General features: G+C 43.9%; 1 non-coding gene across 1 annotated transcript; it reads right to left on the reverse strand.

Moving 5' to 3' along the window:
• Positions 1 to 70: 70 nt before the first annotated feature.
• LOC147717841 (U6 spliceosomal RNA) lies at positions 71 to 173 on the reverse strand. Its single transcript, XR_015296245.1, has one exon. It is a non-coding gene; the product is annotated as a U6 spliceosomal RNA (small nuclear RNA).
• Between the last annotated feature and the right edge of the window lie 144,006 nt (positions 174 to 144,179).

Consider the following 144,179-nt stretch of genomic DNA (forward strand, 5'->3'; position numbering starts at 1 on the left):
ATCTGCAACAGATCTATATTATTTCTCAAACTCCTTATATATTTTTTACTTTTTGGTAGGTCTCAAATAAAAAAATATGGAACGCTCCACAAATTTGCATGTCATCCTTGTGCAGAGGCCATGCTAATCTTCTCCTTATTGTTCAAATTTTAGAATCTGTGCTGCTGAAGCGTTGGTCGGTGACATCACATCAGATGCGAAACCGACCAACCACCCATCGGCGGTCCTGACACCGCAATTACAATGCGACCACACATGGTGCGATTGCAAACTCAAATTTTACAATGGTAGCCTGTGCGGCTGTCCGAAACCGGCCGCAGCACAAGCTCCCATTGTAAAATGGGAGTTTTTGTATAACCCTGCACCGAGTGGAAGGAACCTCACAGGACAGGGATGGTGCTCCCCCAGGACCACAACCGTAGTCGGTGAAAATCCCTTTACAACAGCCTTGCCATGTCTGAAAGGCCGACATGGAAATACTGTCAGAAACCAACATCATAATCCTGACGGTGGAAACGCCATCCTTAAGGCATTATGGGCAGTTTCTGACTCCCCGACGGGCTCCTTGGGCCCGTCGGAAACGAGTAGGCTTGACCGGCTGGTTTACTCTCCATTCGCCATTGTAATTTGGCAGTCAGAATATAAACCTACCATGTTAGTCGGTAAGCCTCCTACAAATGGTCGGAGGATTACCGACCGACATCGTAATGAGCCCATATGTGTCTAGAAGGGCATTGTTTATTCGCTGTAGGTGATAGAGACTAATCAATTCATATACGCTTTTTCTTTCCAATTTATTTTATTTTGCCTAAATATTTGATGGAGTCTAGTGCCTCACACATTATCACCTTCCCTGCGGGGCACATTCCCCAGCAGTGCTGGGGGCGAGGGGAGGGCGTGCACAGCGCCCCCGTCCTCGTGACGAGCTCATCTCGTCATGCAGTGCGGTGGTCATGTGCTCATAATGAGTTGAGCTTGTCATGACCACACCCGTTCCTTTAGAACTATCGCACAGCAGGGGAATTAGCCCAGCTTGCGAGTGTTCTAACGGTCATGAGGAGCTCAGTTCATCACGAGCACCGTGGCTCATGGCGAGCTGAGCTCGTCATGAGCGTCGAAGGAGTTATTTTGCATTGTTGCCCTGTTTTTTTTTTACCAATAAATGTTTGTGTTCCAGGTGCAGAAAATAATATTTTCCATGTTCTCCCTGTTTTGCCGTTAATAGATAGTTTTTTCTGATTTTACCTTGCACATGCTGTCTCTCCTGTGACTGTGCCTTCTTGCTTCTTTTGCTTCAGCCATATGACACTGAATTTCGGCTGTCTATTTCTAAAACAGACTTTCCAACAGTGAAAACAGTACACCTCTAAAGTTTTATGCTGCTAAAAGCAGTTCATGTTGCACAGAGTTATTTTCCTATATCCCTTTATAGGGCTCTTTAAACACATTCACTGTTAGTTATGTGGCCCTTAACTTCATCTTTAAAAAATGTGATCTTACTTGCTCTTCATCATACCGTAGATGTATATTTTGACATTATGCCGAGGTGACCTCCACGAAGTGCATTTCAGGTATTTTGATACACAATAATGCCACTTTGTAATTTTTATCATTTGGAAAACCATCTCCCACTGTACTCCTAAAACTCTGAATGTAAAATTGCCCTTGGCTTTCTTTCTTCAGAGTGACCCTCTTATTGCCTTCTATTTCCGAGTATAGTCTCCTCCCAGTGTCATCCCTGTCTGCCTCAATCCTTCTCATTGTAATTCTGCAATTTGCTGATACCTCATTTAATTGATCACAACCCTATCCCTGTAATCCACGATTACCTAATCTATGCCAGTCTATGCATCCAAGCAACCATTCACCTGAACCCACGTTGCCCCCGTTAATGAGCACACCGACCTGGTATTAGTATACCACAAGATAAATCGAGTAAATGCATACAATTTGTTCTTGAGAGCGCATTACTAATCGCGGTAACCAAAAATAACTACAGATGAACCACTAACCTTGGGTTCCGGAGTAGCATGCTAATTGTCGTACAGCACCACAAAGCCTCATCAGGCGTAATAAGCGCCATATAAATCCATTCACTATTACAATTTGTCCTTACTGAACCTTGTATCCAGTGCTTGTATGGGTCTCACAAGGAAAGTGCCAAGATTTGTATTCATTGCCAGTGCTGCATCTGTGTTACAGTATATGGCACTTCTTATGGGACCACTTTTGTGCCTGAAGTGTTCTATATTAATATATCCGCTTTCATTTTTTAGCCTCACATCAAATGGCAGTGTCCTACAGCTTGCTTTGAATCCCATTTCTTTGGTCAATTCATGGTAATTAATTTCTTAATGTAAAGAAAGTGGATTGTGCTGATGCTTTCCTGTTGCTGTCAGTTTGTACTCTTGGGACATCTTTATTTAACGCTAGTATCACACTGTAACACATTTGTTTTTATTTATTTAATCCTATTTTGCCAAAGTTTCCCATGCAGTTTATTTTATGTTTCCAAGTCTGGCAACAGCTTTGCATTTCTGTCCTTATCTATGTCCTTATCTAAATGTGCTTCAAAGCTATAGTCACTGTCACTGTTGTAAGTAATACTAATTTGAAGAAGGGTCTGGAAAGTAAACAGAGCCACAATTTCAAAAATTTGGTCTGCAAACAAGCAATAACAATACAAGTAGATATGGCATTGGCTGCCAACCTTTGACAATTCTTTGTCATGGTTTTTGCAAAACAATATTGTTTGTGAAGCTGCCAGCCCCACATCAATCTAAATAAAAAATGGCTAAGGCAAAAATCTTGTTTTGGTCACAAAAAGCACACATTGCCTTAGTACTCCCAGGCACTGAAGGGAACTTCTTTGTGTGTGGATGCACTCCTTGTGAAAGGGCAGCAAGCTGTAACTCATAGTGAAGTCATTCAACGGGTGAAGAGGTCTGACACACTGCCCCTTGATGCTTGCATGTGTGGCTGGAAGAAAAATGTGAATGACACAACTACAGATCAATAGATAATGTATGGGTGAAAAAGTACCTATATTGTACCATCATTTTAGGTTATTCAAAAGGTCTTGGCTAGCACAGACTTAAAAAGCCAATCACTCTGGCATTGGCTACGAGCCTTTGCCTTTGGAAAGAAGGTAAGAAAAAAGAAAGAAAGAGAGGAAGAGGAAAGCTAGAAAACAATAGAAAGAAAAAAGAAATAGTGGAAAAAGAAGCAAAGAAAGAACAAGGAAAAAAGAAGAGAAAAGAAAGAAGAGAAGAAAGAAAGAATGACAGACAGGGTTCAAAAGATAGACCACCCTCATGATCTATATTCAGAGTTCATCTGAGCAACTGGTATGGCGTGAAAAAATAGCAGACTGATAAACAAAGGCCACTTCAAAAATAATTTTACAAAAGCACTGGCAAGAACTGATAAAGCTGGAATGTGCCCTGTACTAACATCTGCTAGAAAGCGTTGTATCATATTAGGTTGTACAAACAAAGGCAACACTATCGTAATAATAAAACAAAAACACTGGCCCTGAAGGGAACTAGTTTGTGAGCTGATGTGCTCCTTGTGAAAGGCTTACATTTAGTCACACAAGTTTTAGTCAGTGGGTAAACCCAGACCTAATCACTTTTAGTAACCCCTTTACCGTGGCCGAAATCGCGCCGCAGTGCTGCGGTTTTGAAAGGTGGGCGGGCCGCGTCAGCCAACGGACGTGACAAAAGCTGCGAACAGGTTAAACTCAGAAGATCTTGGCTAACGCTAGACCTAAAAACAAATATTTCTACCAGTGGTGGGCAGCAGTAACTTGTATTTTTTGAAAGGCTTAGAAAAAGTGTTGAATAAAGCACTATGTTAAAAATATAGTATAGTACTATAAATTGTAAAAGCAATTAGGTGAAAAAAGTAGAAACCTCTCCTAGTCAGAAGATATAGAGGAATAGCATAAATGAGAAAGTCTATGCAATAATTATATTCGCCTGTTTGAGGCATGAAAACAGTGATCAAAAGATGTAGGATAAGTAAGTCTCTCTTTTCATTTAGTGAACACAAAAGAGGGCTGGGCAGAAAGCTAAAAAGTGCCAGGTGACCCCACCTTTGAAATACTGGTGACGACACACAAGGATTACGCATGACGACAGCCATGGTGCTGAGGAGACACAAATTTCTGAGGGGGACAGGGAAAACCTTGTGGATTTTCCATTGATCGAATACAAATCTTCAATTATCTAAGAACTGCACGATTCAATAAACTGATACAATTGCATACTCTTGAAGTGAATAGTAAGAAAGGCAGAAATGTAGTCACAGTTTACATGCAGGCTTTAATGTTATTTACATTCACAAACAAATTAGATCAATAGGGAAAAAGAATGTTTATGAATCCTGCATCTTCATGCACCAAACAAACAAAGGTGGGGTGAAACAAAGGAAGAATAGACTAAGGTGCAGATTTACAAGCCCCTTGAGCCTCTTTTACGCCAGCGTTGTGTCACTTTGGTGACGTAGCGGCAGGGCAAATCTTGTGCCATGGTGTGTGGTACTTACAACCTGATGCATCTGAGAGTTACGTCACTTTGTAAAGCCCTGCGCCACATGTAGGCGTTCCTGCACAGGGGGTTGGGGGGGGTCGTTTTTTGTGCAGGTATGCCTCCTAAAAGTGGCTGAGTGAAATCTACAAGATTTCACTCAGTCACTTTTAGGCCCATCCTGCACCTGCTTGAAGCAGGCATAAGGATTGATGCAGAATGAACAAGATAGGGCACCCCCAAGCCTTGCTGGAGCTGCATCGAGCAAGCGACGCAACTCACGCAATGCTCCGCCTTTATGGCAGCAGATGCGTCACACATCTGTCCGTTTTTGCCCCCTGGTGCGCCGCATTGTAAATGTGGCGCATCGATGGTGGGGGAGCCGTGATGCACAATACCTGGCACATCCCTGCTGATATCATGTGTATAAAACAAAAGAAACAAAGGGAGGGTAGTTGCACAAAAAGGAGGAAATTCAACCAGATATATTAAAATTATATCTCACTTTTAATTGATATAACAAGTTAAAATCAACAGAATTATACAGGAAAATACATTCGTATGACACTTAAACACATTACAATCTAATTCATAAAATTGTTACATAAAACGGAATATATCTTAAACCAAAATGTAAAGTACAATAAAAAATGCAAAGAAAAAGTGGCAATTAATATTCGACGCGCGTTTCGGCGTTTAAAGCAACGCCTTCTTCAGGAGCCACAAGATTAGCCTAAAAAGACACCTAATGACAAAAAACATAAAAAAATATACATTAACAATGATGTCTATTTATACATATATACTAAAACAATGCATTCTGTACATTAATTTCCTCCATCTATAGACATACTAATGCAATGGAACCTCCCTACATGATCAAGGCAATATATCATTTGCGAAACAGGTTACAGAATTGGATACGTGTATCTGAGCAATTGTGGTAACTCCCTATTTTATTTAAGGGGGAAACTAAGGAACCAGTTATTAACACGTAATAACTCGCAGATAGGAAATAAAAACCTATTGTTATTCTCAATCAGTGATCACATGGTCTAACACTGGTATCCTTTCCTATCTATCAGGGTTAAGGCTTACACCTAAGTTGACCAGTCTGACAATGATGAGCTGATGGCGAATACTTATTTAAAAATACATAGTGCAAATTGAAAAACTCCAGGAAGCCAATGTGGCCTAATATCCATGGAGAAAGGACTTCCAATGATAAAATACTCCCTTACATTATGACTATAAGGCAATTAAATAAAACAAGCTATTCTTGGTATAGCACACATTATTATCCATAGGTAGTACGTTCAGGCTTACCTATATGTCATGGAAGCAGAAGCCGAATTCAGATTATTCTGGTCTATATGTTAAGACGGCTTATCAGCGAATGAAACTACAAGGTTTGGTTCACTCCTGGCTTCTCGGTTTCTCAGTTTCCCTTGAAATTCTAGATAGTATCAGAAAACTACAGATAAACCTTCATGCTATTAAACCCTTTTACGAATTACTACTTTTTTATTAATATGTACAGGCTATTATCCTCGTATCTTACCATGATTACGTTTTCAAGGATATTTCTTTGACAGTTAACGTGTAATTAAAATTGTCGTTGCACGATTCCACTTTATGTTTGTTCTTGTGGATTGTTTTAAACAAGTTACTGCAAAGAGATTGAGAAGGTACAGGCTTTTAGTTAATTTAAAAGAACACACTTGAACGGAGATATTTAATCTATATTAACTTTCATCTTATTTAATCAATTACTGCATCAAGAAACTATTCGTGTCTTTGATAATTTCGGACGGCATGCTACTGATATCCCACTAATGCCAAACAGCCGATAATGTCCGTTATTGTCTGTATTTATTTTATCGCTAGAATTCCAGATGAATTTATAGCAAAAACCGATAACGTACAGGGCGATACCGTTTAACAAACAATCATACTGGAATACTCAGGATGTGCTCACCGCGTATAAAAGAACGCTGCGTCCAGAAACTGCTAGCGTCTCTGAGCCATCGACAAAACCACCGAGCTTATCGTCTCTCCTTCGCGGTTTACTGTTTGCTGGCTTGTCCCTCAAGGCTTTTCTCTACATAAGGCTAGCCACAGAAGGAAAAATAAGCAGAAATACAAGCCGCTCTTAGTGATTGTATAATGCGCTATTCTGGGAGATCTAGTACGGTTGTCAAGAAGTTTGTAGTTAGTTCTTACCGTGAAATCACGGACGTTGAGCGAGATAGCCGCTGACGTCAATACGGGACCGTTGGGAAAGTATTACACCTGCGATGATCACATGTCGAGTTTAAATACGCTACGACACGTGACAATGGGTGTCCAATACGGATTCAGACCATTTTACAAAGTGGAGAGTTACCCACTTCGCCAATTTAAAGGTATAGGGCTACTTTATTAGATGCAGCTATTATATTTAAGGGTATATTAGAAATACAATACCGCATACAAACTTAATGAAACCTTAAAATATTGCCAACCGGCATATATATTAGGTTGATTATAGCAATTCAGATTATCGCATTCTCCCACGGAATTTCGCTATTCAACCCCTTTTTAAAGGTGTTAAAAACGAAAATCCAAAAAACTTCTTTTTTCTTTCTGATGGCGCAGCCGCCCTTACTATCAGCAATGCGTATTTTTTCTAAAATGCGCCAGCTGAAGTCTTCAGGTTTATGCTGACTGTCTAGAAAATGCTTGACTAGTGGTGCTGTTATTTTGCCTGTCCTGATTGCAGATCTGTGTTCTGTCAAACGCACCTGTATAGACCTGCTCGTTTCGCCTACGTAGCCAAGGCCACAAGCGCATTTGATGAAATAAACTACATTTGTAGTTTTACAATTCCACAAGTCTCTTGCTCTGGAGACAAAGCCATTATGTGTAAACTCTTCTCCCTCAATGATGTTATTGCAAGATTTACAAGAGGAACACTTAACCGTACCTCGTACAGGTAAGTTACTTGTCAAGGATTTCTGAATTGGGCCGGATGCAGCATCTGTTTTCCTAAATCTAGAGTGGACAATCCTGTCCTTTAAATTCCTGTTCCTTCTATGCGCAAAAAGTGGTTTTAAAAGCACATCCTTTGAGGTGGGATTGCAGTTTAAAATATGCCAATTGGCATTAATAATTTGCCTTACGCGCTCATTCAATGTAGAGTGCGTAGTTACGCAGACTAGTTGATCTTTAGTAGGGGTTTGTTTTGGTTTCAGGAGGTGGTCACGGTCATAGAAGCGAGCTCTCTTATAGGAGCTCCTGACCAATCGGTGAGGATAACCACGTTCGAGAAATTTTTGTCGCATAACGGCAGCTTGTCTATCATAGTCTGAGAGATTAGTACAATTTCTGCGAACACGCAGGAATTGTGAAAATGGTAGGCTTTCACGCTGACTTTTAGGGTGAAAGCTAGTAAAATGCAACAGTGTATTGCGAGCTGTTTCCTTAACAAAGAGGTCTACCTCTAGTTTGTTATTGTTCTCTCTTATTAGTAAATCCAAAAATTCCACCTGTTTAGTACTGAATTGGGCTGTAAATTTAAGATTAGTATTGGCCAGGTTGATCCATTCGAGAAATTCCAAAAGGGAATCTTCCCCATTGGTCCAGATAAAAAAGATGTCGTCTATATACCTGGACCAATGGGAAATGGATTCAAAGAATGGGGCTACCTCGTTGTCGATGTACTTATCCTCAAAGAAAGACATATAAATGTTTGCTATTGAGGGAGCAACTGATGCGCCCATACTGACGCCCTTCTGTTGACGATATATCGTGTCTCCAAATTCAAATATGTTTTCTGTTAAAACAATAAACAGACAGTCAATTAAAAAAGTCTTCGGGCAAATTATGTTGTGCCTGTCAATAAACCAATATGTTGCCACAATGGCCTCATCTAGAGGTATGTTACTATACAAGGATTCAATATCCATCGTCACCAAGATATCTCTACTGGGTACAAAATCCAAATCTTCAACTATGTTGATCATATGTCCTGTATCCCTAACATAAGATTTGATTTTGGGTATGTGGGGGTATGTGGGGTCTTAGGTGATGATCAACAAATTTCGACAGGGGTTCAGTGGGGGTTCCAATTGTAGACACAATTGGTCGGTAGGGCGGGTCTTGTGCATTCTTGTGTATCTTTGGGAGTCCATAGATACATGCTGTCTTATTCTTGTTGGTGTTCAGATAGTCATAATCTTTCTTGTTTATATCTCCTTTTGTTAAGGCCTCATCGGTAAGATGTTGAATCTTTCTTTTGATGCTGTTTATAGGGTTAGAGTTAATTTTAGTGTAGGTAGAAATATCATCTAACATTTGCATCATTTTGTTTTCATATTTATCCGAGTCCAATACCACAATACCTCCTCCCTTATCACAACTTTTGATTATTAGTTGTCTATCAACTGATAGTTGTTTTAGTGAAAGGGATTCTTCTTTATTTAGATTATAGATAGGTTTAGGAACAAACCGAAGGGACCTATCAAGTTTTTGAAGGACCACTAGTTCAAAAGCTGTAACTTCTGGGCCTACTTGGTCTAGACCTGGACAGAAGGTGGAGGGTAATGTTAATTCACTTCTATCAGTTTGTTCAATATTCGATTCTTCCATATTACTGAAGAATTTCTTAAGCCTAATCTACCTAAAGAAAGAAATAATATCTTTATATAATTCAAAGATATTTGCATTTGTATGTGGCACGAATGATAGGCCCTTTGCTAACAAGGCTTCGCTCTGACTGTCAAGAAGTTTGGAGGATAGGTTAAAAATGGGGATTATGTCCCTTGACCCCAGTACTGTCTGTTGCGGGTTTCCCTTATGAACTGGGGCTCTTGTTGATGATGTTGTTGCTGGTGATATTGTTTCTGCTGCTGATGTTGTTGCTGCTGGTGTTGTTGATTTGCTTGGAAGTTCACCCTGGGTTGTCCCTGTCCCTGAAACCTTACTCTGGGACGGCCTCGGCGAGGCCCTCTGTTGGATAAAAAAGGACGACGTTGGGGTCTAGAACCAGGGTATGCATTGAAGCCTCCATCGGGTTCATAATAGTTACCATTGGGGCCTTCACCTTCTGAATCTGAGCTATCTGTGAAATTATTCACTCTTTGTTGTGTATTTCGTGATTCGTCTATGTATTGATTTTGTTGGTAGAAATCTTTACATAGATAGGGATATGCTACCTCTTCACTATAAAATCTCTTATCTTTATTTAATTTGTCAGTTTTTCGTTTATTTAAATAATTGGCAAAGGACTCTAGATCTTTATTATATTCCTCTATCTTTCTCATAGCTTCATCTACCCCATTAAGTTGTTTCAGTTTCTCTTCTAACTCCTCTATTTCAGCTTTAATGCCTGCTGCTAATTCTTTTGATGTCCCTACAATCAGAATCATTAAATCTCGTGAGCACCTATTCGCTATGCGGCTCCACTTTTCTAAAAAGGGTCTGTGATGTACAAAAAGTCCTGGTACATTCCGGACCCTTAACCCATTGGGGATAATACCGGTTTTTAAATAAGACAACATAAATTCACCATGGGCCTCCATGCGAATAAGTTTCTTTTTCAGTTCCACGAGTTTTTTACCTTCATCGTTACCTATAATAGAGGGGGTGGTGCTATTCGAGGGGACTGAAGTACCAACCAATGTAGCGAACTCATCGTCACTAAATCCAAATGTTTGGAAATTGGCCATGACTAGAAAGAGATATGCAATTAGATAGTGACAGAGTAATTATTCCTAATAAACAACTGCTCAGATACTTGACAATATATATGTGAAAAATTCTTTTCAACAAGAACAGCCCTACACAGACAAGCTGTGGGAAATATAATGTAAACAACAAGGACCCCCTGATAAAATATGATACTTTTGTACTTCAGGGAAAATTCAATCATGTGTATAAAACAAAAGAAACAAAGGGAGGGTAGTTGCACAAAAAGGAGGAAATTCAACCAGATATATTAAAATTATATCTCACTTTTAATTGATATAACAAGTTAAAATCAACAGAATTATACAGGAAAATACATTCGTATGACACTTAAACACATTACAATCTAATTCATAAAATTGTTACATAAAACGGAATATATCTTAAACCAAAATGTAAAGTACAATAAAAAATGCAAAGAAAAAGTGGCAATTAATATTCGACGCGCGTTTCGGCGTTTAAAGCAACGCCTTCTTCAGGAGCCACAAGATTAGCCTAAAAAGACACCTAATGACAAAAAACATAAAAAAATATACATTAACAATGATGTCTATTTATACATATATACTAAAACAATGCATTCTGTACATTAATTTCCTCCATCTATAGACATACTAATGCAATGGAACCTCCCTACATGATCAAGGCAATATATCATTTGCGAAACAGGTTACAGAATTGGATACGTGTATCTGAGCAATTGTGGTAACTCCCTATTTTATTTAAGGGGGAAACTAAGGAACCAGTTATTAACACGTAATAACTCGCAGATAGGAAATAAAAACCTATTGTTATTCTCAATCAGTGATCACATGGTCTAACACTGGTATCCTTTCCTATCTATCAGGGTTAAGGCTTACACCTAAGTTGACCAGTCTGACAATGATGAGCTGATGGCGAATACTTATTTAAAAATACATAGTGCAAATTGAAAAACTCCAGGAAGCCAATGTGGCCTAATATCCATGGAGAAAGGACTTCCAATGATAAAATACTCCCTTACATTATGACTATAAGGCAATTAAATAAAACAAGCTATTCTTGGTATAGCACACATTATTATCCATAGGTAGTACGTTCAGGCTTACCTATATGTCATGGAAGCAGAAGCCGAATTCAGATTATTCTGGTCTATATGTTAAGACGGCTTATCAGCGAATGAAACTACAAGGTTTGGTTCACTCCTGGCTTCTCGGTTTCTCAGTTTCCCTTGAAATTCTAGATAGTATCAGAAAACTACAGATAAACCTTCATGCTATTAAACCCTTTTACGAATTACTACTTTTTTATTAATATGTACAGGCTATTATCCTCGTATCTTACCATGATTACGTTTCAAGGATATTTCTTTGACAGTTAACGTGTAATTAAAATTGTCGTTGCACGATTCCACTTTATGTTTGTTCTTGTGGATTGTTTTAAACAAGTTACTGCAAAGAGATTGAGAAGGTACAGGCTTTTAGTTAATTTAAAAGAACACACTTGAACGGAGATATTTAATCTATATTAACTTTCATCTTATTTAATCAATTACTGCATCAAGAAACTATTCGTGTCTTTGATAATTTCGGACGGCATGCTACTGATATCCCACTAATGCCAAACAGCCGATAATGTCCGTTATTGTCTGTATTTATTTTATCGCTAGAATTCCAGACGAATTTATAGCAAAAACCGATAACGTACAGGGCGATACCGTTTAACAAACAATCATACTGGAATACTCAGGATGTGCTCACCGCGTATAAAAGAACGCTGCGTCCAGAAACTGCTAGCGTCTCTGAGCCATCGACAAAACCACCGAGCTTATCGTCTCTCCTTCGCGGTTTACTGTTTGCTGGCTTGTCCCTCAAGGCTTTTCTCTACATAAGGCTAGCCACAGAAGGAAAAATAAGCAGAAATACAAGCCGCTCTTAGTGATTGTATAATGCGCTATTCTGGGAGATCTAGTACGGTTGTCAAGAAGTTTGTAGTTAGTTCTTACCGTGAAATCACGGACGTTGAGCGAGATAGCCGCTGACGTCAATACGGGACCGTTGGGAAAGTATTACACCTGCGATGATCACATGTCGAGTTTAAATACGCTACGACACGTGACAATGGGTGTCCAACACGGATTCAGACCATTTTACAAAGTGGAGAGTTACCCACTTCGCCAATTTAAAGGTATAGGGCTACTTTATTAGATGCAGCTATTATATTTAAGGGTATATTAGAAATACAATACCGCATACAAACTTAATGAAACCTTAAAATATTGCCAACCGGCATATATATTAGGTTGATTATAGCAATTCAGATTATCGCATTCTCCCACGGAATTTCGCTAATCAACCCCTTTTTAAAGGTGTTAAAAACGAAAATTGTTTACATTATACATCCCTGCTGATATGCAGGGATTTGCCAGTTATTGTAAACCTGCCCCTTAATGTTCTTAGCGACATTCCTTAATTCAAAATGCAGCTGAACTAATTATCTGTAGGCATCTAACGAAAGATTATGGTCCAGATGTAGGTAGGCAATTACCAGTCTGTAACGGTCGAAATTACCGAATTTCGGCCTTTACCGACCGGAATTGTGTTATTGAGATGTAGGAGTAAAAAATTTACCGATTCAGTAAATACGAGTCGGTAATTTACCGAATCGGAATTTACCAAATTCTTATTTACCTAATACTTATTTACTGAACCGGTAAATAAGAAATGGTAAAAAATCTATATTGAGATGTAGGAATCCTCAAAAATACCGAATTTGGTGTTTAAGAGTCGATATTTACCATGGAGTGACAGCAGGTCCCAAAATGCAATACTGTGACCAGAATGGCAGCATTCTACGTCATTGCAAGGCGGCTACGGCTAGAGGCAGCAGGAGAGAGGGTATGGATGAGGGAGGAGCAAGTCTACAGGCATAGGATTACGCTCTTCAAACTAACTGAGCCAGAGATATTACAAAGGTACAGATTACACCCCTTAACCATCCTGGAGTTGATCCGGGACCTGCATCCACTACTGGAGAAGCCAACACCAAGGGTGCACGCCATACCATCCCATGTGCAGGTGCTCTGTAGCGTACACCTGCTTGCATCTGGGAGATACCAAAGTATGATCAATGCGGTAGGTGGGGTGTCCCAGAGCTGCCTGTCCCGTTTCTTCCGTAAGTTCCTGGAGGCCATGATGCAGAGAATGCATCATTACATCAGCTTCCCTGACACACATGCCGAACTGCTCAAGACCAAAACTGAGTTCTATCAACTGGCACAGTTGCCTCACGTCATAGGTTGTATAGATGGCACCCACATCCCAATCTGCCCACCTGCAGCCACAGAATACATCTACAGGAACCGAAAGTCAACCCACTCAATCAATGTGCAGGTGATATGCAACGCTGGCAACATGATAACAGACATTGTGGCGAAATTCCCGGGGAGCACCCACGACTCGTACATATTCCAGAACAGTGGGATCTACACACGCCTTGCTGCTGGTGATTTTGGGGAAGGATACCTGCTAGATAAATAACGGTGACACACCCTGATTGATAATGCACATGAATGTATTTTGAGTGTGTAACCTATGGCACTTTCTCTTCCACCTAGGTGATAGCGCTTATGCTGTGCGGTCCTTTGTCCTTACCCCCTACCTGAATCCATCTACAATGATTGAGAGACGTTACTATGTGGCACACAGAGCAACACGCAACTTTGTTGAACGCACATTTGGACTTTTAAAAAGCAGGTTCCGCTGCCTACACGAGAGTGGAGGTGCACAGCAGTACACTCCTATCATCTGCTGTAAAATCATTGCGACCTGTGCCATGCTGCACAACTTGCCCACTAAGAAAGGCACAGAAGTGGAAATAACACATCATGAGGACATTGATGATGGAACTGAACAGCCAGAGCCCTATGCAGCAGGAGTACCGCCAGCTACTGATGGGAGACGGGCAGAGATCACACACAGCTATTTTTAAGTAAGGAGACGCAGCCAGGGGTTCAATGTGAAAGACGTAGTTTAATGTGCACTACGGTTAATGTTAAAAGACACATCTTTGTAGTCCAAATTGTGCCTAGCCTAACTAGGTGGACACGGGTTACCTCACCCTAACCTGTCTAAAACAATACACTGCAACGGGTCAAAGCTATACTAAACCAGCACAAATTTTCACTTTTAGTGTAGCCTGTCTTTTTTTTCTTTTTATTCTCCTCTATTGTTCTATTCCTTGTGCGGAAAGGTCTGGGATGTAACCCATATACACCCCCTGATAGTGATAAAAAAACCACTTGAAAACATAAAGAAAAATGTCCCGCACCAAGGCACATACGTATTTGATATAGATCAGTATAGCAAGTTACACAATACCCAAAAATGCAATCTAATGTCACTGTGAGCAGCTTCCCAAAGATAAACAATTCTCAAAGTCTTGATTGAAGGTTTACTTTCTTTATTGAAATTCATTAGAAGAATACAGAATTGCCTGTCGCCAACGCGTTTCATCAAACCTGTGACTTCTTCAGGGCTTGATTAGTAATATTCTGGTCAATGGTCACATCGATTTTCATAAAGTGTCTGCACTGACGATATCTTGTATTGTTCACAAGTCGTGAGAGTTCTTGAAAAAACTTCCATCCTGCACTTCACCTGCATGGGTGTGGCCACTTCCTGGTTGTGAGGTGGGGTGGATGCACAGGATTGGTTGGTTCCTCTGTTGCTTGGTTGAGGGGTGGGGTGGTGGCACGTGATTGGTTGTTAGCTCAATTGCTTGTTTTTTGTATCTCCGATTCAGTATTTACCGAATCAGTATGTATCGAATCGGTAAATACCGATTCGGTAATTCCCATTCATTTCTATGGGCATCCAGGCACATAGGAATGAATGTGAATTACCGATTCGGTATTTACTGATTCAATATTTACCGATTCGGTAAATACCGAATCGAAGATTCCGAATTTTACCTAATCGGTAATTTTGACCGATTTTTTTGCTACATCCCATTTTCCATTTCTAAAATACAGAATCAGTAAAATTCGGTATTTTAGAATCGGTAAAACAGAATTACCTACATCTGGCCCTATGACCTTTCATTTGAAAAGCAAAATATTTTCTTGCACCTTTAAACTTGGAGGACAAATTCTTTTGCTATTGTCTGTAACTTAACCAACTCCACCATCAAGTTTTCAATCAGTGGAGACCAATGAAGCTTCTCTCAGACTCACAAGAAGGTAATGGAATAACCAAAAAAGTCTGTAGTAGCTTCTCGCATGTGTAAAGAAAGATCTCACTGCTAGAAGCACTTTTTTGAGTATGCCTGCTAGCTGCAGAACTGATGAGTAGTTGAACAAACTTGATAATATACTTAATTGATCTGAGAGTAACAAAGAGTACATTTTTTTACATTGAGCATTATACGATTGCCTGTTAAAAGCATTTGTTCAGGTTTTTCATAGGTTTAGATGCCTTCTTGGACAAAACTTTGAGTAAAGTGAAGAGAAACTATCTAAAAGGTCAAAATACTGAGGGTGATATTCCCTGACAGTTGCAGTATGAAAATGTTACTGATGCTCCATCATCTATTGGTTTAGGGATTCGGCGCAGTCATGGCACTTCAGAGTAGTTAGCAGTCATGTGGTTCTTCGAGTCGAGCAGACTGTTGAATGACTTATCACTGCGAACCTTTAGTATTCCACTTTTTCCTACACTTGCAGCAGCTAGCCATGATGTAGTTTGCTGGCAACCTTGCATGGAAGTATTCCAACGTTCCAGAAGCTGCAGTACTTGATAAGCAATCTCAAGACCTCGGATAGTTGTTCCTCTCTGAGAGTGTGCTAGCAAACTACGATCAGGCACATCACCACTGGACCTAGAAGTTGCTACTTATAATAGGGATTCCAAAATAGGTTAATAATTATCCATAACTTTTCGTACAGCTTTTAAACGGACCGTCCAGCCTGCTGAAAATTATGGCTTTATTTTCAAGACAGAGAATATTGTACGGCATGTCATACATTGCCCAAGGCGTAAAGTAGTTCATCTTCCGTTTTTGAATATTTATGTGCTGCAGCATGTGTCACCAGACTGGTACAGTGTGCTCCATGTGAAAACTCCGGAGTTAGCTACTGCACCCACAACCCAAGCAGACGCCGTAAACACAAAGAGAATACCATGCCGAACCATTCTGTGGTGGTCCCATCCTCCTAGGACCAGCCCAAGCAAAGTTATGGGCAAAAATACAATGCCAACCAAAGGCCCAGCAAAGCTTTATGGGGCGAGATTCCAGAGTGCAGTGAATATTATAGTATTAGCTCTCAGCTAAGCCGGTGAGGACTGTTTGGATATTGGATACTATAATATTCCCTGCATTCTAGAATCTCATCCCATAATGCTTTGCGGGGTCTTTGATTGGTATTGCATTTCTGCCCGTACCTGTGCTTCGGGTGGTCTTAGGAGGATGGGACCACCACCAAATCGTTCAGCATGAGGAGCTCTTTGTGTTCAATGCATCTGCTTGGTTCTCTCTCTAGGTTAGGGAAGACCCTAAAATCATCACCTCTCTCACTACTTGCTATATTTTGAATATCACTCTTGTGAGATAACTATATGCATTTTGGCATGTAAAGATAGAGGTACTTGCTGTTTGTGAGGTTTCTGTTTTATTAATTGGGGTGAGATGAAACATAGATGGAACTTCGCCCATCCTTATTTAAAACATCTTTTACAATTGTAGTAAAAGCATTCCCAGTGGCATTATCAGCCTGAAGTGGGTATAGCTCTTGATCAGTGTAACAAATACAAAAGCTTTCTTGTTCCTGGCCAGATATACCCCATGTGTCATCAAAAATTACTACATATGGATGGTCAATAATATTTTTATGATTTTAATGTAAAATTGCTCTTCATTTTGCATGTCTTGCCTGAGATATTCTGTTCAATTTGCTGTCATCCAGTGTTTCAAAGAAGGTATATCCTCTGCTTGTGCACTAAGAAATTGATGGAAATTCTAATTGCCATCAGCAGGACCTCGATGTTCAAGGCCCTGTTTTGCTAGAAGCTCTATGGTATGAATAATTTTATTAAGACAAAGTAAGGCTTTTGCGGTTGGACTTGGTGTGATAACTGTAGATTGATTGGGTGGCCTTCTCTATACTGTACCAATTGATTCAGTACATATGGCTAAGCAAAATCAAATCAAATCAAAAGATAGCTTTATTCGGGTTCAAGTTTGTAGAATGCATAAAAGCGAAGTTAAAAAGTTTTTCAAAATACATACAGAATAACATTTAACATGTCCATATGAGATCAAAGTCATTATCATGATCATAAACAAAGTTGAAATTAATACAGTGTCGAGATCAATTCAATGATAATCTAAATCTCATTGTATCTTTTAAAAACATGGATACAGCATAGGGAAACTAACCTACTGGTCCTCCGTTGGCTACTGAAAACCTGGCTCTTCCCATAAACAACCCCGTCTTTGGATCAAGCAGGTCGAGTATCAGCGCTGGGACGCACTTGGGTAGCTATGCGCTTTACAAATCTGAATCAAATCAAATCAATGTCAATTCATCCTCCAACATTTGCAATCTCAATAGGGCAGTTCTACATTGTCTTAGCCCCCATTTCTTAAGTAATAAAAATAAGTATATTTTCCTTATTGAGGTGTAATATTTGCAAAACAATATAGAGTGTAATGTGGTTTGATGAGAGGTGCCGTTGATGGAGCAGATTTCATCTGCAGTCAGGCATTGTTTTATTTTTTGTCCTTCAGACAAACTGCATTTAAATTGGCACGCACCTTTTGGTGCAAGTTAAAAAGATGGCACATGAAAAATATGAAAGTGAGGCCTATTTAGTCTCAAATGCTTTTTCTGAATTAACATGTGTTTTTGCAATGTAGAGAAAAGTGGCCTTTTTAGCTTTGAAGATTAATAGAATATGTTTCTCTCTTCCCAGCTCATCCCATGCAATCTACATTCACTATTTCTGTCTTAAGAGACTTTGACTTGTTGCATATTTTGATAAATATTTTCAGTTAATAACACCTCTTTTTCTTTGTTGTACATTGCACATTTATTTTGCATATTGTACATAAATAATAGAAAAGCTGCTTTACACTAGTAGCTTGACTAGGTAAACATTTATAAGGAGTATTAGTATGGATTTGGGAAACATAATGGGCTGATTTACATGAAATTAATAATATCTTTGTGTTTCTTTTATTTTGGGGCCTACCATTAAATGGCTGCCTGTGAAACCAGCACTATGGCTTGCTTTGAAAGAGAAGAGAGCATGCACAGACTGTGGCAGCTTGACTCAAACTGCGGAAGGGGTCAAGGACAGCTTGAACTATACATCCTTGTGATTCTGCCAAATGTACCAGTGTTAGTTAAAAGTGTCCATCTGACTGCGCTTTGGCAGGAAGGGAGGAAGACTATTGAAACATTTTCCCTAGCAATTGTTGCAAACTTATAAAATGTATTTATTATGTATGCTTCTTTTGTTAAAAACTGGCATGGTCAGGTTTTTAGAATGAGTCAGGAAAGAGACGTCATGCCATCATGACTGACCAATCAGTACAGGTTTTCCTGAAAGTTGAAACATTTTGTGTAGTCTGCCAAAATTTTGTGTATAAAACTGACCTCTCCGGAGGAGGGGCTGGCTTTCTCAGCTCAGCTGGCTTCTAGGCTCATTAGGGGGTGTGTGAGAGCTCTTGAAGAGAAGGAACAGATTAGGCCAGACAGCCTATGGGTTAGGTACGAGAACGTCCCGGGAGATTGCTGAAGGGAGGAGTGGCGTCCGAGGAGATTCAGGGGGAGGTTTCTTGCTTCCACGTCATATCTTGGCACTTGAGGCCGCATTCCTTTGAGGTCTGGTGAAGGAGGGGCTATCTCACTCCCTGCTTGCTCTTTAGACACAGACAGACAGAGAGTGCAGCTGATTAAATAGAATTAGATGCTAAACTTTCAGTTATGCTTTGACTAATTAATTAGGTCTGAAATGATTTATTTGTCTTATGCATTTATTTCTCTTTATGGGAGATTTTTGCAAACTATTTGATTTTTGATTAGCCTTGCAAGACTATTCTTTCTTAGAAACTCTTTAAGAATTTTGAATGACATTTTGCGCCACATTCCTATATGTAATGCTTATATGCAGACTGTAATATGTTCTGTATTAATGCTATTTTTTCTGTTTTCCAAATTCTGTAACCTGATTGATATTTTACTAATGAATAAAGGGTCAGAGAAAAATTAACTTTTGACTAGAAAATAAAACCCTTTAAATACTCAACAACTCTCTTTATTGGCTTAAAATAATAATTGCATTTTCAACTGTTCATGATTATTAAAGTCTCCTGAAGGTAATACATGGTGTGAAGGGCCCAACACCTTTTGAGCGGTAAATTAGAGGTAGCATGAGGGTTTTGCATTGAGGAATTACCAGAAGAAATTACCGCTCCATCAGTTTTTGGTAATCAGAGGATGGTCATTATTGATTAGTTTGGTGATTAATGATTATTGATTTCACCATCAACTACTCAACTAATGGATCATTGACCTTCAGAAGGGAAATAAAATAATTGCCCAAGTTAGATACATGTCCAACTCCTGATTCCTGACTCCAATGCTCAGAACCTGAAGACTGGCAAAGCAGTACTGGAAGGTGATGCAAGAAGTGGTGTGAGTATGAATAGGGTTGTGAAATGTTGTTAATATGCTAGCATATGTTTTTTTTAAAGCGTTGAAAATAGTAAGGGGTTTTACTGTTGGTGACATTTTGCTCATTTTGAATTGATGGTGTTATTGATTATATTGGTAATTTCATAGGACATAATTTTTGGTTATTGATTACATGTTTTAACTCTTTATGTTAAGTAAGTGTCTTGCTCTATGTTGTCTGAACCCGCAGGTATGTACACCTGTGGAATCCCGGGAAGGAATAGCGGGTGGTAAATGGAAGCCACACTGCACTGAGGTTACTTGTCTGTTGGAATAACACTGAGAAGCTAGGTAGGGCTGGCAGTGTTAAATTACGGACTATTTTCTGTGTGAGTGATTGTAGCAAAGAGTTCGCTGGTGAAACTTTGGTCTGATATCACCTAGAAAGGGTCACACCGAAGGAGTAGCAGGTTCTTCTGAGCTTGATTGACAGCAAAAGGGTTCGCTGGTGAAACTTTGGCCTAAGATATATCCTGAAGGATAAGTCCAAAGGAGTAGCAGGTTCTTCTGAGCTTGTGTGAAAGGTAAGCGGAAGGGATTTACCTGTAGTGTTCGAAGAGTAAACGGAAGGTCTTACTTTGTGAAGGGTAAGCGGAATGTGTTACTCGCAGTGAATATAAATCTATCCTTTATTTAGCACAACAGACAGAGTAGCGAATGTATTTATGTTGTTACTAACAGAGTTATTGATTAAGAGACATATTGCAGTAAGATTTTGTGGAGGGTCAGTAGTAGGAGTAAAACTGACTAAAATTGAGACTGACAGCTTTGGAAAAAAAGAAATTGCATTGAACTATTGCAAAAATGAAAATGTTTGAAGGTTTAAAGAAGCTGTTAGGAGGTAAAGTGAAAAATTCGTTTTTTATTGGTGATGCTCCTGAAGGAACACCTGTGCATTTTATGTCTACCAATTTGGGACAAAATACATGTATGTGGGTTCACCAATGGTGCAAGATTACTGAAAAAGAGGGTGTTTTGAGGTTTCCAAAAGATGGTACTTTTGAATTGCAAATTATTGACAAATTAAGGGAAGTGTTATGTGAAATAAAGACACCATCTAAAGCTGCACAATTTGAGGCCTTAAGCATATGGGAAAAGACAGCAAGAGAGAAAGCAAGTGAGGCTAAAAAGGTAAAGCACCAAATGCAGGAGAAGAGAATTAATGGTGATAAAGAGCTTCAAATAAATAATGATTCAGGGGATAAAATAATGGATGCATTGTTAACTGAGTGTCCACCACTTTATTTGGTTCCCATTAAAAATACTGAAAATAGTGTACTAGTAAGCACTATATTGGCTACTGCTTCTGTTGAGCAGAGAAAAACACAGATTGAGAAAACTGCAAACATTTCAGATTGACCCATTACCTGTTGATTCAGCACTGACAGTGATACCTCCAGGTGTTACTGCTTCAAATGTGCCTGATTCAGTCCAAGAATGCATAGAAAGATTATGACTGTCCCAATTAATATGGTCCCTACTGAAAAGGTTCAAAGAGCTGCAGAAGGAGTGATTATGGCAGAGTTTAATTCAGAAACTCAGAATTCACAGATTATTGAACAGAAATTACCCCAAGCACTGAAAGGTGAGGGAAAAATGGCCTTTACAACCTCTACAGCTAAGAATAAAATAAATGTAATTGAAAATGTGATTTTTCAAACCTGCTTAGAGGAAGCAGCAGTGATTAAAAAGATAGAAAACATGGGAGAACATATTAACACAGGCCCTGAAAAAGAGAGACAGCGTAGTGTTTTAAATTCAGCACTTGAACATGGAGAAAATAACAGTCCATGCTGTTTAAATAATGAACATGTGAACCAGTGTCAGGAAAAAGAATTAATTTCCCTGAGTAAGGAAACAGTTGCATGTGCATTAACTACCCATAATGGCCTGACAGATTTGGCTCAAAATTATGAATTTGATGTTTCAGGAAGTTTCCCATTTCAGAAAAGTTTTAGGGTACATATGGATGATGAAGCAAATGAGAAAATGTTTTCTTCAGAAATGCAACTGCACATTGCAGAAATAAAATATATTTTTAAATGCAATGGGTTTGAGAAATTAGGAGACAAATGGGCAAGAAAACATGAGAAGAAAAAGAAACCACCAGACCTAGCTAGGAAACTGGATAAGGAAAAGAAGCCACCAGATTTAGTTGAGAAAAATAATAAGCAGAATGAGGGAGAAGCTTTTGCTTACTCATTGAGAGAAAAGGTGGGAGAAGTGCATGTTCCTATGCTACAGAATAAAAGTGAACTTGCAGCATTTCTGAACACAATCCCACAATTGAGAGACAGAATTATGCTGTGGTACCCACAAGTTGATGGATTTGTTGAGATTTTAAAAGAGTTGTGCATTAATTTGGAAATGTTCTTTTACATTGCCATGCAGACTACATTGTGGTTTGAATCTAAAGTTATTCAAAGGCCAAGTGAAGAGGCAATGAAAAGGGTTTGCATGAATGCACCATTATTTTCTGTTATGCAGGAAAATATAGCAGTGATTACTTTCCTGAAGGGTGGAGTGCCAGCAAAGGATGTTGATTGGGTACAGATTAAAAGAACACAGGATGGAAGTAAGGTGGTTTGGTATGTGCAAATTCAGGTATGGATGTTGTACTGCTGGAAAATGTGTCCTTTTGCCATCTTTACAGCAGTTTTGAGCATTGGAAGAAGAAAAATAACTTTAAACATGATGCACAAAAACATGGAGAAATGCAGATGCAAAATAAGCCAGCTAAGCAAATGCAAATGTCAAATCAGAAACAGGTACCTATGGCAGGAATTTTCCAAGCAAAGATGGTCCCACAAAATATGGAAAAAGCTCAAATTAATTTAAATAAGTTGTCCAGAGCAAGAGTGAATTATTTCCAGAGACAAAATCAGAACCCAGTCCAACAGGTTGCTGTGTTTGAAAATAAGAGTTTTAACACTCACAATTCTGAATTTACCAAGTCCATTGTGAAGGTAGTGGAAAGTCCAGATTTAAATGCAGGAGGTTTAAACAAAGAAATTATAAACCCAGTTTTAGAAAAATTTGCACCAAAATTAGGCCCATTTGAGGAAAATGACAAAACTGTTGTCTGTGACTCAGGCCAAGCAGGAAAACAATTATTTTGCAAATTAAACAGCACAGATTACTGTGCATCAGATAATGTTCATTTTCAGATTCCTGATGAGGAGGTACATTTTAAAATGGCCCAACAAGAAACAGCTGTAGCATTATTTTCAGAAAAGACAGTTGAAAAATTACCTTCTGCTTTGGAAAAAAAAGAAATTAGAGAGTTCACAGAGAAGGATGCCAGAATAATAAAATGTGCAGAACATGTCTTATTAAAATTAGAACCAAATGACATGCACCATCAGTTGCAGGAAATTTACCAATAAAAAGATTTTTGACGGAACTGATTAGAAGTTTGTGTAACTTTCTGATCACAGGCTCACAGAAAATAAATGAAAAGAACAGAATAGTGCAGGAGATTAAAAGCATATTTTTTTCATGTTGTCCTGTGGTACCGAATCCAGCCAATATATTTTTTCACATTCCAGGTGCTGAAGAATGGCTTACTTTTATTGATTTTTGCAAAGTCCATGTAACAGTGCCATTGCATGAGAATAGTCAGGAGTACTGTCAAAAAGAAGATGAATATCTGGGACACAAAATTGGAAAGGGAGGTAGAAAGGTGTCACCAGAAAGGGTGGAAATAATTTCCAAGATAAATCAACCTCAAATAAAGAAAGAAGTCAGGACATTTTTGGGAATGGTAAGCTGCTGTAGAGAGTGGTTACTAAACCTTTCCCTAGTGGCTAAGCCTTTACTGAGGTTGACACACAAAGGTGTGTCTGATCCGCTTCCATTGGACAACAATTGCACAAAAGCATTCCTAGAGTTGAAAGAGAAAGAATGTTGCGCCCCAGCACTAGGAATGAAAGTTTATTTAAAAGAAAATGCACCAATTTGCAGTGAGAGGGAGGGCTGCACTCTCTCATTGCCTATTCAAAAAGATGACTGTGTTCAAAGGTCTGTGATGTATTGCCCAATGCCCTTTGACCCAAACTTCACAGAAATGTCAGCAAATGATTTGGTTTGTGATAAGAATGAATATGAGTGTCTAAATATCATGAAAATATGCATAAAGCCAAAATCAGACTTTAATGATGAATGTCTGAGTCAGCCCAACAATGTCCATTTTTTAGATGGCCCATGTTTGAAAGATGACCCATTAAAAACATCACATGCTCTGCTCCTTATGCATTATGTTGTCAAAGCTTCATGGCTTTCAGTAGTTGCCCCAGCCCAAAATTCGAAATTGATTGCCCTTACCATAACATGCAGTATATCTGCTCAAATGAGAGTCTCTGTTGTCATGGGAGAAAGAAATGCTAATTCAGTTGCACACATTTGTGTTCTGTTAGCATGCACATTCTATGGAATCTTCACAGGTGAATTAAAAGAGGCTCAAGAAAATGTTTTTGAAGCAGCACAACAGGGTTGTATCAGAACTGTTTTTGAGAAAAGTGACAACTGCATAGTGGCAAAAGTGTTATTGCAAAGACTGATGCCCAGGTGTAGATTGCCAGTTTCTCTGAAATCAGATCATAATGTGGTCTCAAAGATAATGAGTGCAGAACAACAGATTGGACAAGAAATGGATTGCAGCTATCTGACTGAAGTGTCAAGCATAATAAAGCAACACAATGGCAGCACTGAGTTACCTTTTGCATATGGCCGGGATACCCATCACCCCCTCCCAACACAATCCCCAAGGATGGGAAGACGGACACAGTTCTTGAACTTTTGGAAGGCGGGAGGGAGTTACCCTCCCGGCCGTATTTATTAAAATATGAAACAAAATTAAAACATTAAAATAACAGTTTCATATCATGTACAATTTTTCATTTATACATTACGATGTTTATTGGCTAACCTTAACAAATCTCTAATACAAAGGTTCTCCTAGCCGAGTCTAAACATCCTGCAAATGCATACTCTCTAAATAAAAATTGTACATCCTAACATTACGGGCCAACGGCAAGGTCGTAACCGGTGTCAGATCCCTAATACCAGAACTCCCCCCTCACTTGTGAGGGGCGGGCGCACAGAGGACTGTACCTCTGTGCCAACTTCCAATTTCCCTTGTCTTAGCGGGGGCCCCCTATTTAACTCGACGCCATCTTAGTGGTCGTCCGAGGACTCGTGTGAGGTGTCTAGAAGGTAGCGTAGACCCCCCTCCCACCCCACACTGCTTACCACATCCGCCGTCGCGGATGTCCTGGCCCCGGGAAATTCATAGGAGGGGCCGTAGCCACCTCCTCCCCTGGGAGGGGCCTATGACCGCCTTCCCTTTAGGCAACCCCATACTCAGAGGGTGCGGCCTCCCCGTGTGAGGGGCCAATGGCCGCCTCCCCCCGGGCGCTCCCATCCATAATGGGTGGCGCCCCACCTCTAGGGATCTTCAAATTACTGCTCACCGATCATGACCTTACCGCCCGACCAAAATAAATACGACGTTTTGAACCTAATGAAGAGCGGAAAACAGCTAAACTGGACTTTCGCAATATAAACCTTTGTCTACACATGTAACACATCTTTCAAACTAGACTGTGATACTCTGCTTACTTTGAGTGAGAAAACATGCTATGAAGCACATCATTTAATTCCTTAAAAAACAATCCGAACAATCCGAACTTTATTACACATAAACACCCTGGAAAAAAGAGATATTATCACCGCAAATCAACTTAATTGCCATACTAATCATTGCCATCAGGGGCTGGTGGGTGGGTCAAAATTGGCTCCTTGTTCCGTCGAGGGCTCACGTGCAACGAGGAGGTGCAGCTTCCAAGCACAGGAACAAGAGGATGCTTCTTTGGATTGTTGCTCCTTTTATTCTTCCTCGGGAGGGCGTGTACCCTCCTCCGGCCTGCCTACAGGGCGTGGCCAACGGTGTAGGTGTCTAGGACAACCCCTCTTGGGCGGGAAAAGGCGCGCCCCGGCTACGCCGCTTCGGGCATACCAGCCGAGACACGCCTCCCGCCCAAAATGGTTTCCCGGGGGGATCAGGGCACCCTACCATACGTTCGGGGGGACCGCGTGTTCGCCCCTTTCCAAAAGACGGTGTCTCACCAACACCAAAGTGGCTTGAAAATGCATATGCAAATGCACTTGTGGAAAACAATGATGTGAACACTAGCCATGGCTGTGTAGGTCTGGTAGATGTACAGTGTGCAGTTTCTCACCAGATTGCAGCTGCTACACAAGATCGGCATAATGGATGGTGCAACGGCTTTGATTTGAGAGATGCTGTGGTGAAACATCTGAATCTGATCAAAGTGAAGATAAGAGTGAAAGGCATTGGTTGAAAAAGTGCAAAGGATTGATGGTGCTCTGTCCGAGTTTCTCAGCACCTAAGTAGTCGAATTTGTATTGAAAAAGGTACAGAATGCCAATGAGCCCTTCTGATGGCAAGCTGATGACAAAGAGCAAAGAAATGCTGAAACTGTCCTGTTGAATTCCTTTTTTATTATTTTAGTTACTTATTTTAAAGAAGACTAACTGTTCCGAGAAGCTACTTACAGAACTCTGCACTAAAACATTTGAGCTTGGCTATATATGATCTGATTACAGATAGACTTGTGTTTGCCTTAGAAATAGAAGTGAAATTGTTATATGCTCAGCTTTTGCAATTAAAAAAAAAAAATGTCACTTTTGAAAATGAAATATGTGTGATGAATTATAAATCAATTTATTATGATTTGAATCATCAGAAGGGTGGATTGATGGAGCAGATTTCATCTGCAGTCAAGCATTGTTTTATTGTTTGTGCTTCAGACAAACTGCATTTAAATTGGCACGCACCTTTTGGTGCAAGTTAAAATGATGGCACATGAAAAATATGAAAGTGAGGCCTATTTAGTCTCAAATGCTTTTTCTGAATTAACATGTGCTTTTGCAATGTAGAGAAAAGTGGCCTTTTTAGCTTTGAAGATTAATAGAATATGTTTCTCTCTTCCCAGCTCATCCCATGCAATCTACATTCACTATTTCTGTCTTAAGAGACTTTGACTTGTTGCATATTTTGATAAATATTTTCAGTTAATAACACCTCTTTTTCTTTGTTGTACATTGCACATTTATTTTGCATATTGTACATAAATAATAAAAAAGCTGCTTTACACTAGTAGGTAAACATTTATAAGGAGTATTAGTATGGATTTGGGAAACATAATGGGCTGATTTACATGAAATTAATAATATCTTTGTGTTTCTTTTATTTTGGGGCCTACCATTAAATGGCTGCCTGTGAAACCAGCACTATGGCTTGCTTTGAAAGAGAAGAGAGCATGCGCAGACTGTGACAGCTTGACTCAAACTGCGGAAGGGGTCAAGGACAGCTTGAACTATACATCCTTGTGATTCTGCCAAATGTACCAGTGTTAGTTAAAAGTGTCCATCTGACTGCGCTTTGGCAGGAAGGGAGGAAGACTATTGAAACATTTTCCCTAGCAATTGTTGCAAACTTATAAAATGTATTTATTATGTATGCTTCTTTTGTTAAAAACTGGCATGGTCAGGTTTTTAGAATGAGTCAGGAAAGAGACGTCATGCCATCATGACTGACCAATCAGTACAGGTTTTCCTGAAAGTTGAAACATTTTGTGTAGTCTGCCAAAATTTTGTGTATAAAACTGACCTCTCCGGAGGAGGGGCTGGCTTTCTCAGCTCAGCTGGCTTCTAGGCTCATTTGGGGGTGTGTGAGAGCTCTTGAAGAGAAGGAACAGATTAGGCCAGACAGCCTATGGGTTAGGTACGAGAACGTCCCGGGAGATTGCTGAAGGGAGGAGTGGCGTCCGAGGAGATTCAGGGGGAGGTTTCTTGCTTCCACGTCATATCTTGGCACTGGAGGCCGCATTCCTTTGAGGTCTGGTGAAGGAGGGGCTATCTCACTCCCTGCTTGCTCTTTAGACACAGACAGACAGAGAGTGCAGCTGATTAAATAGAATTAGATGCTAAACTTTCAGTTATGTTTTGACTAATTAATTAGGTCTGAAATGATTTATTTGTCTTATGCATTTATTTCTCTTTATGGGAGATTTTTGCAAACTATTTGATTTTTGATTAGCCTTGCAAGACTATTCTTTCTTAGAAACTCTTTAAGAATTTTGAATGACATTTTGCGCCACATTCCTATATGTAATGCTTATATGCAGACTGTAATATGTTCTGTATTAATGCTATTTTTTCTGTTTTCCAAATTCTGTAACCTGATTGATATTTTACTAATGAATAAAGGGTCAGAGAAAAATTAACTTTTGACTAGAAAATAAAACCCTTTAAATACTCAACAACTCTCTTTATTGGCTTAAAATAATAATTGCATTTTCGACTGTTCATGATTATTAAAGTCTCCTGAAGGTAATACATGGTGTGAAGGGCCCAACACCTTTTGAGCGGTAAATTAGAGGTAGCATGAGGGTTTTGCATTGAGAAATTACCAGAAGAAATTACCGCTCCATCACCGTCACATGGACACAGAATTAATGTCTTAGACCAAGTATTTGTAACAGGGAAGGTCAATAATCTGAAACAACTCCCTCCCCTAAAGCATGTTAACAGCATCTGTGTGTAACTGCTCTTAGTGCACACTAGGTAATGCTGTGTTCGAGGCATATGGGCTGCAGATGGTACATTTATGAATAGATCGCCATCTGGTGTTGGGCTCGGCTGATTGCACTTGTTTTTCTCTTGGAGAAGTCTTTTGTCGTCACAAGACTGGTGACTCCTCCTTTGGGTGCTAGTGCGCATGGGCATCGGCTCCATCCTTAGAATGTTTTTTTCCGCCATCGGGTTCGGATGAGGATCGAAGCGCTCCGGATCGACTTCGAGTAAAAGTGATATTTCGGTGCGTATTCCCTTTCCAATTCAGCGGTATTGTTATCGAACACGATTTCATTTCCATTCCGGCGCGTTTCAACTCCAACAATAAACATTTTCCTCTACGTCAACGAGACCGGGAGGCCTTTCTCGACGTAGTCCAGCCCGGAGTCCATGGAAAGGACTCCATTTAAGAGATGTCCAACATGTGGTGCTAAGTTCCCACACAAGGACCTACACGAGGTGTGCAACCTCTGCCTATCGCCTGAACACGAATCCAGGGACTGCGAAGCCTGCGCAGCATTCTCCTCCAAGTCGACGATTAGAAACCGTCGAGCCCGAAGACACGAGGTTTCGAGAATGCAGTCGGAGGCAATCCCGGAGCTGTTCGAGGCCCAGTACCTCGAAGAAGAAGAGGAACATGAAGACGAGTCGGGTCGGAAGTGGACGAGCCTGATGTCGAAGAAATCAACGCTCAACAAACCGTGAGTGACGACGTCCCCTTACCAAAAAACCGACCCCGTGTGGTACCGACCCCGCCTTCGAGCCCGGTCAGACTTCTGAAGAAAGTTTCCGATGCCCCGCCTTCGGGCCCGGCAACGAAACCAAAACAGAAACCGAAACTCTCGGCCTCCCACCATGTCGGATCCGAGAAACGGTTGACATCGACATCAAAGCTCCATACAAAGGAAAGCTCGGCATCGAAACATTCCATGTCGAAACCGAAACATGCTTCGACGTCGAAGACGTACTCAACACCGAAAAAATCGGAATCGAGCAAATTCTCGGTGCCGAAAACACAGATCATTGACGGTCAGAAGCAAAGGCACCTTTCGGAACCAAGAACTTCGGTACCGACATAGGAGCAGCAGACAGATCCAAAACAAAAGACTTTGTTTATCGATCCGCAAACTGGCAAAGTGGTGACAAAATCACCGAAAAAGAGGAAGAATGAACAGCTAGATGACAAAGCTCTTCCTCCTAAAAAGAGAACAATGGGGACAAATACAGCTCCTCCCCTTTCTCCTCGACCTAGAGACACACCCTCTTCTCCTATTCCTCACACTATGCCAGCTATTCCTCCACCTTCTACACCAAGACCATCTACACCTCAAACAGATGTAGACAGTGACACAGGGGAGGGAGAACCTCATGGGGATGACGACACTATCCCAGATGAAGAAGACCCATGGGAGAATTATGATGCAGGGTCAGATGATGATAACGACCCAGAATTATACCCCTCAAAACCTTCACCACCTGATGATAATACAGGTTTTGTACAGCTGATTGATAGGGCAGCAAAATACCATAAGGTAGATTTACATACAGAACCTCAAACAGAGGATTTTCTTTTAGAAACGCTACCTGCTGCACAAAGAACATCAGGAACACTACCTATGCTAAAAGGTCTTCTCAATCACACAGCAGATATATTCAAAGACCCTGTGAGGGCTAGAGTATTAAACACAAGAATTGATAAAAAATATAAGGCAGCCCCAAAGGATCCAATATTTATCAAGGGACAGGTACCTCTGGATTCGCTTATAGTCACAAACGCTTGTAAAAGAGCTAACTCATTATCTACAGGAGAAGCTCCTCCTCCTGACAAGGAGTCCAAGCTAATAGATGCATCAGGCAAAAGAGTAGCATCCCAAGCAGCAAACAGCTGGCGCATAGCTAATACACAAGCGCTACTTGCACGCTATGATAGAGCGCATTATGACGAGTTAGAAAAACTCATCACACATCTCCCTAAGGAACATCAAAAAAGGGCAGACCTGCTTATACAGGAAGGGAAGATAATAACCAACACTTCCATTAAGTGCGCCTTAGACGCAGCAGACACTGCGGCAAGATCCATCAACACCAGTATCATATTAAGAAGACATGCATGGCTTAGGGTCTCAGGGTTCAAACAAGAAGTACAAACATCTTTATTGAACCAACCTTTTGATCAAAAAACACTTTTCGGCTCAGGTACAGATGAGACCTTAGAAAAGATTAAAAAAGACACAGAAACGGCTAAATCAATGGGAGCATTACAACAGCCAACTCAAAGGGGTTCCTTTCGTAGGTCCACCTATAGAGGGGGGTCAAAGAATACAGGCACAAGCCAGCAATCTTTTACACCAACATCACCCAGAGGTAATTCAAGAGGCAGTTACAGAGGTAACAACAACAAGGGTAGAGGTCGCGGAAATAATAATAACCGCAGCTCCCCAACCCCAAAACAGTGACTTAATACAACTCCCCCCAGACCATATAACACCGGTCGGGGGACGTTTATCACTGTTCCTACCTGTCTGGGAAAACATCACGTCAGACAGGTGGGTGAGACAAATTATCCAACATGGTTATTGCCTAGAACTCACAGCTACCCCACCAAACATCCCCCCCAGACAGCGTCCAATGAGTCAAGATCATCTGACATTGTTAAAACAGGAAGTACTACCACTGCTACAAAAGCATGCTATAGAGAAGGTTCCAAAACATCAGCAAGGGACAGGAGTATACTCTCTATACTTCCTAATTCCCAAAAAAGACGGGTCTCTAAGACCAATTTTAGACCTCAGACCTCTCAATGCATACATAAACTCGGAACATTTCCACATGGTCACGCTCCAACAAGTACTTCCTTTACTGAAGAAAGGGGACTTTCTTTCTAAACTGGATCTAAAAGACGCTTACTTTCACATCCCAATTCACAAAGCCCACAGAAAATACCTCAGGTTTGTAGTAGAAGGACAACATTATCAGTTCAAAGTCCTTCCGTTTGGGCTCACAACAGCACCAAGGGTGTTCACAAAATGCCTAGCAGTAGTTGCAGCACACCTAAGAAGATAACAAATACATGCCTTTCCTTACTTGGACGATTGGCTAATAAAAGCCAAGTCACAGGAAGAATGTCTTCAAAACACACAGAAGACCATTCAATTGCTGCACCAGCTAGGGTTTACGGTGAACTATACAAAATCCCACCTACAACCAAACAAGGTACAACAATATCTAGGGGCTACTATAGACACAGAAAAAGCCAAAGTATACCCCAATCCAATCAGGATCCAAACAATGATCACGTTGATACAAACATTTCAACCACAACACTCACTAACAGCTCGAGTGTTCATTTTTTTATTTTTTTTTTAAATGTATTTTTATTGCAGGAATCAGCCAAAGTTACATAATAGATCAGAGACATAACTGCAAAGGAGAACATAAGCGACAGACCCCCCGTGGGGGAACACTCCTCGTACACAGCCATTCAGCCCACAACCCGAAGGTCGGGCGGCGCTAGCGATAAGTCCGCACATGGGGATCCGGTAGTCCGCTGAGGTCGATCTGGATAAATGAGCGCTCTTCGTCTGCTTTTCTAAATCATCCTAAAAACTCCCCCTAATTCCCCCCCAACCCAACTTCCCCCAGAGGATCGGGAACTAAGCGCAGAGTATGAAAAACCCCCCTGAATGATAGTTAAATGAAATGAGAGTATCCTACGCCCCCCTCTATCTCCATCCACCCCCCTCCTTTGCCTAGCCCCGCCATTAGTGTGTTGTGTGTGTGATAAGAGCTTGTGGAAGGAACCTTTACCTGCAGTATAGAAGATCAGTGTTATGTACGTCTAACGGGACATCAGCTCGAGTGTTCATGCAGCTGTTAGGGATGATGTCCTCCTGCATACTGCTAATACCATATGCCAGACTACAAATGTGTCTACTGCAAGGGTGTCTAGCGACACAGTGGAATCAGGGTCAAGGTCAGATTACAGATCTGGTGTTGGTAGACGACCGCACACATCTCTCTCTGAAGTGGTGGAACACAACAAACATTTCCAAGGGGCGGTCGTTCCTAGAACCGATTCCACAAGTGATACTAACAGCGGATGCATCGCTCACCAGATGGGGAGCGCATATGGAGAAATATACAGTGCAGGGAAAATGGAGTGCACAGCAAAAAAGACTGCACATCAATTATCTGGAACTACTAGCAGTGTTTCTAGCATTAAAAGCTTTTCAAATGCAAATCCTCAACAAAGCAGTCCTGATCAGAACAGACAACATGACTGCAATGTATTATATTCAAAAACAGGGGGGGGGGGCACTCTCTCCAACTATCCAGACTAGCACAGGACATCTGGAGATGGGCCATTCCTCAAAAGATCTATCTGTTAGCCGAACACCTACCAGGAGTTCAAAATCAGATAGCAGACATCCTAAGCAGAGAGTCAGAACAAATACACGAATGGGTACTGCACAACCAAATACTGCAGCCATTCTTCCAAAGGTGGGGACAACCAGAGATAGATCTCTTTGCCACTCATCAGAACGCAAAATGCCAAAACTTCGCATCCAGGTACCCACACCACCTGTCCCAGGGCAATGCGCTATGGATAAATTGGTCCAACAAATTTGCTTACGCTTTTCCCCCTCTCCCACTAATTCCGTTAGTGGTTCGGAAACTGCAACAACATTCAATGACAATGATACTAGTAGCACCCACGTGGGCAAGACAGCCATGGTTCACCACGCTACTGCAACTCTCACAGGTGCCACATCAAAAGTTAAGATTATTACCCATGCACCTTACACAGAACCATGGAGAAATAATGCACCCAGATCCCAAACAATTAAACCTAGCGATCTGGCTCCTGAGGTCATAGAATTTGGATACTTAGATTTACCTCCAAACTGTATTGAAATCATTAAGCAAGTAAGACGTCCTACCACCAGAGCATGCTATGCAGCAAAGTGGAAAAGGTTTGCTGTATACTGTAACAGTAACAACATCAACCCTCTGGACACATCAACTAAACAGATTATTTGCTATTTACTAGCACTTGCAGCAATGTAACCTTGCTTACACCTCTATTAGAGTACATCTTGCAGCTATTGCGGCGTACCTACAAAACAGACAACATCTTTCCCTGTTTAAAGTACCAGCAATAAAAGCTTTCATGGAAGGCCTCAAAAGAGTCATTCCACCAAGACTACTGCCTTCCCCAGTCTGGAATCTCAACATAGTACTTACCAGACTTATGGGACCACCTTTCGAACCTATGCATAGGTGTGAAATACAATTCCTCACATGGAAGGTGGCCTTTCTTATAGCTATTACTTCACTCAGAAGAGTAAGTGAATTGCAAGCATTTACAATACAAGAACCATTTCTGCAGTTACACCAAAATAAAGTGGTTCTTAGAACAAACCCAAAATTCTTGCCTAAAGTAATTTCAGCACTCCACATCAGCCAGTGGAACTACCAGTCTTCTTTCCAAAACCACAGACGGTAGCAGAAAGGGCCCTACATACATTAGATGTTAGAAGGGCGCTATTGTACTACATAGAAAGAACACAAACTTTCAGAAAGACAAAACAACTATTTGTAGCGTTTTCTCCTACACATAAAGGCAATTCTATCTCTAAAGCAGGCATTGCCAGGTGGATTGTAAAATGTATACAAATATGCTACTTAAAAGCAAAGAGGACATTAACTGTTCCTCCTAGAGCTCACTCTACATGTAAACTAGGAGCATCTATGGCATTCTTAGGAAACATTCCTCTAGATGACATATGCAAAGCAGCTACCTGCGTTACACAGCATACCTTCACAAAACACTACTGTGTAGATGTGCAGGCAACACAACAGGCTAGAGTGGGACAAGCTGTACTAAAAACTTTTTTTCAGACTGTTGCAACAGACACTGGTGACCACCGCTAGGGAGATAACTGCTGTATAGTCTATTCATAAATGTACCATCTGCAGCCCATATGCCTCGAACGGAATATGCTACTTACCAGTATGAATCTGTTCTTGGCATAGAGGGCTGCAGAGTGGTAAATGCCCTCCCAGCCTCCCCTGAAACCTGTGTCTGTTCCAACACTATCTTATTTAGATACACTTACATGGGCATTTCTATCTGTATTCTATCATACTACTCCATCTAACCCTACTATGGCAAAACAATCTAAGGATGGAGCCGATGCCCATGCGCACTAGCACCCAAAGGAGGAGTCACCAGTCTTGTGCCGACAAAAGACTTCTCCAAGAGAAAAACAAGTGCAATCATCCGAGCCCAAGACCAGATGGCGATATATATTCATAAATGTACCACTCTGCAGCCCTCTATGCCAAGAACAGATGCACACTGGTAAGTAGCATATTCCATACCCTAGTTCTGTAGCATTAATTGATTCTGAATCGCCGAACTTTTCTTACCCTCTATTTGCCACCTTTTATTTTCTAAGAAGATAAGACAAATTTCCTTCAACTTTTTCCTAGGCATTGCTGCCATAGATAATGGATTATCAAAGAATTCTTAGTGCCCTATGTCTGTTAAAAAATGTTTCACATAAGTAAACCATTCTATATTTCGGCTCCCCTGTAATTTCAGACAGTCTTGGATAGTGTCCCTATTTAGTCTAGTTTCTTCTGAGACCCATATCTTATGCCACAACAATATTGGGCTCACTTTAATCAGGTCAGTTACATAAACCAGTCCCAACTGTTGGTGGCAAGCATAGGTAGAAGTGGACTTAGGGATAGCTAATAGATAGCGAACAAAAGCATTTTCACACAACTGGATGTCACCAGTGTCCGCAATCCCCCATATCCCTGCACCATACGTCGCAGTGGGCACACACTTAGATCTATAAATATCCAGCAGGATGTTTACTGGTTGGCCTCCCAGTTTGATAGCAAAATTTCTCACAGCTCCAATGGCAGGTGAGAAAGCTAGTTTCCTAGTGTTTGCTGCAGTGATCCACTTACCACTCCTATCAAAGCTTATCCCCAAATAGGAAAAAGTCTTTGTCATTTCAATTCTTGTGCTGGAGAGAAAAATATTACACTGGGCAGTCCTCTTTTTAGAACAGCACATGCTGAAGGTTTTACTACTGTTAATTTTTAGGCCTCGCTCATTCATGTAGTCCGAGAAAGCAGTAAGGGACCTCTGAAGCCCTACCTGGGTCCTAGCCATAATCACTGCATCGTCTGCGTATAACAGGATGAGAGCCGAATTTCCTCCGATTTGCGGGTAATCCTGTTTATATTGTACTAAGTGGGATGCTAAACTATTAATATATAAATTAAATAAAAAGGGTGCAAGTATGCATCCCTGACGGACACCTTTTTTATTGGGAATTTAGAGGTGCACTCTCCCTTACTGCCGAAGCGAACCTTGGCGCCAGCCCCCCTATATTACTCTTTGATAAAATTGAGTAGGCTCGTGGCAACGCCCAGACGGGTAAGCTTTTCCCATAAAATATCGTGGCTCAGGCAGTCAAACCCCGAGGATAGGTCCACGAATACTAAGAACAACTTATCCCCTTTTGCGACCACATGCGTCCCAATAATTGTAGCTAGATTCAGACCTTGTTCTACTGTGCCTAGTCCTTTCTTGAAACCATATTGGTGCTTCGATAGGACTCCTGCGGCCTCAGCCCATTCTTGCAATCTATTTAAAATGACCCTGCCTGCCACTTTCATTAAGGAATCTAACAAAGAAATAGGCCTGTAGCATTTTGGGTCATTGCGGTCACCCTTCTTAAAGATAGGGACCACAATGGCTTCCTGCCATGGTAAAAAGAACCCAGTTTTATTAGCGCAATTTAAAACTTTGGTTAGTAAAGGTGCCCATAATTTAATGTTAGATTTATAGATGTCAACAGGTACCCTGTCAGGCCCTGGTGCCTTACCCCCAGAACTCTCACAAATGGCTACTTCCACCTCAGATAGTTCATGGGAATAAGCCCGTAGACTTATCATCATCCCTCTTCCCGAGTTCTACAGCCTCCCTACTTTCGGGTAAAATATCCTTCTTATAGAGTTCTATAAAATAAGTGATCCAGGTATTTTCTTCTATTGCTATTTCTAAGGTATCAGTTTTTCTGTCCTCAAAAAATGGAGCATTCACGCCTTCCAGAAGCCTGTAGTATCCTTCTGTAGGCAAGCTCGATGGAGAGTGTTTCAAGTCTTCCCTTTTATTTCCTGTTTCCTTTTCTTTATTGCGGTATAATAAGTAGTCCTCGCTTTTTTAATCTTTACGGTGCATTTTGGTTCTCCTTTAAGTGCAAGTTTTAACGCTGCGTGGGCTTTACTGCATTCCTAGTCGAACCAACCCTCAGGCTTGCCCAGATTTTGTTTACTCGACGGTCTCTCCAATAGTTTACTGATCCCCTCCATGATGCTGCAGAACGCGGTCGTAACTGAAACTCCATCTGTAACATCCGAGAGGCAGACCATAAAATCACATAACTTATTCTTTATTAAGTTTTGGAGAAATTCTAATGGCTCAATTTTGTTCCATTTTAATGTGTAACCATTTTTTTTTCACTAAGTTTATCCTATGGCTATACAAATTATTGATTATTCCATTCTTAGCGGATTTATTTACTTTGATGTCCAAGGAGAAACTGATAGGATAATAGTCACTATTTGAGGCCAAGACAAAATCAATTAAAGAATTACAGCCCCTACCATTATATTTAGGTGCTAAATCAACCTGCGGGGTGCATAATTCATTGCCAAAACCTGCATCCATTTCAAAGATCAGATAATTCACTAAATTCCCGAAGTGGGTGTGGGAGAGGTGTGCAAGGATCACCTTCCATGTTGTGTAAACCACATACATTTAAATGAGCATTTGGACACAAAAAACAATTAAAATCACCCACCCATAGAACACGATTTCCCGAAAGACAATCCACATCAGATTCTGACATCATGTGTGACAGGCTTTCAAAAACACTTGCCAATTCGTCCTTAGGAATATTATTGCAAACATTTATCAGTCTCTTTACCAGCAAATATGAGCTCCACCTTTTGATAATATTTCGAGACAGCCCTGAATTTGCCGACCCTAACTTTGGAAGTATTTGAAATATAGACACAGAGACCCCCTTTATTTCTGCCCCTGAGTGATAATTCAGCAGCTGTGTGAAATGTTCTATACCCATTAATATGAATTTCGTCTCTCTCCCATGTCTCTTGGAGGCATACTATAGATAATTGTTTTATGAAGGGTACGAAGGCCGGATCATTTAGCTTATTCGATAATCCGGCCACGTTCCAAGATGTAAAAGTTATGGGTTCTCCCTTATCCCTGTTCTCTTTACCTAGTGTAACTGGTGTTTGTATGTCTGCTCCAGGCGGGGTTCTATGCTGATTGTCACATTGGGTTAATGATTCCTGCCCCAAAAAATCCTTCACCCCCCTTTACAGGCATTGCATCTTGTGTATTGATTACAGTTTTGTTGGCTGTTTTTCCAAGTCCCTGGTTATTTTTAATTGGCGGGATTGCCAGAACATTCCGCTCCCCTTGCTCACAACGCTCTGCTTACTGTCTGTACTTAAGTTCAGTCAGTCCACCATTTCTAGTGAACTAAATCTATTTTGAAGAGGCAGAGGGTACTGATTATTTAAAAATCCATGATGATGGTTGCCAACCCTGCCATATCGATTGTAAGTTACATGAGTCCAGGGCACTCCTTCATCTCACTGGTTTAATCGGGGATAGAAAAAAGACAATGGGCGAGGCTCTATCAAGGAACCAGAGTCCTTATAATTATTATTCCAGGAGCAAATATAGTCTACTGTCCGAGGATCATTAAAATTAACCAGTATACAATCCCCCGCAATCGTTTTTGGGGTGTTTCCCAACCAGGGTAGTCGGCGCACCATCATAATTTCAGACCTAATATGAGGGGGTAAGGGTCTATTTCTATTACGCCAAAAAGCCACCTTGTTTTTAAACACATTAATGGCTCTTGACTAGTGGATTTTAATTCTGGGACGCCTGTTAACACTATCACATAGGGGCTTGATTGCAGTGGTAAGTTGATACTGCCTAACCTCATTAGTGCTTCCTCAGATGCCCCTTCTGCGCCCTCTTTCTGTAATATTGGTGTTTTTATTGGGCCTTTGTCCACCTCTGGCGTGCGCACAATCACCTGGGTTTTCATCCCTTTCGAGGGTGCTCTCTCAGCAGTAGGGGAAGTTTGGTGAACTATCTTCACCTCTGCAGCCGAGTTTGCCTTGGGTGTGCCCATAAGACTATTTATGGGATTCCCTGTGTTCTTAATACTTCTCAGGGTCAGTTCCATCTTCGAAAGCTGTTTTTCAATCCCGGCAAGTCTTGTTACCAGTGGGGCAAGACTAGAAATTAATAGACTAGAGCATCCTCCTTTAATTCATCTACCTCCATACTACTTGGGGCAGTAACACTGTCTGTGCTAGCACCCTCTCCGTGTGCCAATACTTGTATTGCAGTCACGGGAGGTGGTGGAGCGCATTCGGTCAGTGACTTCTGTAATTTAGCCCCCTTATGTGCATCTGATTTATCCTGGCTTAGTTTATCCCTAGCAGAATTCTTTTTATTCTTTCCAGTCGTGGCAGAAGGTAGTTGCTTCCTATTAGGGATAGCGCCTTCCCGTCTCCCACAAAGCTGTCTAGTACCAGGTTTGGCAGGTGAACTATCAACAACTGTTACATGTGTGTCCTCTATACCTCTGTCTACTGGTAAATGAGCAGTTAACGCAGGCAAGGAACAGAAGGAGCCTTGGGAACTAGGTGGACTATGTTTAAGAACCTCAGTATCGGCGATTCTATCTCGAGTGTCCAAATCGGGCGTACGAGCGTTCGCAAGATGGCCCATGGATGAACGTTTTGCCATGGCCAAATCCTGCGAAACCCTCCGCTCCATTAAATATATCCTTTCATCAATGGCACAATTTGTTCTGATAATAAAATTGTCCAATGTTCCCAACAATAAAGACCCAGCGGCAGCCCTGCTTCTACTTTCGCGTGTGGACATAGCTATCCCCGGTAACAAGTCAATTAAATATCAATGCAGTACCATATGCGCTAACACTAGTGTCAAAGTTCAAAGAGTCCAGGGTATTACCGTGACAGCGGTGAAGGCTATTGCACCAGGTACAAGACGTTAGATGGAGGGCCCGGTCCGGTCTTGATCGGGCTTTAACGGGTTACAACGGGCCCGCACTTGGCCCGGCGTGCGCCCGCGCGCATCCCGCGTGTTGCGCGTGTGGAGCTAATTAAGTAGTGAGGGTCGTGGTGATGTTGGGCGGGAAGAGGACCAGCTGCACCCGATATCGTGCACTGCCTACTGGTCCTCGCAGTCCCGCTATCTCCAGGCGGTATTGCCTCCTCAGCCCCAGTCCGTGTCTTCCACAGAAAAACAAAGTCACTATCCAAAGTTAGCAAAACGAGAACAGGCAAAGTTACTCCCAGCGTTCAATTAAGGCGAAAAGGGCTCTGCGCTTCCAGAGACGGCCAGGAGCCGTTATATGGTGCAAGGGAGGTGATGTTGGGCGGGAGCATAATTGTTCAGGCGTTTTTTAAACCTTTTTTATTGCCTACTTCCAGCTTTCGTAACCAGTACTACAATACTTCCTCTGTGTTCTTGAAAAGTTCAGTTAATTTCATTGATTTCTGCCATTCGGTTGCTGTAATACTGTCATGGAAAATCCTGCAACCATATTTCCTGAAAATAGCAGAATGCACTTTTTCTTAGTTTGTGGCTTTGTTACAAGGATTTGAATAGACACTGTTCTCTCATGAGGTTGGTTTGGTGCCACTGTGCTTCCAAGTGTTCCCTCGCTATCCTGAAGACTAGTCGTTGCAGAAGAACTGTTTCTTGATGTGTTTGATGCAGTGACAACTCCACAAAAATTCCTGGGGGGCAATCACTTCATATTTCTAAATCTGCTGCCCCCAACTCTATATTGAATTTGACGCTACAGCTCTGGCACGTCATTGCGCTGTTCGTATACATTTCTGAAGTTTTTTGGTTATAGGCTCACTTCACTTGGCAGTTTCTTTGCGAGTATTTATGGATGTTCATTCTAGGGAAAAAAGGAAAACATATGTTTCAAGGAATTGCAATTTAGGGACACATAGAACATTTAACTGCAGCTTAAATGGTGCAACTAGTATCTTTTGTGCCTGCGCACACCCTCACATATAATCAACACAGGGGGTATTAGGGGCAAAATCTGCCTCCAGCATAAGGATCAACTCCCAGTGCAGTGTGACAGTGAGGGGAGGTGATGCAAGTGTATGCAAGGGCTTCTTAGGTCTAATAAAGCAGTTATATGTGACACTTTTAGTTTTCCACAGAAAGAAGAGCATTCTAGTCAGTGCCTTAAATTACGAAAATGTTTCAACAATACATATGACACTGTAGCATGTATTTTATGGTGGCTGAGGAACCTACTTGAAAGATCTCCTTTTGTTGAAGCAGACCGGCAGTGGGGTCATGCAGGGCTCTAAAAGTGCAGTGCTTTTGTACTTGTGGCAAAAAGAAATGTGTTGGGGAACATCATGTGACATTCTAAGGCTTTTGATTTTGGTCAGAGTAATACAAGTACAGAACTACAAAATTGTTCAGTACGCAGTATAAAAAGGGAACATGCACAGATGATGTGATGGCTGAGAAAAGGAGTGCATTGTCACAATCAACCAAAAAAGTATCCAAACAGATTGGGCAAGAAAGTATTAACATTGTAAACTAGACTCAGCATTATAGTACACTTACTCAGTAGCAGTAGCAGTAGTAGCAGATGCCCTCTTTTGCGAGTATCTTGATCCACTCACTGGCTGTAAATTGCTGGTCTGACTGAGTACTGAATTCCCCCAGCTGGTAGTGCTGCGTTTCCTCCCGTCCAGGGACTCTGAAGACTTACCAGCAGGTAATAGTTCAGGTGAGCTGGAGCTCGTTCTGCGGACTTGGTGATGTAGAATACACTGGTTCCTCGAGAGTGGAGCAAAGCTGGTCCTGCTCAGTGATTAAAATTGTGCTAAAAATACATAGACATTGAACTCAGGGTTTTGAGACATAATCTTAAATACCTGTACTCCTCATTTTGGGTCACATCAGGGTAAAAACTGTGCACAGTTTTAAGGGTAACTGGGAACGATGAAACACAGAATCTGTCCCATGTGCCTGTTTAGTGTGTGTTTGCGAGTGTGTGATACAGTGAACATGTGACATGTATGGCATAGGATTGTGGGTGTGTTTGTGTGTCATTCAGAGCTCTCTTGGAAGCTCCTGGTGTAGCAAGGCACACTATGGAGGGTGACAATAGTTCCTCAAATACTGGAAGTTTATCACCTGCATTCCTGTGTTCCTGTCTGAACTGGGGTGGCAGAGTGGGCTAAAGAACGGTGATGGATTAAACCCAAATCTGTTGACCGGGTGTGAGTGTTTGATTGGTTCAGATGCTCCGTCCATCACCACCCCCTTTTGTACCACAGAGGACAGAGTAGCACTTAATGCATCACAAACTATAAAAACAAAATAAATACTTTTGTCGTCTATTCTATGGGAAGATTTATTGCAGATGGAGCATATGAACGTAGCGTGCTCTGAAACAGCATATCTTGCACAAAAGCATGGGAAGCTCTATGAGAAATTAGATGCACAGTGTTTGCTTGAAAGAGAGATGCTTAGAAATGTAAAAAAAAAAAGCCTGGTGTGTGAGACACATTCGAGATGCTCACAGAAGATAGGTATATTGAAGTACGCAGAATGAGGTGTGGTGGCGAAGCTCAGATATGAGATGTCGGTGATGGACACCGATGCAAGAGCTGATTGCGAGACTTTTTACAAATACCAGAAAGCATGTTTGTGTCTGAAGCTTACAAATGGATAAGCCCATTCATAATTTTTAATTCTGCTTCTACTTGCGGAATTGGAGAAGTTTAGCAAATCTGTTTTACTCTTGTAAGACCGAGTTTCTGCCAAATGTTTTACTCTTGTAACATGTAGTTCCCGCCAAATTCTGCTAATCGCTGAGTGGTTGAATTTTTTCCAGTTTAAGCAACGTGATGACAACGAGAACAAAGCGGGCCCCAGAATGGGAGCTGGCATGCTAGATTTGGCATCCCCTACCGTGATTTACAATTTTGTTTCTCCTCCGGCGCCTTTAATGGTGGACTTCCTGCGTGAATTTCTAAGGCGGCCGGTCATGAGCAGTCACAGTCAAGGGCTGGTTCTTGAATATATTTTCTACTCGAAAAGCAGAAAAAGCAACTGGCCTCGCACTGCGTGATGTGCGGTGGAACGTGCCGACAGTGCTAAATCGCCGTGCGAGCAGCGCAACATGAATTGTTCCATCTATTGGCAAACCTCTGCGGAATCTCGTCGAGTTTTTATGTACCTCCATGAAATTTCACAAGTTCTGTCCTAGAGATGAATACAGCGACTGGGAGGTCACAAATGAGTAGTGCATGGAATGCATGAAAGAACAAAAATGTTGTATTGTGGGAGGCTCGCAAAAACGAACAGCATGTTATATAAAATGCTCAAATCTAGCAAATATGCCTTTTGCAAGAACGATTCGAGCCAAAATAGTGGGCATTTTTTTGAAACAATGAAAGAAGGCGTGGAGGGCTAGGTCATGACTATTAAGATGATTTATTTACAAGTGACATATGGAGAGTTGTGTATCAATAGTGAAGTAATCCTTGGGGCATAGTTATTGCTACTAAGAATCGGAGTGACCTGGTTTGGTAGCTCTGATACTGACATAGCTACATCAATGTGTACTTATGGTTAGTGTGTTTGGATTTACGTTAAGAAGCTCAGAGGAAAACACTCTCTTGCTGTGATAACATAGGCAAAATTGAAAGTCAGGGGAGGATTATCGGTGCCCTGGCCTCTTTGGTGACAATATTTGTCTAAAGTTTACAGAATTTAGAGATGCACATTTTGATTGCTTGGAGAAGCTTGACTGATAATGATCTTGATGTGAGGAGTTACTGAAACACTATTTCCCATATTTTATGGAATAGTGCATTGTAGAAACAACCAAATGCCTTCTCATTTGTGGCTGTGGTACCTTATGGCCTCATGTATTTACTTACCCACCTGTTTGTAGAACTGTGTGTGTTGAACTTAGACTGGTGAGATGTGTGTCTTAGCACCCAATAACGTACATCTGTTTTACTATGAGTAAATATCACATGTATGTAAACCTACAACTTTTGTGAAGATAGAGATCTGGCAACAGGAAGAGAGAGAAATGTGTTTGCCTTTTGACTAGCTTTGCAGTACAGAATGTTTTTGGGAGCGGGATCTGGGATAAAGAAGAAATTGAGAAATACTAACAATGTGGTCTAAATAATGGCTGCACTTCCTGCCAGCGAATATATTGTGGTACTTTCAATTGAATGACCTCATTTTTGACAATTTCAGGCTAGGTGAGTGTTAGACCTGCGAGGCACTGCACCTGTGCTGCATTTTATTTGAATGAAAATGTTTTTATTGAGTTTATTCCCACTATTCTGTGGGCAAAAGATATGAACGAAAACAAACATCAATACATATGATGAAACCAAAGAAGGAAGCATCGGCAAAGACAATAGGTCTCGCCTACAAGAGATCTATTGGCTTCTTCAATTTCTTTTAGCGATGCTGTACAGAACCATGGCTGGTAATCCATTTTATTGTTTTTTTCTGCCTTTACAAAAAAAAGTTTAATTATCATTCATCAAAGCTGAAGCCCCATCTCGCTCCTCCCTTTTCCTGCCAAAGTCATCGAGAAGACCGTCAACAGGCAGCTTGCCGCCTTCCTCGAGATGAATGGATCCCTCGACCACTCGCAATCCGGTTTCCGAGCCAACCACAGCATCGAGACCGCCCTCATCGCAGCCACTGACGACGTCCGAGCCCTGCTCGACAACGGGGAAACAGCGGCCCTCATCCTCCTGGACCTCTCCGCAGCGTTCAACACTGTCTGCCACTGCACCTAGTGCAGCGCCTCAACAACATCAGAATCCAAGAGAAGGCACTCGAGTGGATCATCTCCTTCCTCGCCGGAAGAACCAAGAGAGTCCGCCTCCCCCGTTCAGATCCGAGGCCACGAAGTCATCTGAGGCGTACCACAAGGATCTTCTCTCAGCCCCACCCTCTTCAACATCTACATGAGCCCCCTTGCGGCCATCGCACGCCAACACAACCTCAACATCATCTCCCACGCCGACGACAGCCAGCTGATCCTCTCCCTCACCAACGACCCCGCCACCGCCAGAACCAACCTTCACAAAGGGATGAAAGACGTAGCCGAGTGGATGAAGAACAGCCGCCTGAAACTGAATTCAGACAAGACGGAAGTCCTCATCCTGGGATCGTCACCCTCGGTGTCAGGTCCAACGGTCCTCAGGATCTCACGATGCTCTATTGGGTCCACCTCTCGACAGCCCCTGGGTCTGAATGGGAACAGACGCACAGGAATGATCGAGCGAGGGATTAACAGGAAGGTAAGGGTGGGAACTGCGGGGAAGGGAAGCTGAAACGAGAACAAGGCACCATGAGACAAGCACAGACTAAAGATGCAATGTAATGCGCAAAACAACTTGTTGCCCCTCCTTTGTGTGAATTGACTGAGTTATACCTGGTAGGAATAAGTGGTTGGCTTTGCCTGGCAATCATAAAAGGTTGAATAGGATGTTATGCCTAGAACACAAGAACCTATGGTCAGTATCTAACTCAGCAAGATCAATAATACATTACAGATTGCACATTACTACATACCAACAAAGATGTAGAATGGGGCTTCAACAGGGGTCAGTATGGAAGTTAGCCTGCCAGGCGAAGCTCATAAGCCCCTGTTGTCAGAGAGGAGAAAAGCGGAAACAACAGTTATTGTCTTCACTCCCTAATGTGATTGCCCGGTTAAATCACCTGACAACACACTCTGCTGAACACAAGAAGTAATATCAAAGTCCTGATTCCTGAAGTAATAAAGGTACACCAATGACGCTAAACCAACAATGTCATCCGTTTGGCTGGTGAACCACAGAATATGCACCTTTGGAATACAATGTCTCAATGCAGGTAAGTTCGTTTGCACCCCTCAAGCACAAAGCAAATGCATAGGACGTAAGAAAGATCAATAGCCCTGGAAATCTGAATCCAGATTGAACCCAGAACACGGAATGGCAGTTCACAGAAAACAGTGTTCCCAATAATATCCTTGGACCTTCTCACACTGTAAACACTGCCTGGATACCGGCATCTCACTAGCCAGTGAGACGCTAGAGCCTCAGCCGAGAACTCCACTGAACAGGGAAGCGCCAGCCGACGCCACCCCTAGTCAGAAGCGGAAGGCTTCTATTGTACTCACCAGCCGGTAGAGTACACACGTAAAGGATACGCTGGAAACTCACGATCTCACCCAGATCAGGATCGGAACCAGAATCAACGGCGGCGTCTTCGGTTTCTTCTCTGGTAATGTTCTCTGCGCGTGTGACGTCATAACACGGGCGTCGCGCGCGTAGGACCTGGAATCATGGGAAATGTAGTTTATAGGTGTTAGATCGCGTCTCAAGGCAGGGTTCGCGCCTAACCTCCGCTATGAGATCTGACAGTACATCCCTCTCCCGAAGAACACTGACAGAGACATGGTTTGGTTGGAAAGCGTTGATGAAACATCCTCACAAATCGGGGTGCATGGACATTGGAGGCAGGCTCCCAGGAGTTTTCTTCATTACCATAACCCTTCCATGCAACTAGATACCACAATCTGGTGCGGTATATCTTAGAGTCCACGATACCTCTCACCTCATAGTTTTCGTCGTTATCCACAGCGATCTCAGCCTGCACCATTTTTCTGTGCATTCTCGCGGGTTTCACCAAAGACACATGAAAGGCAGGATGAATGCGTAAGGAGGATGGCAGAGCCAGTTTAACCACCACAGGATTGATGAGCTTAATGATTTTGTACGGGCCTATATATTTGGGATTGAACACACTATAACGCTTAAAGCGTATGTTTTTGGTGGACAACCAAACGTAATCACCCACTGTGTACACGGGCCCCGCTCGTCTGTGCTTATCCTCATAGGCCTTGTACCTCGCTTTGGACTGCCTTAACTGGCTCTTGACATGCTGCCATGTCGTATGAATGCTCTGTAACCTATCTTGTACCTCTGGGACATGGGTGTTTGGTGCAGGATGGTGAAATGGCAAGAAATTAGGATGGAAACCATAGTTGCAGTAAAACGGCGCGGTCTTGGTGGAGCCATGTACCGCGCTGTTATACGCTATTTCAGCTAGCCATAATCTATCAACCCAGTCTTCCTTGGTGACCTCAACATAGCATCTCAAATACTGCTTCAGAGTTTGATTAACCCTTTCGGTCTGCCCATCAGTCTGGGGATGGAAACTGGTGGAGGTACTAGATGCAATTCCTAAGGCTGTACACCAGGTCTTCCAAAATCGTGCTGTGAACTGGCTGCCTCTATCTGATATTATCACTCGGGGCAACCCATGTAGCCGTACTATGTTGATAAGAATAAGTCTGGCTAACCCACTAGCTGAAGGAACTTGTTTACAAGCGATGAAATGAGCCATCTTAGTTAAATAGTCAACTACCACCAAAATTGCAGTACACCCCTGATCTATAGGCATGCCCACTACAAAATCCATGGAAATGTTTTCCCAAGGTAACTCGGGAGTGGGAAGGGGTTGTAGCAAACCAGCCTGTCTAGAGTGTTGCGCCTTCATTTGACTGCAGATAGGACATTCAGCCACCCACTCAGCCACGTCCTTCCTAATATTAGGCCACCAGAACTGTCTTAAAATCCTCTCCAAGGTTTTACCGAAACCATTATGGCCAGCGCACGGCGTACTATGGCACCACTGGAACACCTGTTTTCTTAAGGATTGGATGGGCAACAGCAGCTGTCTCTGTCTCATTGGAAGACCCTGAACCATCTTCCACTCGTTGTGTTCACTCAACCATTTCTTCCATGCTTCATTCTGAATGTTTCTGTTTACGCTTCTGAGGAACATTTGGGTACAGGTGACTCCGATCACCTTTTTTGGGTCTATTATGGATTCCTCCTTGGCGTTGCTCTGCTCTGTTTTGGTGAACTGTCTTGATAAAGCGTCCGCCTTTCTGTTATCCTTTCCTGGTCGGAATGTGACGATGAAGTCGAAGTCTGCAAAATGCATCATCCAGCGCATCTGTCTAGGGGTTAAATGACGGGCAGCAGTCATGTATTGCAAGTTACGATGGTCTGTAAACACAGTTACTACATGTCTTGCTCCCATTAAATGATGTCTCCATTCCAGGAAGGCAGTTCTTATAGCCAACAGTTCCTTTTCAGCAATCACATAATTCTGCTCCGCTGAATTTAGGGTACGAGAGAGGTAAGCAACAGGATGTAACTGGCCCGTTTCAGAGTGACGTTGGGACAATACTGCTCCTACCGCTGTGTCAGAAGCATCTGCTTCAACGATAAAAGGTTTGCCAGGATCCGCGTGCACCAGCACTGGGGCAGAAACAAAAGCTTTCTTGAGGTCATCGAACCCTTTCTGGGCCTCCTCCGTCCATTCGAATGGCACCTTCTTTCTTAATAACCTTGTCATTGGGGAGGCCAGTGCTGAGAAATTTTCAATGAACCTGCGATAGAAATTCGCGAATCCGATAAAACATTGAATGTCCCTTACGGACTTAGGTATGGGCCAGTTCTTTACCGCTAGGATCTTTCTTTCAGACATTTCCTGCCCATGTGGAGTGAGCACCACCCCTAGAAACTCCACTGACGTAGAATGAAATTCGCACTTGCTGAGTTTGCAGTAGAGTTGGTGTTCCAATAGAGTTTTCAATACTGTCTTTACATGTTCCACATGTTGTTCGGTGTTGTCGGAGTAAATCAGGATGTCGTCTATGTAAACCACAACGAAATGGTCTAAATATCTTTTGAGTACATCGTCTAGGAAAAATTGGAAGGCGGCCGGCGCATTGCAGAGCCCGAAGGGCATCACCAGATATTCGTAAAGGCCAAAGCGGGTCTTGATGGCCGTCTTCCACTCATCGCCTGAACGCATCCGAACCAGGTGATAAGCCCCCTTGAGATCCAATCTCGTGAAAATCACCGCATTTTTAACTTGTTCTAATAGTACATTGATGAGTGGCAGAGGATATTTATTTTTGACTGTAATGGCATTCAGAGCCCTATAGTCCGCACAAGCGCGAAGTTCTCCATTAGCCTTCGGAATAAAAAACAACGGGGAGGCTGCTGGGGATTTAGATTCTCGAATAAAACCGATCTTCAGGAGCTTGTCTAAGTACTCACGGAGATGTAGGGTTTCCGGCTCAGTAAGTGCATACACACGCCCTGCTGGGATCTTCGCGCCTGGAATCAGTTCTATTTGGCAGTCATACGACCGATGTGGTGGTAATGATTCCGCCTTCCTTTCGCTGAATACCTCCGCCAATTCGCGATACTCGAATGGTAATTCTACATTTTGTTCCGCCGCGGTAGCGATGTGATGTATTCCAGCTAAACCATAAGCTGGTCCTGATTTCACAGAGAAACAGTTTTGATGACAATACTCTGATGCGAAATGTATGGTTTGGTTTTCCCAATCTATGGTGGGGTTGTGTTTACGCAACCATGGAAGACCCAGAATCATTCCATACTGAGGTGCATGAATGATGTTAAAGCATACTTCTTCCTGATGCTCAGCATCCATTGTCATGCTAAGCTCTCGGGTTTGCAGTCGAATAGGACCTGAATCCAACTTTCTGCCATCCACTGCATATACTGCCTCAGGTATCTCTTTATCTACCAGAGCTAAGCCTAACCCTATGGCCTTGGCATGATCCATGAAGCACCCGGTGGCTCCCGAATCCAACATGGCCTTTATGTTTAGTGTCTTCCTTTGTACTTCCAGCCTCACATCCACAAAAAATTGCATACCGTCCTGTCTCTCCGTTCCGTCCAATGAAGGGATGATGAATGTACTTGAAGGTCTCCCTTCCTCCACCTTCAAGCATTCTCGTTTCCCGACTCCTTTTCAGCTGCCACCACCGACACCTTTTTGTAATTGGTTCTGGTTTTGTTTCTGTTAGGGCATTCCCTAATGAAGTGTCCCTTTCTACCGCAATACAGGCATAAGCCTTTCTTTCTTCGGTATTCTCTTTCTTCCGTGGTTAATGGTGACCTCACTGCTCCTATTTCCATGGGTTCTGGTGTAGACTGGCTTGCCCCTTCTGACCCCCTGGGACTTTCATATCTTGGGGTTAACCGATCCTTTCTACGATTGTCACCCTTACGGTCACTCAGACGATGATCTAATCTCAGGACTAGGCTGATCATGTCTTCACATGTGGTAGGCTGAGGATCGATTTGGGCAAGTACATCCTTCATTTCGTCAGTGAGGCCATTATAAAATATTGCATGTCTTTTTTCTTCCGGCCAATCCGTTTCCGCGATAAGCCTTCGGAAATCGTTGAGATAGGTTATCAGGTCTCTAGTACCTTGTTTTAGTCCTAACAACTCCCTATCTGCTGTTAGTGTGGCTGACCTGCGATTGAATGTTTTTTCAAACTCCGCCTTAAAAGCCTCCCAGTCCCTTAACAAAGGATCATCCTTTTTTACCAGTGGCACAGCCCATTGTGCAGCATCCCCTGCTAAATATGAGAGTAGATAAGCTACTCTAGCGTGATTGGTGTTGAATACTTTGGGTTTGCAGGAAAAGTGCAATAACACCTGTGTAAGAAACACCTGCACTTTGCTGCTGTCCCCATGGAAACGTTCTGGAGGGGCTAGGGGGATCGGAGTGGGAACTTCCACTACTACAGAGGAGGCCTGCTGAGTACCCGCACTAAATGGGTTACGACTCAACCTATCCACTTGAGCCTGCAAAGCAGCAGTCTCAGCCCTTGATGCCTGCAACTCTGTTTGGACCAGCGCTAGGGCTGCTAAAATATCCTCGTTTGTGGACATGGTATCGTGAAATCGGGAGGACAATATGTCTTGGGCCGTTGATTCTGTCTGGTCCAACGGTCCTCAGGATCTCACGATGCTCTATTGGGTCCACCTCTCGACAGCCCCTGGGTCTGAATGGGAACAGACGCACAGGAATGATCGAGCGAGGGATTAACAGGAAGGTAAGGGTGGGAACTGCGGGGAAGGGAAGCTGAAACGAGAACAAGGCACCATGAGACAAGCACAGACTAAAGATGCAATGTAATGCGCAAAACAACTTGTTGCCCCTCCTTTGTGTGAATTGACTGAGTTATACCTGGTAGGAATAAGTGGTTGGCTTTGCCTGGCAATCATAAAAGGTTGAATAGGATGTTATGCCTAGAACACAAGAACCTATGGTCAGTATCTAACTCAGCAAGATCAATAATACATTACAGATTGCACATTACTACATACCAACAAAGATGTAGAATGGGGCTTCAACAGGGGTCAGTATGGAAGTTAGCCTGCCAGGCGAAGCTCATAAGCCCCTGTTGTCAGAGAGGAGAAAAGCGGAAACAACAGTTATTGTCTTCACTCCCTAATGTGATTGCCCGGTTAAATCACCTGACAACACACTCTGCTGAACACAAGAAGTAATATCAAAGTCCTGATTCCTGAAGTAATAAAGGTACACCAATGACGCTAAACCAACAATGTCATCCGTTTGGCTGGTGAACCACAGAATATGCACCTTTGGAATACAATGTCTCAATGCAGGTAAGTTCGTTTGCACCCCTCAAGCACAAAGCAAATGCATAGGACGTAAGAAAGATCAATAGCCCTGGAAATCTGAATCCAGATTGAACCCAGAACACGGAATGGCAGTTCACAGAAAACAGTGTTCCCAATAATATCCTTGGACCTTCTCACACTGTAAACACTGCCTGGATACCGGCATCTCACTAGCCAGTGAGACGCTAGAGCCTCAGCCGAGAACTCCACTGAACAGGGAAGCGCCAGCCGACGCCACCCCTAGTCAGAAGCGGAAGGCTTCTATTGTACTCACCAGCCGGTAGAGTACACACGTAAAGGATACGCTGGAAACTCACGATCTCACCCAGATCAGGATCGGAACCAGAATCAACGGCGGCGTCTTCGGTTTCTTCTCTGGTAATGTTCTCTGCGCGTGTGACGTCATAACACGGGCGTCGCGCGCGTAGGACCTGGAATCATGGGAAATGTAGTTTATAGGTGTTAGATCGCGTCTCAAGGCAGGGTTCGCGCCTAACCTCCGCTATGAGATCTGACACTCGGCCTGGGACGACTCCTGGTGGCCCCCTGCCCTAGGCAGCGCACCCAAACCAACGGACCACTCACGCAACCTGGGCTTCATCCTGGACTCCTCCCTCTCAATGACCAGACAAGTCAACTCCGTCTCATCGTCATGCTTCAACATCCTACGCATGCTCAGAAAGATATTCTGATGGATTCCCACCGAAACCAGGAAGACGGTCACTCAGGCACTCGTCACCAGGCGACTGGACTACGGAAGCACCCTATACGCCAGAACCACAGCCAAACTGCAGAAAAGACTCCAACGCATCCAGAACGCCTCCGCACGACTCATCCTGGACATCCCCCGACACAGCCACATCGCCGGACACCTGAGAGACCTGCACTGGCTCCCCGTCAGCAAAAGAATCACGTTCCGACTCCTCACCCACGCACACAAGGCCCTCCACGACTTGGGACCCAGGTACCTCAACAACCGCCTGACCTTCTACACTCGCACCCACCAGCTATGATCGACCAGCCACGCCCTCGCCGCCGTTCCACGCATCCGAAGAGCCACCACAGGAGGAAGATCCTTCTCCTACCTGGCTGCCAAGACCCGGAACTCCCTCCCCATCCACCTCCGTCTGACCCAAGACCACCTCTCCTTCAGGAAGCAACTCAAGACCTGGCTGTTCGAGCAGTAACGGACCCCCCCTCCCCCAAGCGCCTTGAGACCCTCCAGGTGAGTAGCGCGCTATACAAATTTCTTGATTGATTGATTGATTGACTTGGCTTCCTCGGAGGCCGTGGCAGTGGCACAAGGTAATTTGTTCAGTGACCCCTTCGTCAAGGAGTTGGGGAAGTTCATGGTGACTTTTATGTCACTAAACAAAGCTCAAACCAAAATTAAACGTGTCTTTACCCCCGAGTTAGCAATGGGGTCCGTTCATGGCAGGAGCCACTCAACCTTCTGCATCTCCTCTTCATCCTCGTCGCGGGGGGCAAGGCTCTGGGCACTATCAGGCCAATCCATGCTTTAATAACTTCTACCCCACCAGAGGGCAACCGTTCTGGGGCAGCAGAGGATATAAAGGAGGCAATGGCAGTGCAAACGGGCAGTGTCATTCCCTTGGTCCTGCTGAAGGTGGGGGTGGCTAGCTCATTTCCTCTCTGCCTGGACCTCCGTTACATCAGATTTATGGGTTCTGCAGGCAGTGCAAGGGTTCCAAATAGAATCTTACAGTTTACCCATCCAAAAACGTGCACCCACGCCCCATCTGTTTCTCTGCCCACGACAGAGTGCTGATAGACAAGTAGGTCTCGACCCTCCTTCGTAAAGGAGATATCTGTTGTTCAGCGGTGCGTCCCGAGGGTTTCATCAGCAACCTCTTCTTGGTTGACAAGGCAGACGGGGGCCACAGACCTGTAATAAACCTCAAAGATTTCAATAAGTAGCTGGTATACCGCCACTTCAAGATGGAGGGTACCCATCTTCTCAGGGATGTGCTACTCCCATCCAATTGGATGGTCCGCCTGGACCTGAAAGATGCGTACCTGATTGTTGCAATTTTCCCTACTCATCATCGTTTCCTAGAATTGGTTTGGGGCTGACAGACTTTCTAGTTCCTCACCTTGTCCTTTAGCCTCTTGTCCACCCCCTGGTGCTTTACCAAGGTTTTCAAGCCCGAAGTGGAGTTCCTGCATGCTCAGGGGATTTAGCTTATCTACCTGGACGATATGCTCATCATGGCGCAATGCCCCAAGAGATTGATGACACATCTCCAGTCAATGGTAACCCTGTTGCAAGGGTTGGGGGTGGGCCATAATGTAAATGTAAATGTACATGTAGAGTATTTATATAGCGCACTTCTACCCGGAGGCCTCGTAGCGCTGTATTCATACCACTGTGGAACCCAACTTGGCTTTCCTGTGAAATGTCCACTCCTGGGCACCCCCAAGGTGAAGCCAGGCATCCACAGCGCTGCTGGGGCCATTGTAGAGATTAAGCAAGCTATTGCCCAGAGTCACAGAGTGGGACCCATGATTAGACTAGGCACCGAGGCGAGAATGATCAGGTCCGGGGAAATTGAGTCCAAGAGCCGCCGAGGCGGGAATTGAACCCTGGTCCTGGGCCAGACCTCTGCATCAGGGTCTGCCGCTCTAACCATTGAGCCACGCTTCTCCACATAGGCTCCATCTCCTGTTCTCTAAGTCTTCTCTCCCGAAAGATCGCGTAGATAAGGCACAACCTCCGCCAGTCGTTGGCCAAATGGTGCACATTGCTGATACTGATCGCTCTCCTGGTGGGCCTCCTTGATTCAGGCGATTTTCCAGACTATTACCCTATTGAGCAGCACCGCGCCTGAAGGTGCATCATCTCAGGAGAGGCCTCATGCATTTGTTATCGGTTAATCTAACGGATGAGGTCAGGGAGGAAATTGAGTAGCGGCTCACCCATATAGACGCCTGGAATGGAAGAGCTAGCTTCGGTTCCACTCCCGAACTGGTAATAGAGTCAGACGCCTGTAGGTAGGGCTAAGGGGGCCCAATGTGGGGATTCTTCCACAGGCGGAAGTTGGTCACCTCTAGAACAACACTTGCACATAAACTGCCTGGAACTCCTGGCATTGTCGTTTGCCGTCTACTGCTGCGAGCTACTTTGAAGGTGTCTGGGAGCTATTGGTAGCACGTGATCACCTAGTTGGAGAAACCTCGTGGAGAAATACTCAGCAGAAACTGAAAACACTGTGCTAAATAATAACGATTGCTTGAATTTGAAACTGTAAAAAGCATCACAAATAAAACATCACATAAATAAAACAACAATATCTAGTGGGGTGATATTTCTCTACAACGGCCCCTAATATTTTGTGGTGCTTACTTCAATGTTTTCAATTAAGGGCCTGGTTGCGGTATTGCCTGATCTAGAGAGGACTGCCCTGGCAATGCCCGGATGCAGATGTGATCCCGACAGTACAAGAGCCAGCAATATTGATGAGAAGTTACACTCTTTGCATTACTAGCTGGCTTGTTTAAGGTTGGTACAAAATTGTTTGCAACACACTAATATACCACTTAATGATGTTTTTATCTTAATTTGTGATACAAAGTATTATTTGTGTACATAAACACTGTTTATGTACAGAAAATTGAATACATAATAAATTCAGTCTATAGGGTGTTTGTAACCCTAATGCATGGACAAAAAGTAGGATTGTGTAGTACAGAGAGGTTCCCTTTACACTCTTTCAACTGTCCCTGCTACCTATGAATGTATTCTAAGTGGCCTGCATATGTCCAGTTTTAAGGGTTTTACATCAAATTGTGCAGGGTGGGAGAGGGACGGGGCCCTTGGAGGTGGGGGTGTGGGGGGATTGGGTGATGCTTGTGCTCTGAGGTCACAACCAGGCTGGACGGGCCTGCTTGTGAAATCTGGAATTAATGCGGTCTATGCAGGCCTCCCTCAATACCAGAGCACAGAAAGAGTGGGCCACTTCGGTGCCAGGCTGTGGTTTGCACAAAACAGGTGTGGTATCAATACAAGATTAAAGACAGATCAAGCCCATCAGGCTCAGCATTAGTGCAATCTTTAATTGAATAGAGAACAAGAACAGCAAATGTTGCATTAAAGATAGCCTCCATTGAATACAGAATAAGAGCAGTATTATTTCCAAGACCCACATTTGTCCACATGCTTGTGTGCTAAATTGATTTCAGATCATGTAGCTTCTGTCTGGTTCTACGTGCTCTTATGTTCGCGGGGGTGGGGGCTCACATTAAGTAAAACTGCTTAATATAAGACGTTCTAATCTATAACTTCGATAATTACATACAAAACATTAACCTTTGATGTCAGAAAGAGATACCCATTGAGTTTCTTAATTTTGCTGTTGGAAACAGTAAAATCCGGGATCAATCTTGGCTTCCCACTTTCTTTAAAGTGGTGATCCTAGGCAAACACTGTATTTCCTCAAACCTCCATTCCTTGGTAGTGGAAGTCATTAGGCGTCAGGCCGGGCGGCAGTGGCATAACGAAACTTGAGGGGGCCCCCTTGCAAAGTTCATGCAGTGGGCACCACAAACTCTGGACTCAGTCCAGAGCTCTCAGGTCAGCGACCTGCCAGGGCTGAGGTGGTGGCTCTTGGAGATCCCTCTACCCGCACCGCGAGGGCTTTTGTTGAACTACTGTGGGCAACTCATCATCAGCTGGTCCTCTCTGAAAAGAGCTTTTTTTGTTTTTAAACAAATTGTATTGTCAGTTTGCACATATTTTGCAGGTCTCTGTACCCTAGAGACAACTGCAGTATCAAATTGTACATAAGCAAGAAAGCAATTGACATTTTCAAAGGAACAACCAAAACACATGACATAGTGTATCAAATAGGATACTAAGACCCCCCCCCAACTACCCCTCACGCCTCCCCCCAGAGTCGCACAAAGTTCACTGAGTCCAGTCCATGAGCATTAAATATAGAACCAAAAAAGTATCAGCATAAGTACACACACCCCTCAGACTCCCCCCCCACCTCCTGCACCAGATCCATCCCACTAGACCCTGACATTACTCCGCTGGGATATCATCTGCAACAATGGGAGGCTCCAGGCACAGATCCCGAAAATCCAACCACCTTTTCCATATTTTGAAATGCTTACGAGGGCATCCCCTGTCTACAAAGATTAGCTGTTCGTCCCCCATTCAAAAGTCCAGGCCATTTTTCCAGGCAGCCACAGAGGGGGCCCGCGGATCCTTCCAAGCCCTGGCTATATTGCGTTTCGCCAATGTGAGGCCTAGTTGCATAAGATGTCTTTTATAAACATTGCCCCCTATCCCTTCAATGACGTGGATCAGGGCGAACTGTGGTGTACGTGGGAATTCCTACCCCAAGACCTCCGGCAGACAGGAAAACACCCCCCTCCAAAATCAGTAAAGGGATTGACACTGCCAGTCTGTATGCAAGAATGTGCCCTTCTCCCGGCCACATCAAAGACATTCCGGGGAGGCAATAAATCCCGCCCGCCACAGTCGGGCCCAAGTGAAGTAGACCCTGTGTAGATATTTAAATTGAATAAGGTGGAGACGTATCGCTATGGTCGCTCCCCGGGGGGGCGGCCAGGACTTCCCTCCAATCCTCCTCCTCCAGTGTACCCACATCATCCTCCCAATCCTACCAAAGCTTCTGAAGCGTGGGGGAGCAGTGAGTAACTAGGGACTGGTAGATTGGGGAGATCTTCTTTGTCTTCAGATCCCCCATGAAGACCTTCGCCTCCAACGGGCTAAATTCTGGAAGAGATTCCAGGCCCTCTAGGCTGGGGAAAGTACGTGGCGGAGTTGGAGGTACCGAAAGAACTGGGACTGGGGCATACAAAATTCCCCCTGCAAATCACTAAAGGACTTGAGTGACACATCCCTCACGACAACACCCAGGGTAAAGATACCTATAGAATCCCAGCCCTGAAAGCCCTGCAGTGCTGCTAAGTCAGGCAGGCACCCATTGTGCCATAGAGGAGTTTCTCAGGTCAGGGTTTTCCACCATTCCATGCGCCTCAGCGATTGCCTCCAGATTTGAAATACTACCTGCGTGAATGGAGGCGACGCACCCGGCAATGACGAGTAAAGAATAGTGTGAAATGTGTGAGGCCCCATAAGACGACCCTCCAACTCATAGGGCCTGATTCACAAAACTAACTTAAGACAAAATCCTAAACGTACTACTTTTGGTATTCACAGAAGTTAGGATTTGGTCTTAAGTTTGTCTTAAGACAGACTTAAGACAAAATACTAACTTAAGTCTGTCTTAAATTTTTTTTTACGAACATTAGCGTTTACAACCCCTGGCAAAGCGCTGAATAAACCACACTGCAAACTAAGTGTAACAGGGCGACTTGCCTCTGTTGCCAAAGAGCATCCAGCTGGGTGCTTGAGCTTTTGCACTTCTCTTCGACAGGGGTGTTACATTCACTGGAGTATAGCAGGGAAAGGGGTACAAAGGGGCGGCCCAGAGGTGTAGATACATCATATTAGGCCAGTGTGTGAGTGCATGAAGTTATTTCGATTTCGTTCCTGGGAATCCCTTTTTTCTCGACACTACACTCCAAAGACCCGATTGTTTGGTGACAGAGAGTACAAAAGGTGTTGCGGGAAAAGAGTGGAGGTCGGGGAATGAGGAGGGGTAGGCTGTGATGCTGTCATCTTCCCGTACACAAAAGGGACACACAAGTCAAAGGTGGGGATCAGTGTAACAATCTAATTTAATCACTGAACAAAGAGCCTCCCGGGGGAAGTGCGTCAAAGGAGACAAATTGCAACCACTTAATTTATAGTCATCTGCAGCTTTGGTGGCAGAAGACCGCGAAATGTCTCTTTCTTTCTTTCTTTCTTTCTTTCTTTCAAAAACTTTTATTCGATTGACATTTAGTGAATCATAAAAAGTACATCAAAGAATACAAATGGTATTTCATAAAAACACAATGTCATTATACACATAAAAACTAAATGTTGTTTAAAAACATTTGATAAAACCATTTTACAAGTTAATTCAGGTAAACAGAGAATCAGGGGGACGGTAACCCAATTTTACAACGCATTTTCAGACATGATTTTAAGAATAGAGCTACGTATTTGGCTACATGTTGTGAGTCTAATAGCTGAAGTGCCAGAAAGGCTGGGCGACAAGTTCTCAGTCCCATTTGTCGAAGGAGTGGGATAATCCAGCGCTTACGTGGTTGCTCGTAATATCGGCAGAACATGGTTAGGTGGATGGTCGATTGTGGTGAAACACCATCACACGGACATTTAATCAGATCGTGAGACCAGTTTAACTCAATGGGGAAAGTAAGAAGGCGGAAAAAATAATTAAAACGAAACCTAGTTACAACAAATTTTTCGTGGTTAAATAAAAATAATGTTAAATACGCTGGATACCAGGGAAGGTTTGGACCATTAGGATCTGCACATTTGTTGGCTTAGATACTTCACAGGAAAGATGTAAATCCCTGAGATGGTTTAAACAGAGATTTTTCAGAGCACTTCTACTAATAACAGATGTTGAAGAAGGCTCTGAGAAGTAAGATGTGCGGTTCAGACCTTTAAAAAGTTGGAAACATACAGTAACCAGGGAATTTTTTTCCAACTCATCAGGGATAGACAATCAGATATCAAAGAGCGGGTTAAGTGGCATTGGGGTTTGTTCCAAATACGGTGCCATAGAAGGATCGGCTGATATCTGATGTTGTCAGCTAAGTAATCGATGCCTAGTTCGATATGGCAACTGTATATTGGAGCACTTTGAGGGAGTGCCAATAAGTATTTTAAAAAACCATTTTGAACTTTTTGTAATTCGTCTGCAGGAGCATAGCCCCAGACGCCTGCGCCATAAGTTGCTATGCTGTGGCATTTGGCGTGATATATTTTAAGCAACTCAGAGGGGGCAGGTTTACCCAGTTTCCATGAGAAGGAAACAAGAGCGAAGTTGCTCTCTGATAGAGCAATTTTTTACTTGCCACTGCTTGCTTCCATGATAGCTGATCGTCCATTAAAATGCCTAAATATGGATATTCCCTAGCACATTCCAATCTAACTTGTTCTATAAAAACAGGTTTGGGATTCTTTACCTTGGGCCCAGTGTGCATAACAAAGGTTTTACTTTTGTTAACTTTTAACTCCAGTGAGAGCATAAACTAGCAGTATTTATCCAGTTGTTTTTGCGACTGGATTAGCGTTCTTGCTAGTATAACGGAGTCGTCCGCGTAAAGTAAAGCGGGGATAGGGCGATGATTAATGGATGGAAGGTCCTGGCACCTTGCTAACATGGCCGTTTCCAGCCCGTTAGTGTAAAGATTAAACAGGAAAGGGGCCAGGACACAGCCCTGTCTAACTCCTTTGGTTAATGAGATAGAAGGCGATAATTCGCCACCAATCCCGTATCTTACACACGCTGTAGCATCGGAGTAAAGCTCACGAAGGAATTTAATAAGGGGGGGATCGACCCCCAGTTCACTAAGAATGGACCACAGCCTTGAATGTATCACACAGTCGAACGCTGTGCAGAGGTCGACATATACTAGGTACAAGTTGCCTCCCTTTGCCCCAACGTACTTGCCTTTTCAAAGGGTTACGTTCAGTGCCTGCTCTACAGTGCCAAGTCCCTCCTGTAATCCATACTGAAGGGCGGTCAAAACTTTGTTCTCCGACGCCCAATCCTGGAGACGTTCCAGGATCAGGCGACCCGCGACCTTCCCGAGGGAGTTCAGGAGGGAGATGGGCCAGTAACAGGCTGGGTTGTTTCGTTCCCCCTTTTTAAAAATAGGAAGCAAAATGGACGCGGACCAGGAGTCTATTAGGCCAACTTTAGAAACTGCCGCCATCACCTGGGCAACGATGGGTGACCACAGTTCTATGTTATTACAAAGATGTCAAGAGGGACTCCGTCAGGACCTGGGGCCTTGCCAGTTTTAGAGGACGTTAGGGCATGTAAGACCTCGCTAAGACTGAAATGAAGGTTGATGGGGTATACTTGCACCTTGGTAGAATCGTTTGTCGGCTTAGCCAGTGTTGTGGTATCAGCAGGGAAACCACCAAAAATCTTTGAGAAATGGGTCACCCACTCATCAGCCGTCAACGGCCACATCTACGTGCTGGGGTGTATTTACATTGGCCAAGAAAGGTGCTTTAACTGTGCGCCAGAACAAGGAGCAGTCTTTGCTTAGACAGCTCTCATGTAGTTGGGCCCATAAATTTTTCTTAAGATCCTTTTTACAATTCTGTTGGGCCATTTTATACTCCTTTCTGAGTTTTGCTATCTCAGCTGTGTCTCTATTTGGGTTATGTAACGCCTTTTTTAGGGCAGATAACGCTTTGCGGCAGGTTGAATTAAACCATCGTGGAGATACCTGGTTACCTGGTTTATGATGACGGAGTAATTCAGCCCGCATAATTTTTAAAATCTCCTGAAAGCTAGATAGAATCAGCTCAGGTGGGGACTCCTCTGCCAAACAGTTATTAATCCAAGGAAAGGCCTTAGAAATGATATTGCCTGTAATTACTACAGGGTCAATTTTGGACCATTTCACAGAAAAGCCATTGACTTTATCCATGGCCAGAGATTGCTGGATCAGTAAACTAGTCCTAATAGGATGGAAATCATCAATGACAAAGTGATACTATTTGGGAAATGGTCACTTGAGATATCAGAGCCAGTGTTGAACCGTTGGAGTTTACCCTTTAAAATTTGTGAACATAAAATGTAATCGATAGTGCTTGACGAGCCCCTACCGTGAAATGTGGGTCTAAATTCAACTGGGGGATCCAAAAGATCATTTGCGTACACCAATTCCAGGGAGAAAAGACTATCATTTAGGGTATTACCTAGATGTGTGCGAGTAAAATGAGTCAAGGGACAATCATCTTCATCTAGAAGCCCACAAATGCCCTTCTTATGGTTGATGCACAGAGGAACGTTGAAATCCACCCCCCCCAAATCACATAACAAACAAGTGCTGAATGCTTATTACGCTGTTCGTTTATAAGAAAAGAGATTTCGATTACAGTTTTCACACAGTCAGCGGGGAGGAGGTTATTGTAAAAATTAATAAAAAAGTGTAACGTACTTTTGTTGAATATAACCATTATAATTTGGAAATTCATAGTGGTATGCAGAATGGTTATTTTCTTTGCTGGCAGGTTAGTTGATATATACACTGCTAGACCTCCCTTAGATCTGCCATGTGTGGTAATGCTGGCTGGGGTATGAAATGTTTTGTAACCCTAAACATGTATTGGCTCTATGGCCCAGGTTTCCTGTAAACAGACTATTTGGTGGGCATTCACTATGTCCAACAATGATTTGAGATTAAATTTAGAACGGAGACCCACTACATTCCAATATAGTGCAGAGAGTGTCTGGATAGAGGAAGTTGAATTGCTGCCATGTCTCTTTCACTTAAATTACCTTCATCCCTAAACCTTCTGTCTTTCCCGTAAATTGCCTCTCCCACTTCAGTAAAGCGCCTCTGCCCTGTAACACACCTCGGTCCTTACCATGCGCGCGCGCAGTTTGCATAGTATCGAGCATCAAGAGGCCCACTTTGGACACTGCCTGTGGGTAAAATGAGTCCCATAGCTTTAATAACTCGGCAAATATACCAGGCTAGTCCAGCCCCTCCCTCCTCAGTGGCTGCCTCTAAAACCTTATCTGGGCCACACTTGAGTGACCTGCCAAGCAGGTGCGTGCAGACGGTTTGAGCTGCCAGTGCCTTGAAGACCATAGTTTGCTCTGTGGCCCATCTCCAAAGCTCACCGCCCTCCAGACCAAGCAAGCGCAGGACCGGCCTCTGAACAGACTCTTGTGTTCATATGTTAATCGATGGAGCCCTGTACCCTGGAACATGAAAGCAGGCACAAACATGATCCCTGTGCATGGAAGTGCTATGCCCCTCCCTGTTACCCCGCCAAAGTGCACCCTCAGACTTCTGCCCAGTGCCCACCCTCCTGACCATCAACGTAGCTTCTTTTGCCTGCTCCATGCTGCTCCGCAGAGACGGGGTAGCCAAGGAGTCTACGCAATCCCCACCTGTACCTATCCAAACCAGAAAAGACATCACATGGCTCGGGTCATAGACATCCTCACAGGGGGTGGGGAGGAGAAGGGTGTGGAGACCTAGAGACTATTCAGAAGGGGCATCCGTGCCATTTTTTCAATGCAGAGAGGGCTCTGTGTCTTGTGGTTAGGTTTCACCTGTGGAACCAGCTTACCGAAGTTCTCATCTCAGCTATCTCAAGCCACAAAACCATGTGACCCTTGACAAATAGCACGGGCACAACACAGGAGGGTAGCCCCCAAGAGAGTAAAACATTTGCACCCCCTACTCCTCTGTGCAGGGCTACGGCAACTATGTGACCTACGGTGCCGAGGCCCCGCCTTCTACTCTCTGGGAAGTGTGAGTGGTGTGGGCGCAGCTCCGGGCACGACCACGGGATGTGAGGAGGCCGGGCATGCCCAAGAGAGAGCCACACAGTGTCCCAAATCTTAGTCTCCTCCAGTAATGACCGGCGGGGCTGGCAGAGTCCATGCACATCGCTGCATGCAGGCGGTGGCCATCAGATGCCACACTTTTGCGGGGAATGAGATTTTGATATCAATCTATGATTATGATAAATTTAATAAAGAATCCCATTCATCTGTTTTGGACCGCTCATATCTGTCATTGAGGAAAGGACCACCCCCACCTTGGTTAGGCAAACCCCATTAACTGACGCCACTCTGAAGAACCACTTACAACTGATAAAGTTTTAAGAGTTTATATAAAGATTAGTTTGAATGCGATACAATCCACTCAGGATAAAATCTCAAAGTATACAAAATACAAAATCAGCTACAATATCAGCCTCTTAAGCTTCGGTGTGAAGTGGTTCCTTCTGCGTCATCTGCAGTAAGATAAAAACAATCATCAAGTTAATCTGTCCCTACTCTATGCTATGTGTCAACCCTACTTCGCCAGCTTCTTCCCTAAAAAAGGTGTCAGCAGTTTGACTTCCAAAGAAGTTCAAACTCTCTTTTAACCTCTAAAGGAAATCTTAAGTTTCAGAAGCAGTACCCTATCTGCCTACCCATCCGCTCTCTAAGGGTCCTCGGCCTACTGCTCCCTTGCGCTCTGATGTCTTAGCGCATCTGTTCAAGGCATCTACCCTTGTCTTCGCTCTCGCCTTAGCCTAATGCTAATTGCTCTGCTCTTCCCTGATTGCTCTCTCCTCCCCGGGGTGCTGTCCCTAAAATACACAATCACCGTGTGGGTGGAACGCCCCTTGACGCCCACCACGGACTTCCCCCGATGATGTCAACTTCCTGCTTCTTCCATTGGTCCATTCCTTGCGTCGTTCGTTAAGTTGACCCTTCTCCTTTGGATGTCATCTTCATCATCTCATCGTCGACTTTTATTGACTCTTTCAGATCGCATATCATAGAAACTTAGACAAGGTCTTAACTTATCTGTACGCTTCTTAACCTTCTAGATCATGTGAATGGTCTTGTCAAAACATAGTCCACCTCAACAAGTGTCTCTCCTCACGTTCGAGCAACAAGTTCCGTCCGGCATTGTCACCTTAAATCTAACAAGTGCTAGACTTCTCGGCTCTCACGTCCACATCAAACTATTTACGACTTTTACAACCCCTCTAAATTACATTCCCGTGACTATGCTCCTTCGAACTCTTGGTCAGTCAGGTTACAAACACAAATGACCTAAACTCTTCCAACATTCCTACAGAAACTCTATATACAGTATAACCTTTGGCATACATTTGTATACTCGTACTTTTAACAAAAGCCCTAGTTATACTTAAATACATTCTACATCAGACATATGTAATATATAGAATACGACTGTATAGAATATAACTTATGCATTCTCCTTGGTTACATTATCATGTACGTTCCCTACATTTCTCCACGTTATATTTCTCTACGTTTATGCTTTTCCACATTACATTTCTCGCCGCTTCTCCATTTAAAGTTACACATGTACGCGAATTCTACTGTGCACGTTCTACATTTCATAAGCATCTCTACATTACCCATCATGTATACGGGCCTTCTAAATCTAATGCATTTTAACATGTGAATGCATTTACATTTCCTATAACATGTTATCACATTCGTTGGCTCTTATGTTATAATTGTCAACTTTACATTACGAGATACGTTTCATTCCTACGTTTATAACATATACGTCTAAATATGGTTACGATGTATTTTGCATTCAAATTGCGCTCTCTCAGTTCCCCCCTTTGATGACTTTTAGGAGTCATCACTAAAAGCAATTTGAATACATCATTTATACCGAACTAGTTACATCAGTTCCTCTTTTTATCGATTCAAGTGTTCTCAGACTTTTATACTGCTGATCTTGTAGGACAGCTAGTCTCCTCTCTTGGTCTCTCATCGATCTTTGTAACTGGTTCGACCTATACCACTTATACAGTTTTACTAATCCTAATAATGTAATTATACAAATTAATACTATTAATACAGGCTTTAAAATATACCAAACTATACTTTTGCCTAGATTAGCAAACCAACTTCCAACCTTTCCCACTCCATTTCCTGCTTTTTCCCAAACATTTATTTTTGATAAATCTTCAATTTCTTGATGAATCTGTGTAATGTTCTGTATGACTTTCTCAAGTGGTTTTGAATTATCAGGAATATAAGTACAACATTCCTGAACTTTCAAAGCTTTACAAACTCCGCCTTCTTTTGCTAATATTACATCTAAAGCAAGTCTGTTCTGTAAAACCATTGCTCTAATCGACTGCATCTCACCTTCTACTAACATTAATGATCTCGCAGTACTAGCAGACAATCTATCTACGACTGTCGCTAACCTTCTAATCTTAACATCGTTAAGAATCAAACCTAACAATGGAAACATCGCTCCAAATACATCTCCTACTACTTCTGCATCTCCTACTTCCCTTTTCGTTCTCCTCGAAGCCTTTCCTTCTATAATCGCTAAATCCTTTGCATGATATATTTTGGGGAAGACAATTGCCAAGTAACACGAACCATACCAATTGTCAGGTAGTTTTACATAGGCATTTCTCCCACATACAAAATACACATTTGGAATAGCTTGCATTCCCTTCATAAAATCTTTCGTGTAATACTCTAGTTTAAAAGAGTGCTCGCAACTAACCTCACCTACAAATTCACTCTCGTAATACGTTTTGCTTCGAGCTAAACATAACTTTCCTTTCTGCGTTCTATCCAATGCTATTGGACCATTGCTACCTTTCTTTTTATGTGCCTTCTCTTCTTCTGTCCAGTCTATTTTCCATTGTCCTGACATTTTTAGAATCTTCTGTCGTCTGCATCGATCATCTACTTGTGCTATAAATCTTTTCTCCACTTCTGATACTTTGCAAGTCAGATTATTTCTACGTGCATATGATGTATCTAATGTGTCCCAAGGAAGAAAGAATTTAGCTAGTCTATCCTCCTTTTTGTAGTAGTCCCACTTATTCATTTGTTTATAATTCGGAACTTCAGGCAGTACCGAATCATAATTTGAAAAGTAGTACTCAAATCCTTCTCTACCATAAAATATACTAAGCAGTAAACTACATGTTATCCCATAAGTCAATGGGAGATGGTGATATCTAATGCCTTCGTCTACAGAAGCCGGCAATTGCATACAAACGTAGCAATCTTTGGCCTCCATGGCATCGATATATTCGTACAATAATTTGGCATATGCATTTGACCTAAAATTTCCCTGTGACTCGTCTATATGTAATCTACGAGCTTCATCTGCAAGTAACGCCTTTTCACGTGTAACAGTGCTCTCCTCCTTCTTTCCCACAAGAGCAGGTTTCAAGGTCGTTACCGTTTTTTCATTCGCTATTTCTCTATCGTTCTCATGTCCTATTATGTACGATATTGTAACTACTGTAATTATGAGAAATATCACTATTGCTATAAGTGTACCTACTATACATCTAGCCTTTCTGTTTGGGTTGCTGTTCTCCATGTTATCAAAAACAGCGTACCTCGTTTCTTTAGCAAAAGGTTTCCTGTTGCAGTCTTTAGTTGCTTATGTACTTTCTCAGTCTTTAAAGTGCTTTTTATCAACAGGTATCCTTTTCACAACAATGTCTTTTCTCTTCTTAGCAGCAGACAACCCTAGCCCTTCTCCGTCCTCTAAATGTAATCCCTAATTTTATTCTTCTTTCCACTCGGTGCTAGGTTATCTTCTTCTTTATAACATACGTACAAAAGTCTTTTATGCATCAACAACTATTCTCGGACCTGCAGCTTTCACAACAATTATTAATAGTTCAAAACGAATAACTTTTTCTTCTTCTTCTGTCATTTGCTGACCAGCTGTTGGAAACTGTAATCTTTTTAGCACTAGATCTTGAATTTTACTCAAACGTGGGGGTATGGGAAGTGTGAAAGTCAGTAACCCCTCAGTCTCGAGTCCAGGTGCCAACATCCATATCTCCATTGCCACAAATGGATCGAGATCGATTACTTTCACGCTCTTCACTCTCCCAGATTTCTGTCCCCAATACATCTGCTAGATAAGTCCACTCTGGGGTGGCGTACCTTCTGCAGGGCACACGTACCCTTCTTGATCTTCGTGGACTCTCAGTTCCTGAATCTGTCGTCTCTTCCTCCTGATCCGATTCTTCAGCGATAGGAGCAAGAGTTCTTTCGTTCTTTTCTTCCGAACTTGGCCTTTTCCTTCTCTCTGGCCAAATGGCTTCGTTACTTTTCGTCTTTCCGCTCCTTGTTCCAGGACCCGTCTCTTGGTCACTCTCAGTTTGCTCGATATCTGTGTCGGACTCCCAATTACTTTCTTCTCCTGAGGCGACTTCAGTCCCACTCGTGTCCTGACCTTCGTCGTCCTGTTCCAACACAGTTTCAGCTTCTTCTATCACCTCCACAGCTTGGCTTTTCCCCTCTATGGCTTCTCCGCTTTCCGCCGGATTCTCATCCGAGAGAGGAGCTGTGTCTTCTGGAGGTGTTGGCACTCTTCGGGTGTGTGAGGCATGTATCCAGTTCGGCAGACCTCCACACTTCACTGCGGTATTCGTTACAAGTATGACTTGAAACGGTCCTCGCCAACGCACGTCTAAGCAGTTCTTCCTGACATGCTTCTTCACCAGGACCCAGTCTCCTGGACTCAGGTCATGGCACAAGTCTTGTACTGACGGAACCTCTGCAGCCTGGACCTGGAGGGACACAGAATTAACGGCATCAGATAGTCCCTTGCAGTAGTCCAAGATCAAATCGTCTGTGATGTTCACTAGTGCTGCAGTCGGAACCGATGGCAATCTCATGGCTCTCCCCATTAGCACTTCATGTGGAGAGAGGCCTGTTCTTCTATCAGGTGTGCTACGTATGCTCATAAGAACTATTGGAAGTGCGTCTGGCCAACTCAGGGATGTCGATGAACAAACTTTAGCCAGTCTGGACTTGATAGTACTGTTAATTTGCTCTACGATCCCTGAAGCTTCTGGTCGATAGCTGCAGTGTAACTTCTGATCAATATTCAAAGCTGAACACAGCATCTTCACCACTTCGCTATTGAAATGAGTTCCTCTGTCCGATTCCAAAGAGGATGGCACCCCAAACCTCGGTATCAACTCTCTAAGCAACAATTTTGCTACTGTAAGTGTATCGCACCTACGTGTAGGGTAAGCCTCAACCCATCTAGAAAATATGCAGACAATCACTAAAACGTATCTGAGTCTGTTGCATGGAGGCATTTCTATGAAGTCAATCTGCATCCTATTGAAAGGCCCCCCAGACCTTCCTATATGACTCAAGGTAACTGGTGTTCTCTTTCCCACATTTAGTTGCTGACAGATCGTACATCGCTGACACACTGCTTCTGCCGCTATTCTAAACTTAGGATTGAACCACGTTTGTCTGAATACTCTCACCATAGCATCTCTTCCTATGTGTGCTGATCCATGCAATTTCCTTGCCATTGGACTAATGAGTTCATTTGGTAAAACTGCCCTTCCGTCGGCAGAAACCCAAAAGTTCATCTCACTTTTCCCGCAACCTGCTGTTTCCCAGCTCTTTTTCTCCTCATCTGGTGCATTTTCCTGGACACTCCTTAACTCATCCCATGTATCTACAGTGTCTAATAACATAGTCAATTCAGTTCTTTCCTGGACTCCCCCCACTTTCACGTCAGTGTGAGAATATCCCTGCTCTGCGCAGTAACGCGCTACTTCATCTGCGTATCTGTTTCCTAGTGATACAAAATCAACATTTTTGGTGTGAGCTACACATTTGACCACGGCTATGGCCATGGGTTTTTGCAAAGCCTCTAACAGAAGTTTCACGAATTCTCCATTCCTAATCGGAGAACCCGAGGAGGTCATGTAACCTCTTTGAGACCACAACTGCCCGTAATCATGAACTACGCCGAAACCATACTGGCTATCGGTGTATATAGTGACTCGAAGTCTGTCGCCTGCTAAGCAAGCACGAGTCAAAGCCACAATTTCAGCTACCTGTGCGGAGTGGACTCCTTCCAGGCAAGCGGCTTCTATAACTCTGGTAATCGTGCATACTGCATAAGCTGCTCTCAACTGACCGACATCGTTTCTTACGCATGAACCATCAACGAAGAAAATTTCGTCTGGGTCTGTCAATGGCTCATCTACGATATCAGGTCTCGGTTTGGTACATAGTTCAGTCACATCGAGGCAGTCATGTTCTGTACAATTTTCATCTTCCACATCATTCGGAAGTGGCATCAAGGTTGCAGGATTCAAGACAGAGCATCTCTTTAGGGTCACATTCTCGGCAGCCAGTATGACCTGCTCGTAGCGTGTGAGCCTGCTATTCGTCAGATGCTGAGTCTTAGTCCTGGTCATTAACAGTTCTACAGAATGTGGTACATACACCTCTAACTGATGACCCATAACTACGCTCTCAGATCGTTCAATGCTGACACCCGTTGCAGCTACGGATTTGAGACATCCGGGCAACGCTGCGGCTACTGGATCTAATGTAGCCGAAAAGTACGCCACTGGCCTGCGCGCATCTCCGTGGACCTGTGCTAATACCGCTAAAGCGCATCCCTCTCTCTCGCAGCAGTAAAGCAAAAATGGTTTTGTGTAATCAGGCATCCCTAAAGCCGGGGCACGACATAAGTCCTCCCTCAGCTGCAAAAATGCCATCAAACAATCTTTGTCCCATGGTACCGGATCACTCACTCCTTTGTGCGTCAGTTGTAATAACGGTTTAGCCTTCAGTGAAAAGTTTGCTATCCACTGCCGACAATAACCGACCATGCCTAAAAACATCCTGACTTCTCTCTGTGTCGTAGGCGCGTTCATTTTCATAATCGCCTCTATTCTGTCTGGAGACACCTTCCGTTTCCCCTTTTCAATCCTGTGACCCAAGTATTGCACTTCAGTCTTACAATATTGCAACTTACTTGGTGACACCTTGTGCCCATTCTCGGCCAAGTGATTTAACAAGGTTATGGTGTCCTCTCTGCAAGCTTCCTCAGTTTCTGACGCAACCAGGAGGTCGTCTATGTACTGGACCAGAACTGAATTCTTGGGCAGTACTAGACTTTCAAGATTTCTCTTTAAAAGCTGGTTAAAAATCGATGGACTTTCTGTATACCCCTGAGGGATACAACACCATGTTAAAACGCGATCTTCCAGCTTAAAAGCGAAAAGATACTGGCTATCTTCATCTAAAGGAATCGAAAAGAAAGCCTGACACAAATCTATCACTGTAAACCATTCAGCTTGGAACGGTATCTGAAATAATATCACTGATGGATTCGGTACCACTGGACAACATGAGACAACAATATTATTAATCTTTCGAAGATCCTGCACTATTCGGTATTTTCCACTAGGTTTCTGCAAACCCATAATCGGTGAGTTACATGGACTACCCACGATCTCCTTCAGTATTCCCTGTTTAATCATGGATTCGATCACAGGCTTTATCCCTGCAATCGTCTCTGGTGTCAACTTGTATTGTGGTGTTCTTGGATACTCAGCATTGAGTCTTACCAAGATCTTTACTGGTTCCACTCCTTTGATCAAGCCTATTTCTTCCCCAGTAAAATCCCATACCTCAGCTGAGACTTTCTCTCTCAAGTCTTGTGGAAGCTCCTCCACTGTCAAGGTAGGGTAAAGTTCCACACACTCTTTCGAGTTTGCGACTTTAAAATCAGCGTCCTCATCATTGGTCTGCACTTCTACTCCTTCTGGTGTGCAATGTATCGTGCAATTTAGTTTGCACAGCAAATCTCTCCCTAGTAAGCACACAGGACTAGAATCGCAGATCACGAACTGATGTTCGTCACTGTAATTCCCTATTCTTACTGACACTGGTTCGGTCAAGGGATTTGTCATCCTTTTGTTCGCGACTCCTACCACCTGTACCGTTTCTCCCGATATTGGCAGACCCGGGACTACCGCAGATCTTAACGTGGATCGAGTGGCCCCTGTATCCACCAAAAAGGTTGTAGGACATCCCGCTATTTCCGCCTCTACGTATGGTCCTCTCTGATCTACTTCCAAGGCGGCTCCTAGAGTACAGTCTTCTTCCCTACTCGCCCGCTGCCCTGTAAGAGGATCAACGTAGTAGCATTCCTCTCCTCCTACAAACAATGGCATCTGTCTGTAGGTTTTCCCTCCGTTTGAGATGCGAGGCGGTTGAGGAAACGGGGCTCGAGGAGTCTGAGTCCCCCCTTTGACAAACTTGCCCTTCGGGACTGTGGCTCCCTTAACCACGTTGTTCTGAACCTCTTCCTCCTCCTGTTCTAATTCCCCTGACTCAACATTGTAAGGACACTCGCGTCGCCAGTGTCCTACTTCATTACACTGATGGCATCTTGTTGTCTTTTTCAGTGTCGCGATATCCATTCTCGGTCTTGGTCTTTCTTCCTCATCTCTGCTCTGATTATTCTGTTTCTTTGCTTGAGTCCCTGTTCCCTGTTGCCGCTGTTTATCCTTCCCAGCAGCTTGCATTTGCACTAGCATTAACTTTTCTTTAAGCTTCTTTGCCTTAGAGTCTATCTCGTCACTACAATACCTTGCGTATCTCAGAATCTCGTCTAAAGGTTTGTTTTGCCAACAGATCAGATGCTGCTGGATCATTAGGCATATTTCTGGTCTCAATCCGAGGACAAACTTTGAAACAAACTGTCCTATATCCTTGGGATCCATCACATCTAACCCGCTGTACTGCTTGAATGCTTTCAGCAATCGCTCATAAAACTCATGAACTGTCTCCTTCGGCTCCTGAGTAGTTCGATCTATCTTTACCCAGTCTATGTCTTGCACCGGCACTTTCTCTTTTAGCCATGTTATTACCCTTTCATATTTTTCCATGACTCTTAGTGATGGACCATTTGTCCGAGTATCTCTCGGTGGCTCGCAAGTAGGCCATTCAACGCTAAGCTTGCATGCCGTCCACAAATCTCCGGGTACTACGATATCGAACAGTGTGTTCAAATCGATCCATAGTACCTTCGAGATCTTCACGAATCTTTCTACCTGCTTATACCACTCAACAGGATTATCCCTAAGCTTTGGGAAGGAATTGGTAAATGCCGCCAAATCCCCCCTACTCCAGGGCACATGAACGTAGCTTCCATTCGCGATTTCTCGCAACGGGAAGGCTTCCATTCTCATCAAGTCTGCGTCCTGGGACTTCTCAAGCACACTCCGTCTAACGGAGCCCTTCTTGGACCATCTTTCCTCCCATCTATCCAGATCTCTCCATATCCTGATACTTATGATCAATTCCCTTATGTGTACCTTCAGCGCGATCGTTCTACGGTCATCCAAATCCTGATCCGTGCAAGTTAGCCTATGGTTGCTCTGCAAAGCCTTAGTTCGTGACAGGTCTACCATGTACCTGTTTGCCAAATTAGATAAGTTCTCATGAGCTGACCTCGCTCTTCGAGTAATATCTTTGGATAGGAACAGTATCTCATCTGGTGTATACGAGGCTAATCTCTCTAATGCTACTGTACCATCAATCAATTCATCCAGATCTGCCTTCAAACTCATTACGTCAAGTCGTTTTGCTTTTATTTCCGCTTTCAGCATCTCAGTTCTGTGTTCTTCTCTCATATCTCTCTCACCTCCACTATGCGCCCTACGCCTGAGCACAGGTGAGTTATGAAGAGCTCTGCTTCCTTCTCTTCGTTCCCACCCCTCGAGATCCCAAGCCTTTCCGTCTTCACGTGGGGTATGGTGGAATAATGCTCCATCCTCCAACCCTACATTCCGTCTTCTAGGCTCGGTTTCTCCAGCTATGAGATAGGATTCGCCGTTCTGCTCTAACCCATTATAACTGGCTTGTTGTCTGGTGTCGCTTAATAATATGAAAGGCCCTCGCCGGTCTTCCGTGTTCCCGTGATCTCTTCCGTGATCACCGGATGGATGGCGAGACGTTTCGCGACTCCCTATGTTTTCATGACTCCGACCGCTATCACCAGATGCATGTCGAGACGCTTCGCGACTCTCCATGTTTCCGTGACTCCAATGTCTCACTTCCTCACCCGGGGCATGGCGTGTGCACCTAAAGGTATTCCGGTACTCCTGTGTCCTACGTTCCCCTTCACTGAAGGTGACGCGAGGCACTTCGCCACACCCTGTACTTCTATCTTCACATATTAGCCTATTGCTGTTATCAGTAGGACAGATGTCTCTTCTGCTTTCTTGACTTCCTCTCTCCCACTCGGGGCTGCTTTCACCCGCTCCACAATGAGAGAGAATCTTGTTATCCTGCTCTCTCCACTCGGATCCCGTTTCTAAACTTCTATTCCGCGCTTCTTCGGCAGCGTCCCATTCTCTCAGGTATTCCCTTAATTCCTTATGGGTTTTCGGTTTAGGACCCCTCAAATCCATTGACCCTCTTCGACCTCGCTGTTCTACTCTGGGACCCGTTGCAGAATCTAATGGGGTACTCCGACTTATTGGTGCTCGTATTTGCCTGTGGGTATTCATTGTGGCATTCCTATTCTCTGCTCCTTCACTGTCCCATCGTGCCTGTTCATCCTGCTGGACCCCTTCCGGGTTGTAGATGGACACAATAGGGCCTATGGTGACCGGGACCTGCAAAGCGTCCGGCATTTGGTACGACCTAGCGCATTGCGTCTCTGGAGCCTTCTGGACCACAAATCTTCCCACCACTCTCTGTTCTGAACTAATTTGGGGTATCTCCTCAGCCTTGGTAGCGTCCCACTCTGTTACTGGGATCGACTTATATTCCCCAAACCTAGTTCCGTCTGTTTGCGGTAATATGGGACTCGCAAGTTCCCCACTGTATGGAGGTGGTCTGTCTGTCAATAGCCTCTCTAGCAGATCCTCCTCCGACTCGCTTTCCTCATCTTCCTGTTCTAGAGGTTTCCTTTCTCCCGTAACTTCCAACATCGGGTACAGTTTATCTGCTTCTATCTTCTGCACCCTCCATTTCTTAGCTTCATCGTCCCATTTAGCTTCCTGCACCGCCTTTACCGATCTTCTCACTCTTTCTTGGCGCCTCTTTACGCCCCTTTCGTGTGCTGTTCTAAACCACACACCAAGAGCTTCAAATTGTGTTGGCCTCGGTAGAGGTCTCATTGAAAGCATTGTCGCCTTCAGTTGGTTCAACACTTCTAATTTAAACGTTCCGAATCTTGGGAACGCCAGTTCTTTTTGCCCTTCAGTTAGCCTGTGCCACTCGGAAATCCATAATATTGAATGTAAGCCTACATTTACTGCCATATAATATGCTGGTGTGCCTTCTGGTGGAGCTTCTTCTCCGGCATATAAATTTCTCCTTTTCTTTTTAAAGATTTTTCCTAAACCCTTAAAACACTTCATTTTGATCACTTACGATATTTCTTACTTATTTGGGTCTTGATAACAACCACCAATCCCTGTGCGACTCTCGCTAATCTCAGCACAGTTCTATGTTAACCGACCAATCTCAGCGCAGCTTTACGCTGACGTCACTTGTCCCTTCAGCAGCTTCCCTCGTTTCTCAACTCGTTTCACGATCTCACATGCGTTTTCATTCATACATCGAAAAATGACTACTTCCGTCCAAGCGATCACTTTTCTCTGACTGTACGGCCACAGTCTAACTGTAATTGCTACCTCAACTGGCACAGCGTCTTTCCTCTTACGGTCGGACACTTGCCTCAACTGATAGGTTACTTACACACAGTAAACGTACGACCAGCGTCCGTTACTCATTCACTCACACATACGCTCCCCCTATCATCGGTCTGTCGGGAAATCAATGGTACCTCATGACCCCCTTTCAATGGTAGACAAATTACTCTGGGTGTTCGATACACCCGAACCACTTAAGCCCTCTGGACATAAGATTTTATCCGGTTGCGCGCGCTCACAACCTTCCCCCAATCACCCTACAGGCATTCAACTCCGCTTGACATTACAACACAGGAACAACATAAAACACCGCAATCTTACAACGCATGACCCTTATACTCACTCTCGACCGATTCTGCTGCTTTTCTCTCGACGCACCATCAGCACCGTCTTCGGCTGCGATTCTTCTTCTGGTCGACGATGACTAGGGACCTTGGGGTAAACTAACCTGGCCTAGGTCGTCTTCCTCAAGAAGATAACCATCATACTCTGCTACCAACTGCGGGGAATGAGATTTTGATATCAATCTATGATTATGATAAATTTAATAAAGAATCCCATTCATCTGTTTTGGACCGCTCATATCTGTCATTGAGGAAAGGACCACCCCCACCTTGGTTAGGCAAACCCCATTAACTGACGCCACTCTGAAGAACCACTTACAACTGATAAAGTTTTAAGAGTTTATATAAAGATTAGTTTGAATGCGATACAATCCACTCAGGATAAAATCTCAAAGTATACAAAATACAAAATCAGCTACAATATCAGCCTCTTAAGCTTCGGTGTGAAGTGGTTCCTTCTGCGTCATCTGCAGTAAGATAAAAACAATCATCAAGTTAATCTGTCCCTACTCTATGCTATGTGTCAACCCTACTTCGCCAGCTTCTTCCCTAAAAAAGGTGTCAGCAGTTTGACTTCCAAAGAAGTTCAAACTCTCTTTTAACCTCTAAAGGAAATCTTAAGTTTCAGAAGCAGTACCCTATCTGCCTACCCATCCGCTCTCTAAGGGTCCTCGGCCTACTGCTCCCTTGCGCTCTGATGTCTTAGCGCATCTGTTCAAGGCATCTACCCTTGTCTTCGCTCTCGCCTTAGCCTAATGCTAATTGCTCTGCTCTTCCCTGATTGCTCTCTCCTCCCCGGGGTGCTGTCCCTAAAATACACAATCACCGTGTGGGTGGAACGCCCCTTGACGCCCACCACGGACTTCCCCCGATGATGTCAACTTCCTGCTTCTTCCATTGGTCCATTCCTTGCGTCGTTCGTTAAGTTGACCCTTCTCCTTTGGATGTCATCTTCATCATCTCATCGTCGACTTTTATTGACTCTTTCAGATCGCATATCATAGAAACTTAGACAAGGTCTTAACTTATCTGTACGCTTCTTAACCTTCTAGATCATGTGAATGGTCTTGTCAAAACATAGTCCACCTCAACAAGTGTCTCTCCTCACGTTCGAGCAACAAGTTCCGTCCGGCATTGTCACCTTAAATCTAACAAGTGCTAGACTTCTCGGCTCTCACGTCCACATCAAACTATTTACGACTTTTACAACCCCTCTAAATTACATTCCCGTGACTATGCTCCTTCGAACTCTTGGTCAGTCAGGTTACAAACACAAATGACCTAAACTCTTCCAACATTCCTACAGAAACTCTATATACAGTATAACCTTTGGCATACATTTGTATACTCGTACTTTTAACAAAAGCCCTAGTTATACTTAAATACATTCTACATCAGACATATGTAATATATAGAATACGACTGTATAGAATATAACTTATGCATTCTCCTTGGTTACATTATCATGTACGTTCCCTACATTTCTCCACGTTATATTTCTCTACGTTTATGCTTTTCCACATTACATTTCTCGCCGCTTCTCCATTTAAAGTTACACATGTACGCGAATTCTACTGTGCACGTTCTACATTTCATAAGCATCTCTACATTACCCATCATGTATACGGGCCTTCTAAATCTAATGCATTTTAACATGTGAATGCATTTACATTTCCTATAACATGTTATCACATTCGTTGGCTCTTATGTTATAATTGTCAACTTTACATTACGAGATACGTTTCATTCCTACGTTTATAACATATACGTCTAAATATGGTTACGATGTATTTTGCATTCAAATTGCGCTCTCTCACTTTCTTTCACAGACCTGCGCCGGCGGAAACAACTGCGCGCCATCTAATTATGAAAAGCTACAGAGGCCGGCCGGCCTGGGGGTGCGCATGCGCACCAACCATTTCATAAATGAAGAGGTCGTGGCGTAAACGCACCATTTAATCCATGAAGACTTGGAGAGGCTTGCTTGCTGGCTCTGCTGAGTGAGGGGGGCCCTGGAGCGCTGGGCTTCCCCGCACCGCGGGGGCTACAGGGGCCTGTGTTACGCACCTGCTGGTCAGGCTCTGTTCTTTCTTCTTCAAATCTTTCTGTTGCCTTCAGGGCTCGTCTTCAATGCAGCAGGTCGGGAAGGGCTGAGGAGGGTCAGGATGCAAACCGGAGTCAATAAATAGTTTCTCTCCCTTTGTCCTTAGAGGTGCAGACTGGAGGCAGCTGCCCACAGGACACTTTGCGGCGGCATGGTGGGAAAGAGTTCCTAGAGGGTTGCAGCAAAACAAAAGGGCAGAGGGTGGGTGCCCTCTGGGACTTCACCTTTATGCTGTAGCAGTCATATTTGGTACAGGTAACTGGAGGCAGGTCACAGGTCAAGTACAGGGCCATTAAAGGTAGTGCTTTCATGCACTAATGACCTTAGAATTACAGAGGAGAGAGGAGAAATTATTTTGTTCTCTCTTTCCCCGAACCCTTCTCCACCATGTTCCCATGCTGCAAACTCTGCAGGGATTTATCCCCCATGCCCCCACTTTTTCTACGCCCATGAGACCCTGTTAATGTGATGCCGAGCCTTTACAGAGACACCGTCCCTTCAGTGAAATAATCAAGCGAAATAATAGAGCAACACTGTCTGCATTTTACTTCAACTGTAAAATATAATGTCATTTCATGTGTACAAGTGAATTTTTTCTCACTTAGAGCGTTGCACTCTTACCATTATCGATATAACTGATAGAGTCAATTTATAGTTGAATCCCGTTAATTAGTTGAGGTAATGTTGGGGGGTAAAATCCACGGGGAGGCCCTTCTGCCGTTAGATACTGCTGTTAGATATCTCTGCCATATAGACAGGGATCATTTTTGCTGAAAGTTCATCTAATGACGCAGCAGAAGTATTTTTTTCATAATTGAAATACTGGCTGGTTATTGTGCCTTGAAAGTTTACCAACATTATTTTGTTTTTCAGAAACAAACCTTCAAAGCTGTAGTTTATTTCGCTAATCAATGTTGCAATGGCCCAATGCACTTGTCCACCTAGGAAACCCAGTTAGGAAGAAGGCAGATCAGTCAGATGACTCCTGAAATAGGCCGGTGTAGGAAATTGGGTTATTAGTTGTACAGGATATGCGGCCAGCACAAGTGATAGGTCCAAAATGTTCCCTTCCTAGGAACCAAGCAACCCATTGTAGCGCTTGACTCTCTCACGAAGAGGAGTTGAAGGCCTATCAGGGAAAGTGGTATGGGCTAGTGTTGGAAAACGAGGCAGTATCTGTGAGGCCAGCACAAATAACATGACTACATTTGTCCTTCACTAGGCACCAACCACCCAATTGTAGCGCCTAACGCTCAGAGGGTAGCGTTGCAGAGCAGTCTGAGGCTTACTCAAGGGAGGTGGTGTGGCTAGTAATCACCATTACAGGTGTGCAGCAATAACACTCAATAATTGATTGTCCAGTCTGTACTTTGCTTTATAAAAGTAAGTATACATTTATTAAGCACACACACTATTCAATACTAAGTGGTTGGAATTACTTTGTGACATTGCATAACATCTCCACCCCCCCCCCGCCGGGGGGTGGGGTCTTGTACCACCACTTCCATGTATGCACATCATCTTGACCCCAAATGCAGTTAGTTGAACATAACCTGGAGCGAGGGCCCTGCGCACTGCCATCATACCAGCGGCGATCCACCCCATTACCTCAACAAGCATTTAAACTAAGTACACCTGCCCTGGTGACACACAACCCTGACGGAGCATTTCCTACTGACTATGAAGTATACACCTCTACATCTTAAGGGCTGCCAGTCTGGGTTCTTCACCTAAGCGCAGCAGCAAGAACACATGCTTAAGCATCACTTTAGAATGTCAGTACTCTTCACGTTTGTTGGACATTGGAATGCGTTGCAATTACAACCCCTAAAAGCATCACAAATTAAATCACAGGATTAAGCATATACAGCCAGTCACCCTGGCAGACATGTCTGGCAGCATAACCCCACTTTGCTTATGACATCAGTTTACACAGATACATCACCTTACACATGTGACCTTCAGTCCCTCTGAAAGAAATAACATATTAGTAAATGCACTATGGGTGCATTGACACCTCATTACCTCCAGAGGATGCCCTTCTCCAGACATCCCCAACTCAGCTCTTCATCCCTTGGTGCACTTCTCAATACAACCCCAGCAGTAGAACAACAGTTCCAGTCCAGGAGGTGTTGTAATGTTGGCTGAGCCCTTGAGGGGTTATCCTTTTCAAGTCCCCATGAGACTTAGGGAGGGACTTCCATTTTCGTGCTGGGGGAAACTGCGCTTCTCCAGCAGCTCTCCCTGCACCTTGGCACTCACTTGGTGGTGACCCCAATCTCCTCGGGCCACCACAAACAGAGAAACAGCGTTTTTTCCCTTGCAGGCCGGTTCAGACCTGCCAGGCATTATGGGCGATTCCTGGTTTTTGTGAATATGATGGATTATCCAGTAGCTCCACCCATCTTCTCTCCTGGGAGGGAAGGTCATCAATCCAGGCTGCTGGGGTCAGCCCCCAGCCAGGCCCTGGTTATGAGCTGACTCAGAGAAATATAACATTTCTGGATGACCCAAAAGCAGTACATATTTGGCTTTGGACTTTGCAGAATACTTCTTCTCACATAGGTTACAGTGGACTTTGGTGCGTGTCTCGAATTTGTAGGCCCTAGGAAGTAAAACTAGACCCTGTGCTCCCTATCCCCATAAGAGAATAATGGAATAAACACTGTAAAGCACGCTGACTTTCCCTGGCATGTTTCTCCCCACTGTATAAAGCCTATTCCATGTCACCACCCAATTCTGCATAAGTCCTGCCACACTATTCACTTTGTAGCTGCTCCTGGACTGCGCACGCCAGGAATCTCCCCTGCGCAGCCCGTACACGTGTGAACACGCATGTACACATGTGTCTGCATGTAACCAGCTGGGTGCCCCATACTCCAGCTGCTGCGTAGCGGCCTAGTCAAGCTAGGGGGACACCAGTAAAATCCACATGCATTCTCTGTTATCATGAGTTCACTGTAGGTGAGTCCCAACTTATGATGCTCTCCCACAGTAAAAGCCCAACAAATAGGTGTTCAAAAGGCGAAATATCTGGATGGCCCAGAGTGTCAGAACCACCTTCTAACAGCTAGTAATCACCTTTTGCTGGCACACAATAATAACATTCAATAAATGATTTCCAGCCAGGGCTTTTTTGGGGGGGGGAGTAAAGGTACATTAATTTACATACACACACACACACTACTAAATACTGCATATTCATTCAGAAATATATACGCAAGGCAGATCAAAAATACCTTGTATTATGTTATGAAATCATATTTGACCTCAAAGGGTCATGACCCTCAAAGTCACAGTGCCTTCCTCATCTCTACTAGACAACATATCCCAATACAAGTGGGTATCACTTTAGATAACACATTTCTATTACTATTATCAAGGGTTTCAATATATTAGAAGAACAACAAACAAAATGTGGCGGAGCATCACATGCTTTGATCCTCGCTGGTGGTCGACGGTAACCAGTCTTTAAAAGGCCGTAACTCTGGCCCCTCGGTGCCAACTTCGATTTTCTTCAGCTCATTCTACTCCTGGTGGTGAGTTCTAGCCACCAGAAGCATTTCCAGCAGACCTCCTCACCTCCAAGGTTGTAAACTTCCCAAAGGATTTGGTTCCAGTGGCTTCCTGCACCAGCTTTCCTCCTAGTCTTTGCTCCGGGCGCAGAAGTGCAGATCTTTCCCCTAACTTGTCTTCAGGGGGTGTACAGGGCCAGATTCACTGCCCCTTGGAGAGACCCACCTGTTCTGGGGTCAACTTGGGCAAAGTCCTTGGCATCAGGGGATTTCTCCTTCCAGTTGTCCATGGCTGTCACAGTCCCAGGGTCCATCAGCGAAAAGCATTAAAGCACCAACATCCCTTTCTTTCTCTTGTGCAAGAGTTTTTAAAAGGGGTGGAATGTTCTAGAAGCTGAGCACCCCTGGCCAATCTTAGGGTGCTACATCACCTCTACAACCCTGCCCCAGCCCTCCTGCACAGAATGGGCCTTTCGCACCAAAACTTAAAATAGGACCACCTCCTGTGTTGGTTCCAGTTGTCTTGACTTTCTCTTTTGTTTGGTGGGTCTGGGCTTTACCCAGCCTGGGTAAAGTGTGATAGGTTATTAACAGATGGGGATATTCATACCCACCTCTTCCTGGTGAGGGAAGTACTGTTCATTGCTCCTTTTGTGTGGGGAGACCTCTGTTCCCTCTGCTGGGGAGAAATACAATTATGTTTGCGCCGCAGGATGAAAAAAGGCCTGGGCTCTGACCCATAAGATGTTCGAGTATGGTCTTGTGACCAGCGAATATGAACTGGACGTATCATTTTCACCCCAGTTTCATACCCCAATGGACTGTGCAGCCCTAAGGGAAGCGAAACTTCACACTAACGCAGATTTCCCAGAATGTGCGTAGTAAAATGCCACTACCGGCAAAATAGTAAGTCACACTTACTTTACCTATGAATGCCCACTAATCCCAGGTCAATGTCTAACCCTGCAGAGCCCCATCTTTACCAGACAATTAGTGTGCAGTTACTGGGCTGAGCTTGACAGTAGTCCCACATGTGCAGACTGCATTCGCTATAGTTAGATTACTTGAATGGAGTCCATATATTAGTTACCTTATCTTGAAAAATAGTGTCTTAGTTTGTAGCTAGAGCTGTAGCAATGGTCCGGGCCGCCTTTGGGTGTAGCAAAAGTCAAAGGGGCATATGTATCAAGCAAATTCGCATTCGCAAAGGCCGAAATTCGCCGAATTTCGGCCTTTGCGAATGTGAATATGCAGAACGGGATGTATGAACGTTGAAGCCATGCAAAATAGGGAATCGCTAAAACTGCAATTCTGTAGAATGCGAAAAGAGGCATTCTGCGAAAAAATTGCGATATTGCCTTTTTGCGATTTTCCCGTTTGTGATAATCGCTAAATGAAAATCGCAATTGTAGAAAATCGCATAAAAATCGCAGAATGGCAATTTTCGCAATATACAGAATCGCAATGATATGTATGAAAAAATCGCAATTAGCGATTTTCGCAAATTCGCAAAATACAGAATCGCAATTACCACCAAGTAGGAGCAGGTGGTAACCAGGTGCAAACTATTTAAGCAGCAACAGATTTAAAAAAACTGTTTACCCCAATGGCGGGGCTTTACATCATAGCAAGGAGGATGCGACTGAGAGCTGCTGCACAGAGGAGGCTGCGGCAGGAGAGGGTATTCCGTTTGCGCATCAGCATCTCCCAGCGCCTTGAGGAGGAGCTCTACACCCATTACAGGCTTGATGAAGACAGCATAAATGATTTAATAGCAGAACTCAGACCCTACCTTGAACACCCCACCCACAGGACAAATGCCATTCCCACTGAAATACAGGTTCTGTGTTCACTACACCTCTTGGCCTCTGGAAGTTTCCAGGGGTTGATAGCATCAGCAGGAGGGGTGTCACAAAGTTCCCTTTCGCGATTCTTCCATGCCTTCCTAGATGCCGTGGTCCGGAGGATGCAACATCATATTTACTTCCCCAGCACTGCTCAGGCAATTGCACAGACAAAGCAGGACTTCTACCAAATCGCGCATTTTCCACACGTGATAGGATGTATTGATGGCACACATGTTGCAATTTCCCCCCCCCTCACACAGTGAATACATCTTCAGAAATCGGAAATGCTACCACTCACTGAACATTCAGGTGGTGTGTGATGCCAAACACATCATAACTGACATTGTAGCAAAGTACCCTGGCAGCACACATGATGCTTTCATCTTCAGACACAGTGGGATATATCGTAGACTCTCAAGAGGGGAGTTTGGTGAGGGATACCTACTCGGTAAATACCTTCAGACATAGGGGTCATTTGTACAAACTACCATGTGCATGTCACAGGCTAACATATTTTTGTCTAACCCACAGGTGACAGTGCTTATGCTGTTCGTGATTTCATTTTGATTCCGTACCTCAATCCCAACAATGCAAGTGAACGCAGATACAACAGGGCACACATTGCTACCAGAGGCACCATTGAACGAACATTTGGTATCCTGAAGAGCAGATTCCGGTGCCTCCATAAGAGTGGAGGTGCACTCCAATACAGCCCCAATACGTGTTGTAAAATAGTGGTTGCTTGTGCCATGCTCCATAACATTGCCACAAGAAAAGGGACACCAGTGGAATTGAGTGACTCTGGATCCTCTGATGTAGAGGGGCATGGACCTGGACGTATGGTAGCTGGTAGAGCGGTAGCAGCAGCTGGCCGACAGAGGCGTGATGAGATAATGCGAAACTATTTTTAGGTAAGAAAAAACCAACACAATGCCAAGTAATGCAAGTGTGAAAATTAGCTTTAATTCCTTAAGGGCAGGAAACGCATGACGTGAAAACGTACAGTAGTGTAATATGAATCTTTTGCACATGTTAAATTCACAGTGCCCTCAAAAACAATAATGAATGAAGCAAGAGTCAAACGCTGCACAGCCTATTGTCAATTGGTAGGTGCAGCCCTAGTGGTCCTGGCACTACGGCGTCTCTCTAGGGTTGGTGGTGGTGTGGTGATGCTCCTAACAGACTATTTGTCTTCCTCACTGGGAGTCAGCACTCCCGGCCCTGTTGCGCGTATTTGGCGCAACTCATCTACCGCAGTGGTCACCTGCAAAAGTGCGTTGGCAATGTCTTGCGCAGCATGAGTAAATTGGCGCTGCATCTCAATGCTGCGCCTGGCCTGGATGCTGGACATAGCCGCCAAGCGGTTGATGGCCCTGGTGTATCTGTCTTGTCGTTGTGTACCTCTGCGCATTTGATCACACACGGCCTGTAGGCCATCCTGTAGGTCCTTCCTGAGTCCACGGAAGCCCTCCCTCATCTCCCTTTGTAAGAGTTTTATATTTTTTGCCTGCAGGCGCTGCACCTGCAACATGTTCAGTTCCAGTCCTGCATACACAGATTCATCCCCTCGCCCTTCAAATGGATTGGCTGCGCATCGTCTGCGCCTGGCTGCACTACGCGGGACGTGCTGGTGTGTTGCAGGTCCCTCTTGCTCTGGCAGTGTGTCGACATTGTTGTCATTGTCACCAATTACATCAGCCTCATCCTGGATTGGTGCCAGAGGCCTGACAATCTGTCTCCTCCCATGTCTGCGGGTGGTCACTGGGCTCTCATCCCCATCTGTGTCGACATCTTGGCCGCCATCTCCTGACTCATGACTCTCAGCCACTTTCCCACTGCCTGAGGGCTGTGTTGTAGATGGTGCTGTGAATAGAACAGCACACATTAATTTACTTCACTAACTTGCACTGTGTAAATACATTTTTCACAAATATTTATTTTACACTGGGCTCTTGTTTCACTGTCAAGAACAGCAGATTATGTGGTAGCCTATTTTTTCTGCAATTTGGACACTTTGAATTACATGTGACTACATCTCCCTTAATGCATTGCTATGGCTGCCTGTGTGCCTGCTCTGGACTACCTATCTTGTTTCCCGCCCCTGGCTCACTGCTGGTTGGTGTGAGGGGGTGTGAGGGTTGTGAGGGCATGAATCTTACCTTTTCCTGCTGCTGGCTGGTCAGAGCTGTCCAAATCAGCCACTCCTCCCACACTCTCTGGTTGCAGGGAGGGTCCCCTCAACCATTTCCTCCAGGGGTGTAGAATCAGGAACAGATGAGGTCCCACCACCTGTTATCCTGGACTGTTCCAGCCTTGAAGCTAGTTTCTCCTTAGAGCGCAGGCGCAGGTCGTACCATCGCTTTCGGAGGTCCTCCATACTCCGGGGTGTCACACCCACAGCATTTTCTCCCAGATCCTCCTTTTGCGGCTCTCTGGCACCTCCCTGGATTTTCTTCCAAAAAGAAGTTCATGGTTTACCACCATTTCATGTATGAGAGGTGAAAAATCTGGGGGTCTGGTTGGATGCGGGCCTCTCCTTTGTAGGGCACACCAAAAAAACAGCTGCCTGCTGCTTTGGTCTGTTAAGAGGTTTGAGACCTGTTCTTAAATTCTTTGATGCCCCGACCAGGCAGTTGGTGATCCAGGCAACTATCATCTCTCGCCTGGATTACGCTAGCTCTCTCCTGGCTGGGGCCAACCAGGCTGAGTTAACTCGCCTGCAGCGGGTCCAGAATGCTGCGGCTAGAGCTATTGTTGGCTTGCCCAGATTCTGTTCGGTGGCAAACGTCCTTCGCTCCCTACACTGGCTTCCAGTGAGAAAGCGTATTCCCTTTAAGGTCCTTTTTCTTACCTTCAAGATCTTGAGAGGTATAGGCCCTGAAATCTTGTCTAGCTGTCTCTCCTTCTATGTTCCCACCCGTACCCTCCATTCCCAGGGCTTGGCCCTCGCTGTAGTCCCCAGATTCAGACTCAGCCGTATGGGGGGTCGCTCTTTCAGCGTAAAAGCTGCATCAGCTTGGTACTCCCTCCCTGTTGAAATTCGGTTGCTGGAGGACCTCCTGACTTTCCGGAGAGCTATAAAAACATTCTTGTTTTAGCTGCTTCTCTTATACTTTCATTTCCCTGTTGTGTTATGTTTCTCCTTATCTCTGCGCCGGGACGCTCCTTGGCTGGAGTATCTGCGCGCATAATAAATTAATATAACGTAACATAACATAACAATTCTGCCTCTGAAAACTTTTGTTTTCTCTTCCTGGAGCTCTCTCTCTCCTGCTGCTGTGAATCCTGCCTGGGCGTGGCTCCACTCTCAGCCATGTTTCTCAAGGTGCACACTGCTCACTTCCAAACACTCCTTCACTCTGCCTCAGATTCAGGAAGTCAGGTGCAGCATGGGAAGTCACTCACTTCCTGATTGTGATGTCATCATGCTGCACCAGAATTCCTGATTGGATCATTTGCGAAAATCGCAAAATTGCAATTTTTTCCCGCCATTTGCGATTTTTCGCTATTATTGCGATTTACAGGTGCGATTTCTACAATTATGCGATTCCTACTGGTTAAGGAATCGCATTTGGGGTAATCGCAAATAAATAGCGATTTTTAAGGAATCGCTATTTATTTGCGATTTCATTCATACATACCGATTTGCGATTCTGAATGTGCGATTCGGTAAAAATCGCAATATCGGAATCGCAATTCGGGACTTTCATACATATGCCCCTTATTGCCTTGAGTGTATCTTAGGGACCCTTTGCTTAGAATAAATAAGGTCCATCATTGAGAGCTTAGCCTGGACAATGTTCTGTGATACTGCTTCTAAAAACTAGACTATTGAGGCATCTTGAGACGTTAAATCTTTTCAAATATTATATGGTCTGCATTTATGATAAGCCAAGACTAGGATATTTACGGTTTATCATTCCTTGCCTTTGATTACCCATTCAATCCAAACACATCCAGTCTTCTGACACGTGGTAGTTGGCCCCTACAAACCAACTGGTTGTACGACTAATGTTATATTCATGTATAAGAACAAAATTGCATCTCTCTTGACGTTTTTGCCCATTTAGAACTCCACGTCACCCAGACTCAGAAATACATAGTCAGACAGGCTCTGAGATCCCGGCCCACATTACCAGATCACAAGTGGGGTGGCATATAGCTGGCAGACAAACACGCTAACAGGAAATTCCAGATCTATCCCACATATAGGTGCAGCGATACCACAATGGTCCAGGGAGATTGGCCTCAATAAAGTACATATAGCTGGAGGAGTACACGCATTCCCAGAACACCACACAGACAGATGCCACATGAAGTTAGGAACGCATAACCAAACAGGACACCGTACACGCAGTGATCATGCATCTCCCAGGCCAACATCTGGACATGTTACCTACTGGCTGCATTGTGTCCAGGCAAGGTAGAGGCCCATCAGGATTCTTCATTGAATACATCAGTTATGGCTGCAAATACAGCAGTTCACATTCCTTACCAAAAAAGGATCACTGGAACTGTTTTAGTGCATTCAACAAATTGTATAAAATCCATGGGAGATGGATTATAAATTGAGACAGTCCTCAGGCCCTATGCCAGTAACTGTTCTTAGGGTTGCACTGTTTAATGAAACAAATTGTTACTGTTTTTCCAAACGCCTCTTGTCTCTTGTTTTTTCAAGGAATTTCATGTACGAGCAACAAAGATCTGAAGATTTTTCAGTTACAATTGAATGTCAAGTCACATAATAGTCATATAGACTTGGGGAGCTGCATAAAACTAACAAATTATTATGAAAGTTTAATTTGATTAAAATCTGAAAGAAATGGTCTGCTGCAAGTGTGATTTATTTTATAACTCATACGTTTCAAACGATCATTGTCATTAAAATAAAGTTATAGCCCATTTAAAAAAAGAGATTAGTGCATTTGAACAAAAGGCTTGTAAGCCAAAAGAAATCCCGGACAGTGGTATTAAGTATAGGTGAAACTGCGCTACCAAGAAGAATCACACAGTAAATATCTGGATAGACCAAGTTTGCGTGAAGGTGCTGAAAGGTGAGGAGAACCATCAACATCCCCAGGATAGGCCTTAGCCAACAAGAACAAAAAATACTCCCCAGCACACGTCAAGTATAAGTAAAGTTTTCCAGTTAGGCAATGTACATAGTTAGCAATGCATATCAAATAAACACAATTCTTTTCTCCTTGGATGTTTATTACCGTGGATATTCAAACAGCTCCCAACAGCCAACACGTGTTTTGTCGCACATAGGGAGGTTAACCCGCGACTCCCTCAAGGCTGTATAAGTACAAACACATAAAATGCCATTGTATTTACTTAGATTCGATAGTTCGTTGACTATTAAAACCCAAAACAAAATCATTCCAGCACGGTGTAAATCCATGCACAAAGTGGATTTATCATGTAGAGACAAATATTCCCAATGTGTCCCAACATTGTAGTAAACCAATAGGAATTCCTCCGTTGGGCTATAACCCAAGGCAGATGGAGAGACGAAAAAGAAAGTACTGTGAAATAAACATGTGCAACATATCTCACTTAAGCATTTTATCATAGACAAACCCAATATCACATACAGACAGGGAGTATTGCTCAGGAACATACTGAGTCCAAGCTATCCCATAGTGAAGGTTCGCGAGAATTGGATGAGTAAACACACAAGGGGCTTCTTTGTCTGCGGACATTGCAGTGCATGCAAATGGGCATGTGTTAGAAAGACAGAGTTTTTGGGACCAGGTGGTAGAACATCTGAGATTAAAACGAAGATTAATTGTCCCACTAAATTTGTTGTCTACTTCATTGAATGCAGATGCCAAAAGAGATACATTGGCAGTACAATTAGTCAACGGACTCTTGAATCTAAGTAAATACAATGGCATTTTATGTGTTTGTACTTATACATAAAAAATGCGAACTTCTCTTGGAAAGATCCGAAAATTTACAATTACTACTAGTAATCTCTAATACCTCAAACATGAGGAAACCTACCTAGTTTCTGGGCAGAATATTCCTACTCAAATGCCCCTTCAACCTTGGTCCACGGGACCAAGGTTGAAGGGGCATTTGAGTCTACCTCAATCTTTTAAATATTTGAGGAGGAATATTCTGCCCAGAAACTGGGTAGGTTTCCTCGTAATATTAGGGTATCTATTCAGGGCTATGTGCCCAAACATCCGTTTGAAAAATTGGGTCTCACAGTAAGATTTGTTTTCTATCCAAAGAGACTGTGTAGATTGTGCGCCGGGAGCCCTTAGGAGCCCCGCTTATGTTGATTGAAGGACACAAGTCTCTGATCCATCTCTGGAGTTGATAAGGTGGGTCATACACAAATAATAAATATATCCATCTGGTGTTAACAGGGATTATAAAAAGCTACCCCATTGAATGTGTGTGATTGAACTAGTACAAATGTTTATATGTGGACCATAGGGGACAATTATATAGAGCGACTCAGTGTTTAGACGCTGAAGTCAGCATAAGCATTGCCAATACCAAAATGGACTGTATACATCTAGGAACAAATGGTTATTGTAAATTGTTAATTGTTGATGTATATACATACAATTGTCTATATATTTTTTATAATAAATGCCATATAGGTCACTCGTGAAATACATTGTAATTGCGTTGAAATTAACTTATAACTGTCAGTAGGTAGGATAGTGAAGTATAAAGGGATTTGCTTGACATGTCTGTTGATATGTATATTTATGTTTTAATAGGATTTTTCCGTGTTTTAATACAAGAGAGACCGTTACATAATCTTTGTCTTGAAGAAGGTGGTCTACATCAAGAAAATACCACCGAAACGCGTTGACGCCTTTGTGTTTTTACATATGGTTGCATCCAAGGAACTTGTTTATGTCCAATAGAGGATAAGGGCTGTGGACATTTTAACAAACAATACAACGAATTCCGTAGGAAAAAAACAAAATCAGATGTGACTAATAGTTTGCACTCATTTGTTTGTATGTCTCTCATTATTATTTGTATACAATATTTTATTTTTAATATATTGTGAAATAGTGGATATTTCCACTAATACTAAGAGATCATAATAAAAAGAAAAAATTATTTTAATAAAATCCTTTTTTTAACGCATTTCCCTGTCACATTACATGTATTACAATTGGTCAATAGGGTCCAGGGTTGTCTGAGTGTGTATAGATGGTGAATTGTGTCGTGTTTGAGGTATTAGAGAATACTAGTAGTTATTGTAAATTTTCTTATCTTCCCAAGAGAATTTCGCATTTTTAATTTACCTGTGGTACCCCTTCTCTCGATCAGTGGGGTTGTTCCCTTATTTTTATGTAATCTTTGTACTTATACAACCTTGAGGAAGTCGGGGGATAACCCCCCTATGTGCGACAAAACACGTGTTGGCTGTTGGGAGCTGTTGTAAGCCAATAGGTTTCCCTTTTGGGAACTATTGGCTTTGTCAAAGGTTATAGCCATGCTGTACAGCATCTCTAATGGTGTGCAGTATAGCTAATAAACAGTCAAATAAAGCCCACGTGGCCAGTTGTTTCCTTTTGTAGGAGTAAAAGCAGCAAACAAAATGATGCATGCATCAAATGAACACCAGTGGGGACAAGAACGTAGGTGGAGGAAGCGACATAGAGGGTGGAAAAGCAGAGGGCAGAGAAGCCTCAGAAGGGTGGGGAAAGCCACATCTAGGGCAGGTGAAAGCAACAAGCGGGCACACAGTTTGAAGCAACACAGGGACATGGGTGAGGGAAAGCACAAAGAAGGGCATTGGAGGAAAGCAAACAGAGAGAGCAGGGTGGGGGAGTGGAAGCTAACAAACAGGAGAGAGCGCAACGTGGAGTTAAAGCACACAGGAGAGTGGTTTAAATGATGAAGCTGAATAAAACTGAAATCAAACAAGAGTGGCTCGAAGGACGACATTGCGTAAAATGACAATTTAATGCAGTTATGAAAACAAATATACTGGAAGAATTGGGAGATCACAGAAAACGTGGTAAATGCATGCACTCTCATTGAGTGCTTTTAGAAAAAAGAAAAAAACAATCATGAAAAGCAGACACTCTCGGAAGGATAAATGGACCGAGTCAGAGAGATGGTATATAGGCTGTGCTCCAAAGGATAGACAAAGACAATATGGTCTGGCTAAAATGAATAAAACTATAGAATGGAAAAGCAACAATAAAACAGTGACAAAACAGAAAGCCAATGGAAGGCAATCAGTCAATCAATCGGGTTGGTAAAGTGCAGCTACTCACCCACGAGAAGGTGCTTGTGGGCAAGGGCGGGATAGCTCTGTTGAGTGCTGGGGTAATCCAAAGAGCCAGGTCTTGAGGTCCTTCCTAAATGTAGCAGTGTGGGGACTTGCCGGTGGTGTAGGTGGAAGTTGTTTCAGGCTTTGGCTGCGAGGTAGGAGAAGGACTTTCCACCTGTTTTGGTCTTGTAGATGCGTGGGACGGTGGCCAGGGAGAGTTCAGCTGATCGGAGGTGTCTCTTGGGTGCGTGGAAAGAGAAGCAGTTGTTCAGGTATGCAGGTCTGATGTTGTGGATGGCCTTGTATGCGTAATTGACGACGTTGATGGCTATTCTTCATTCAATGGGAAGCCAGTGGTGATTGTGGAGGTATTGGATGATGTGGTTGTGAAGGGTGATGTCTAGGACCAGTCTGGATGCAGCATTCTGGACTGTCTGGAGTTTGCAAATTAGTTTCTTGTTGATTCTGGCATAGAGAGTGTTGCCGTAGTCCAGTCTGCTACTGATGAGGGTGTGCATGACCATTTTTCAATGGGTGGAGTTGCTTCCCGGGTCAGCTATTGCAGGCTTTGACCTCAGAATTGCTCCCTTTTGTCTTAGTAAGTGTATATATACCAATGAAATAAAAGTTATGGAGGAAAGCACTCTACATGTTAAAAAGGATTAACAGAAATCAGGATTTAAGGGAGCCTTGTGCGCATGTTTACAACAGTGTTTTATAATGCTGTTTCTGCTCAGAAGTCCACGCAGATCTCTGCAGTTTGTAATATGATTGGTGTGGCTTTTTTTTGCAGGCAGGATTATCTGTGCAGCCGTAGGATGCCATAGCCAAGAGTGGAAGGTGATGATTCACGTAGACCTTGAGAATGTCGAGCCAGTTATTTATTCGCTGTAGGATCCTCCAGCCAAGTCAGCTTTCACTTTGAGTGGCATGTACGAAGAAAGGCAACATCCCAGAATGCCACCAAAAACCATCAGCCCGGTCAGAGATGACATTATGATTACTCCAAGCCCAGCTTCCTTTGCCAAAGGTGTAGACAGAGTGGCTGAAAAATAAGTAAACCAACATAAGGAATATTAGTGATTGAAGTTAAACATACATCTTTTGGAATAAATTACTAGAAAACATGTCCCTCATTCCCAAGAAACAAAGTCCCCTTTTTTTTAACTTTGGACATTTTTGTGTCAGTAGTAAAGATTTTTAGTGCTGTGTTTAACAGGTAGAGTCTGTGGGCAGCAGGAATTTGTTTATGATTGGGCATCTGCAGTGCCAGTCATCCAATCACAAAGCACTTCAGCGTCAAGTGGCGAGTAGGTGCCCTAGGAAAATAACATAACACAACACGGAATGTTCGCAGAGCATATGGTCAATTCTAATGAGTGAGTCCCTTGGTGCCATTGACACCTAAAGGATGCTTATTGTTACCCAACCCATTGGTACTCATGCTAAGGACCTCAGAAGTTTGAAAGCCTGAGTGTACCTACCATGATTTAAACCAGTGGCCATGAGGTCACCCAATTGTCAATGTAATAGATGCATTAGTGCACTGACCCGGTTCCCTTGTTACCACACCAGTGAGACATACTATTACTTCAGTCATTTGCACTGGGCTGCATTGTCCCCAGGGAGTCCACAGCCTTAAACTCATCTGCAGGTTATGTGAGAGGAGGAGGGACCGGTGGAGTTTAAAGGTAGCATGTAGGGAGGGAAGAAAGTGTATGGATATGGTAGGACGCAAAACATGTATATGTAGGTTTTAAAAAAAAAAGAGAAAGTGAGGAAAAAAAATACCAAGATGGAGTACAAAAGTGATGCAACAGCAATATGGTAAAAGTAAGAATGAGAAAGTGTGATAGAGTGAGATAATGAGAACAATGTCATGAAATGAAAAGGGCCAAGAGATTAGAGAGGTGGTGCCAGAATGACGGTAGTAAAGTAAGGGACACAGAGTAGAAAGATAAAACATCAAATAATTAAGTGTTAGTTTGAAAAGTTAACGGTGAAACACAGTCTTAAAGTGTGAGAGTAAGAATCTAATTGGGAGGGAGAAAGGAAAAGTGCAGAGTGGTTAAGTGTAAGAGATGGAACTGAGTCCGAATGAGATAAAAAGACAAAATGAAGTGATAAGTTGTGAGTCAAGAAGATAGCTTATAGGGTGAGATCAATCAGTCAATTAGCAGTTGTATAGTGCAGTACTGTCACTCCTAGGGGTATCTGGGCGCTGAGGGTGCTGTGTCTCATGGTCTTGAGTTTCTTTCTGAAGGCTGCCAGGGAGGGTGCTGTTAGGAGGTGGAGAGGCAGGTCATTCCAGGTCTTGGCAGCCATGTAGGAGAAGGAATGGCCTCCGCTGCAATGGATGCAGGGGGGCATTCGAAGGGGAGGGGCACAGGGGTCTTGCGGGTAGGTGGAAGTTCTGTCGATAGTTGATGTAGGATGGTCCTCGATGATTTAGAGCTTTGTATGCGTGCGTGAAGACCTTGGACTGGCATCTCTTCTGAACGGGGAGCCAACAAAGGTTTCTGAGGTGATGGGTGATGCAGGTTCGTCTAGAGAAGCCTAGGATGAGCCTGGCTGTGGTGTTCTGTATGAACTTTTGAGGAGCTGGGTGGAAATTCCGGCATAAAGAGCGTTACCATAGTCAAGGCAGCTGATGATGAGGGTCTGACTGAGTTTTTTCTTGTGTTGATTGGGATCCATCTGAAGATTCTGTGGAGCATTCAAAGGGTGTGGAAGTAGGAAGAGGTAACTGCGTTGACTTGTCGTTTCATAGTTGGCTGTCAGGGATGATGCAGAGGTTGCGTGCATGGTCTGTCAGTGTGGGTGTTGCTCTGAGTTCAGCTGGCCTCCTGCTGTGGTCCCATGCATAGGTGTTCTTCCCAAAGATCTGAACTTCTATTTTGTCAGAGTTGAGTTTGAAGCAGCTCTCTCATCCGTATGGCTACATTTGGTCATGGTATTGCAGAAGTTGGTTTTGGCGTTAGAAGGGTCCTCGGTGAACAAGAGGATTAGTTAAGTGTCGTCAGTGTAGGAGATTATGTTAAGTCTATGAGATCTGACGACGTCGGTGAGGGGGACATGTTTATGTTTATGAAGGTTGAGGGATGATCCTTGGGTTACACCGCATATGATGTTCTTGGGTGTGGAGGTGAAGGGAGATAATCAGATACTATGTGTGCATCCTCAAAGGAAAGTAGTGATCCACTCGAGGTGTTTGGCTGTATGTCTGTGATGGCAATCAGCGCAGTATCCGTCCTGTGATTGGCGTGGAATCCTGATTGTGTGGCGTTGAGTAGGTTGTTCTTTTCCAGGTATTCGGTGAGCTGTTGGTTGATGGCTTACTTGAGTACTTTGACTGGGTAGGGGAGCATGGAGATTGGTTGATAAGTCTTGAGATCGCTGGGGTTGGCAGAGGGTTCTTTAGGAGGGGCCTGGCCTGTGCGAGTTTCCATCCATCTGGGAATGTTGCTGTGGAGATGGAGGTGTTGAGGATGTGGGTGAGTTCAGTGCTAATTGGGTTGGTTGGTTCTAAGGTTGAAGAGATGATGGGGGCAGGGGTCAGTGGGCGACCCGGAGTAAATGGATAACATGATGGCTGTGGTGGTCCAAGTGGTGAGCAGCGACCAGGTTGTTGTCGTTCCCCTGGTGTTCACTGGTCGATTGAGGGTTGAGGATCGAAGTTGCTGAAGATGGAAGCAATCTTGCTGTGGAAGTAGTCTGAGAGGGTATCGGAGAGTTCTTTGAAGGGGTGGATGGTGATCTTCTGTGGCTGTTGGGTTGGAGAATTCCTCAACAATTTTGAAGAGTTCCTTCATGTGGTTGGCTGAAAATCCGATGCAGCCAGTGATGGCTACTCTCTTGGCTTCCTTGATGCGCAGGTGGTAGTTGCTGAGGGTTGTATTGTGAGCGGCTCTGTCATAGGGGTCCTTGGTGATGTGACATCGCTTCTTGAGTTGGTAGCACTTGCACTGGGTGGTTCTGAGCTCTTGGGTGTCCCATCTGGCTTGTTTGGAATTTTAGTTGTTATTAGCTGGTGTCAGGGAGGAATTGCACTCTGTCAGTGCAATTGTCGATCCAGGTGGAGAAGTTATGGATGGCCTGGTCATGGTCTGCTAACGTTTCAGATTGTGTGGTGCTGGGAACCTGTGAACCTTGAGTCTCGATTACCTTGCTTCAGCTGCAGTGGGTGGAGCTGTGGTGTTTGGTGATGATAAGCAGAGTGTTGGAGATGGTTAAGGGAATGATGGTGTGTTCGGTTCAGGTGAAATGGGTGAATTTCATTCTGTCGCTGGAAGTGAAAATGGTGTTGAACATGTCTTCAGCTTCGTGCCTGGTTTCAGTGACCAGTTGGGACGAAACCAATGTTGTTGAGGTTCTCCAGGAGGGAGGTAGAGTTAGCTGGTGTTGGGGTCAGTACAACTTGAGGATCAGTTACCAGCATAACATGCTTTCTGTACAGGAATACATATAAATGTTCACAAGCCCATATCATGGGTAAACTTTCTTTCTTAAGTTGCGGGTAATCACATTCTGTCTGGGACATACATCTACTGGCATATGCCACAATATCCCTTCATGCATTTGGCTGTTTCACTGTGCCTAACCTTACTGGGCTAGCATCAACAACAACCTCTGTATAAAGCTTTGGATCGAAGTAGGCCAATTCAATAGCAGTTTCATTGGCTGGTTTGAAATTCTTGAAACATCTCTCACATTCTTGTAACCACTTGAATGAAACATTTTTCTTCATTAAATCTCGTAATGGAGCACCTTTAGCAGCAAAGTTGTGTATGTATCTTGAACCATACCAAGGAATTAATGTATCATAGAAACATCTGGTAGGGGATCAGCATTTGACAGGGCTTGTACTTTGCAGGATCAGGTGTCATACCCCCACCTGAAAAAATATGGCCGAAGAACTTTAACTTTGTCTTGTGGCACTCACACTTATCTGCAATCAAACTCATACCTGCATCAGAAAGTAAACTACATACTTGTGTGAGAGCTTTATCATGCTTCTTATCCATAGCTCTGAAAATCAATATGTCATTGCTATAATTGAATGCATTCACGAAACCTGGGCTTCACCCTGGACTCCTCCCTCTCCATGACCAGGCAAGTCAACAACGTCTCCTCGGCATGCTTCAACATCCTACGCATGCTACGGAAGATCTTCTGGTGGATCCCCACCGAGACCAGGAAGACCGTCACCCAGGCCCTCGTCACCAGCCGACTGGACTACGGCAACGCCCTCTACGCCGGTACCACCGCCAAGCTCCAGAAGAGACTCCAGCGGATCCAGAACGCCTCAGCCAGACTCATCCTCGACATCCCACGAACCAGCCACATCTCCGGACATCTGAGAGACCTTCACTGGCTCCCCGTCAACAAAAGAATCACCTTCCGCCTCCTCACCCACGCACACAAAGCCCTACACGACCAAGGCCCGAGCTACCTCAACAGCCGAGTCAACTTCTACGCTCCCAAACGCCACCTCCGATCAGCCAACCACGCCCTCGCCGCCGTCCCCCGCATCCGAAGAGCGACTACAGGAGGAAGGTCCTTCTCCTACCTGGCCGCCAAGACCTGGAACTCCCTCCCTCCCGACCTGCGCCTGACCCAAGACCACCTCTCCTTCAGGAAGAAGCTGAAGACCTGGCTGTTCGAGCAGTAGCGGCTCCCCCCCCCCCCCCAGCGCCTTGAGACCCTACGGGTATGTAGCGCGCTTTATAAGTGTCACTGATTGATTGATTGATTGATTCACAACAGGCTGTATGACAAGTCGAAGATGTCTTATAAAAGTTTTTCAGCTGATGGCACACCAAAACGGAGTCTCTTGTAGCAAAACAGACCAACATGTGCAGAAAAGGTTTCAATCTACCTGAAATCTTCTTCGAGTACCAACTAATGATAACCTTTATTTAAGTCAAGACAAGAGAAGACCTTTGCAACATTTAATTGCGTTATCTTGTCAGCAATATGTGGACCTGGACGTCGTTCTCGTTCAGTTGACTTGTTTGCTTGACCCATATGAACGCATGCTTCACTGTCCTATTTGGGCACTACCACTATGGGATAAACCCATGGTGTTGGACCAGTTGAACGCTCAATAATGTCATGCTTAAGTAATGATTCAAGTTCTTTTTCAACAGTTTCTTGTAAATGAATGTAAGGAATGTGTCTATGTCTCTGAGCAACAGGACGGACATCTTCATTAATATGCAACTTAAGCTTTTCTAAAGCTTGAAAAATGAAGGGAATTTATTTACTATTTTGTGGTCAGCAGTCATGTTGTAATTAACAGAGATATCAGCAGCTGTACTAAAATTGAGCAGACAGGCACTTTACACTGTACCTTGAAGCACATGGATGAGTGCTTGAACCTTAGATTTCTTGCGTTTCATTGTCGCTACAAATTAAGCTTGACTTTTTATGGGCTTGGATGCAGCCCGTGTGTACACTATGGTTTTCGATGGTGTAAGTCATGGTAATGAAGATAATTTATTATATTTCTCTGCAGGCATTATGTTTATCGATGCACCAGTATCGAGCAACCATTTATTTTCTATGTAATTTTGGACACAGTGTGCATGACTCTGGTGCTTTGGCATATTGACTTTTCTTTGACTGACATTTTTCCTCACATGCAGCCAGTCCGACATGCACACATTTCTCTAAGATAAACACCAACATGGAACAACAGTTTTCCTCACTTTCATTTGATATAGAAGCAGAAGAACTGTTTGACGATGTATTAGATGACTATTGACTTCCTTAAGTTTCAATTTGCCTCAACTGATGTCGCTGCTTGAGCCTGTGGGTGTGCATCGAATGTTGCTTCTGGAATATTCTGGTGGCCATTTTGTCCTTACACCATGGCGCACTTGGTTTTCCCTTCGCTTTACAAACCATCCCAAAATGGTTCTATTAGCCCTACACGACCAAGGCCCGAGCTACCTCAACAGCCGGATCAACTTCTACGCTCCCAAACGCCACCTCCGATCAGCCAACCACGCCCTCGCCGCCGTCCCCCGCATCCGAAGAGCGACCACAGGAGGAAGGTCCTTCTCCTACCTGGCCGCCAAGACCTGGAACTCCCTCCCGACCGACCTGCGCCTGACCCAAGACCACCTCTCCTTCAGGAAGAAGCTGAAGACCTGGCTGTTCGAGCAGTAGCGGCACCCCCCCCCCCCTCCCCCAGCGCCTTGAGACCCTACGGGTATGTAGCGCGCTCTACAAGTGTCATTGATTGATTGATTGATTTCCCACAGCTTTTACATATCTGTCCAATGGCAGGACATTTACCTTCATGTGGAAACGAAAATCCACATCTAAAACAATTTCTTTTTACGTGTAGACATCACTTTATATCCTTCAGTCTTTGTAGGAACGCTCCTCCGCATTGACGGAGGAGCGTTCCTCCACTGGCTCAGAGCCAGCAGGTGAAAAATACAACAATATACTATAATTGTTTTATTTTTCATTTGCTGGTTCTGAGCCAGTGTGTGCAGGGACGTGACGGGCCATGGGAGGAGGGAGAGGACTGGTTTGAGGAGGGAGAGGACTGGTTTGTGCACTTACATGTGATCGTGTATGTTTGGCCAGCCATCTAGGGCTGACCAAACACACATGCGCGCTTAGGTTTCTCCAACGGAGCTGTATTGAATAGCCAGGTTGGAGAAACAGCACAGATTCCCTGTCCTGAGAGCGGACAGTCAAAGCAGACCGCTCAGGCCAATCCCTGCGCTGCTCTGATAGCATGAGAGTAGTGCAGTAATTGCATAGGGAGTCTCCGCTGCTGTCCCAGTGTCTGCTGGGACCTGCAATCAGCAAAACAATGAGATGTCAGGAGCGATGCGGCTGGCGGCTTTTGGTAAGTGTTATTTTTCTTTAATTATTAACCCCCATGATCCCCCTCCCACACTACTCCATGCCTCCTCCACCCGCTCACCACCTCTTCATTGTTTTGCTAGCCTGTGAGTCTTTGGCTTACATTTTATACTCATGACGGATTCACTCAGGGCACCTCCAGCCTCCATGTAAGCAGCTTGTCCGTCAGGTCTGGCAGCCATCAAGACTCGCTCCAGACTAAGAGCTTCTCTCAGCATTCGTCGACTGTGTGTATCTGACAAGCATCCATCAGTAACTCTAAGCTGCATAGCTTCTTCGGCATTGAATTCATTGAACTTACAGTGTTTGCTGAGTGTTTTGAGTCTCTCCAGAAATTCATCAATTGTTTCACTAAGTTTTTGGCGTTCTTGAATGAAAATGTATTTTTCGTAATCAGTGTTTGGTATTAGATTCAACTTGAGATTTCTTTAATCTGACGGTATGTTTTTTCTTTGTCAATTTGAGGCATTGACTTTATGACTTCTTTTACACCTTCACCAGCAAGATTTTTGAGATACTTGATAATATTTTTGTTATCAGTCTCTTCAAGTTCATAAATGAAATCATCAAAAGCCAAGCAGTCCATCTATCGCCAGAATTTTGCTTTTTGCTGTATTGAAAGGTGGTGGTGGTTTCAGGATCACAACAGCATTGTAGACCAGTGTGGAACTTACTGAAACCGCTGGTGGATTACTGTAACTTGGTTTTAGCAACTTCTCTGTGAGACCTTGTAATTTGCTGGCCTCTGAATCATCTTTAATGATAGCTGGAAACCTGACTTTCTTTTCTACCGTCTGAAAAATGTCATTATTCTGAGAACTGCTTTTGACTCTTTATTCTTTGAAGACCTGTGAAGTTGTTCTGAGCCCCACTCTGCAACTGTGTGAATTAACCTCTTCGGTTAAGAACTGCTCTATAAGCACACCCCGAGCACTTCTCCTTGATTACTTCACCTGGTGCTGTTGTACACTGACTCTTTAGTGTATTCAGTAAGTCATTTAGGGCTATTTGGTAATTGCAAACACCCATGTACTAATGTGCCTTTGACACATTTTGCGATGGCCCGTGGGTCGCAAATAGATCTACCTTATTAATATTCATGAGGTAGGTCTTGGTTTGCAATTCATAGGAAATTGCTACAATCACAGGAATTGTGACTTGTTGGGGCAAGCAGACCACCATGTCTCATTGCTTTTTAATAAAGCATTTTTAATGCAGTCTGTTTTCCTTAAAGAAAAACGGGATTCTTGTAAAAAATACAAATTAAAAATAAAAGTTCACCAACATTCACAGAGGGGTCCCTTAGGGACCCCTTCCCATTTTCAAATGAGTTACCACCAAATCAGAGTTGGTGGTAAAACACGAATGTTTTACACATTGCGAGGCGTACCAGTAATGGTAAATATGGGAATGCACCAAAATCCATGCGTGCTACGTGGGAACACCCAAACTCCACCCGTAAATTGTCTCCCTGGGGCAGAGTAACGCAACACAGCAATTTGAACTGCGTTGGGTTACTCTATATTTATCATGCCACGCAGGGCAACGCAAGGTGTTGCATCCCATTATATGGCGCAAGGGTGACACAACCCTTTGATAAACCTGCTCCTGAATCTTATCAGAGATTGGGATTTCTGACATAAATTGATGAATGTTTGACATAGATTATGAGCATCAGGTGTGCTTCCCAGGCGTTTCCTTTTGGACATATAAGGTGATAGGACGTCAATTCAGGCTACCCCATTTTGGCTATATGTCTGTATTTGTTCATGAAAAAGGCACCTGTCCCAGACTGATGTCACACTATGGATTTTGTTGATGCATATATCTGAATGACTTGAGACTTTCATTGTCCTTGGAAAGATAGGCACAGACGACATCTGTGTCAAAAAGCAGAGATTTTGAGGATTCTGCATAATTTGAGGAAGAACTGCAGTCTCCATTGACAGATATCAGCCTCCAGGGTTTAAGATGTCGACCTCCATTACCTAGGATGGATTTGGAACCAAACATAAACAAACTGGACCGGCTAACTAAAATGGACTCTATAGCTAAAATAGAACCTCCCTTTATATGTTTAAGAACCAAAAATTAAAAGGTACAATCCTAAAAGCAAGTGATTAAAATAGTTGAAGTAAAAGAATTATGGAGGGAAAAAGTTGAATTGTGGTGATCCAAATCATCAAAAGAGGGCAAGTGCTCCAACATCTGTAGCTGTATTGGCGACAGGAACACCGTATCCAATTTTGCCATCGGGAACAAACCAGCTGATTAAATTGCCTGTCTCTATTGAACATTTCTTTTCAGCAAGGGGACGCACTGATGCACTTTACACTCTGCCGGAGCACCTTTTTTCCCCTCATACCCCATCTCTTCCAACCCTTCCCCCCATTCTTACACAGAACCTACCCCCAAGCTGACATTTACTACCTGCTCAGAGTAGAGTCTTAATCTTACCAGAGCTAGTCAGCTCAGTTATTCCCCATTGCATTGCACAGTACTGATGGGGTGTTAGCACATGTTGACGTTAATTCTGCATGCAGAGCTAGCCTGCTACTCAGAATCAGGCACAGAGTGACAGCATGAGAGACAAATTTGGCAAGAGTGATGGGGGAGAGAGGGTACTGAAAAAATGGGATGATAGACAAGAACTAAATGAAATAGTAAGGACGAAAAATTGAGCAGAAGTATTGAGTATTTAATAAAATATCAAAGAACTACAGTGAGAGAAGAAATGGAGATCTGTGCTGAAGTAGATGAGGGTGGTGATGGGCAGGAATGAAAGAATGAAGAAACATTTCTAGAGCACGTGGTTATCCGGAGGCATCCCAGCGCTAACAGCGGTGCAGCTTCAAACTCTGGGCAAAGTTAGGGAAACAAATAAGTTTTAAATAATTTTCAAAAGATCAGGTAATTTGGCTCAAGGCAGATGTAGAGGGGAAGATGATCCCATAGCTTGGCGGCATTATACCAGAAGAGGCGCCCACCACTGGGGTAACACGTGACGTCATAATTTGCACACAATAGGAAACAGACAACACTGGAGTAGAGTGGGACAGCAGTGCTTAATTTGTAAAGCAATAAGTGCCAGGGTTCTCGTCAGGAGGCCACTGCAGCTTGCACCACAAATTGCCACTACCATGCGAAGAATGAAAATAGCAACACAACTATTAACCATCATATATAAGTCTGACAATTCAGACTATTGCAGACCCTGAAGAATAGCTTGGGCGGAAGGGAATACTCCTTTCTAATGCATATTGAACTAACAATTAACTTTTGTTGAGGTCATCTCTAAATTAGCCAGACCCCACCACCTTGTTACAGACTGTCACAAGTGCTAGGGTGTTGAAAGTTAAGTGCCGCTGCCAAGCTCCAGAAACCACCGGCTCAAATTAAGCACTGGCGAAGAGGAAGACATGAGAGTAAAAACCATGTAATTGAGGAATAAAAGAGTTAGGTTAAGATGAGGACATATTAGAGACAGGTGGAAGATGTGAATTAGGAGCTCGATGCAGGGAGTGTTGAGAGTTGAAGTTAAGGAGATTGCGAGGGAAACTGCATTCAGTCTCAAGTTGGAAGGGACAGATCTTTATGAAAATGGTAGAGGAAGATCTATGTGTGAAGGTGATGGTAGTTTTTATTGGAACTAAGCAAGTCATACATCAGTGGTATGGAGAGAGTTGGAAGCTTACTGGGAGGCATGTAACTATAATTAGTTACGCATTTGTACCACAGCCAATAGTGTGAGTGGTCCTCTGCACCTGAGTTGTGTCTGTCTTCACAAACTGAGGGTACAGGACACAATTTTCCATGCTTGTTTTAGGGCCCATGACATTCTTGCTACATCACTGGTGAGATCCATCAGTTGAAGCTGGTAGTTGGTTGGCTTCCTTCTGTTATGTAGCGTTTTAGGATCCGAGTGAAATTTGCCGATTCATGCCCTTACATAGGTACAATTCATATTGCCCTAATATAGGCATATAAATCATACCCATATGTAGATATAGCCCATGCAGTCCAAATACAGGCATGGCCACTTCCACCAGTTCCAAAAAGCCACAACGATTTCTTGGAAAATCGGCTTAAGCTGCTAGGGAACCTCCCCTTGCTTGAATATTGATTTGTCCAAGAACTCATGGAGTTTTCAAAGAAGTGCCATTCCCTTGGGATTCTTTGATGACGTTATTATGCCCGACTTTACGTCAAACTAGGCACCTTCAAAGTATAAATATGTCTTCATTTGCTCTAGCAAACATACAGTGGTTTGGAGCAGTTCGACTATCTACTTGCCCGACGCAACTCGCTACAGCAAGTGCCGAAGGAAGCCGACCCTCCAGCTGACGCACTGAGAGAGACGCTGTCTTTTCTCTAACCGAGAAATCCAGCTCCAGTGTTTCCAAGCACCCCTTGCGGGGGTGTTAGCAAATCGAGTGCCGAGAGAGAGAGATACCAGACCTCCTACATTCTAAAACCAAGGTATGGAGCTGATTAGACCCTAAGAGAAATTTTGGATAGATTCTTGGCAAAGAATACTAAACCTATGCTACACCACACTTACTTCTTCCCTCGTACTAGACTTAGGTTAGGTACATTGGGGTAGGCGTATTTTAGAAGCACCAGTTGAGTACGTTTAAGTCTTTGTTATTTATGTATGTTATTTTATATGGCTTAGAAACCATACAATGCTCTTACAGTATTATTTCATATTACTGTTTACGCTGTATGCATTATACTTTGCAACCTGCATTGCGATTGTAGCAATTCATTTCTTCTGTATGAGAAAGAAGACTGTTCAATAAATCCTTTTATTGAAAACGCCCGTCTTTTTATTTCGATTGACTGAGTGAAATACTTATCTATTGTTTCCGCGACTCTAGAGATACATTTCTTATTCTTGGGAAACACAGTTGTCATGTTTATGCAGTTGTCAGAAACTAATCGCTTCTTGTGAATTCGAGAAAGTTTCTAGTGACCTCTGAGCTAGCTGGCACTCACTATTAAGTTTAGTATATTTGATAGAGACCTAGTCGACCTCAGTCCTACGTCAAATCTATAGGATATATTATTCCAATGCGCAGAACCTATTGGGAATATAGGAACTACACTACACTTCCACCTCACCAGTTGTGTCCAAATTCTACTGTAGGCTGCATGGAGTTTTACTGCAATGCTTTCTTTCCCCAGTTATTAACTATCTCCCAATTATAAGGTGAGTCATAGTTGCTCAGTCATTTCACTGACTGTTCAAATCTAGGAATCATAAATGTATTAAATTTTGTTCTATGCAACTCATTTGGCCCCCCAGATCTACCCATCAACGAATATTGAAACTCCAATATATTGTGCAGCAACACACATTGCTCAGGGGTGTTTAGCAGGTGGCTTTACACAGGAGACAGTGTCTAACAACACCTTAAGCCATAGATCAGGTTATCACTAGTACTGAATAGCATATATTCCTATGAAAACAATTCACTCAATGTAATATACTACAGGTTTTGGCAAAGTCAGCTATGGACTGTTGTTAGCAGACTTTGCAGGATATGAGACAGACATACTACAGACTGGGTGAAGCATTTAAGCTCCAGCAAAACAGTGTCATGGTCATGAATAAACCGATGTCTCACCATTTAGTAGCTTAGCAGAAGATACATGCTACTCTGTAGATGTGTACAGGTGGCAATGTTTCAAATAGCAACGAAATTTTAAAGGAAAAAAAAAAGATTTTAATAATAACAAATAACCATGTTAACCAGACACTGCAAAACTATAAAAACCTATCAAGAAATAATTTCCACTGATCTCATAAGTAACAATTTCGATAACCACCATTATTAAAATGATTGAGATGGGATACAACTTCCCAAAAATTATGATGTTCGTCCGAAGGACACTAACGAGACCTAAGGCTCAGGTGATGCTGACCCACAAGTACATGCTGGTGAATAAAAGAAGGGCATACAAATAGGCATGGGATTTTACCTTCAGAAGTAGTCTTTAGGTGGAACACAAATCCATCCAGTGGCATGAGGCTGAAGCATGCATCTAGAGAAGCCTATATGGCATCAGATATGAGCAGTAATCTTGACTGCTATAGTCATTGTTACAACACTGTAAGAAATTAGATTGTTGGTTGACCGAGGTGTGTGCCCTGGTCAAGCAGCAACCACAAATCTTCACATGGTGAAGTCTAAAGCAACCCCAAGTTAACCTGAGTTCAGCCCTTGGGTAGCTTGGCACAGAGCAGTTGGATTTAACTCAGATGCAATGTGTAAAGTATTGGTAAAACACATAAAACAGTAACAAAGTGAAAACATGCCCCAAAAGGGATCCCAGACCAATTTATAATAATAGATTCATTTATCATAAAAACAAACCCAGAAGACCTTAAATCCTGGTTTGCAGAGCGTTGCGCTGATACGTGTCGGAGATGCGTTGCCCAGCTGAAGTGATGCAGTGGTTCCGAGATGCTGCAAACGTGTGGTGTGCAGTCCTGCATCACCGTCAATTATCCCGTCGGAGAAGGCATGCAATGTGAAGTCGAGCATCAAGAATCCGTCATGCCGTCGGGGGATGCATTGATTATGAGGCTGCGATGCGAAATCTCTGTTCATCGTCAAGGCTGGCATCAACAAGGGATGCTCAGTCCTGCAATGAGGATGTGCCGCACAGCCACAGTTCCGCAGGCTGTTGCAGGCGGTAATGCACGTTTTTTGCGATGGGTCCAATCCACAGAGCAGCACGATGTGTCGGTTCTGGTCAGTTGTGAAGATTTGTAAGTTCTTCGGGATCCACAGCTCCTTAGGCCCACTTCCAAAGGCCCATGACTGAGGTGGCACCACTTAGTAGGGTAGACTCACATATTGCAGAGTTCAGTTGCAGGTGCCAGGTTGTTGGAATCTTGTTATGTCCTTAAGACTTCAAATCAGGAAGCCAGCCAACTAGCTCTGGGTTGAAGAGATGCATGTCCGGTCCTTCTTACCAGGCAATAGAGCAGCAGTAAGCAGGTCAAAACAGCAGGGCAGCAGTTCCATCTGAAGAGCAGTACATGCAGAATGGCAGTCCTCTCACCAGCACAGCAGTCCTTCTTCCTGGCAGCGTATCCACAGGTCCAAAAGTGCTTCTGAACTGAAGAGGTCAGCGGCGTAATAAAACTTGAAGAGGCCCCTTGCACAATAGATGGAGGGACCACCCCTGGGCTTTGGACCCAGTAAGAAGCTCTCAAGCCATGGGCCCGCTGCCCTTGTACAGTGCCGGAGAAGGCCCCCTGGAGCTTTGAGCCCCCCACACTTTGGGGGCTGCTGTGGCTATTGCACTACCAGAAGTGGTTGAGACTGAGGTCCAATACTTATACCAGGTACTCTTCTTGAGGAAGGTGGAAGAACCTTCTGCAAATTCCCTCGGAAGTCCCCAGGCATCCTACCTTCCCTGTCCTGGCTCCAGACTGTCTACAGGGGCTATGTAACCCTTTATGTGGAGGCAACACACATCCTATTAAAGTGTAAGTGGGGCTATGCCTTGCTCCTCCCTTCCCATTGAAGGCTCATCCAGACACACCTAAGCTCTCTATTGCTGTGACATTCCAGTCAAGGTGCGTCTAGGTGTGAGATGATAATGAGTGTTGTGGATAGTTGCCATGTGGCAGAGGATGGGGGGGTCAGTTACATGTTCTTGGCTGGATCAGTATTTGCTAAAGATGCATGAGGAGAAGGTGGGTTGTAGTGAATATTTGTATCCTAATGTACTGAGGATAGTTCATGCAGTATAGTGTTGTTTTTGAGTTTTAGACGGGCTATTATGGGGGAACACTTGAGAGGCGGTTGGGTCTGTGGTGGTGAGTGGAGTAGGCTGGCGTTTGTCAATGGCTTGAGTCTAGCCTGTTGTGGTTGAAGGACTGAGACTGAGACAGTTCGGGTGGGGTGGGATGATCTAACTAAGTAGGTAAAATGGGTCATATGGGGGAATATTTCTTGCTTTGGAACCAAAGCTTCACTGCGTCTAGAGGTGGGAGAGGATGTAGGTGGTGGAAGAGGAGACCCACCAACTGACCACACAAACACAGCTTCCCGCAACCTCAGGCAATGGATCGACGACTGCGCCAACACCCTCACCCGATCAAGAGACCCTCAAACAGATGCACCGACAGAAGGGCCATCTGGTTCACCACCAACCTCCAAGCATCCAAGCAGACTTGCCGAAGTCTCGAGTGGCGCCACAAACACACATCAGACAACCACACAGCCCTCAAGAACGCCAGCCGCAGACACCACCAACTCATTCGAACCGCCAAAAGGACCTCCTTCTGGGAACTCATTGACAACAATGCACACAACAGCAAAGAGCTCTTCACCATCGTGAAGGAACTCGCCACACCCAGCTCTAACGACATCCCACCATCACAAGACCTCTGCGACTCGCTAGCCATCTTCTTCGACTGCAAAATCATAGACATCCACGACAGTTTCAACACTCTTACCCCCCTGACAGCCGCCAACACCTCAGACTCACCACCCCCAGCCACACCGGCCTCCTTCTCTCCTAGTACCACATCAACAACGACGACACCATCAAAACCATGAACACTCCGGCTCATCGCCAGACCCCTGCCCCCACCACATCTTCAACAAAACAAGCTCCATCATCACACCCCAACTCCGGAAGATCGACAGCTCCTTCCAGACTGACACCTTCCTGGAGAACTGGAAACACGTCGAGATCAACGCCCTACTCAAGAAAACCAAGGCAGACCCAACGGACCTCAAGAACTTCAGGCCCATCTCCCTGCTTCCGTTCCCGGTGAAAGTCACTGAGAAGATCATCAACAAACAACTGACCCGCTTCCTCGAAAAGATCGACACCCTGGACTTGTCCCAATCTGAATATGTACCATGTTACTCCGCATACTTTTACTCCGCATACCGTTACAACGCGACTTTTACAACGCATACCATTACAACGCATAGCGCTTTGGGGTGCTGGATAGTGGTAAGTATAATTTACTATTCTAACTCCAGTCCCCGTGGACCCTAGGGAAGGTGTTGGATAGTAAATTATACTTATTCCCTATCCTAGAGCGCAATGCGTTGTAATGGTATGCGGAGTAAAAGTCACGTTGTAATGGTAGTGCGGAGTAAAAGATGCGTTGTAACGAGTGTATACCCAATCTGGATATCGCAGCAACCACAGCACCGAAACCGCCCTCATTGCTGCCACCGACGACATCAGGAACCTCCTGGACAACAGCGAAACCGCGGCCATCATCCTTCAAGATCTCTCGCCGCCTTCGACACCATCAGCCACCACACCCTATGGACACGCCTCCACAACGCCGGGATCTGCAACAAAGCCCTGGATTGGTCACCTCCTTCCTAACTGACAGAACCCAGACAGTCGGCCTCCCTTTATTCTGATCCGAAGCCACCAAAATCACCTGCGGCGTACCCCAAGAATCATCCCTCAGCCCGACCCTTTTCAACGTCTGCATGTCACTGCTCGCCAACATCGTCCGATCACACGACCTCAACATCATCTCATACACTGACAAAACCCAGCTGATCCTCTCCCTCACCAAGGATCCCGCCACCACCAAGACCAACTTCCACTAAGGGAATGAAGGCTGTGGCCGAATGGATGAAGAACAGCAGCCTGACACTGAACTTGGACAAGACGGAGGTTTTCATCCTCGGCTCCACCCCGTCCACCTGGGACAACTACTGGTGGCTGGCCTTTTTAGGAGCTGCACCAACACCCACCGGCACCGACACCCACCGACCACGCACGCAACCAGGGGTTCATCCTGGACTCATCACTGTCAATGACCCAGCAAGTCAACGCCGTCTCCTCCTCCTGCTTCAACACCCTCCGCATACTACACAAGATTTACAGATGGATCCCCACCGAAAACAGAAGCACGGTCCCCCAGGCCCTCGTCACCAGCAGGCTAGACTACTGCAATGCCCTCTATGCGGGAATCACGGCCAGAAAAGACTTCAACGCATACAGAACGCCTCCGCACGCCTCGTCCTCGACATCCTTTGCCACAGCCACATCACTGCTCACCTGAGAGACCTGTACTGGCTCCCGGTCAACAAGAGGATCACCTTCAAACTCCTCACCCATGCTCACAAAGCACTCCACAACACCGGACCAACACACCTCAACAAACGTCTCACCTTCTACACTCCCAACTGCTAGCTTCGCTCTGCTGACCTTTCCCTTGCCACGCTCCATCGAATCCACTGAACTACCACCAGACACAGATCTTTCTCCCACCTTGACTAGACATGGAACATCCTCCCCATCCACCTGCGACAGACCCAGGACCGACTGACCTTAAGAAGACTTCTCAAGACCTGGCTGTTCGAGCAGTAGCAGTTATTCCCCCTCCCCCTCAGCACCTTGAGAACCTTGTGGGTGAGTAGTGCACTCTACAAATGTATTGATTGATTGATTGATTGAGTGCGAGGAGAATTGGGAGTTGAAGGTTCAGTTGGGAAGTAAGGGAGTGCAAGGGTACGTACTCTGGGGGAAGGAGGAGGGTGGTGATGTGAGCTGAAAGCATGGAGTCACAGAGAGCAGGGAGTAGCAGTCAAAAATAGACAGGTTTTGTTGAGAGGCTTAGATTAGGATGCTCCTGTTTCTGTAAATGGTTATGGACTGTTCTCCACTACATGGGGATATAGTGGGTTTGGTTCCATAAGGGACGTTGGTTGTCTTAATTACACAAAGGGGTTGGAGGATGTTCTCTCTCCATTTGGCAGGTTTTTTTGGTATAGAAGATGAAGTCTTCTTTTAGGCCCTTGTATGTTGGACTGTAGAAGATGTCTGTTATTAATGTTGTGTTGTAATGCATTGTTCTGTGGAGGAGCACAGAGGCCCATATTTATCATAGTGATGGGTCGCCCTAGCACCTTGTAAGGGAGTGCAAGGGCGAATCAACACAAAGGTCAGCTTTATCAAGCCACGCAAGGCCACCTTGCTTTGCCCTGCATGGCTTGATAAATCTGGAGGACCACAAGGCAGCACAAATCGCTGCCTTGCGTTACTCTGCACCAGAGAGGAGTTCCATGGTTGAAGCATGGGTTTTGCCACACATCCTCCCATGGATTTTGGTGCATACCTAGATTTACCATTAGAGGAAGACCCGGGAATGTGTCAAAATACAACACCTCCCCAGGGAAGGTGTAACAAGTAGAAATATCTTTATTTCTCCTAGTTTTCTAGGTCGACCCTAGGTAGCATGCATGCGTTATCTTCAAGACATGTGGTATTCACTCTATGGGTCCTGAACACACCCAGCGATTTTCCTTAGTCGTTTCCTCTGGCTTTTGAAATTCCTTTGCTGTCGTTGGTGAATGTTTGACATTTGTCCCACCTTTAGTTGTTTTGTTCCCACCCTGGAGACTACCCCTGATACATCAATTCTTTCACGGTCGACCATGTGTTTAGTTTCGGCTTACTATTTGTTTATTTATTTAGCAGGGGCTGCAAGTTTGGCTGTCATCCATCGTGTTACAATGACCAGCGCAGTGCACCTCACTTTATTTTTAAGTATATCGACTGCGCCTGAATTTTATTCTGCACAGTGCTACTTACCCACCTCTATTATTTTTTAATTTGGTAAAGTAGCACTGTGCAGAATACAATTCAGGCGCAGTCGATATACTTAAAAATAAAGTGAGGTGCACTGCACCCGTTTCACGAGCGACGCACTTTATCAACTTGTTCCTCTTTTTTTATTCTGTAGCACTCATTGAAAGAAAGAAAATGACACTCAGGATTGTTGTTGGTGCTCCTTCCTGAACTGAAATAATCCTGCTTACAAAATAGGAACCCTTGCACTATTGGGCAAGGGTGCCTGCTTTGGTACTAGACTGCCAGAAGTGTGCCAGTGCAAGGAAAGGACAAAAATGTGCCAAATGATGTTGAATATGTTACATTTCTACCCTTTCCTTTTCATGCAGCACAACATGGTGGCTTGCTGCATTGCACTTCATGAAAGTATAATAATTATGCCCCTCAAAGTTTAAAGAAGGAGAATAAATATCCTACGTCACAAGCTTTTATGTGAATGATGTTCTAATTTAGAGACCATATTCATAGATAAGTAACATTTTAAATCCCTGGCATCTGATTTTCTCCACAAATTGATCTGGGTGCTAGCAAGCCAATAGTGGAATTAATTGGTATTATTTTTGTTTAATTTTCCTGAAACAAAGGACCTCTTTCTTAACAATGAATCCGAATAATTTGGAAATAAAGAAGTTTCTTGGGAAAGGACCTTTTGATCTAAAACAAATATATGTATAATATACTTACTTAAAGGGGTTTTTAGCCAGTTTTCCTCAACCATTGGTCTATGTTGTGTCATTCACATTTTTCTTCCGCCCACTATAGCATACAGCATTGGGGAAGGGGATCAGCCTATTTCAGCCACTGGCTAATTTCACTTTAAGTGACTGCATTTTGCTCTTTCACAAAAAGCACTTCTGTACACAAGGTAGGTCCCTTCATTGCCAATGCTCTTGTTGTTACTTCATTACTTTTGTGTTGCCGTTGTGTTTAGAGTCTCTACATTTTGATCACCATGCACATTCCATCTTTATCAGTTCCTGTTTCCTGCTGATGGTATTGTAAATATGTTGTGGAATGTCTTTTTCTATCTGCCAACTGCTAATAAACAGCATGCCACATTGTGTCAATTCAAAATTGTCTTTCAACATATAGATGTCAATTCTTTTAGGTCGATTCTAGTGGCAGCGCACATGCGCTGCTCGCTCTGCATGACTGCTCTAGTAGAGTATGGGAGAAAAGCTGCGCCCACTCTCTTCCCATATTTTTCATTGGCTTGTGTCATTGTCTTTCGTAAATGCTACCTTCGTTTTTGGTAATAGGCTTGTTAGTCCCTCCAATACCATCACCATCACCAGTACCACCACCATCAATACTAACACCTCCACCAATGCCACTACTACCAGCAATACCACCACCACCAATACCGCCACCAACAATTCCACCACCAACACACCACCATCAACACCACCAATACCACCACCACCATCAATACCACCACAACCAATACCAACACCACCACCAATACCACCACAAGCAGCACCACCCCATAATACCACCACCACCAATACCACCGCCAATACCAAAACCACCACCAATACCACTACCAATACCACCATCATCACCACTACTACCACCACCAATGCCACCACCAAAACCACCACCACCAATATCACCACCACCAATAATACCACCACCAATAACAATGCCACCACCAATACCACCATCACCAATGCCACCACCACCAATACTACCCCAAATACCACCACCACCAATACTACCACCATCATCATCAATACCACCATCTCCGCCACCACCAATACCCCCACCACAAATACCACCACCACCATTACACCACCAACAATACCACCAATACCACCACCACCACCAATACCACCACCATCACAAACACCACCACCAACAATACCACCGTCACCATCCATGCCACCACCACTACCACTAATACCACCTCCAATACCAGCACCACCAATACTACCACCCCTACCATCCCTAATATCTCCACCAGTACCACTAACACCACCACCCACAATACCAACACCAGCAATACCACCACCAATACCACCACCACCACCAATACCCCACTACCAATACCACCACCACCAATACCACCAACAATACTATCACCACCAATACCACCACTACCAATACCACCACCAATACCACCACCAATAGCACCCACAGTACCATCACCACCAATACAACCACCATCACCAATACCACCACCACCACCACCAGTACCAATACCATCAACAATACCACCACCACCACCAATACCCCACCACCAAAACCATCACCACCAATACCACCACCAATGTCACCACCACCAATACTATCACCACCAATACCACCACTACCAATAACACCACCAATAGCACCCACAGTACCACCACCACCAATACCACCACCATCACCAATACCACCACCACCAGTACCAATACCATCAACAATACCACCAAAACCACCACCACCAATACCACCACCACCAATACCACCACCACCAATATCACCACCACCACCAATACCAGTACCCCCACCACCAATATCAATACTGGCACCACCAATACCAGTACCACCACCATCAATACCACTACCAATACCATCACCACCAATACGACTTTCAATACCACTACCACCGATACCAATTCCATCACTTCAGTGCTTCTCGCTCACTAGTAATAGAAGGGGCACTGTACGGGGCTGGATCTGCAGCCAAGACCATCCTTTCCTCCCTCCATGCCTGCCATAAAGCACAGGCCGCTCTGTACCAGGAGGAGAAGCCAGGGCACATCTACAGCTGGAGTGTTTTTATTAAGCCAAAGAAAGCAATGACATGACTCAATGCCACACTGCACACTCAAATCAATGAGAGGGCAGGAAATAGCCCACCTCCCACTCTTCCTCCTGAGCCGCGACAGTGTAATCAAAGAAGGAAAGGTGTTGGAGCGCTTTGTTAGTGTTTTTAGTTCTGATCATATGTAACTCTCACTTCACAATCTGTGTCTGAGTAATTTACAACTCTTACACATCTTCTTCACTGCACTATTTATCACTACTTTGAAGACTTCGCAGGCCGGTCTCTTCCTCAGATATTTACCAGCTGTCACGAAGGCCCTTCATTGCAATGCAATAGGTCTCATATTCGCTAGAGTTAAAACTATTAGGCCTAGATGTAGGTAATTAACATTTACAAATTGGAAAATACCGAATTTTACCGATTCAGTATTTTTTCAAATCGGTAAATGCTATGTAGTTAAAAAATCGGTAAAAATTACTGAATCGTTAAGGGCCTGGAGGCCCATTGAAATGAATGTCAATTACTGAATCGGTAAATACCGATTCGGCAAAATAGGGAAAGAGTCAAGGGTGGCAGGGTGTCACATTGACACCCTGTTGCACCCCTGAATAGTGCTTGTGTGCACATGTGGCACACATACATGCCCTAAGGGCATGTACGTCTGCCACATGGCACTGGTGTAAATGCACAGATTTGCATTTACAGAGGTATTCATTATTTACCACCAACTTCTAGTTGGTGGTAAATAACGAATCCTTAAAGCACAGAAGCACTCTTCAAAGTGCTTCCTACATGTCATTTACAGATTCGGTAAATACCGAATCGGTAAATGATGATTTGGTAAATACCAAATCGGTAAATACCGATTCGGTATTTACCGAATCTGTAAATTGGCCATCTACATAACAAAAGCCTATTACCGGTCGGGAAGGGCCGAAATTCATTATTTTCGGCCATTACCGACCGGTAATACCCTTCCTACATCTGGCCCTTAGTATTGTAAATGACAAAGCCTTTTATTTATGTTTTAAAACCCAAAACCAAAATCAACGGCATTGGGTCTGATTCACAAAAGTAATCTGAGACAAAATCCTAACTTTACGACTTTCGGTATTCACAGAAGGCATTTAGGAGTACTAAAGTTAGGATTTTGTCTCAATTTGTCTCAGTTAAACTTAAGTTTGTCTTAAATTTAATCTAAGACCAAAATTTAGTTAGGATTTTGTCTCAGATTACTTTTGTAAATCGGGCCCTTTGTCATTTACAATGTCAATAGCTCATACACGTGTGAATGCGATACTTATTGCATTGCAAATGCTTGTTTAATATGCGTAGAATGAAGTGTATTTTGATTGAGAACTACAGTTATATCGTTAAACCAATTTGTATATCTTGCTTGTAAGCCTTTCTTGTGTACTTTTAGTGCGCTTGCATGTGATGCTTCTAGAGGCATTTAACTATTATATTGCCTATTGAAGCTCTGCTATTTATCCCATGATCGATCGATCTATCTATCTATCTATCTATCTATCTATCTATCTATCTATCTATCTATCTATCTATCTATCTATCTATCTATCTATCTATCTATCTATCTATCTATCTATCTATCTATCTATCTATCTATCTATCTATCTATCTATCTATCTATCTATCTATCTATCTATCTATCTATCTATCTATCTATCTATCTATCTATCTATCTACCCACAGCCCTTACACTACATGGTACTTATCCCTCTATTAATCTTGCTGAATGGATTTGGACAGCTAGTAAATACTTTTTAACTGATTTCTTTATACAGTTACTGTTTAAGTTTATTTTTCAGAATGTAAAAATGCCGAATTTCAATGCTTTGCCAATTGTCTTTACCGTCCTGCACTTAAAAAGTCAGGACAACTGCCAACACTAGGGGCAGTCGAAAGCTGCTGTACATATTTTTGGTGTAAAACACAGATTTCTTATTGCCCCACTGATTTTGTACAATTTGCACATTTTCTGGAGAATTTTGAAATATTTGAATGTACTCAAAGATTTTCAATATATTTTGAATTTCCAGGCAGAAAGGAAGTGTGTACAAACATCAGAAAGGAAAGAGGATTGACTGAGACCACGGGAAAGGAGAGACACTGGAAGCTATTAACATAGACTAGCACTTATTGAGGGACTCATTTTAATACCAGCTCAGATGAGTTTTCGGGTAGGCTAAGCTCTGGGCACCTGCATAGGGAGTTCCTGCAGAGAGGCTCCCCAACCCATTGTCACTCAGACACTCAATGACTTATATTCAATACACTTGAATGCAGAAAGTTGTGTGCACTGTGAGGTGTATGCGCATGAAAAGTGAGGCCTATGGAAAGCTATGGGGGCACAGAAAGGGCGCTGAGAGATGTGTGACAGGGTTGGGGAAGGAAGGAGAATATGAGTCCCTTATTCACATTTGCCAATGTTTTGGACAACCCTTGCTTATGGGTTTTCCTCTGATAAGACCAGGTAAATACCTTGACCTTTCAGACAATGTCCCTGGGCACATACACTGCCCAATCTTGGTCTCTTCACTGTCATGCTGGCTGCAGAACTTGTCCTTATACTCCTGGTATGTTAACATGACTGCCCCCTGTTTGTCATCCCCCCATCATAAGGAGTTCAGTGTGTTGGTCATACTGGGTGGAGAGCTTCACCTGTGGAGTCCTCACTTCTCATCACAGTTGAAGATTCTGGCTTCTCTTAGTTTCTGGCCAAGGAAGGCTACAAGCTCTGAGAGTAATTTCTTCATCTATGATTCTGCAGAGAGCGTCAAGAAACCGCACGGTGAATGTTGCGCTATATAAATATTTTAAATTCATTAAATTCAAATTCAAGAGACCGTGCTCTGTTTCTCTTTTCCTGCAGAGGAGACCAGGTTTATTACTCTTTATACTCTGGCGCGCATAATTATGTCAGGATATTCAATATGAAATGAATGAATGAATGAATGAATGAATGAATGAATGAATGAATGAAAATTGCACTTGTATAGCGCTAAACTACCCGGAGGCCTCGTAGCGCTTGTGACTGAAGTTGCTTAACTCGGGCTCAGGGCAGATCAGCAGAATTTGGCGTACAAGTGTGTTTTCAAGGCTTTCCTGAAGGACAGGTGATTACTGTTGCCTCAAAGGGATAGAGGGAGGGTGTTCCAGAGTTTGGCCGCAGTATGGGAGAAAGAGCGGCCTCCCCATCGAGCTTTCCTGACTCTAGCGGAAGTAGCCAGCCAGAGGGTGCAGGAGCGGAGGGAACGGGACGGGACGTAGGGAGTAGCCAAGGGATGCAGAATGGCGGGACCTGCGCGATGAAAGGCTTTGTGTAGGATACACATAGCCTTAAATTGTACTCTTGCCACTATAGGGAGCCAGTGAAGCTCCATTAGGGCATTCCTCGCTGACTGCCAGCGAGGGAGATTGTAGAGTAGGCGGGCCGCACTATTTTGTGTGACTTGGAGCTTCTGGGTGGCAAAGGTCGGAGCTCCCATGTAGAGGGCAATCCCGTAATCCAGGCGGGAGAGTATAAGGGCCTGGACCAGGATCCTCCTTGCCTGGAATGGGAGCAGAGGGAGCACCTTCCTCAACATCCTCATAAGCCCAAAGCAGGTGGCGGCGGTCTTTGTGGCTTGGACTGAAAAGTCCAAAGCTTTATCGAACCAGATCCCGAGGCTTTTTATTTGGGACTTGGGGACGGGGGCAGGCCCAAACATGGTGGCCAGATGGATTGAAGAACAGAGGGAGAAGGATTGCCCAATAGGATGACGTCTGTCTTCTCCCCTTTAAGTTTTAGGCAGGAAGATTGCATCCATCTGGCAACAGCCTCCAAACAGGGGCCTAGGGTATGGGACAATCCCTCAGAGTGGTCTAAGGAGACCACCAGTTGGGTATCGTCCGCGTAGGTGACGATACGCACACCGAAGGGATGGACTATCCTGTCTAGGGGTTCCATGTAGGCATTAAACAGGGTAAGGCTCAGGGAGGAGCCCTGGGGGACCCCACACCTGAGTGGGTGTTTAGGAGACACCGCCTCGCCCTCAAAGACCTGGAAGAAACGGTCAGCCAGGAAGGATGTCAGCCATTCCAGGGCCGCCCCCGACATGCCCATGTCCGCCAATCGATGTAATATATGTTGTTGTATGTACTTTATTCGATATAAAATATCATAAAAGCATGAGCAAGATGTTTTTTTAGAATAAAAAGTTCAACATTTCATACAACAGTTAACAATTTAAAAGATTTGTTTAAAAAGTCAGTTAAAAAAGAGAAATTTATACACTATATACAATAAAAACAGATATCATTTACAGTTGGCATATAAACAGCATTTGGTCCCTAAAGACGCTAACTCTTCCTGAGCTTTAAACGTATCAGCCAGGCGTTGCCCAAGTATTTTGCTACCACACAGATCCTGCTAAGGGAGGAGGTATCTGATTTAAACATACGTAGTGCTGCCCTATAGTCAGTAAACCCCAAGTTTTTGCATATAGGTTTCAGCCATTTCCTCCTGGCAGCTCTATAAGTGGGACATGCGAAGAGGAAATGGTAAAGCGATTCCGATGGTGCTTTGCAACCTGGGCAGCTCACAGAAGCCAAGCTATGATTCCTCCAACCCGCTACTAATTCATTAAGTGGGAGCATTCCTAGCCTGAACTTCGTGTATAGCAATCTATCACGGGGAGATTGTATGAAATCAAAATAGTGCTCAAATTTAGCAACCGGCTTATGCTCTAAAAACTGTTCAGTGAGGGTCCCCCAATTGAGTTTTCGTGCCTCCACCCCTTTCACCCATTCCCAGTATGCCTTCTTAATAATTTGCTTGGCTGGCGCGGTCTGGGTTGCCCAAGCCTCACCGAACCCGATTTCTATTACCAACTGTTTTAATTTACCGATCCACTTGATCTTATTCCCTGAATCTAGATGAATAATCTCACTCGCCCTCTTACCTGCATTTAAAGAGTTAAAGCACCGCTGTTTGGCGGGTCCGGGTCCCGGGGTTGGGTCGGTGGGCGCCATCTTGCCTTGGGCTGTGTAGGTTTTTGCACGGGCGCCATCTTGGAGCGTCTCTTCGCTCGTGGTGCCATTCGCCTCGCCTATTTAAGGCGGACTTATCTTCTGTCAGTTGGTCAAGGTACTGGCTTCCTGCAGGGCGCGCTGCTCTTTTAAACTACCTGTTTTGTATTTGCTTTGTTCTAATTTGATTCTCCCTTGTTTTTAGGCGCTCTCATTTGGGAATAGTCCCTCGCCCTCTTACCTGCATTTAAAGAGTTAAAGCACCGCCGTTTGGCGGGTCCGGGTCCCGGGGTTGGGTCGGTGGGCGCCATCTTGCCTTGGGCTGTGTAGGTTTTTGCACGGGCGCCATCTTGGAGCGTCTCTTCGCTCGTGGTGCCATTCGCCTCGCCTATTTAAGGCGGACTTATCTTCTGTCAGTTGGTCAAGGTACTGGCTTCCTGCAGGGCGCGCTGCTGTCGCGCTGCTCTTTTAAACTACCTGTTTTGTATTTGCTTTGTTCTAATTTGATTCTCCCTTGTTTTTAGGCGCTCTCATTTGGGAATAGTCCCTCGCCCTCTTACCTGCATTTAAAGAGTTAAAGCACCGCCGTTTGGCGGGTCCGGGTCCCGGGGTTGGGTCGGTGGGCGCCATCTTGCCTTGGGCTGTGTAGGTTTTTGCACGGGCGCCATCTTGGAGCGTCTCTTCACTTGTGGTGCCATTCGCCTCGCCTATTTAAAGTCGTCCTTTCCCGCGCAGCGGGAACGCGCAGTGGGACGCCGTCGCTTAGCCGGAGTCATGCCTGAGTCCTGCCCGTCTGCGCCCGTCCGCGCCAAGGACGCGCCGGGCGCGGCAGCCTCTAGGGACTTCAACATCATCAGGCCTGGCGACACGGGATTACGCTATGTTTGTCTATTCTGCAGCCATGCTTCGGCTTTTAGGACGTTCTGTCCCGAGGTGTACACATGCACCTATACACCCCCTTTGTGGCCCCTATCAGTGCGCATGTGGTCAGTGGGCACTGGATCTTCCGGCTAAAATCTATCAGAAGACTCCACCGGTTGCGCGTCGTGGCCGTCAGGCCCTTGCTCTGCGCATTTTGAGCTTCAACGCGAGGTCTCTAGTGCAACACCATCTTGCTGTTAGAGACTTGATGCATGACGAAGCCCCTGATATTGTGGCTATTACGGAAACCTGGTTGAAGGATGATGACACGGCCATTATTAATTTGGCATTCCCCTCAGATTTCTCGGTTTTCACCTTGAATCGATCAACTAGGGGAGGGGGTATTGCTCTCGCAGTAAGATCTAGCCTTTCTTGCTGTTGGTCTGCCCTTAACATCGTAGGCTGCGAGAGTGCCTCCTTCAAAATTCAGGTCAATCCCCAGTTCTCCTTTTCGGGGATGGTAGTTTATCGCCCCCCGGGTAGCGAAGTGGCATTCAGGGCTGCCTTTCCAGACGCGGTGAGTTCTTTGGCGCTGGGGTGCGCTAACTTCTCTATTTTGGGGGACCTCAATCTGCACTTTGAGAACCAGAACATCTCTACGGTGTGTTGTATTTTAGCCGACCTGGAGGCCCTTCAACTCCAACAAATAGTGCGGCATCCCACTCATGTAGGCGGCCACACGTTGGACCCGTTTTTTACGAACCTGACGGAGGCCACAGTATCGGCCGTTACCCCGCTCGGTTGGTCAGACCATTCTTTAGTGGCCATTCATGTTCCCTTGCCGGGAATTCCCTCTTCTGCTCCTGTGAGGATGATCTCCACACGTCACTGGAGCAAACTGAATCTCGAGGACCTTCATCAGGCCCTCGCGGCAGTGCCGTTGGGACCTTTGGAGGATGCGGATGCAGGTTATGACCGTTTCTGCTCTTGGGTCACTGAGGCACTGGACTCCCTGATTCCTGTTTCAACTAGGAAAATCAGTTCCAGAGAGTCAAGTCCCTGGTATAACAGTGCCTTACGTATACTCAAGGGCAGTTGTAGGCGAGCGGAGAGGGAGTGGCGGAAGGTGTACGACAGCGGGAAGAAGGCTGTGTATCTCGCTGCCGTTAAAGTTTACCACCGTGCTATATGTCGGGCCCGGGCAGCTTTTTACGCTGCGGAGTTCGGCAATAGCCTTAACCCTTCCAAAACCATCTTCAAAGTGGTAATGGACCTTGTGGCAAAGCGAGCCTCAGCCATTACAACGAGTTCCATCGCACATTGTGAGGCTCTTGCCCGGTTCTTTTTAGAAAAAGTTCAGAACATCTATTCTACTTTTTCGGACACTAGGCCACCGGCAGGTACTCCACACAATTTTGGCGGAGATGTTCTGCTTCATGTGTTAACCCCGTTGTCTCCCAAGGGCTTTACCATCTTGGCGCAGCAGGTGAAATCCGGGTCGCCCGCCGACCCGATCAAGCCAGCCCTTTTCAGAGACCAGCTGTTTGTGGGTCGTACTTCGGTACTCTCCCTGATTAACATCTCGCTGGCCTCAGGTACGGTTCCAACAAGCTGGAAGCGGGCTGTAGTTTCTCCTATTTTAAAGAAACCCTCTTTGGACCCGGAAAAGCCGGAGAACTACCGGCCTATTTCCCTGCTCCCCTGGCCGACCAAAGTCGTGGAGGCCCACGTGAATAAGGTTCTTTCCGACCACCTTACTCGTGCCAACATCTTAGACCCCACCCAGAACGGGTTCCGTGCTGGGTACAGCACGGAAACCGCCCTTCTCACCATGGCTGAACATCTTCGCACAGTGATGGATGCAGGACAGACGGCGGCGCTAGTATTATTAGATCTTAGCGCTGCCTTCCATACTGTCTCCCATCCTATCCTGTTGCACCGCCTGGAGGAGATTGGAGTGGGGGGGTCTGCCCTCCAGTGGTTCCAGTCCTTCCTCGATGGTCGTCTCTTCAGCGTTGCGATTCCGCCGTTCCAGTCCAGCTTCCATCCTCTGAAACAGGGAGTGCCGCAGGGATCCTCGCTGAGCCCCACGTTGTTCAATCTTTACGTGAGACCGCTAGCTGAGGTTGTCAGGCAGTGGGGCATGACAATGGTGTCATATGCCGATGACACCCAGCTAGCGGTTACCATCAGCGGGGATGCGGACCAGGATGCTCCCAGATTTCAGAGCGGACTTAGAGCGGTGGCAAGCTGGATGAAGGCCAATTGCCTCCAGCTCAACGCAAAGAAGACCAAGATCATGATCGTCGGTAGAAGGGCGGATCTCTGGGGGGACAGGTGGTGGCCTTCAGAGCTTGGGCCGGCCCCTCTCCCTGTGACGGAATTAAAAAACTTGGGAGTGTGGATGGATCCCACTCTCAGTTTTGTGGGACATACGAAGAAAACGGCAGCCTGCTGTTTTGGAATTCTCCGGGCTTTGCGACCAGTCCTGAAGTTTTTTGACTCTCATACGCGGCAGCTGGTAATCCAGGCGACTGTTACATCGCGCCTGGATTATGCCAGCTCTCTTCTGGTTGGCGCTAATCTGGCCGAAGTCACTCGCCTCCAACGAGTGCAGAATGCTGCCGCCAGAGCTATTGTTGGTCTTCCCAGATCTTGCTCTGTGTCCAGTACTCTGAAAGCGCTGCACTGGCTCCCGGTCAGAGCAAGAATCCAGTTTAAAGTGCTATGCTTGGCCTTTAAGATCCTAAAAGGCACGGCCCCTCAAACTCTTACGGATCTTCTGTCCTGGTATGTCCCCACTCGACATTTGAGATCCTTGGGCCAAGCTCTCTCCATCACTCCACGATACAAGCTGTGCCGTATTGGTAGACGCTCTTTCCGGGTCAAAGCGGCCGAACTCTGGAACTCTCTCCCGGTAGAGATTCGGCTGCTAGAAGACCTTCTTCCCTTCCGCAAGGCGATAAAAACTTTTCTGTTTTAACTTTTATCTCCTCTTTTTTCTGTTGTGTTTCCTGTGGTTGTTGCGTGTTACCTTGACATGCGCCGGGACGCCCCTTGGCTGGGGCAGCTGTGCGCAGTACAAATCCACGTAACATAACATAACATAACTCAGTGCAGCCGCATAGTTGGCCAGTTTGGGAGTCCTTCTTAGGCGCACCCAGAACAACAGTGGATGTAATCTGGAAATATTTGTGAAGGACTGCTTTCCCAGGTCTCTATGGAGCGAAGTCAGAGTGGTAAATAGAGGAAGAGATATCAGACCTCTGAAAAACTTATTCTCTGATCTCTCTAGCTAACAAACATCCTTGAATCCCCATAACTCCCACCCGTAGAGCGCCGAAGGCAGTGTCTTGCCATCATAGACCACGAGAGCCGCGCCTACTGGTCAACTAGATGATAGTTGCTGTTCTCTTAGAATGGTTCCCGCTACCCTTCTGTGGTTAAGGAGCATTTTGGCTAAATGTGTATTTGACTCCATTTGATTATACATCCTGATCCCCAAGTAGTCAAAAGACTCTACAGTTTCCAAGTGGATACCATTCAGGTTGATAATGTTCATGAAGCGTTTAGAAGGGGAGAGTGTCATCAATTTCGATTTGTCGATATTGATCGTTAGGCCCCGTAGATTACAAAAGTGGCTAAACCTTTCTAACAATTTTTGTAGGCCGGAGGATGTTTTTGAGACCAGTAACGTATCATCTGCGAATAGGAAGGTGGGGGTTTTCTCCCCTGCCAGGGTTGGGGCATCAGATGGAACCTCTCTCAAATGGTCCACCACCCCATTTACAAAGAGAGAGAACACAGTTGGAGTCAAAACGCAACCCTGGCGCACCCCCCTATTCACTGCCACCCTTCCCGTTAGTTGTCCTTGATTGCCCCACCTAATTCTAGCGTAGTTCCCCTCATGGAGACGCTTAGTAAAGTCAAGAATCATGGGAGGGATCCCCAGGTCAAACAAAACTTGCCATAGCTTGGCCCGGGGGACCAGATCGGATGCGGTTTTAAGATCGATAAAAGCCAGATATAGGCTACCTTTCCAATGGATACCACTTTCCAGTGTAGGGTGCTGAATCTGAACACATGATCTATCGTCCCTACTTTTTTCTTGAATCCCGCCTGAAAATGCAAAAGGACATTGGCTTTGTCCATCCAAGACCTTATACTCGTTAGGAGGACCCTGTCAGGATATTCAGTTTCAGTATGGTGACTACTGGGATACATCCATGTGGGTGCTTTTATCTAGCGTAGGGTTTACGCACATACCATTTATTATTCTGAGATTTTGCCTATTGAGAGCACATGGTAATAAATCCCCTGAATGTGGCTTTATCATTGCTTGTGGCTGCCACACCCTAACCAAAGAAAGGAACTTTTATATTCTCTAATATCGGTGTGAGGGATAGTTTGCACAAACGTCTGCACAAGATGACCTCTGTGACACCGGCAATGTGATGCATGCAGTGCAAGAGCCTCGCTCTAGAACATGTTTAAGGCAAATGTGAAAACAGTAGATGAAGTATTATTATTAGATAACTTTATCCGATATGTAAAAATACCATAAAAGCAACAAATTATCCAAAACAGGTTACTAGATGAAGTAAGAAAACTAGCAATATTGATTCAAAGCTGCATTGCCTGTTTATGAACCCCCAACAGAGCGTCTTCCTTCCTCGGGTAAAGCCTCTTATTATTATTATTATTTGTAATGTGCAACAAATCATCCCCAAGGGGATCTATTGGGGATCTATTGGCGCCTGGGTAGCAGACGGCATAATTAGGGAGTGCTCATTAAAACAGCCAAGTTTTAAGAAGTTACGTATATTGCGCCAAATTTGAACACGCTCGGATTTCATCAGGCAATCTGTTGCAGTGGGCGGGGGCTAGATGAGGAAAAGCACACCCGCCCATTTCGGTCTTCCTGATTCTCTGAGTGCAGAGCAAATTTCGACTGCTTGATCTCAACTGGCACACCGGAATGTAAGGTTCTAGTGTTTTTTTTAGATATGCCAGGACCAACCCCTGGAGTGATTTAAACACTAGACACAGAAGTTTAAAGACCAGTGCACTTGATGCAGGAGGGGAGTAAAGGAGTTTGTGCGGGTTTGCTGAGGGTAATTGCACCTAAACAGTTCTGCATGTGCAGACATCTACATATGCCCCAACTGAAAGCGCTCCCTCTTGTCGAGAGGTTTTGTCATCAATGGCAACTAACACTATCAAAGATATCACTCTCAATGTGTCATGACTGTTCAGTACAACAATGCACCAGGCCTGTGTACTCATGCCCATTAATGCCCATCCTCTCAATTACCAATAGGTATTCGGATTCTTATTAAAGTCGCATGTAAGCAACTGCCCACTGACTGAAGTGTTTATAAATTGTCTTGTGAGACTCACCTTGTTTCTTTCCTCTTTGCTTCTCAATCACCAAAAGCTTTGTTCCGCCCCCTTTTCCTTTGAGGCTGATGTTCACCTTATTTTCATCAGTCACACTGATTTCACAGTAGTAGACATCAGAGTCACTCACTCTGACATCTGAGATGGTCAAGGTGGCTTCCCCTAGTTTGTTCTGCTCCAGGGTGGACGGTTTCCAACGTTTGTTGTGTTCAGTGATGTTTAGATCTTCTGATTTGGTTTGACTCTTTTTCTGAGTCCAGGTTGCCCTGATATGTGACCAACCCTCGTTCTCAAAGGAGCACGTCAACACAACTGTGCCTCCTGCGGTCGCATTCTGACTTGAGGCCTGTAGCACCTTCAGGGAGGACTCCGCATCACCTGCGGAGACAAACCAACAGAGATGACCATCATAGCATTTTTTGGTGTGTATAAAAGTGTAATAATGGTTTTATGTAAGGCGCCTACCTGACTCTAACCACTGGGCTTTTCACACAATTCTCTGACTTGCAAGAAAGATATTCACAGTGTTGTAACGTAAAATAACATGTGCATTTGTAAAGCGCACGTTCACTCAATGGTATCTTGGTGCTGAATAACAGAAGTTTATTGTTACTAAACTCAAGGGTACTCATTTTATTAACTTTGAAAGAAGGAGTGGACCTGCCAGGATTCCAACCTGTGACCATGGGGTCAAACACAGGCCTCTGCAGTGGATGCATTAGTTCTCTAAGCCACCAGACCCGGTGCAGGTCCGTGTTCTAGAATTCACCAGCAAACAAGCCTTAGACATCCTTGATTTTTTTTATCAATATGAATTTGGGTCCCTCTTCCTGCAGCAGTACTCTGCCTGATATAATGAGCGGGGGCCCTGCCTAGCTCATGAATTTACATTTGGCGACAGCAGAGCTTCCAAATTCAAATAACAAATGCAATCTTCGCTTCAAACTTACTGATGAAAAGAAGTAGAAGAGTTATTCATGACTGAGTAGACACGCAGGTGTACTTCTTGTACCAGATTTTGGGTTCGCCGGATAAAACGGTCTTCCCTCTTATCTGATGGTGTAGTGGGGTTCTTGCATGCCTGGTGAAGACACATGCCTTTGTTGCTTTCCAGATGGAGGTTGTGTTGAGTGCTGTATTGGTTGAATGAAGATGTGTTGCGCAGAATATCATTCAAAAAGGGTCATGTCAGGCGTTAGGCACATGCAGGGCAGACCTACTATTGACCTATGTGGAGGAGGCTGGCCATAAGAGGTAAGACATGTATGTGTGGTGTTACATGGGTAGACACAGTTGGTCCTACAGTGGTTGTAGTTCATGAAGGACAGGTGGCATGGGCCATGGAGGATGGGTTAGAGTTTTAGGGTATGCAATATGTGCATATGTTGTAGTAGCATGATATTTAATAAGTTAATATAAAGGCAATTAATTTATTTCACAGAGTATGTGCAAAGGAAAAGCCATTTTAACTCCTAGCGCTGCAGAGGATGTTAATTACTCTTCCCTACTTGTATTTTGCTATGCTTCCCTCATCAAAGTAGCACAGCGAAGGAGCTGGAGAATGTCAGCAGTGTTTAAACATCCAGTGTGAGAAGCTTAGGGCAGTTATTCTTTATGGCCACTGATTCAGGCTACTGTTATAGAGGAGAACACCCAATCCCAAACCAGGACATGCTACACATCTTCGAGTCTTCGTTTATGATTGGTCACCATTTGGTAATTTTTCAGGATAATATTGTTACAGTACAATAATACAGTATCATATTGTTTTCCATATTTGTTATTTCATAGGTTATGAAGTACTATGGGCGCTCTGCATTCTGCTATGTCAACATCCGTGGCAGTCATGTTCCCTAGCTGTTCAGCCTCTGTGAGTGTTCTGAGTGGAATGTTGGTGTGTGGGCTATGTGTAGAATGCCTGAGTGACTGGATGAGGAGTGACAGTTGGTGGATGGGGCTGAGCAGCTAGCAGGCCATGGTAGTACTCCTTTTTGTGTGGGGAACTAAGTGACACAAATGTTCTATAACCTAATTGACTTTGTAAATTGCATGCAGAAGCAGCTTCCTGTCATGCATGATGGTGGCGTAACAGGCACTCCTGTGGCCAGAATTGGTATGTGTTTTGTTTTTTTTGTCCTCATTTGCCATAACCTCCATCCACGAAGACACGCCAACCACCACACATGTCTGCCTTAAGGTACTTTAGCGGTTTATCTTCCACCATGACCTTTTCCAGACACGATATTTTGATGGGCAGGAGACCAGCCTCTTAAGTGGAAAACGGAGAGACTCCAGCCTACGGTGTTCAAACCTGACGAACCCAGGATTTCCGTACGGGAAAGGCCACTTCCTAGGGTTTCTGGAGACTAATCAGCATAATCATAGGACTCGGGGAGAAAAAAACGAAAAATAAAAACGAAATCCTATCTCCAATTAATTAACGGATCCCAAAAGGACAGATTTCTTTTGCTACATGATCTGGCCAAGTCTGTCTTTGAAGTTTCGTACAGCGACATTAACCAGGCTGCGTGTGATGGAGGTGTAACATCCACCCAAAATTGACATATTTGTCGCCTTGCCAGGATAATGGCATAAAAAAGAAGGGACTTTGTCTGACCGGTTACATTTTCCTCCAATCCAAAATTAGCGGTAGGGTAATGATCAAAGATGTGTTTAAGATCGATTCCAAGGTGACCTTCACTTCATCCCAAAACAGCATAATTGCAGGGCAATCCATAAACATGTGTATATCTGAAGCTGCCAACAAATTACACTTATTACATTTCTTCCCTTGAAGAAACTTTGAAAACCTAAGGGGTGAGAGGTAGGCACGATGCAAAGTAAACAGATGATTACGTCGTAACCAGGCTGGCTTCACTGTTTTATAGAGGAAATTGAAAGATCTCATCCATAGGTCTTCGCACTGAAAGGTCAATGCATTTCCCCATAATTTTTCTGGCAGGACGAAGTCCCCATCCGCCTCCTCGACCATGCTCCAATACCAAATTACCACCTTCTTACCCCCTTCTGGTTTTTCAACCAATTGTTGTTCAAACTGACTGAATTTACCCAGTTTGGGTCATTTTTGTCTATGTGTGTGTGTGTGAATGTGTGTGTGTATGTGCATACTGTGAATGGGTGTGTGTGCATGTGTGTGAATGCATTAGGCTGCGAGTGAGTGTGCATGTAGATTGGTGAGTGTATGTGTGCGTGTTTGGCCTCCTCCCTCTTGCTACCACTGTTAGTTTAGGACCCTTACACATTCTAATGGAGGCATCAGAGAAAAGAAAGTGAAAAAATAAATGCTTTCTACAAATTGAGCACCTTATAAAAGTTAATGTAAAAGGTAGGAAATGTAGTTATGTAATGGTCAACACTCCCAAAAAGTGATGAATGTGGAAGGAAGAGGGAGAAGAAACGAGGGGCCAGTTATGATCCCATTGACATCTACTAGCCGATGACAACCGAACGTTTCTGCTGCAGATGATGCTTTTCATGCCAAAGTGAATATGAAATATTGAAACAGGGGAAAAGGTTTTGTAGTGTTCTGAACTGTCTTCTAAAACATTTGTAGACAGAAAAAAGGTAAAGTAAAAACATTCAGATTGATGTTATGTTGAATTCAGTGGCTATTCATCATTTTTTCTACAACAAATATTGCAGGATAAACAAAGTTTCAATATATTTTCGGTTAGGGGTTGGGAATCCTATACATCCTGAAAGTCTGAGTGCATATAGGTTGGCTGCAAAATAACTCTCTTTGCTGGAGAGGCTTGTCCCCTCAGATATAGACCCAAAGCTACTGACATTTTTCAATTTGATTACACAATGTTCCCTTTATGGGGACTGGATAGGTGCTTGTTGCTATCTAGACTCAGTAAGAGTCTAGATAAGACTAAATAAAATAAAAGCATAAATGTGTTGATGATGGAAATACATCCTACTCTTTAAAACAAGGTATAAATTGACCCCGTGTCTTAATCTCATGGGATTTTATTTACTCTCACCTATTAGGTATTTTTACTAATGCTGTCAGCTGAAGGAGTTGTTTTCTTCCTTTTTCTGTAGCCTTCCAGCTCTATAGATGAAGGAAACATGGCATCCTTTGTTTTCCAGATCAAATCCACAATATCCTTAAAAAGATGAATGACCTAACTGGCAAGATCAGAGAAATATTGTCTTTGAAGGGAGGTCAAAGAGAATAATTTTCTTTTTTCAAGAAAATTATTCACTTTAGTGTGACAAGAAAAAGCAACAAATTGATGGCCACTTCGAATGATTCAAAGATGCAAGCAATAGTCTAAATAATCCGTTCTTTCTAAGTCGAGAAAATGTATTTTTCTAAGTTTAGAAAATTTGTTATTGTTATATAGATGTGCCATTATTCAATCTCTTCATCGCTGAATGATACAGAGTAGAAATTGACATCCACATTGTACAAATAGTCTTCTATTTTGCCTCCATTGTTTTCAAATTGTTCTTGTTTTGTTTCACCTGTTCTTTAACATGATCTCGAAGCAAGATTCTTCTGTTAGAGTTTGGACTAAAACCTACAGTGAGAAATGTAGAATTTTATAAATCCATTGCCTCCTGTAATGTTTCAGTAATTTACCTCCATTGCAGTATGGAAAGAAAAAGAACGAACACTGAGAAAGGAAATACCCTGAAAGACAGCAGTAACTGAGCTTCTATTTTCTTACTACTGTTTAATATGCTTCCTTAGTGGAGATTATGTGAAATGACCGAATAAATCACTCAAAATGACGTTTCTTACACAGAATGCCAGCTTTTGTATTCTGCACTTTTTTTCAGCACAAAATGAGTCCTCACCCCCCATTTTGTGTTACGAAATAGTGCAAAATCATGCAATTTTGAAGGCCAGTCTTTGTCAAAGCGATATTAAAACCATGTCCTTAAATTTCCAAACCAGCAAAATTAAAACCAGATCATAGAAAGGTACACTTAGCAACTAAAAACACAAATGTCTACTCTTTAGAAAACTAGTCTCAGATGAAGCATGACAGAAATTCGGAAGCCATGGTTGGTACTGTGAATGCCCCCACCTTCCATACATGCATTTTAGCTCCTTTCTATTTATTCTATATTTACATTGTAACCATGAATGAATGACATTATTTTTCTCCATTGTTATGTCGGGGTTTTAGAACTGACTCCTTCACTTTTAATGCTATGTTCCAGAAAATGTGGACCATGCTTCTATAGTAGTAGTTTTAAATAGTGTGATCCATAAAGCTTAGAGTTCTGCAACATAATTTCTCTTGTTTTTGTAGATATCTGTGAGTCAACACTTTGAGACCATTTTTCCAAAAGGTGTTGAAACAAAGAGCGACAGTTCACTATATTCCTGAATAGTTTGTTGATATGTTCCCCCTCTCCCTGCAACATTTCCCATGCTGATGTGTGTTCACATCCAATTCTAGTTTTGGGTCAATAAACTCTTGTTTGTTTTAAGGCTTTTTGTCCTACCTGTGGACATTTTCCTGTGAAAATTGGTGAAGGCATTATAAATATAGGAAATAATCTTTCTATTGTTACTTTAGTATCGTATATATTTATTTATTAATTCTCTTGAGCAAACCTAACCAAAAGGTAGCAGAGCGCTTTCAATTGTGTTGAAAATTGTGTGTGTAGGAAACGAAATTACTGGCATTTCCATTGGACAGGGTATATATGGACACCAGTCATGGAGCTGTAATGTTCTCGTTGTGTAGGTTACATAGGGATAACCAAGACAAACCCTTCCTATGTTAAAGAAAACACGTTTCCAGGAAATATCTTTTCATTTGTTCAGAAAATTTGCATTCCAGTTTCTAGCCATTATTTGAAAACCGCAGGAAATTAACAGATTACAAGTGTCATGTGTGTGTGTGTGTCTGGCTGTGTGTATGTGGGGTTTTGGTATGAAGTCTTTCATTAATAAAATACCAATCTGAACAATTTCATACAGGATTCAAGATACTGAAATGCCTAATCTTCATATTATGAGGCATTCTAATGCAGCAAAAAGTATTACTCACATTGGGCACTTAGTTAAGAAAATTTTATGAAAACCAAAAGGGTTTGGGCAATGTAGACACATTCAAAATGTTGATAATTTAATTGATGATCATACCAGAAGTGTGGTGAATTTGTTTATGTTTTTCCGTAGAGGGTGACAGCTTAGTCGACTCAAATTAGCTCCGGAAAGTGTCATAACAGTCAACTCCATTCCTTTAATTGGAAAACACATTTACAGAGAATAATAATGGAATCTTCCCACACTAATGGTAATACATTCATGAATCTGAAACTAAAGTAATCCTTCAATCTGACTATGGTAGATATTACTATACAGGGTTACATCAATTCATCACTTCTGTGTTAGTAATTTACGTCACATTTGGATATTATCAATGTGTTACAAGTTTGCTCTCTTTTTTAAATATAATTTTTCTCTACACAGAGCCTGATTCTGAAAGAAAGTCATGAACCTGAACCTGCAGATCTACTGCACATTGGTGGAGATGCACTTCTTTCAACAGTTCACAGGTACTCCCACAGATCTGAAACAATTGTACGTTTCCAGCTTTATATCTTGAAAACGTTAGTAAATTAAGTTTTCTCATGCAAAAGCATACACAGGTATATTTTCAATTGAGAAAATCATAGGTATAACTGAAAGTTAACTTGCTGAACACAACAGTTTTGGTGTTGGGATTGCCCCTTCCCGTTCCCCTTCATTTGAAGGGGAACGGGAAGTTAAACCGAGTTAAACCGTGACTTTTTCTATGGTTGTAAGAAGTCAAATTACAGTTTGCAAATACCCACAAACTTATGTAAGTCAATTATTAAATGAGTGCAAAACTAACTCTTCTGAATTCGAAAGTGGTTTTGCATCTTCAAAGGCAACTATTTGCACATATGAGTCTGGATTAAATGCACCAGTAGCTTTGAGATTTGGGTTTCTAGATTGTGGCTTATGTGATTAATTAGTTAAATACATTTCATAGCAATTTGTGCCAATTTGTAACTGGAGCGCATTGTGAAGATATAATTTGTATTTCATTGATGAATTATAAAGCATACACAACAAACTGAAGCCTCACTTGAGGCTTAAGCAATTAAGTGCTATTATTACACATCTGAATTTATACACATTGTATTTATTAGAGGAGCAGGAAAGGCAAAATCAGCACCTCACAGGTCTCTGCAGTCAAGTTTGTGTTTTTACCAGGTATTTACATAAATCACAGTGACACTTCTGTTTTATATATTGTTTGCTAGTTAGTTTATATAATAAAATAATAAAATCCTTTCACATCTAGGAAAATGGTGCTCAAATCTCACAAAATAGGAAAATAAAAAGATATTAATCATATATTGTTAAATTGTCAAAGGAAAGATTATGAAGACTTAAGGATGCATGCAGTGGACCCCAAACTTACCTGCATAATCTTTAGCAAAGATGAGAGATGCACCCTCAAATACTAAATTTGAGTTGGATTTTAAAAAATCAACAACTATTATACAAATAATCGCCACTGACTTAATTGCATGAGATGTTTTCCAAACATAATTCTTTTCTCCTCCAGTAAAGTTGAGTGTAATACATCATTATTAGATGCAGCAACAATCCCATACTTAAATTCATATAATCATGATATTATATCTTTGCCAAAAGTTATATTTTAATTTTTGGGGAGTGGATCAAAGGTTTCAGGAAAAAACTGACAAAGACAGAATAACTGTACTTTAACCTGCAGACATACACAGACATTAAGAACTTGTTTTGCCACTGGAAGTGATTTTTAAAAAGTTGAGACTTTTTACACTCGTTATTCTGGGCGCAGGAGATGACAGAAAAAGGCAGTCATTCATTGAAATAATTTATCAGTATTATCCAACAGGTCTAAAAAAGGGAAAGCTATTTATGTGAAACTAATATGTTTTTATTGGGTTTTGATAAATATACACAAAAAATGTTCAAACATTCTTCTGTTGAATCTCATTAAGTTCGCTCACCTAGGTTTTCCTGAAATATTTTACTACTTACATCTTACTTTGAAGTTAGATGCTTTTCAATTAATAAATAATATCATAAATTAGCACAAATGAAAATCATGTGTAAAAATTGCATTTAAAAGTCATAATTTATATATTTAAAAAAAAATATGCATATTGTTATAAAAGAAATTATTTTTTCAGTCTTACCAGTATAAATTGTGTATATCAGCTCAAGAAACACGATTTGAAATGATCTGTGCCAAAGTTCCATTCTTCTGCCAACTGCACAACATAGAGCCCTTGCAAAACAGAACCCTCTCAGGCAGAGGGCTGGGTATTCAGAACCCACCTCCCAGACCAGAGGTTGTGAGGTCATGGAATCTTTTTGTGGTCAGGTTTAGGCTAAGAATGTAGGATGTCAAGTCTACTGTTGTGAGCAGTCAGCCAAGTCAGGCCCATATTTGGTGATGGTGAGACGTGAGCCTTCTGAATAGGTTCGTCTGCGTGTTCACCTAAGACTGATTGTGTACGTGATATCTTGAAGAAATTTGTGGAGCAGAAGCAAATTAGGTAAAAACAGAGATTGGGAGACAGCGTGCAAGAGAGCATATGGTCTCTGCAGAATTGTGTTTATTGACTTTTTAGCTGCCTTGAAACGTCACAAAAAGATATTCAGTAGAACCAACAGCCCTCATTCTGTGATTATAACAATACAATATGCACAAGGAACATTTTAAAATGTTGGAGAAAACTATCTTGGTATTGGGGAAAACCAGTGGTACTTTTTGGATGAGTGAGGTATGAATCATGTGGATGACCCTGCACCTCTGAGAAAATTGTAAAAAGATCTGCAAAGGGTTTGCTGTAAGCATGGGCGCAAAATCCGTTACGCTCGTGGATTTTGCGGATTTTCGGTAAATTCGCAATCCGCAAACGCTCGCGAATTTACCGAAAATCCGCAAATTTGCACGCAGCGGATTTTTTTTTCTTGGTGATACAATTTTGCGGCGCGCGGCGTTTACTTACCGTCATTCAGCGTTTGCCGAGTTGTTTTTCTTGATATTTTGCGAGTGCTGCGCCATTTTGGATCTTGCTGTGGGATCCCGCGGGAATTTGGCGAGCGCGATAACGTAATCGCGGCTTGCCAACTTGCACAGCTAGAGTTTGTCAACGCGAGTACGCCGTGATCATGTATCGCGGGACTTCGCAATTGCGAGCTTGTAGATGCGGCGAGCAGCAACAATCTCGCACTCGCGAAAATAAAAAATTTGCAATTCTGCACAAGAAATCCACCAGCAAGCAGAATAAACCTTCTGGAAATGATGATTTTTATCTGAATAACTCCTCAGGTTGACATTTGACTGCACTTTTTTTGCGAGGAGTCCATTTTAGGGAGGGGGGGTGGGAGGAAGGAAGTGCCCCACAGTCTTCAACTTCCTGTTCCTGTCCAGCAGGCTCCTCCTAGTGCTTTGTCCATCTCCTGGTCACTTTTCCTTTGGATCTGGAGCTGGAAGGATTACTTTTTGTGGATGCTGCTGGATATTTGGATTTGAGGCCTTTTTGACTTTCTTTGGATCACTTTTGGATTAGAAATTTCACAAGTAAGTTTGTTTGGGGCATTACAGTTGCTGCAACTACAATTTTGGAATTTTCGATTTTTGGGCTGTTTTGGGGCCTTTTGCCCAGGGGTACTCAGTGGTGGGTGCACTGAGTCTTTCTGTGGGGTGTTTTGAATTTAAACATCATGGAGGGGCTGGATGGCTTGGGATTGTGCTGATTTTTCTGTGTTTTTCGATTTTTTGGGGTGTTCATGGGGACAGGCCATGTGGGTGGAGGCCATTTTGAAAGCTGGTACAGGCAGGCCATGTGCTGGGAGGCAAGTGGCCATTTCGAATGCAGTCAGTGTTGTTAGGCCTGCAGCCATTTTGCCTACTTTTCAACCTTTATGCCCAGGGGTAGTGAGTGTTGCATGTGCCTAGTCTTTCTGTGGGGTGTCTTGAATTTAAACATCATGGAGGGCCTGGATGGTTTGTGATTGTGCTGATTTTTCTGTGGTTTTCGTTTTTTTGGCCTGTTGTTGTGGCCTTTTCACCAGGGGTAGTGAGTGTTGCATGGGCCTAGTCTTTCTGTGGGGTGTCTTGAATTTAAACATCATGGAGGGCCTGAATGGTTTGGGATTGTGCTGATTTTTCTGTGTTTTTCGATTTTTTGGGGTGTTCATGGGGACAGGCCATGTGGGTGGGGGCCATTTTGAGTGCTGGTACAGGCAGGCCATGTGCTGGGAGGCAAGTGGCCATTTTGAATGCAGTCAGTGTTGTTAGGCCTGCAACCATTTTGCCTACTTTTCAACCTTTATGCCCAGGGGTAGTGAGTGTTGCATGTGCCTAGTCTTTCTGTGGGGTGTCTTGAATTTAAACATCATGGAGGGCATGGGATTGTGCTGATTTTTCTGTGTTTTTTCGATTTTTTTGGGGTGTATAACTGAACTGATGTTCCTCTGTCTTCCATTGCTTTTAGGTGCACAAGACTCAAGAGAACCACCAGTGCCAGGAAGAAGTCCTGCAGCGGTGTGTGTGTGCAGCATAACGTCACGCGACGTCATGTCTGGCCACAGACAACTCTGCAACTCGTGCAACTGCGGCCTGCTGTTCTGACCTGCTCTGAAGAAGATGGCCCCAAAAAGAGTTCCCCGTAGCTCCTCTAGCTAGAAAGTTGCCAGTAAGGAGCAGAAGAATCAAGTTACCTAGGAGGCTGGTGTTATGGCCGCCACGTTCTTTGGGAGTAAAAAAAAAAGTACGCCTTCAGCAGCAGCAGGATCTGCTGGGGACCAAGCTGGAAGCAGCACCCCCGCTCCATTGGGCTCAGTGCCGCCACCACCACCACCACGCCAACTTAAGTCCAAGCCCTTGAGTGCTGAGGAGGCAGTCAGTGTACTTCTTCAATCACCATCGACCAGTGATGTTGGCTCATCGCAAGAAAGTAGCAGCAATGTCCCTGAATCAACACAGGTTGTTATAACTCATCTGACAAGTGTTGAACAACCACAGCCGCAACAACAACCACATGTGCAAGTACAAGCCCAAGTACATGTGGAAGGAGAGGCAGCGCAAGGAGATGTGCAAGCAGAGGTGCATGGAGGGTCACAAGTGCCCACAATAGTTGTTCCTCCCGAAGTAGGGGCACATCAGGAAATCGACAATCAAACCGAGGTATCATTTGAGATACCTCCTCCTCCTGATGATCATTCATTGTCTTCCACATCCCTAGCAAGGAAAAGATCAAGGGGGGTGTCTACATCTTCTTCAAGCCCACCTCCTTCTGATGATCTGGATGAAGATTGGGAACCATCATGGCCGTCTGAGAGTGAGGCACACCATGATCTGACAAAGGTACTTAAGCGTAAAAGGAAGGTCGTCGAAAAACTCATTGTTATGGAGTGTGATGAGGCTCAACAAGAAGTGGCGGATACTGCTGCTGATGAAGCCTCTCACGGCGACGAGCCAGTCATCATAAAGGTCACTGCAGCCCCAGCGGGCATGCAGCAAAGAGACATTTTGACCCTAGCCCGAGAAGCTGCTGAGCGTGATGATGATGTCGACGAGGAGGCAATGGAAACACAACAATCATTGGAGTTAAGTAGTACACCAACACCTACCGCTTCCATATTTCTTCCTCGCAAGAAGGGACCTCCATCCACCTCGACCTCAATTAGTGGTGGTGAAAGTGCACAATGTACTAAAGTTCGGCAATCCACATCCTCCACTTCATCTGGCATTAGCAGCAAGACCACCGCCACCAGTATCGCCGCCTCCTCCGGCCCCCACAGACAATTCAAGTCCCCAGCTTGGAACTTCTTTAGTGTTTGCCCAAAAAGGAAAAACTTCGCCATTTGTAGCATTTGTAAGGTTGCAGTTAGTCGAGGTAAGTTTGGTACCAACTATGGTACCAGAGGCCAGAGAGGTCATCTTAAGAGACAGCACCCTGTCCAATGGTTTGCGCACCTACAGGCGATCAAGGAAGCCCTAATTGCACGTAATGAAAACGTTGATTTTTCATCTGATGATGACGAGGAGGAAGAAGACGTGTCAAACACTTCTCTTACACCCAGTACCCCTGTCAGCAGCACACCCCAGGTGAGCCACACTAAGAGTGTGGGAGAGAGTGAAACACCAATGCGAAAAAGTTCATCAGCGAGCGTAACTGGGTCGAAGATATCATCATCATCCCGTAAATGCTTGGTCCAGGGCAACATTAAAAAGATGTTGTTTACAGAAGCGCAAATGAACGCAACCACCCACAGACGCGTCTGTATAACACTAAGCTGGCTAAAATGCTAGCTCTGGACCTTCTCCCTTTTTCTTTTGTAGAAGGGGTTGGTTTCGAGAATTAGTGGCAGCGCTCTGCCCTAAATGGAAGGTTCCTAGCCGGTTCTATTGCGCCAGAGTTGCGGTTCCAGCACTACATGAAGATGTGCTGGAGGTGATTGGGGCAGCTTTGCAGAAGAGTGCTGTTCACACTATACATCTGACAACAGACATGTGGACCAGTGGCGCAGGCGCTGATTACATGTGCATCACTGCACCTCTTTTTCAGGGGTTAAAGCAAATCTAAACGCAGGTGTTGACCCGGACCAAGTTTTTAAAGCTGCTCGGAAACATGCAACACTAGCCATGTTTGGTTTGGAAAAACGTCACACAGCACAAAACATTTTGGATGAGTTTAACACAAAGGTCCTTGACTGGCTGTCTCCCAAAAAACGCCAGATTGGTTATGTTTCCACGGATAATGGCGCCAATGTAGTTAAGGCCATGGAGCTGGGTCAGTATTTCAGAGTGCCGTGTTTGGCGCACTGTATAAACCTGGTTGTCAAAAAATTCTTGAGTGATAAAGACAGTCCAGCGTACGAGGTAGTGGAGACCTGCCGTAAAATGTGCAACCATTTCAGCCATTCTTTTAAGGCCCGGAAGCATCTGAGGAGCCTGCTACATGAACGTCGAATGCCAGTGAAAGCACTCATCCAGGAGGTGGCAACACGTTGGAACTCAACCTTCTACATGCTTGAGCGTCTGTATGAGCAGTATACGGTACTCGATCACTATTTCTTGAAACAGGGTACAGCTCAGAAGGACCTGAGGATGGGTGCGGCGCAATGGGACATAGTTAAAAGCCTGACACGCATTCTTTGTCCTTTTGAGTTCTTCACGCATGCAGTCAGCAAGGAGGACTGTAATTTGGGAAAAGCTATCCCATTGTTGTACATGCTGGAGCACCAACTGAAGGAGGTGTGTTCTGTGTTTCAAAAAGATGAAAAAAACAAAGACCCTTTTGTTTTGGCTGAGAAATTATTAGAGCGCCTACAAGGTGATGAACGTCTTAAAATGATCCACTCAAACCAGCATTACATTTGTGCTACTATTCTGGATCCACGCTACAAAAAGGCGCTGGCAGGCCGAGCATTCTTTCCTTTTGATGATGAACATGTTACAAAGTACAAACGTTGGCTAGCCTTGTCAGCCAAGAGGTTTGAAAGAGAACGGCAGGAAATTGAAGGAAAAGGCAGTACATCAGCATCAGCAGGCCATCCCCAGTCAAAGCAATCCACTTCTGCACCTGTGGATGTGGCACAAGTGACCTCTCAGCCGTTAAAGACACCGGCAACCGGATCATCTGCACCAGACACAACAGAAACATTGGAGGCTGAAGAGGATTGGCTAGCTCGGCTTGGGTTTGGTTCTCAAAAGGTCACAGCAACAGCTAAGCAAAGTGGAGGAACCTTGGAGGAGGACCTTGAGTCGATGGTGAAGAACTATCTGAATGACTCAATAGAGGTCTATGTTAATGCTAACCCATTGGCGTATTGGCATGGGAAAAAAGAATTGTGGCCACAGCTCTCAAACCTGGCTTTAAACTACTTGTCTTGCCCACTCGCAAGCGTGTCTTCTGAACGTGTTTTCAGTGCTGCTGGTGCCATTGTAACTCCCAAACGGAGCCGCCTCTCGCCCAAAAATGTGGAGAGGTTAACAATGATCAAGATGAATCAGCACCTCATACCACCAGATTACAGAGTACGAGAAATCGCGCCGAATGAAGACAAGGTGGACAGCAACATAGATGAGGGAATTTCTACTCTGTCAGGTGAGACTGAGCTCACCCTGCCTAAATTCGCAGAGTATGATGACGAAGCCTTATTCTTATTCCTGGACCTTGACACCGAGCCCTGAAAATGAGACAATGAATCAATAACTTTCTTTTTCGTCCTTATTCACTTTCATTCCTGTGTGTCTGTCTTTCTTTGTTGTGCACAGTTAATATAATTCAAACTTTAATCACCTAACCACAAAAACAAGCCCATCAGCAGAACTGTCTTCACTTGTTTGCTTATTGATTTGAAGGTGCCGCAGTCTGCAATCCTCAGATTCACAAGTTCAGAAGAACATGCTCCTCTATCCTCCTCCTCCAGACTCCTATTTCAATCAAAGCAGAGGGCTGGATTACGCCCAATGAAGAAAGACTCAGCACTTGTGAGGGTGTTCTACTTCTTTGCGGGTGAGTTGACGGCTCTGGGGCCTTTGCTGGGAAGCTCCAATACCGGATAAAAGTGGTTTGGACCAAATCGGAGGCGGAATTTATTTTGTGTTTTTGCTGACTTGCTTGCCTTTGAGGAGCTCTGGGGGGGTTCCGGCTGTTTGTGGGTGAGTTTTGGGGTCTGGGAGCACTGCTGGGACACTCTCATCTTGATTGCATTTGCTTTTCAGGAAATCCGTGGTGGAAAACTGGAGTTATGGCCTAGCTGCACAGCGCGTTTGAACCGAAGGCAGAGAAATATTGTAAGTATGAGATTTTGCTTTTGGGCCGTTTGGGGGTGTTGTGCTTTTTGGCGGGTGGGTTGGCGGGTCTTGGGGCATTCCTGGGAAGGTCTAATACCGGATAGAAGTGGTTGGGACAAAATCCACGCTGATTTTTGTTGTTGCTATTTCTGACATTTTGCTCAATGTAGCGTTTTCGGGGGCCTGTTTGGGGGGCTTCCTGGTGTTTGTGGGTGGGTTTCGGGGTCTGGGAGCACTGCTGGCTACGGATACCTTAGTTTGCAAGAGGTTTGAAGCAAATCCATGGTGGCAGAGGGGAGTTAGGGCCTAGCTGCAGAGCGCGCGCGGAGTGATTTGGGAAATTGGCAAAAAAATGACTGTGTCCCCATTTTTGTACTTTTGCTCTTTGGCTGTTTGGGGGTCTTCTACTCGTTTCCCCCTGGGTTGACGGCTCTGGGGCCATTGCTGGGAAGCTCTAATACCGGATAAAAGTGGTTTGGACCAAATCGGAGGCGGAATTTTTATGTGTTTTTGCTGACTTGCTTGCCTTTGAGGTGCTCTTTGGGGGGGGTTCCGGCTGTTTGTGGGTGAGTTTTGGGGTCTGGGAGCACTGCTGGGACAGTCTAATCTTGATTGTATTTGCTTTTCAGGAAATCCGTGGTGGAAAACTGGAGTTATGGCCTAGCTGCACAGCGCGTTTGGACCGAAGGCAGAGAAATATTGTAAGTATGAGATTTTGCTTTTGGGCCGTTTGGGGGTGTTGTGCTTTTTGGCGGGTGGGTTGGCGGGTCTTGGGGCATTCCTGGGAAGGTCTAATTCCGGATAGAAGTGGTTGGGACAAAATCCACGCTGATTTTTTTTTGCTATTTCTGACATTTTGCTCAATGTAGCGTTTTCGGGGGCCTGTTTGGGGGGCTTCCTGGTGTTTGTGGGTGGGTTTCGGGGTCTGGGAGCACTGCTGGCTACGGATACCTTAGTTTGCAAGAGGTTTGAAGCAAATCCATGTTGGCAGAGGGGAGTTACGGCCTAGCTGCAGAGCGCGCGTGGAGTGATTTGGGAAATTGGCAAAAAAATGACTAAGTCCCCATTTTTGTACTTTTGCTCTTTGGCTGTTTGGGGGTCTTCTACTCGTTTTCTCCTGGGTTGACAGCTCTGGGGCCATTGCTAGGAAGCTCTAATACCGGATAAAAGTGGTTTGGACCAAATCCGAGGCGAACTTTTTTTGTGTTTTTGCTGACTTGCTTGCCTTTGAGGTGCTCTTTGGAGGGGTTCCGGCTGTTTGTGGGTGAGTTTTGGGGTCTGGGAGCACTGCTGGGACAGTCTAATCTTGATTGCATTTGCTTTTCAGGAAATCCGTGGTGGAAAACTGGAGTTATGGCCTAGCTGCACTGCGCGTTTGGACCGAAGGCCGAGAAATATAGTAAGTATGAGATTTTGCTTTTGGGCTGTTTGGGGGTGTTGTGCCTTTTGGCGGGTGGGTTGGCGGGTCTTGGGGCATTCCTGGGAAGGTCTAATACCGGATAGAAGTGGTTGGGACAAAATCCACGCTGGAAAAGCCTTTTGGCACTTTTTGTAACTTAGGGTTCGTTAGGGTTAGCCCTAACAGCAGGACTGCATGTGTTTTGGGGTGTTCTAGATTTTTGAAAATGAGTTCTGGGGTCTTAGAGCACTTGTGAGAATTTGTAATTTTGGTTGCAAGTCATTTGAAGAAAATCCATGGTGGGAAAGGGGGTATTTGGCATAGTTAAAGAAAGCCTCTGCCACTATTCTTAATTTAGGGCTCGTTAGGGTTAGCAGTATTTCTATTGCATGTGTTTGGGTGGGGGGGGGTTTCGAGTCTTGGAGCGATGCTGGCTATGGATACTTTTGCTTGCTTGCAAGTGGTTTGAATACAATCCACGGTGGGTAAGGGGGTATTTGGGCCTACTTTTACTTTCGAAGTACGTTTTGTCACCAGTTTTCTGCTAGGCCTCGTTTTTTGAGATCTGATTGGGGGTCTTCTACATTTTTGCAACTGGCTTTAGTAAGGGTCTGGGTGGAAGCACTGCTGGGAAGGTCTAATTTTGTTCTAAAACACAGTTTACAGTACACCTAGCTTGAGGGGAAAGATCCGCTAAATTAATTTGCCCATACTTATTTATCATTGAAAAGGTGACTCAGACAGAGTACGCACTTTCAAAAATGTTGTACTGTCTATTAGGAAAATCAAAGTGTGACTTTTTGCACTACACAGCGTACATACCTTATATTTATTTATCAGTGCTGTTTTTCGTTCAATAATTACAGGCCGGGTTTCAGTCTGCAATGGGGAAAAAAGGATGGAGTCAGGCTTCACATTAGCGAGCCGCAATTCAGCATCCGCCAGGCAGGCAGTGGACAGGGTGTCTTCTGGTCACCAACATTGATGGACGAAGCGTCAGCTGAAATGGAGGAGTGCCGCTAATAAGAGGAATTGTTTGCTGCATGCAACTTACTTACCAAATTCAACAGGACAACTACAACAATACAGATACAGTATCCATTCTTTTATTCAATGAGTGTGTGTGACTGCATTTCTTGGATCTCTATCTGCTTCTAAATTGATCCCTACAGCCATTCTATAGGTTTTACTTCGGCTATTTTTTAGACCTAATTTAATGTAGCCCTGTACTGTTGCATTCTGTCATTCACGGTTGTCGAAAGTACTACTTACTTTTCTGTAACAATGCATTCAGTAGTGCATGCACTTCCTTTATGTCACGTAAAAGATTTATGGTTAGCTTTGTACCCAAAAATTTCTTTATGTTCAATTATTGTTTGTCCATGCTGTGCTTTTTTTTTTCTCTCAACAAAACCTACCCAAAAAGAAACCCCCATTCCTATCCATTTTACAAACCCTAACCCTCTTCCCCCGGGTTGTGTGGTTTTGCTTGATTTGTGACTAAATGACATCAATACTTCCACACACTTGCTGGGTAGGATAAGGTCATAGCAACAGGCTGGTGAAGGAATCCGAGGATATATTCTAGACTTACTCAGCTTCAGTACTATTTCTTGTAGTAGTAGCCAATGTCAAAGAAATCCTACACAAGTACAAGTTATACTATCAATACTTTACCATTTGTTAGGCTACATTGTGGCACTGCTGTAGTCTAGTGTACTATCACCTGCTATATTCTCTATCGTACCGTTGTAATGCTACAGTAAGGACAAACCAGGTTTCATTTTCTTTTTTTCCATAGCCATGCAACTGCCACTGTGTCACACCACTAGTACCACCACAATGAGGAGGAAATTTCAGCCGCCCTGGATTGCAACCTTAATCGCCATTTCCCGTGGAGCCAGCCCTGGGCCTAGCCCTACTTTCAAACAGAAATTACAGGTAAGATAAGCGTTTGGTTGGAGGTAGTATAATGGAGTATTAGGAGAGACGAGAGATTGACGGTAGTACTACTAAAGTCCTAGGAATATTCAGGAAAACAAACTTACTGTTAAACCCCCACCCACCAGACTCAAAAGCAGTAAAAAACAGGTATGGTCAGATAAAGTTTCAAAAAGTATATTTTTATAGCCCTAACAAAATAATCTCCCGCAAGACCCTCCCTAACCCCAACGATTGTCCTTCAAAAGTCCCCAAAAACCCAACTCCCAATTCCCACCCCCCAAAAGTCTCTAAAAAAGGGGCAAGGGACACTATGGCAGGGTCCTGTTGACTTTAGCAGCCAGGGCATCATGCTCCTTGCGGAGGGTGGCATGTTCGAAGCGGAGGCCCTCCACCAAGTTCTTATAGTTCAGGACCTCCTGCTCCAGGTAGGACAGTCTGAGGGATAAGCGGCGCCGGCGTGCCTTGCAAATCCTGTGGGGGGCAGCTGCTGTCTTTGCTGCTCGGCGGTGGCGTTTGGCTTTGGTAGCCCGGCTCCATACTGCTGGAGCACTGCGCTGGCTGGCAGCCCGCGCGGAGGAGGATGCAGCTGTCCCAGTGGACGTTGTTGTAGTACCAGACTGCGTCTCCTCCTCCTCTAGGGCCACCAGCCGCCGATATTCAGCGACAGTGGCATCCAGCCTCCGTTGCCGGGCCATTCGAGCCAGCTCCTTCCTCCTTGATGGTCTCTTGGATTTGGAAGGAGCAACTATATGAAGAAAGAAAGACATAGTTTGTAACCAATGCTCCTTAAGATTAACACAAAATGATTGAGCAGAAAGTTGTCACAGTACAAGTAGCAAATTGAAAGCACAGTACATAACTATTGAGGACAGTATCTATGTAACCTCCGACTTCTTCATCCTTGCTCTAACATTAGTGGGAGTTTAAGGAACAAATTCTACGAGCACTATGGACTTCCATTACAGTCGACTATGACAGTACATCAGTCTTATTCTTCTTCTTCTCTCTTGTTTAGGAAAATTGGTACGTTATCTTATGCAAGCCGGCATAATGCCAGCGCAGTGAACTTGCACCCGAGAAAAACAGACGCACACCATGGTGAGTGAGACAGACTTGCGTTACTGTACCGGTCCAGTACATGCAGGTGATGAAGCTCTTACTTTTCTATTTCGGGTGGCACTGAGAATACTCCGTTAAAAGGGCTACTGCTTAATTAATTTAGCTTTCACCCTACAGTGCAAATGAGTATTAGAAAAGGAAAATGAAGAAGCTAAATAATCTGATTATCTATCACTTCACATGGGATGTATTTGATGACATATGGGATGACTTTAGGTGCTTTGCTTATTATTGAGTGAACTGTGATACACCCACACATGAATGACGTACTACTAATAAACTAAAGTTATTAAGAGAGGTAGGGAGTGTCCACCGTAATAACCGGATATATGCTGTGCTTGCAGTTGCAATACAAACTACTGCTACTATTCATGGTAGTATTTGGACAAAATTACAACTTCTTTTCCTTGCCTTTCCTACACTTGAACGGACGTGCGGGTGCGGTGTTACGTGCTCTTCAAAGTAACACTTAGTTCATCCAGTGACCGTCTACTCTCTCTAGATACACATATGCTATCTAAGAGTCAGATAGTACCATGATCCAGGCATCCATCCATTCAAAGTATATGCACACATACAGTTTCTGTTTCACCCACCCAGGCTGTTCTCCTTCCACCCATCCTTGCTTCATCATTCACCCAGCCATGCACCGTACCATATTCTTTCCTTCCCAGCCACCTCGGGGACCAAGCAAACACATATCATTCTTCTTTGCCAGTCATCATTACATTTCTTGTCCTTCCACACC

This window comes from Lissotriton vulgaris, chromosome 5, assembly GCF_964263255.1.
Source record: "Lissotriton vulgaris chromosome 5, aLisVul1.2, whole genome shotgun sequence".
Taxonomy (NCBI): Eukaryota; Metazoa; Chordata; class Amphibia; order Caudata; family Salamandridae; genus Lissotriton; species Lissotriton vulgaris.